Here is a 144,179-nt window from a genome sequence, read left to right on the forward strand (position 1 = left end):
GCTGTTATCTTCAAACTATAAAGGAGAATCTTAACAGAGTGACTTGAGCATGGATGCCAAAATCCTGAAGATGTAATGATGCAAAAAGAGATGGAACTTTCCTGAACTTTCATGACGGCTTGCTGCTGAATGATCAATCTTCAAGAACATTCTTCCTTCATGTTTCTAGGTACACAGGGTAGTACCTAGAAAGAGTTGACTTTTTAAGAGTTGACTTTTAAATTGATTCTTTGGTTATTGATGGCCCAGCTGATTCCAACACAGGAACTCTCAATAGATGTATTATGAAATCCTAGTTTTACCAGTCACAGCACTGTTTGTGTTTTTGAAAAATAAAGATATAATGGTAGGGCCCAACGTGGTAGCCTAGTGGCTAAAGTCCTCGTCGTGTACTCATCAGGATCTCATATGGGTGCCGGTTCTAATCCTGGCAACCCCACTTCCCAAGAAGCTCCCTGTCTGTGGCCTGGGAAAGCAGTTGAGGACGGCCCAAAGCTTTGGGATCCTGCACTGGCATGGAGGTTCCAGGCTCCTGGCTTAGGATCAGCTCAGCTCTGGCCAACTGCAACCACTTGGGGAGTGAAATCAGTGGACAGAAGATCTTACTCTCTGCCTCTCCTCCTCTCTGTATATCTGACTTTCCAATATAAGGAAATAAATAAATAAATCTTAAAAAAAAAAGAGAGAAAGAAACAATGTGTGGATATAATGATGCACTTGGGTCACTGTAGACAGCTTTGTTTGCTGGCAATGCCCATATTTGGCTTGATTATTAATTAATTGTTATTATTATTAATTCTGTCCTTCCCATTGGCATAGAGTGCATAGGACATATGCCACTTAATGGCCATTTCCCTCACTTGTCGTTGTGTTAACCTATATCTTGCACAAATGATTGCAAGGAGGACTTTTATAAAGCATTGGGAAAACTCAAAACTAAAGATAGCAGAACCAAAAGACAAGTATTTCACCACTGCTCTCCTGAGGATACTTCTTGATAAAAACCAGAGGGGGTGGTTCCCTCTGTGCAGCAGCACTCCTCTAGTGACAGTGGAGAAAAACTGAATGCTAATGAGCTTGAGGACAGAAGGCATGTGACAGAGGATATGCCGGCTTCCAGTATGACTGCATCCAGAGGATGTATTGCTATTACTAGGACTACATCTTACGTCTGCTTTCCTTCACTTGACCTTCACTCTCAAGTGATAATTCCCTTCAGTTCTAGGTCTGCAGTCTACCAGCTTAATATCTTCACAAGAAAAAAAAACTTCTTTTTCCTAATAATCTTAAGTTCCAGAATTGAATCTCACTAGTCTTAAGCCAGTACCTTACACTAGCACAATGGTTAGAGAGCGTGATAGTTGGTCATGGGGTACCTCATGTGTCTATACTTAGAGCTGAGACGGGAAGGATGGAGTGGGTCAGCCCTCCATAAATTGTATGGATTGAAGCAAGGTAATTGCTCTGCTAAAATCAGAGTTTGATTCCAGAGAAAGTGGAGAGAAAGTGGGGAGAAAGTGATTCAAGACAGGCAATAAGGGGTGTCTAGCACACATCTCTTAGGAAAACAGAAGCAACTTCATTAGGAACTTTTCTGTTTCAAAATTTTCCATGAGAAGCTACCCAATGCCCAGGGTCAACTGCAAGCAGTGGCTTGGAGCTGGGAAGTTGGCAGGAGCTTAATGCCATGGTGGCCCAGCATTGCTAAGCAGCCAGCTCTCTGAAAATTAACAGGTCAGTTTACATGTGCAGTTCAACCAGAAGCGAGCAAGGACACACTAGTGTATATTCTAGAAGCTCTGGCAGAATCAGGTGTGTGGTCGGGAGACCTGTGAAGGCGCATTTTCCACAGGGACGATCACGCTCCAGTTCTGTCCTGTTTGGGTTTTGCAAGTTGGGGCTAACTCTCTTTGGGCTGTTGAACGCCTCCACGCCTGCACTCTTTGCCCTCGTCTCTCTTCTCCCAACCGACAGACATGAGCAAGTCCCCTGGGAATTGAGAGCCTGAAGACTTCAGCCTTGTTGCCAAGTGCAGCTCTTCCTTCCCCCAAGCCCAGCTAGCAAATTAGTAGTCCTTTTACCTATATTTTCTGTACAGATGGGATCCTAAAAGTAAAAATCCTATAACACAGATTTTTACAAAGACAAAGTAATACATGGAAACCTTTGAGAGCAATGATGACTGCTAGTATGTCCTTCACACAGGTTCATATTATTACATGTGTTGTAACTGCACAAAACCCAAGAATGTTAAGCAGTGCATTTGTGTCCTGAGACAAACTGAGACAAACTGCCACTTGTCTCACAACCAGCTAACTCGTCTACGTGACGCCCTCCTGCACAGGTGGTTGCAGGATCAAATAAGAGAACGTTCCTTTCAATTGCTTACACCTTATCCGGTCCAAAGAGGATCTAAGATGTGTCAGGTCATTGTGTTTAAAAAAAATCAGGAAAAGTCAAAAACTAGATATCAGAAGGTAATGAATGCTGACAATGACAGAGTAAAATTGGTGTGGAATGTAAAAAGGTACATTTGTACCCCGTTGGTGTGGAATGGAAAAAGGTAAATTTGCTATAGAGAATAGAATGGGTGATCCTCAAAAACTGAAAATATTATGGATGTGTCAATACTACTGGGTATTAATAAAAAAAATGGAAACCAAGACCTCAAAAAGATATTTGCACTCACAGCATTGTGCATTATTTACAGTACCTAAATTTGAAAGTAACCTTAATATTCTCCTATGAAAGAATGAGTGAAGGAAATGTGGTACACAATAAAATGCTGTAGGGCCTCTGAATAAGAAGATGCTGAGGCTGAATTACGGTACTGTGGATGAAGTCTCCCCTGCAATGTTAGCATCCCATTTGGGCATCAGTTCTTGCCTCAGCTGCTCCACTTCTGACCCAGCTCCCTGCTAATGTCCTGGGAAAATAGCAGAAGATGGTCGAAGTGCCTGGGCGCCGTGCAGCCACATGAGAAATCCAGAAACAGCTCCTGGATCCTGGCTAGGGCATGGCCCAGTCCTAGCAACTCTGGCCCTGTGGAGAGTGAACCAGCAGGTGAAGCTCTCTCTCTTCTTCTCCCCGACCCCTGTAACTCTGCCTTTCAAATAAATAAAAATGAAATCTTAAAAAAAATAATAAAAAGATGTTGCAATAAATGACAACCTAGGGGAAATCTCATGAACATCATACAAAGTGAAATAAGCCGGTCCAGCAAGGACAGAAATGTGCTTCTGCTTAGGCAAGGCATCTGAAGGAGCCAGAGCCACAGGAGCAGAGAAGTACTGGGTTACCAGGCCCCAGGGTGAGCAGAAAATGAGAGGCGACTGTGCAGTGAGTGTAAAACAGCTACGCTAGATGAGACAGTGCCAGAGACCCACTGAACAATGCAGTCCACGGATAGTAACACTGACACAGTGGCCAAAGGGAAGGTCTTTGGTTATATGTTCTCACTACAGTTTTTTTTTTTTAATGACAGACTAGCAAGTTGGATTCCTCACAACAAAATTAAATAATTCCACAGGCAAATAGGTAGGCTGGTGGTAGTCAAGGCTGTTGGTGACGGCCAAAGCACTTAGGTCTCTGCCACTTACGTGGGAGACCAGCAGGAATTTTGGGCTCCTATTTCAGCCCGGTCCAAACGTGGCTATTACATTCATTTGGGAAGTAAACCAGCAGGTGAAAGATCTCTCTCACTCTCCCTTTGTCATTTTGGACAAACCTCATTGATGAGGCTATAAAATATAGACTTCCTTAAGAAAATTACTGACCTCAACCACATTAGAACTCTTTGAATTAGGATTCGTTTTTCACAGGGATTACAAAACATTTGAGTCCCAGGCGAAAAAATTTCCTAACATTTGAGAAGGAAACATTAAAATCATATATACAATAAATGTTGAGTTAAATAACTACAAAATCAAAACATGGTCAATGATAAACTGCTGATCAAATTAGTGTCTACATGTGTATGCATGTGTGTTTAAACATGACTTAATGCAAAAGTGGCTGAAATTCAATCTTTTATATGTAAGAACATTCCAGCTATAAGAAGCTTTAGGGACTAAAGCATTGTGAGGGGGGAAAAAAAAGATCAATTACTTAATCTTACTTGTCAGAGTTTTGCATATTTCTTTTAACTAATATATCCTAATAAGTTGTCTGAGTTGAGTGGTCCATTTTTCCTAGTAGTGTCTGCTGGCATTCACGCCCCGGATTCACCGAGCACCCACACTGTTGCAGCCCAGCCACACTGCACTGCGAAGCTCAAGTATAAGCCACCCTTCCGGGTGCTGCCGGGTGCTGCCGGGTGCTGCCACCCTTCCGGGCGCTGCCAGGCGCTGCCACCCTTCCGGGTGCTGCCGGGTACTGCCAGGTGCTGCCACCCTTCCGGGTGCTGCCGGGTGCTGCCAGGTGCTGCCACCCTTCCGGGTGCTGCCGGGTGCTGCCACCCTTCTCTGGCACCAAGACACAGAGAAGTCCACAGTGTCTCCCTCCCTGTCTTTCTCCAGCAAGAGACAACATGCCTTGCCTGGCTGGGAGAAATGTTGCCTTGCAGAAAGCGAATCAGTCCCAGTGAACCTGCTCACCCCTCAGCTCCCACCCTGCTGAGTGACTCAGAGGAGCTCTGCCCACCCTCCTGTCGGGGTTTGGTGAGCCCCAGAGACAGGCAGCCTGCCCTGTGCTGGGTCTAGACAAGTGACTCAGAAGGTGTGTCTCCGGAACTCCCTCTGCAGAACAGCTGCCTCCACAGGGCCGTGTTGTGGGAAGCCAGATCCTGTCGGTTGGGAGGGTTGGGGCTGGGGGTCAGTGGGGTGGGGGTGGAGGAGGTTAAACACCATGATTTCCCCTTCCCTTTCTTTTTCCGAAGGACTCACAGGACAATTCACTAGCTGGCAGCCTTCTAGCCTCTCTCCCCACAAACCAAAACAAAATGTTGAGTCCTGTTGCAAAAGCAGGCAGGCCTTGCGCCCCCAAGCAGCGTCCGTTTGTCTGCTTCTCTTGTTGTGGCTCAGAAAGGCCTGGAGGAATCCTGACAAGGGCTAATGCAGGTTTCCTAATGCACTGCTCTACGTTTTCTAGAATAGCAGATCTTAACCTGCAGGGTGGTGGGGTGAGGAAGAGACGTGCTCCCCCTGAAGCCCATTAGGATGGGGGCATATGGTGCCTGAGCCTCACAGCTGGCAACTTGGAGGCCAAGACTCTGCGACCTCTCCACACTGGTTACACTCCCAGGCCTCGAGTTTGTGCTTGGGGACAGACACTGTTCTGTGAATTTACTTAACCTTTCCAACCTAGTCAGGAACGGACACCACTATTGTCACTGCACTAATCCCACCAACTCCAGGTTTGCCAACGAAAGCCAGCAGCCAGGAATTCTGCTGAGGTAACCTGGTTCTTGTACCCACATGCCTAACCACGGCGTCATATTGCCTGGCTGAGATGAAAGCAACTTGTTTTTTCCTCCATTTAGCCTAGTCTAAGCAACAAACAGTAAGAAAAAAACCATATCCAATAAAGAAATGCTGACTTTCCTGGGCAGTTTATTGATCAAATTATCAAGCTTTATTTGGCAAATGTTCCTATGTACTATTCAGGCATCGCTCATGTAAAACTCAAAATCAAATCTGCCTGGAAAAGTCCTCCAAATCCACGGAACCTTGACTTCAGTGACCTCAAACAGAAACATGGCACAAGAATCTGAAAAAAAAAAAAAAGAATGGGGAACATGCATTGTCTTAATTCTTTAAGACTTATTTATTTTTATTGGACAATCAGATTTACAGAGAGAATAAGAGACAGAGAGAAAGATCTTCCAGTCATTCCTCAAGTGGCCACAATGGCTAGAGCTGAGCCAATCTGAAACCAGGAGCCAGGAGCTTCTTCTGGGTCTCCCATGGGGTGCAAGGTCCCAAGACTTTGAGCCAGCCTCTACTGCTTTCCCAGGCTACAAGCACGGAGCTGGAAGGGAAGTGAAGGAGCTGGGATATGAACCGGCACCAATAGAGCATCCTGGTGCAAGCAAGGAAAGCACTAGCCACTAGGCTATCACGCTGGGCCCCTAATTCTTTATTTCTACAGATGATCTCCCACACAATCACATCACAGGAAATACACGCTTCATAAGGACACACACAACTACCGACACGGGACTCTGACACATTTAAGGAGAAAAACATTGTCTGAGGCTATCTCTCTATTCCAAGGTGACACAAAAGTGGCCTACTTATCCTGGGCATGGGCTTTGGCGGGAAGAGGATGACGCTGGGATTAGACAGGACTGTGTGCCTCGTGTACTTGTGGGACATCAGCAGAGGAAGCACTGGCAGCAACAGCAGTCCCTCCTCCTACACGGCCGGGCTTTCATTAAGCGTCAGATACAGCGCTAAGAGCAGCCCGTGTCTTGCAGCCTGTGACCCTCACAGCCTCCTCGGGGCAGGCAATTATGGACCGTACTTTCCAGACCAGGAACAGAGGCAAAGAAGGGCGGAGAACGGGCCACCCCAGCTGGTGAAGAACAGAGGCAGGAAACGCAGTGATGCGGTCAGTCTCGCGGCACGCCAGGACTTCACCGTCTTGCATCTTGGCAATGTGTGTGGTATGTCTGATTTGTCACTGCAGTGTTAATAACGAAAAATCCTCTTTCTCTCCTTTGTGATTTTACTATAGTTTCCTATGGTAAATATGTTGAATTCTGCTATTTTAGTATTAATTCAAAAAATGCTAATGCCCACTAAATAACTTTGCTGATTATATTTTAAAAGAAATCCATTTGGTCCTAAGGAAAAAAACTGACAGTCTGGCATTCACCTGGAGAAGCCGCTCACGGGCCTCTGGGGAGTCCCGGCCTCAGCCCGGGGCTTGCACAGACATCCAGCAGGAAGACACAGCCCTCTGCTCTGGCCTTAAAGATGCTCAGGAAGGGCAGAAAAACAGGAGCAACACCGCATCAAAGCTGGAATCCGCCTCTTGGCCTGCAGCAGCAGGGAGAGCGCCGTGCGTGCTGGTCAGGAAAGGAAGAGTGCCTGTGCATTGAAGACTGGCCAGATGCTGGGTCTTTTTTTCTTCTTCTTTTTTCATTCTATTTTAGAGGTTCTACAGAGCAAAAGAGCCCTCCCTGTACCTTATAAACTTGAACATCCTCTCTCTAGTTTACTCTAAAAAGGAAAATCTTAAATGAAAACTCAGGCCGGGACAAGAGTCAAGGCGTTTTATGTTCCTGACAGTCGTCCCTGTTGCTCCTGCGTTTCTGGCTGAATAAGCACAAGTTCATGAAAACACAGAGGAAGCAGAAGTAAAAGATTATCTTGAGTCAAGTTCCTTTCCACGATCAAGAGTTCAGGAGACCGGCAGACTGAGGACTCCTGGTGGAAGGGGTGAGTGGGGGCGGGTGCCCATCAGGAAAGGGGTACATGTGGTGGATTCCTCAGCCAGGTCACTCACTGGCCGAGTCCCCAGAGGTGACCGTCAGAGGCGCTCTGGTCAGCCTCCTTGGCACATCTTGCACTTTGAACTTAGATGACAACTCCTTCAACACTGGCAGATCCATTCCCAAGGTCAGAATTCACTATTTCTCTCCCTCAGTTACACCGGTCCGAGGGGACTACTTCCTATCTGGTGCAGCTGGCTTCAGCTGGGAAACAGAAGCTGCTGAGCAAGGATGGCCAGGTCACCACTGTCTGCCGTGCCCTCCCACCTCCTCGTTCATCTCAACACCTGACTCCTTGTGCGTCTGGGGTTTTAGCTCGTGCCATGGGCTAGGGATGGTCCCCACTGTATTTCTCTGAAACAGTGAAAGGGGGGATTGACCCCGGGTAGAAGACAAGGGTTTCTGAAGTTCTCTCCAGCTGTGAAATCCTAAGGTACGAGTACCTCCCTAAACTCTGGACTCTGGGCTTTTAAAATGAGGAAATCCACCCATGTGCTGATGGTGCACCCCCACTGTCTGCCCACTCCCATCCCCCAACGGCGGACTGGAGCCAATCCACACCTGTCTGGGAGGGGCGTGGCCTGTAATGCTCCCTTCTTGTTGCCACCAGAGCCTTTTGTCACAAGGGCCAAATATGGGCTGTCAGTCACAGTGGCCCAGAGTCCACAAAAATATAATCATTAAAATTGGATCTAAATCAGAAGAGAGAGAGAGACATCTCTGGACACTGGCACGTGCTCCGGCAGGACAAAACTGGTACCGTGGAGAACCACCCACCCCCACATGTCAGCACTCGCCATCAGCAGAGCTCACGGCCTCTGGGATCCACGAGCCTTTCTCTGGTCAGAAGCCTAAAGAGAGAACGCACCGGCAGGTCTTCAGCAACAAGCACCCTCTCTGACAGGTTTGGGTGCAAGTGCCACAGAGAAGCTCCCCTGTCTTGCTTCATAGAGAAGGCCTCGGGATGCCCACTGTCCACGCAGAGGCAGAGAAGCAGTGAACTGGGTCAGAGGCTCCTAACTCTGCTCGCACTCCCTACACAAGGTGCAATCCCTCTTCCCTGTACCCCCTAAAAACTGTATATAATTAAACTCCACAACGTATGTTGTGAAACAACTGCCACATGAAGCTCGTTAACATATTTATCAACTCACAGGGTTACTTTGCTGAGTATTCTGTGGGTGGCTTTCAAACAGGTCTTGGGAGGTGACACCCAGTACCTACAGGCTCCACCTGCAGGCTGCCCAGCATTTACCCACATGCAGGGGAGGGCAGCAATGGGCTGCTCAGGTGCTCAGCTCCTTCTGCCGGGGACTGAGGAGCTCCACTCCGGGCACAGGCCTCTGCTCTCAGCACGCAGTGAGAGCAGCAGACTACATGTGCAACGGCACCCTACAGAGTGAGAAGTCATGAGATAGGCACTGCACTTAGCTCGGACCTGTGGGAATGGGTAATGGAGGTGACAAGGACAGCAATCCTAACCAGTATTTGGGACTGGTGTGGTACTCATTCCAATCCAACTGCCTGAGTTCCAGAGCCAGCTCTGCCTCTGATGCGAGCTTGCTGCTCATGTGCACCCTGGGAGACAGCAGGTACTCCTGAAGTGGTTGGGTCCATGCCTCCCAAATGGGAGACACCCAGCATCTGGGGAGCATCCAGTAGGTGAGAGCTCTCGCTCTTTGCCCCCAAAATAAATGACATTTAATGACAACAATACACCATGTTTGCTGAGAAGGTGATGTGCGTCAGACTCAAAACTGCTATGCACACACAACGATATCGCTCAGCAAGAACGCAACAGGAACTGTTGTCGCCAGGGCCGTTTGTCACGATCAGAACCAGGTGCAGAGACAGTGAATGACTTTGCCAGCGTCACACCACGTGGAGCCAGGATTTGAATCTAGGGTCGGTAATCCCAGCAAGGTTGTTACTTACTCTTTTAACATTCATGAAAAGGTCGTGAATTGGATGCTGTCAGTCACCTCCACTTTACACTTGAACAAACGAAGGCACAGAATAGCTCACGTGCCTGTCCTTGGCTGCCCAGCTAGTCCAGGGCAAAGTCACACGCCCCTGGTCCACTGTGTGAGGTGCTGGGCTGAGCCCTTCACCTGTGGTTCCATCTAACCTTGGCAATGGCCGTGAGGAAGGATCATACCATGGTTATAAACAGGACAGTGGGGCTTGAAGACACGGCAGTAACCACTGCTGGCTACACATCACAACTGGGACTCAATCTGGCTCGGGCTGCTGGCCGCAGAGGCCCTGCCCCTCCTGCCCTCCGCAGCCTCCTGCCCCAGTCCGGGGGCCTCATCTCAAGTGGCCACCACTCTCCGTCTTCAATAACCTGCTCCTATACTTCCAAAGATGAGCACATTTTAGTTCTGGCTTCAAATTGGGACTAGACTTTACTCTGAGGAACGCAGTTACAGGTCAGAGCTGCCAAGCAGAGCCACGGGGGAGGGTGCCTGCCAATGATTGCCAGCTGAACCTACTTACCCCACCACTCACTGGGTGTCACTGGGTTCACAGATTGCAAAACCAAGGAGAGACATTTGCTTACACCCTTCCCAGGCAAATAAATGAACAAACTGCTTCCTGGCACTGGCACAGTGGCACAGAAGGCAAATCCTCCACCTACAGTGCTGGCATCCAAAATGGGCACTGGTTCATGTCCAGCAGTTCTACTTCCAATCCAGCTCCCTGTTTATGGCCTGGCAAAGCAGCAGAGGACGGCTCAAGTCCTTGAACCTGAGAACCCATGTAGGGCACCTGGAAGAAGCTGCTGGCTCCCAGCTTTACACTGGGCCAGGTCCAGGCATTACAGCCATTTGGGGAGTAAACAACAGGATGGAAGGGTTCCCTCTCTGTCTCTCCTTCCCTCTGCAAAAATGCCTTTCAGAAAAGAAGACAGAGGAGGAAAGGATGAGGAGGAGGATGAAGAGGAAGAAAAAGGAGGAGTAGAAGGAGGAGCAGGGAAAGGAGAGGAGAGCTGTTTTCTCACCCAGCATCGCCACCCTCAAAGAGGAACTGACCATCCATGAGAGAACTCTGCTCCCCATGTCCAGGTAAATGTCATTGGTAGCAGGGGCACTCAGAAGTTGGTTGGTGATTTTTTGTGTCTGAATTTCATTTTTTGGAAAGGCAGAGTGACAGCCTAGAGGAGGAGGGGAGTAGGGAAGGAGAGTGAGTGAGTACTGAACCCACTGGGCCATTCCCCAAATGACCATGACAGCCAATCCTGGGTCAAGCTAAACCAGAAGTCAGGAACTCCTCTGGGTCTGCTCCCCATAGGTGGCTGGAACCCCAAGACTTTGGCATCCTCTGCTGCCTTCCTGGTGTATTAGCGGGAGCTGGATCTGAAGTGGAGATGGATTCAATTCTGAGCATTCCAACATGGAAGCAGGCATCCCCAGAAGCTCCTGAACTCAGTAGAGCTGGCAGCAAGCAGACAAGCAGAACCAGGGGAGATGGGACAACCTGAAGCCTTGGTGACACTGGAACCATCTCTGATCTCAGGAGTGGATGTGGCCAACAGGAGTTGACCCTGTTCCCATAGTTACATATTCCCTTTGGTAATAAGGTTACAAACCTGCCCTAACCGCATTACACGCCCTGCACCATTCAGCGACACACCTCTCCATCATTCAGTCACGTGACTGTCTTCTCTATGCAGTTATATCCCTGCTTGCACCAGGCAATTACACAGCTGCCTATGCCAGTTATGCACCCGCCTGGAGCAGGAATCAGAGACCAACAGGAGCTGACCACTGGGGGCCACAGGCGCTACCACAGACCAGCAACCCTGCGTCAGCTGCACGGTGCTGGCTCCTGGTCAGCCTTCAGGATGCTCACAAACGTCAGCTCATTTTAACCAAAATCCCTGGAGAGAAGGGCCAAGGCACCAGCATGTGAGGCTCTCCAGGGAACGCCGAGACACCGCTAATGACCACGCCTCATCTCCAGGATGCCTATGGACAACAATACTGTATTACACACTTAGAATCCCGTGAGGAGGACAGCATGCCTGTGTTGTATGTTTACCACCATAAAGCAGTATAGCAAACAATCAGCTGCAAGGAACATAACCTCTGTAGAGGAGGCAAGTCTTTCGCTACCTTTGATGAGCAGCTTCACTGCTGGAGTCCCAGTGGGACTGGACAAGCTGTGCTGAGCTGGGAACTTAGCAGTTACAGCATGCAGGGGTACTCAGTTTGGACTTCCGGCATACATTGTAACACACTGTTACACTGTTCCGGCTGTTCACACATGTGCACACCCAGAGTCCACCATTCACATGAGCACACATGCTCGGAGTCGCCTCTTGGATTTTCTTCACTCAACCCTGGTCCATCTTGCTTGGGCCACCCTTCCTTCCTTCCTTCCTTCCTCCCTCCCTCCTTCCCTCCCTCCCTCCCACCTCCCTCCCTTCCTTCCTTCCTTCCCTCTCTCCCTCCTTCCCTCTCTCTCTTTCTTTCTCTTTCTTTCTTTCTTTTTTAAATCTTATTTTTTTATAATGATTACATGGTGGATAGGGGTGGGAAGGATTAAGGTTTAGGGAAAACTGGGTGAACTCATTGCTTCCAAATTTGCTATTTCTTCTTGTTGTTTCAGGGGAAAAGGAGAGACAAAGGGGAAGACCACTCATGACTTTCCACACGTCCCAGTACCCAGGGATGAGGAACAGCCATCTCATATCAACCCAGTCTCAATGTGTACACATTCCGAGGGTTCTGTCCACGTGTTTTGGATAGTTCTGGAATGCTGCTGATTTCACTTCTCCGAGGATGATGTCACCCTCCCAATGTCCATTGGATCCATTCACCAAAATTTTTTGTTGTCACCATTTGTTGGGGTAGTTGTCCAGTTAGTCCTGCTCTTCTGCTGTAGCACCAAATGAGCTGCCACATTCTCCTTTTACAGCAGGGCCTGTGTTCACTGCTCCGCTTTTTCCATTAAGTAGAACATGTTCTTGCAGGTGAGTCCAAGGACCCAGGCCAGGCAAGCCCCCCAGATCCTCTAGCCCTGAGGCTCAGGAACCTGGCATCCACCTAGCAGGCAGGCCCCGGGCCCTGGCCAAGCAGTTTGGGTCACCCTTTAACCAGAATGCTGGCTTCCCTATGATCTGGACTAGGGAAGCAACTCTCTTAGGGTCACTGGTTGGCAGCCATACCTTCCTCTCCCTATGTAATGCTACCTGCCAACCTGTCAACCAAATGCCCCCTTCCCCAGGATGTAAATTCCCCTCATCTGGACCTACGGGTACTACCTCATAGCCGATGCCCTCTCCAAGCTCCTAAGCAGCTTGACAGCAGGAAGGCACGGTCTTCCACTCTCCTGCCACCTTTCCCTGGCCGTCCCACTCGCCCTTAAGTGTGGCTCCAGAAGCTCTAGTTGTGCCTATACGTCGACTGTTTTTTAAGTCAGAGGCAAAAACCTAGCAAAGGAATGATCCAGTCTGCAACAGCACATCTCTCAGTAGATCAGGGGTCGCTGGGCACACCTGACTTCCGCTCTCCGCCGCGGATGAGCAAAGGTGGGCAGCAGAGCCACTGACGCGTGACTGGGAACAGTGGTGCGGGTGAGGCCTGGCTTCTGGGAGAGGCTCGTCTCCTGGCTCCATGCCCTCCATGGACTTCAAGTGTGAATGGGAAGCAGCCAGCACGAAGGGCTCTCAGCCCACACAGACTGCAGAGTGTGCAAATCATTAACTCCACCTGGCCCCCCACTGCTCCCCAGACCTTTCACCCTAACCTAGCAAAAAAAAAAAAAAAAAACACAAGTCCTAATACCGGAACTGGAGGCTTTGCACCCAAAATCATTGGCAAAGGGTTTGTAGCAGGAAGAACACTCTGTCCCCCCAAACGCACACCAGGGTAGCAGGTGCTGGAAGTGTGAAAAGCATGAGATGGAACAAGAAGACACACAGAAAAAAGCCAAGCAAGATAAGGACATCACTTTTTAAAATTATGAAACAGGAGCTGGTGCAGTGGCCTAGTGGTTAAAGTCCTCGCCTTGCACGTACCAGGATTCCATATGGACACTGGATCTAACCCGGGCAGCCCTGTTTCCCATCCAGCTCCCTGCTTGTGACTTGGGAAAGCAGTTGAGGAAGCCCCAAGGCCTGCATGGAGTGCCCTGGAAGAAGCTCCTGGCTCCGGATCGGCACAGCACCGGCCCGTTGTGCTCACTTGGGGAATGAATCATCAGACAGAAGATGATTCCTCTCTGTTTCTCCTCCTATCTGTATATCTGCCTTTTCAATAAAAATAAAATAATTTTAAAAAAATATGAAACATTTCAAGCATACAGAAAAGCACGAAGCAGAATGTGAGATGCAGCTGGGCAGCTGGACTGCACTCTTTCCCCTGTAGAACCCATTCCTATCACTCCCTTCCAGAAAGAGCTAATCTGAACTCCCAACTTGGCATTCCTCGTGTCCAGCCCACCTCATACTAACGCCACGTACAAAAACGCACAGCGTCCAGCACTGTCACACAGATCATCCTGCGTGTAACCCTCTGCAATCGGCTTTTAATCCAACATTTTCCATTCATGGCAAATACTTAGAACTCCAATGCACTTATTTTGGCATCAGCATGACATTTCAGTGAATGCCCCGACCTAGCTCACTGGCCTTGGTCATGCTGCAGAGCCGTCAGTCCTCAACACTCCTGATGTGCCCTTGCACACGTGAGGAGGGCTGCCGGGCACCGCAGGGCATGGCTCGGCCCCGAGGAGGGCTGCCTGGCACCACAGGCAGGGCATGGCTCGGCCCCGAGGAGGGCTGCCTGGCCCACAGGGCACAGCTTGGCCCCGAGGAGGGCTGCCTGGCCCATAGGGCACGGCTCGGCCCCGAGGAGGGCTGCCCGGCCCACAGGGCACGGCTTGGCCCCGAGAAGGGCTGCCTGGCACCACAGGCAGGGCACGGCTCGGCCCCGAGGAGGGCTGCCTGGCACCACAGGCAGGGCACGGCTCGGCCCCGAGGAGGACTGCCTGGCCCACAGGGCATGGCTCGGCCCCGAGAAGGGCTGCCCGGCCCACAGGGCACGGCTTGGCCCCGAGAAGGGCTGCCTGGCACCACAGGCAGGGCACGGCTCGGCCCCGAGGAGGGCTGCCTGGCACCACAGGCAGGGCACGGCTCGGCCCCGAGGAGGGCTGCCCGGCCCACAGGGCACGGCTTGGCACCGAGGAGGGCTGCCTGGCACCACAGGCAGGGCACGGCTCGGCCCCGAGGAGGGCTGCCCGGCCCACAGGGCACGGCTCGGCCCCGAGGAGGGCTGCCCGGCCCGCAGGGCACAGCTCAGCCCTGCAGAGGCCTCCCAGGTACACTGCAACACTGCGCTCCGTGAGCTGCTCTCAGAAGTACTCATCAGCAGTCTTCCTCCAGGACCTACAGGAGTTGCCATTGCTGCACAATTATATATGGTTTTATTTCACATTTTTCCTCACACAAAACTTTTCAATAAAAGTTTCCATTTATGGGGAAAAAAAAGAAAGTACCATAAACTAATGACTAAAAATAGAAAGACTCTTATGCCTTAACCCCATAATACATATATATATTTTACATTTTACATAAAAACATCATTATATTTTACATAAAAGGATCTGCCTGTGAGGCAGAATTGTGGTTTTCTGAAACACAGATCAACATGGTAACAGCAACAAAGATTATTAAACGGAAAAGACACCAACACCGTATCCAACAAACTCAGGAGCCCACTAATTCTCCCAACACTGTTCACTCCCACTCCACAGCTATGACTCCAGCTGTGCAGAGCAGCTGGCAAGCTGACAGCTTGTGGGCTGCAGCTTTGCGGTGAGGAGCTGGGACGGGGAGACAGAACATCCTCCTCTGCGCTGGGAAACTTCGGCAGGCCTGGCTTCTACACCCCGGCCTGTGAAAGGAGCACACGGGAGGACCTGTCTCCTAAGGACAGAAATGTCACCACAACGCAAGCAAAACAGCGTGGCAACAGGTGATTGAATGTAGCTGGTGTCACATTGCACTGCTTAGAACTACTGCAGGCACAGGTGCTATCGCAAGGACAGGTGGCAAGCGGAGGCTCTGCTGCCACAGCGCCCTGCTCCACGACTCCAGACCATGCTGGCCCGCATGTCTCGGTGTTGACTTTGAGCTCAGCTTGTAGCTGGCTCTGCTCATTTCCCCTCAATTCAAATGTGTGTGAATCCTTCCAACCCAGAGGTCCAAGTGCTTCTGCTGAATGCGTAACCAGTTCAAAAGAAAGTGAATTAACTGAGGTAACTGAGCAAATACCTAGAACGGTGGGGACAGATGACAAGGAGGTGGGCTGGTTGAGCTGCCTAGAACGGTGGGGACAGATGACAAGGAGGTGGGCTGGTTGAGCTGCCTAGAACGGTGGGCATGAACGACAAGGTGGTGGGCTGGTTGAGCTGCCTAGAACGGTGGGCATGAACAACAAGGCAGTGGGCTGGTTGAGCTGCCTAGAACGGTGGGGGACGAACGACAAGGCAGTGGGCTGGTTGAGCTGCCTAGAACGGTGAGGACAGATGACAAGGCAGTGGGCTGGTTGAGCTGCCTAGAACGGTGGGGGACGAACGACAAGGCAGTGGGCTGGTTGAGCTGCCTAGAACGGTGAGGACAGATGACAAGGCGGTGGGCTGGTTCTGCTTCCTAGAACGGTGGGGACAGATGACAAGGCTGTGGGCTGGTTGAGCTGCCTAGAACGGTGGGGACAGATGACAAGGCTGTGGGCTGGTTGAGCTGCCTAGAACGGTGGGGACAGATGACAAGGCGGTGGGCTGGTTGAGCTGCCTAGAACGGTGGGGACGAACGACAAGGCTGTGGGCTGGCTGAGCTGCCTAGAACGGTGGGGACAGATGACAAGGCGGTGGGCTGGTTGAGTTGCCAGCGTCCCATATTTGAGTACCAGGGGAAATCCAACATCTCTGCTCCAGACCTCACCCCCTGCTAACACGCCTGGGGAAGCAACTGAAGGTGGCCCAAAAGTCTGGACTCCTGCCACCCATGCGGGAGACCCAAACCTAGGTGATACCAAAAAATGCAGCCTTTCCCAGGACTACGTATCAGAGTCACAGAATGTCATGCCACCAAGAGCTTCAGGCATGGAGTCTTGTCTTCCAGATTACTGGTGGGGACCAGCCTGAGTCCAGTGTTCCATCTAGACACACACCCTGTGCCAGCATGTCCTACTGCTGAGCCGTCTCACACTCTGTTTCCCCGCCTGCAGAAGGAGCAGCTACCACAACGCACGGCATAGGATTGACCTTCAGCCAAGGCCCTTCTTTCTCCTCTCCTGCACTCAATGACCCGCGTTTCTCTGCTGCCCATTTGGTTTGCTTCCCAGTGTTCCTGCCAGCTGGCAGCTCCGCTGTAGCACAAGGGCAGTGACGGAGGGACTGCTTTTCTATCGCTATCAACCCCAATAAGTTAGGGGTTGGAACCTGCTGTAGCTGTGCCTCCGTGACGACAGTGGCCTGGAAAAAAATGATTGCTCAGACATCCTCAGTGACCTGCCTCGGATGACCCACGCTCCCGCTGAGACACAACTGCCATCGCCAAATCCTGGCTGGCCTCATGCAAGGCACCTACAGGAGGAAAACAGGCTGCCAACTGCCCCCCACAGGCCCAAGGAAAGCACAGCCCTGGGTCTTAGAGAACATGCCCCTGCTCACACTGATGTGTATCTGAGCGATGAATGCCGCCATGCCCACTGGCTCTCGCAGGCCCTCAGGTACACTAACCTGCATGTCTGAGCAAAGTGCCACTACTCTGGGTGCCCACGGGTGATGCCTGCTGAGGTATAAACCTGAGGGTTTGTGTTGGGGCTTGAGAAGATGGGGGGGCAGAAGAGAGGGGGTGGGTGCTTCTTGAAGGACACCGATGCACACCTCACAAATCCAACCTCCTGTTCGCTCACTCAGGCGAAGACGACGCTCCTCATCTCCCCCTGGGGAGCTGAGAGAAGTGCCAAGGGATGTGCCTGGAGAGCAAGCAGAGAGCCAAGGAGCAAGCTCCTGGGCTTCAGCCACAGGCCCATGGGACCCATGTCCCGGCCCCTGCAGCACGTGGCGCAGTCAGGACCGCGGGAAGCCAGGCAGGCATGATGAAGACTGGACAAGCCCTGCAGCTGGGTCGGCGCGGAGCAGCAGCGAGAGCGAGTTACTCACAGCTCGCATGGCACCCTCGGCTGACAGCAAGTGTTCAAAAGCTCAGCTGAGGAATGCTGGGAAAGCAAGGTAATGCAGGCGTTAAGCTTTCACCATGGGAAACCAAAGGGTCCACAAAGAGGAACTGGATTTGAGAGCTAACGCAGTAAAAACACCAAAAATAGCAAAAAGTCTGAGACCAAGCTTTGTAAAGAATTTCCAAGAACAGAAAGTCATGGGATAGAAGAAGCAAGAGTCAGAAATAAGCAATGGAATAGGAGGAGTTTTCTGGGGACTTTGAGAGGGGTCCAGACACAATTATTAGGTGAGGATATTGAATGAGATAGTAAAAACCAGTTGCACTTCGTTGTTGTGGAGAATTTGTGTAGAAATGTGGAGTTACAACAAAGCTGCTTCTGGGCTTGGCGTGGTAGCATAGTGGCTAAAGTCCTTGCCTTTAATGTGCTAAAATCCCATATGGGTGCCAGTTCTAATCCCGGCAGCCCCATTTCCCACCCAGCTCTCTGCTTGTGGCCTGGGAAAGCAGTAGAGGGCAGCCCAAAGCCTCGGGACCCTGCACCTGGAAGAAGCACCTGGCTCCAGATCAGCGCAGCTCCGGCCGTGGCAGCCGCTTGGGGAGTGAATCAGTGAATGTGTGTGTAAGCACACTCTCATTCTCTCTCTGCTGCTCAAAAACTTCTTAAAATTTACTTTTACAAAACCCTTATAGTCACTGCAGTCTCTTACAAAACTTAAAGTTCTCTTTTTTCTTCCCATCAGTATTGCTAGGCTTTACCTTTAAAATTTGATCATTCTATTATTTAATTTGCACCTATGTCTGTGTAAATGTCTTTAAGAAAAAAAAAAAAAGCAGAGTGGTTCTAACTAGTAGCTCCCCCAAACTGCGTGAGCTGAGGGCTGTGACAAATAAAATCCTAGGCTGGCCCCAAGGTCCCTCTCCTGACACCTCATAATATAACCTCCAATTGAGTAGGACGGGACAGCCGTCCTGTGGCTCTCTGCATTACTGCTTGTAGGATCAGACACTCCTGCCGGCCCTGCTGGAAGCACACTCATGCTCGGAGCGGCCCGTGGGCGCCCCCTGCCGGAAGCACACCCCACCCTGGGAGCTGCCGTGGGCGCCCCCTGCCGGAAGCACACCTAAAACTTTTCTTGCTCCTGCTAGAAGTGGATTCCACAAAGCTGAGGAATCTGGAAAGCTCCAGGAGTCTGCCCTAACCTCAAGGCAGGCTTCCAGGAGCAGGAGAGAACCACCCTCGTGTGACACCCCTGTACTGCCCACCGCTTGCAATGAAAACAGAGCCCAGCAGACACAGGAGTTTGCTCTAGCACGGAAGTTCCCAGGCCTGCCGCCCAAGAACCACCTGTGGGCACAGGTGGGAGCCCCCTCCCAGGGGAGCTGGTGATTCCCTCTTGGGGATGGGATCATGTACTTTACTGAAAAGTACCCTCAGGTGATGCAAACAATCCTGACATTTTGAGAACCAGTGGCTGAAGGAGCAGAGCTTTTACCTTGATGTTTGCATAGTGTTCAGTGACAAACACAGCCTGTGTTTATTCCAGGTGCTAATGGTTTGGGCGTCAATAAAGCTAATAAAGCACAATCATTCTTTTGTTTCACAAAACTCTAGTCTGGGGGAATGCCAGGCCCTGACCACCTAGAACGTAACCCGCTTGCGCCTCCTGCTGGCTGCAGCAGGTAGTATGCGTGGGTTTTTGTGAAAACAGAATAAAATAATGCTGTGATGCATGTCACAGACGTACTCAACAGATGACTGACAGCTCAGGGGACGGGTGGGCGGGTGGAGAGGAGAGGGAGTGCACAGCTCCAGGGAACCGTGGCCCCTCGGAGGCGCCGTGAGCAGTGGAAGGGCCCTGCTGCTGCAGGAGCATCGCTTCCAGACACGAGCCTCTCACTGACTCCCTCCGCAACGGAGAGAAATTTACTTCACACCCTTGAAATTCAAAAAAAGGAATTCACAATCTCCTCCTTTCTCTGTAAGTGAATTCACCAACTCACTTTCTAAGAAATTCCATTTTAATCTTGGCTATGGGAGTCACTGTCCTTTTGAAGACCATATAATATCAGAACAGGAAAGTATGGCAAAGGCTATCATTTTTAACTTTATTGTGAGGCAGGCACTGGGCTAAGCACTCTAAACAAACTCTACTCGTTAACGCTGCCCAGGAGTTAGACACAAGTATGCTCTCTACTGAACACAGAAGCGTTAGTTCTCTCGGAAGTAACCCAAGCCGAGGTCCAAAGCCTGGCTGGACTGGAGATAAGAGGAGAAAACAGCACCAACAATCACAAATTATAGTAGCAGCTTCTAGGGTCCTAGGATTTACCCCATGATTCAGAGTTGCCTGCTTACTGCCTTTAAAAAAATGTATTTATTTTATGATACAGTTCCATAGGCTCAGGGATTTCACCCCCTCCCCCACTCCTCTCCATCCACTCATTCCCCCTCTATTATTACAGTAGATTACAGTGCATCATTCTGCTCCTACAGTGTATGCTGACATCGCAGATACAGACGATGGCAGAGGGCCCAGCATCCTATTGTCAAGATGTATTTATCAGTTTCACTGGGAGTCCACCTTTGCTTTGGAAGTAGAGATGCACACTGCATTACATCTTCGCGTCTTGCTATGACAGTCTCTATTACACAGTTCCTCTAGATGACTCTGTGCGTGCATGTTTGCCTAAATATCTGCTCATGTTGTATTTTACATAAAGGTCACCTTATATCAGAGACCATATGATATTTGTCCTTTTGGGATTGGCTTATTTCACTGAGTATAATGGTCTCTAGTTGGGACCATTTTTTTGCAAATAGTAGAATTCTTTACTACCGATTTACAGCAACTTTTTTATTTCTGAAATTCGAGAACAGAGATCCTGTATCCTGAGAGTGTGGGTATGGACAACGGCAGCAAGTCCAGCATCCTGTTGTCGGATACATCCAGCAGTTTCACTGGGAGTCTATCTTTAATTTGGAAGTAGAGATGTACACTCCTGCATTGTATCTTAACATCTACAGTTACTATACATTCCCTTAAATGAAAAGGCACAAAACAAAATCAACAACAGGAAGAAATTTTAAAATTTACAATACCATGAAGTTAAACAGCATGCTACCGAATGACTAATACATCGCTGGAGAAATGAAAAAGAAGATAAAAATGATGCTACTGTATGACCTATGAGTCCGTGAAGAATTTAATAAGAGAAAATAAACTATTTTGAAGAAATGAAAATAAAGGGCCAGGCGCAGTAGAGCTGCTGCTTCACCAGGGAGGTGAGCACAAAGAACCACACGTTTACAGAAAGAATGAAGGAAAAGTTAACCCAGTGCACCTGTGACTTCGGGAGCATGCTAAGGCAACAATCCTCTTGACTCTGCTACACACTTCCTACAAAGCACGGATTGTTCCCATGTAGCGAGTTTCACGTGGTGACTGCAATGCAGAATGACATACTCCCTGCTCTAGACTTGCCCAACTTCACCTGGCACCCTGATTTCCCAGCTCAGTATTCAATAAACAGTACAACTGATCTTAAACAACCAGTTTCTCCACTGCTTTCTGATTCCAGAAATTTCATCGGCCCTGCCTCTCTTGCTGAGTTCATTTTCCTCCATCTGCCAAGGGCTATCTGTAAGGACTAAGTCAACACACAACAGCTGTGTTGCCATCCTTCGAGCTCCAAGCTGGTTTTTGCCAGTTAAGATCCCAGGCAAGACATGAGAGGCAAGGAAGGAGTGAGGTGACTCCAGATTAGCAGCATCCTTTGCTAAAAAGCCAGTGTTGCTAAAGCAATCAGCTTGATTCTACACCTTCTCCTACTACATCCATCGCTGCTACCCCACACTTCTGTGTTAATCTATCTGGCCCCACCCCCACTTCACCTTGAAAATTAATCCCTTAGGAAACAGATCTACTGGGACAAGCCATCCATTCCCCTTTGATCTTTGCTGACACACCACTGGATGGCTCTCATGCATTCCTTCCACAGTCAGAGGAGGAGCCAACGGCCGGTGGAGGATCCCGTTACCAGAATACTTCCCTGTGAGTAGTGGATGTCAAGAATCTGATGCCACCCTTCAGAAAATCAACTTGGTGGCAAGGGTGTGCCGTTGTTTGAAAATCTGCTTACAACACATGTTCTCTGACAGCTGTTCTTGGCTTTCAAATAGGGCAGTGCCCTTTTATGCAAGTTTACACTCTATAACTGAGACAAGACAAAATAAGGTTCTCTGGAAACCAGGAGCCATAAATGTGTCATCACCAATGCCATGGCAGGGCAAGGAAGTGGTAGGTCCTAGTTCTGAAAAAGGATGTTCTGAATCCTAGGAGAGGTGAACATGGCAATGAAGTTGTAACTGCCAGCACCGATTAGGCACTACGGTGGGCAGGTATGACATCGCTTGCTATAGCAGCCTTCCCCGATCTTCACACAGCCTGAAGACCAGCCTCTACTCTCCATATTTCACAGATGAGGAACCCAAGGCTGATGGGGGAAATGACTCAAGATCAACGATACAGGCAGGAAGTTCCAGAGCCACAATGCAGAGCCTGGTCTGTCTGGTTCTCGTGCTGCCTGGGTGTCACTTAGTGCTTGAGTTTCCTTAGGCAAGTCACCAAACACAGGGCCAAGTCCATAAGGTAAAGTTGATCTTACCTGCTGACTGTGGTCAAGATGAACTAAGGCATCTTCCCTGTGCCCACCGCAGTGGCCCCTGCTGCAGAGGAGCTGCGAAAGGGCCTGGAAAGGGAGGTCAGAACTGCTGCAGTGCTGAGGCATCTCTAATTTTGTAATTCTTTTTGTGGGGGCCAGCTTAGGGCCAAGAGTATTGCATGCATTACCTTATTTGAATCATAAGAAAAAGATATTACTTGCCAGCTGTAGCCAACTGCCTAGGTTGCCTTGTACCTGATCATCAAGTGTTAACTCTGCTGGGAGAAAAACAGCCAAAAGCTCATGGGTATTCTGTTCTGGGCCTGGTTGATGCCAGATTTGTGTTGATCATTACCAGTATAGTTACTTTTTCTTTCTTTCTTTTTTGTCAAGATACTTGGGGAAGGTGAGGAATGCTGGACCAGAGGCCGCCACCCTTGCCTCTGTGCAGTGGAAAGGAGGAGAAGTGTGTGGGGGGGAACTGCAGATTGCCTGGGAAAAGGGTCCGGGGACACACTGGAGTGAGAGCAGTGAGGCATGTCTGACATTCACAGGAGCTGGGGCTGGGAGGAGGCTGGATAGTGCCAGGCTTCGGCACCTACTATCACATGCAAAGGCAAGAACTGAGGGCAGACTACACCAACCAGGGCTGCTGCACCTGCCAGGACAGTGATATCCAGGGCTGAGAGCAGGCCTGGTAAGGGAACTTGGGGAACTCCCCTGCTAGGCCACAGCTCCCGGTGGGAAGCACAAGAACCAGGGTTGAGGCAGGTCAAGCAGGTCAAGACTGAAGCACTCACTGGCATGTGTGTGGGCTGGGTCTGGGGGCAGCCAGACTGGTTAGGCTCCAGCATCTGCTGGCGCTTACAAGAACCAGAATGGGTGTGGGACAGGCTGTGCTGGGCTGCAGCAATCAGCAATTTTCATGAAAGCCAGGTCTTGGGGTGGGCCAGGCTGGGCTAGGCTGTAGCACCCATTGGTGAAAGCCAGAATGGGGGCAGGCCAGCTGGGCTTAGGCCACAGTACCTGCCAGCGTGAGCCACAATTAGGGGATGATCGTGTCAGTCTGGACAGCAGTACCCACAGACACACAGAGATTCACTGCTGGGGGTGGAGTTGGCAGCGTTACTTGAGGAATTTCTCTGCTAGGCCACAGCTCCTATTGGTGAATGGAAGTGCCAGGACTGTAAGCAGGACACAACAGGCTGGGCTGCAGCACCCTTGGAGCGGCGGCGGTGGAGACAGTCATGACCAAGATCAAGGCTTGGGACCTCCGCGGCAAGAAGAAAGAGAAGCTGTTGAAGCAGCTGGGCGACCCCAAAGTGAAGCTGTCGCAGCTGCGTGTCGCCAAGGTCACCGGTGGCGCAGCGTCCAAGCTGTCCAAGATCCGCGTTGTCCACAAGTCCATCGCCCGGGTGCTCACCGTCATCAGCCCGACCCAGAAAGCAAACCTGAGGAAGTTCTACAAGGGCAAGAAGTACAAGCCCCTGGACCTGCGGCCCAAGAAGACGCGCGCCATGCGCCGCCGTCTCAACAAGCACAAGGAGAACCTCAAGACCAAGAAGCAGCAGAAAGAGCGGCTGTACCCGCTGCGCAAGTATGCGGTCAAGGCCTGAACCTGGCCAGCGGTGGAAATGCAATAAACACACAAAACACACACACACACAAATCAGGCATATGTGTGAGCTGGGTCTGACTGAGCTAAGCTGCAGCATCCATGGTTGTGCATAGAACTGGATGGGATGTGGGCTGCAAAACAAACTAGTAATAATAATAATAACAACAACAACTAAGGGATGTGGGCTAGGCTGGACTGGGCCACAGCACAGGCTGGTATGCACGAACACCTGCCAGAGGCCAGCTCCAGCCAATTCTAAGCTCGAAAAGGGTGTGTGGAATCAGTGAAGAGACACAGACATTGTCACTTGGTGCCCTCAATTAACAGCCCAAGAAGCTGTCTTTCTTTATTTACCAAGCCACATCACAAGTTTCTACACAACTATTTAACTGTTCTATTTTTACTTCATGACTAAGAGTGCATGCACAGACATCTGCTTGTACTTCATGGTTAAGCAGGTGCCTCTAAAGATAATTCTGCAAAAAACTATATTCATATTCTTCAAAGCAAGCCATTGTTCATTCTTCAGTAGTAGCCATGGGACAACAGCCAAAACTCCAAGGCCAAGGCACATGCAATTACCTGCTAATCAACAATACATTTCTACTAAATTTGTTTCTACAATTTACCCATCACTTAATGGAAAAAAATACATCACAAAGGAAAAAACATAAAGATCCAAGACAAAAGTTTCAAATATTAAATCCCCCTACAACTAGAGGCTCTACAACCCCATAAACAATCAATAATTAAAAGCATACCTCTATTAAAAGAAGCATCCTTAAATTCTTCTAGCCAAAAATCATGAAAGTGGATGAAACAGATACATTTTTATGCTGCAAATAATTGCAAGACAGGCTAGCCTTTAAGGTCACAGTAACTCTATTTGTCGCCATGGCAGTTTCAGCTCATACGTCCATCACTGTCATTAAGATTTAGGATACTTATCAAGCCCTTTCCCAGGATGTGCACTACATGTCTGGGCCAGATTCTGAGGCAATGGGTAGGCACACAATAAGGTATCCAGAAATGGAATGGGTTTAATTGTACTCCTGTGTATAAGTTGTTAACGACCTACTCACCAAGACATTGTCAGCAAAATTAACTCCCAAGCTCACATCGGTTGCAAAAACCACTTCACAAGGGCAAACAATAATGCTTCAATGGAATACAGAATTCTTAGCAGGATGGCTGAGTGTCCATGCAAACAGGGGTGAAACTGCGTTAAGGTGGTTGGGGAGACATCCACCAGGCCCTGCCATACAGCTGGAAGCTCCTCGTGGCCTTGCCAACAGGGGAGCTGTTCTTTTCACAACTCCAGCAAAGACCAAGGCTGGGGGTAGGGCTGGTGGAAGTCTTGGGGGATCACCCTAAGCTGTGGCACCCACTGGTATGCATGAGAACTGGCTATGTGGTGGGTTGGCTGGGCCACAACATCCATCAATTTGCATGAGATATGGGGCTGGGTGGAACTGACCAGGCAGCTGCATCCACCAGTATGTGCTTGGCTGGTGCAGGTGACAGACTGAACCTTATCCTGTACTGGCTGAGTACACACAAGAGTCAAGTCTGAGGTCAACCCGGGTAAGGGTCCTTGGGGGACTGCCCAACTAGATCTCTGGAATCAGGCATTGGCAACAGGGAAAAATCACAAGATCTGTGGTTCAACCTTGGAGTGCATGTGCTGAGATGGAGCCTCCTCAATTGCTGATGCCTGTGCAGTGGACAGCATGACCATCCCCCATCCCCCATCCCCAGGTGCTTATGTAATTTGACAGCAAGGAGTATCTCCATTTTAGCAGTTAATAAATGAAGTATCTGAGATGTTCAGCAATTTGCCAAAGGTCACCAGCTAGGGCTGGTGAGTTCATATCACAGACCAATCTTTCTGACCCCTGTACCTTTGCTCTAATCATTGCTCTACATTACCTCCCTATTATAATTCTATTGTTCTTACCCTCTACTGGAACTGTTATAAGCATTTCACACATTGATTTGTATGCTCTTCATAAACATTCCATGAGAGTCCATGTCTGTCATACAGGTGGCAAAAGATGAGACCCAGAATCTTGAAACAATTCCCTAAACTCACATGGTCTTTCTCATCTCAAACTAACTGTCCTTAAAGTTTCCAAATGGATTCCCCTGTCAGGAACCACAGCACTACGAGGATGACAGGTGTGAGCCGCCCATGACGTTGCTGCAAATGATGTGCAACATGATCCTCTAAGGCTTGGTTCTCTGCCAAGAATGAAAGAAACAGATGTTGATTTTCACCCCCAGCCTCACCATGTACAGCAGGGGGTAGGTGATGTCCTTTATAGAGGTGCCAGAAAATACAAAACAGCCAACACTGCCCTGGTTTAATCTCAGACTCCACCACCAGTCTGCAGGCAACAACTCCACACTGAAAACCCACCAACAGGCAGCCCTGCCCAGGAGAAAGGAACTGGAGAAAGCCAGTCTCTTGTGTAGCAAGCATCCAGTGGATGTGATAGACTAAGCACCACAAAGGTAATTGCTCTGAGTAATGCTGTGGCATTTAGTCTTGGTGCCAAATAACCTGGGACAATATTGACCAGCATTCGGTTAACACACAAATGCAAATTAAACTCCTTAGGCAGGAAGAGTCCAAGTAAGAATCTTAACATCCAAGAGGACTGCCCAAGAAGAGTCAGACCTTCCGAGAATTAGAATGTGGAGGTTTATGTTCCAGCATTCTGCTGCTTTGCACATAACAGTGTGCCTCACTATGCCAGAAACAAAGTTGACCCTCCCTGCCAGGGCTGCAGCTCGTATCTAACCAAGTCATCCTCTACTGAATTCCCAACGTACAAGATGGATCCTTTGAGAAGTGTTCATCCCCATTAGAGGCTGAGACAGAACGTCTCCCATGTCAGATACCCCTTCATCTGCTGCTGTTTAAACACTTCCAATTTACAGACATTTCTCTCTCCCAGGTGATCTCTATACCAGACAGGAATTGTGTTCTTACAACACTTTGTGATTCATGTATAGTCAGTGCTTAATAAATGTCAGGAAGGAAAAAGTAGTGAATATATAGATGGCTAGAAGGATGTCTACATAAAGGAGTGGATGAATGGATGGAGGCACAGACGGAAGGGTGGATGGATAGTTGGTAGGATAGAGGAGTGGCTGGCAGGATGAATGGACAGATGGATGGGTGAATAGGGTGACCTTGTAAATGGTGGTTGGTGATACATGAATGAATGACTAAATGGTGTAGTGTACGTTCAGGTGGACAGATGCTTCTAGGAGACGACTGATGAAAGTGGCAGGAATCCCCATCTTTTGGAATTCAAAGAAACCTGTATGTCTCCACCCAAAATTGGCTTACCACACTCTGTAACACTGCCAACACTGTCAACATCCCATGAAAAGAGCCACTGGAGAAGAACACCCCTATTTTCCCCTCATTTCTAGACTCCTGTTCTTCGACAAGATGGTCTAATCACTAACTAACCATATTTCCTCTGGATAAGAATACAGTCATTAAGGTCCATCCAGGACAGACCTTCGGGGTCTCATGCCGTACCTCTCCTGTTGCTAAGGAGAGACAACACGGCTGTGGAGTTTCCTGACAGAGTAATCTGATGGGAGAAGTAAGCTACTCTGTTTCCTGAGCTATGGGAGGCACTGCAGGCATCTGAGGAGTGAACTACCGGACAGAAGTGCTTACTCTCTCATTCTCTCTCTCAAATAAAATTAAAATAAATAATTAACTTTTAAAGAGACAAAGCCAAGGCCAGCATCATGGTACAGTCAGTTGAAGTAGTTAAGCCAACGCTGTCAGCATGCCATGAGAAGCGCCACTGTGAGTCCCAGAGGCTTCGCGCCTGCCTGACCAGCTCCCTGTTAATGCAGCAAGGAAAGCAGTGGAGGATGACCCCAGCGCTTGGGGCCATGCCGCCCACACGGGAGAGCCAAATGCAGTTCCTGGCTCCGGTTTTGGCCTGGCTAGGCCCCATTGTTACGGACATTTGGAGGATGAACTGCTGTATCTCTGTATGTCTCCTTCGGTTATTCTGCCTTTCAAATAAACAAAATTCAATCTTAGAGAACAGGGACAGAGAGAAGGTCTTTGTTTGACACTAGCACTTCTTTTAACATCTTTTAACAGAGCAAGGTTGTCTCTGTCCGGCAGCGATGGACTTGGTGCGCAGAGCTGATAATAACACACATGGACCCTGACTGATGGTCAAAGCCAAAGTTTATTAGTGGCCTCAGGCTTTATACACTGAGGGTCGTATGGGATAAGGGAGGAGGTATTGAGCTTATCAACAAAACCCAGCAACAGTTTCTATGTTTTTGTTTGGAGCTCCTTTTGTCTTGTATATCCCACCAAGTGTTCTCACACACATACTGTCCACTCAACTGTTCTCATACAAATGATATCCAATCAGGTATACAAAAGGCAGCCATTCGTTTGTTCTCATGCAAATATTATCCAATCAACTGTAATCCTGTGCTCAATGACCTTCTAGGGTCACAATGTCCTCCACAAGGTGGCCTTGGGTATGGATTCTGGACAGGCAACAGAAGAAAGCAGACAGACTGTCTTTTGCCTGAGGTTTGTTTTGCTTACCTGTCATTTGTGGAAACACACTGATTTTCCATTTCATCACTGGTAATCATACCCAATTTCTTTATATTCAAACATCATTAAATAAAATAATGAACCACCTAATAAAAAACACAGAAGTCATAGCTTAGCTGGCGTGGTGAAGACAGCAAGAACCTAAATGAATAACTGAAGGCCAGAAGGCCAGAGCAGGGAGGCATGAGTGGAGGTTAAGGTCGAGTGAGAAATCGTGACCCTGTGACCAGGGGTCACTCTCCAGTCCCAGTCAACTGTGAGGTGAGAAGACTGTCAAACACCTCCATTTAATGAAGCAACAGAAGGCTACATTACGAGCTTCCATTATTATTAAATATTTGTAATTAATCCTCATTTTGGTTTTTTGTTTGTTTTTAAAGATTTATTTAATTTTATCGTAAAGTCAGTTATACAGAGAGGAGAGACAGAGAGGAAGATCTTACATTCGTTGATTCACTCCCCATGTGGCCACAATGACTCTTACTGCGCCAATCCGAAGCCAGGAGCCCAGAGCCTCTTCCAGATCTCCCATGTGGGTACAGGGTCCCAAGGCCTTGAGTCGTCCTCGACTGCTTTCCCAGGCCATAGGCAGGGAGCTGGGTGGGAAGCAGGGCTGTCAGGATTAGAACTGGTGTCCATATGGGATCCTGACGCATGCAAGGTGAAGACTTTAGCCGCTAGGCTACCGCACTGGGCCCTAATCCTTATTTTGAAAAAACACTCGTCCCTCCACTGTGGGAGATTAATCACAAAGATCTCGCTCTAGGTACCCCTTATCTCTCCTTGGTGAAACTGACCGGGAGGGAGTCTGGGAGCTGGAAGATAAAGGGAATTGGGTGCCAAGAGGCAATGGTTTTGACACCTGACAAGGTGTAAAGACAAATGTCCAGCAAACACATGACAACATTTTCTACTTCATGGTCACTTAAGAGATAAAAAATTCTCACAGGAATCATGATGGGAGACCTTTTCTAGTTAAGCAAACACAAAACAATTTTCAACTCTTTGTACCCCATTTTAACCTACATGCAAAGAAACTGTCTTTCACACAAAATACAGAAAATAATCCCAAATGATGGTGAACTTGTATCACAGAAAGCCATTCAAGCTATCGTATCAAGTGCCTCTAGAGCATCACCATTTCCTGGTCTCATAATCGTCTGACCTCTAACCCCTCAGTGTCCCCAGCTAGACCAGCCCCTCCTGAGGCCACGCCTCCGTTCTTCTGACATTTTGAAGCGCATGTGGTCCTTTCCTTTCCAAACCCAGAACCCAAAGTGGCAAGGACTGCATCTTAAAAGAATGGGGAACACTGAGAAAACAAGCCACTCCTTAAAGCAAGGAACCTTACATTAAGATTGCCCCAAGTCTTTGCTGACGTTAACTGTCTTTAACAATTCACACTGGTGAAATGAGGCAGATTCTAGAGGGTTCCCCATGCAACAGAGAGGTCAAGGCCACCCAGACCAGTACTCTCATCAACTGTTCCTCTGTCACCACGTAGCTTGCCTTACTAGCTCTGCTTCCAAATGTATGTATGTTAAGGGGGAAAGTGATGAATGTCCCCTTCAGGATAGAAGAGAGCCCAGGGCGGCCTCCTCCTGTCTGGACCCAGGTCTCCCATTCTCCCCGCCATGGAGAGCTACTTCTCCCCGGCTCCTCTGGAGACATTCCAAATCACTACACACGCACAAGCTTGTCCAAAACACATCTTTGAATGGTGACATCACACAGAACTTTTTTTTTTAATATTGTGACAAAACACACATTATATGCAATGTTCCATCTTAAGCGTGTTTAAGTGGACGGTTCAGTAGCACACTGTTGCTCAGCCACCACCACCATCCATCTCCAGAACCTCCTCATTCTGAAAAACCAAAGTTCACTCCCCATTAAACACAAACTCCTCATGCTTCCCTCCTCCTGGCCCCTGGCAACCACTGTCCTACTTGGTGTCTGAGTCTGACTGCTCCACATATCCTATCAAGTGGAATCGTTTACTTCTCCTAGTATACTGCCTTCAAGAATCATCTGTGTAGTGGCGTGTGTCAGAATTTCCTTCCATTGTGTGTACACTCAGCATTTTGTTTATCCACTCATCCATCAATGCACATCTGGGTTACTTCCACCTTTAGGCGATTGCAAATAGTGCTGCAGCGAACACTAACGCATGCATGTCTCTGTAAGTTCCCGCTCTCCATTTTTTTTGTGTCTATACCTAGAAGCAGAATGGATGAATCATACGATAACTCTGTAATGTTTTATTAGGAAATATCCTACTATTTTTTAGGGTGTCTGCACAGTTTCCCATCTCCTGCCACAGTGCACATGGGATCCAACTTATCCCCATCTCACCAACACTTCTTTGGCTTCGTATGTTTTTTTTATTTATTTATTATTATCATTTTTTTATGGCTTCATATGTTTGGATTTGGCTTTGCTAATAACCAACTTAAAGGTGCCAGGATAAAGACTGAGTGTCTCCCAGGTCTTCAGGCATTGAAATTTAATCGTTATTGTAAGATACTGGAAGGGTGGAAACAATATGACTGGAATGTATTCACAGGTGGGGCCCCAGGGAGATGATTATGTTCAGATAAGATCATTAGGGTGGAGTCTCATGATTTATAAAGAGAGGGGGTGGCTGAAAAGACACAGAGACAGATACAAATGGCCTCTGCCTCTTGTCACGTGACGCACGTGTCCCCTCAGGACTCAGCCAGTAGAAGGCCACCCCCAGAGCCACGAGCTAACATAACACTCTCACTTTATAAACAGCCTGGCCTGGGACTTTCAGTCCAGCAATGAAGCGCAGACTAACACAGCTCCCCTCCCTTTCTGCATCATCCACTGCCACTGCAATCCCTCTGCTGGCACAGCACTGCCAGGGTCAGTAGGCACTGCCAGGGTCAGTAGGCATCACTGTTGCCTGCTGGTCCCCCTCGCTGTGCTTGGTGCCGCCTCTCACTTCTGAACTAAGCTCTCTAGGAGGACGACATCTTTCAGCTGGAGCACCTGAGGCTCACAGAACAAAGCCAGTTCAGAGCAAGTCAAGGAACTGATCCCGAGACCAGTGTTCTCGCCTCACTGCCTTTACCGAGCTCCTATCCCCACTCTTAAGAGTTCAGTTGCTGTGTTACTACCTGTTTGGTTTTTTAAAATAAAGTTTTACTGGAACATACACATCCATTGGTCTGTCCTAGGCCTGTGCCTGCTGTCTTGCTGCAGCAACAAGGATAGAGTAGCTTGCACAGACTGTGTGGCCCACAAAGACACAAATGTTCATTATCTAGATCTTTTCTATAAGTTTACTGACTCTTGGTTGAAGCCACTCTCAGCAACTCTACTGCCCTCGCCCAGGAACTGGCCTCGGAGTGGGCATCCTGAGAGCCCATCCCAACCGCTGTGGCAGAGTGAAGGCTCTTTCCCGTCGCGCGCTCCTCCAAGGCTGTCTGCCTCTGTGATGTGACTAGTCCAGATACCTAACCCAAGTGGAGTCACAGAACATTTGTCCTCCGGACACCTGACTTATTTCCGCAGCATTTTGTCTTCAGGGTCAGCCATGCTGAGATGCGTGTTGGACGTCTTATCTGGCAACACCTTCCCGTGGCTGCCCTTCAGCACTGACTCCTCACCTGACAAGCAAGCCCTTGCCCGACCTGGTGCTTGCCTTAGCCACAGCCTTACCCTCAGTACAAACACTGATAATAACCATGGCGACAATTCCTCCGGATTAATTCCATAGGATGTAATTTTTTAAATATTGCTTACATTAAAAATATGACCCAAAGAATCAGAATTTATTTCCAGGTCCACTGATCCATGCTCAATGTAGTATGCCTGTAGTTTTTAATTCATTTGTGAATTTTTAATAGTTAACTGCATGTATTTGTTTATATCTGCATGTATGAATAAGTTTTTCTTGGTGCGTGTTGAAAATTTAGTAGTTATTGGGCCCAGCAATTGGGCCTAGTAGTCTAGTGGCTACAGTCCTTGCCTTGCACATGCTGGGATCCCATATGGGCGCTGGTTCTAATCCCATCAGCCCCACTTCCCTTCCAGCTCTCTGTTTGTGGCCTGGGAAAGCAGTCCAGGACAGCCAAAGCCTTGGGACCCTGCACCCGCGTGGGAGACCTGGAAGAAGCTCCTGGCTTCGGATTGGCGCAGCATCAGCCATTGCGGCCACTTGGGGAGTGAATCAGCAGACAGAAGATCTTCCTCTCTGTCTCTCCTCCTCTCCGTATATCTGCCTTTCCAATAAAAATAAATAAAATCTTAAAAAAAAAGAAAGAAAATTTAGTAGTTACAAGTGCAGATAGAAGGTGGGAAGGCAGGCATTTTAAACCCTATTCTTTGTGACTCATTTTATTAAGTGCTAGACTCTGCTGAGCACTGTCTGAGAATCATCTCATTTAATTCTCACAGCAACTCTAACACTTCGCTGCATTTTGTAGTTGGGGGAAAAAAAAAAGCACAACAAAGATAAGCAACCTGCCAAAATCACACAGCTAACAGGCTAATAGAGCCAGGATTCTTTCCCAGGCTGGAACTATAGGCACTGAGTTCCTAACCAAGACTGAGTCTTGGGTTTAACCCTGAGAGATCTGATTCTACTGCCCATGGCTTCATTGGGAGTGAGACACTGGCCTTCTTACCTGAAGAAATACTTCCTAGGTCATGAAATCATAATAAGAAACACATGAGATAATATAAGATCGTGATCCCCAAAAGGCCAAGCAATGGGTGGGCACAAGAGACCAAGCCGAGGGAAGCATTTAGCCTAATGGCTCAGATGTCACATTTCATATCTGTGTGCCTCGGACTGAACCTTGCTCTACTCCTGACTCCAGTCTCCTCTCCCGGCACACACTGGAAGGCAGTAAGTGGCTCCAGTGGTCAAGTCCCTGGATTCTCAGGAGAACCTAGAAGGAGCGCTTGGTTCCCAGCTCTGGCCTGGCCTAGCCCTGCTCATTGAGGACTCTTGGGCAGTGACCCACTGGTTGGTAGCTCTCTGCACAACCCCCAAGTAAACATTTCAAAAATAATAATAAAAGACAACGGTATATAACAATTTGATTATTTCCTCTGTCAGAGGCTGCTCATGCATATGAACTATACTGTCTTGTTGGGTCCTGCTCCTGTGATCAGCACACCTGACACCTGCTGGGAGTGGACGAGAGGCCTGGGAGCAGGGTGGAAGGTGTCCCGGGCAGGCAGCGCAGCCCAGGTGAAGCGTGCTGCAGATTCCAAAGACTGCTTTCGACCCAGGAAACAGCCTCATCCTGATTCTCAGGAAAGCTGACAACAGGGACTGATAAATACATAAGCTGGTCAATATTTGAAGAGGGGTGGAGATCATGCCACAAGAAGATTAAGAGGTGAACCAAGAAGACACCACCTAGAGTACAGTGACTGGGAGAAACTCCACTGGGACAGCTTCCTCCCATACCACACAAGGAAATTCTTCCACCAAGAACTTCATGCTGCCAAAGACACTGTTACCTCTCCTTGGGTTGGTCTCATGTACCGGGGTCACCATTCTGCAGCCCTGAGAGTGATATCTTTGAATTTGAATAGGAAAAGTGGCAGGATGTATGAGTAAGCACAATGTCCATGTCTGCTGTCCCTTGCCACCCATTCACACATAGCATTCATGGTGCTCTCGAGAATTCTGGTAGACTCTCCAAGCCCAGAGAGCTCACCCTTCCCACTGAAGTCAAATATTGGGGCACATGTTTGGCATAGCCGTTATGCCTACAAATGGAATGCCTAGGTTCAAGTTCTGATTACACTTCCAAATCTAGCTTTATGAAAAATGCACACCCTGGGAGACGACCAGTGACCCACACCAGGGTCCTGGCTACCCACGTGGGAGATCTGGACTGAGTTCCTGGCTCCTGGCTGGCTCTGGTTGGTGCAGCTTCAAATTGTAGCATGCATTTGGTGAATTAAATAGCACGTGGGGCATCTCTCTTTCTCACACCCTCTGTTGTGTAAGTTTTTTGTTTTGAAGTAGTTGGAGAAAAAGAGCAAGAGAGGGAACCTGAACTGCCTTTCCCAAGCCATGTTCCCTCACTGTGGGGTCCAGCCACCAAAGCTGAACTGACCACAGAGAAGGAAAGGGGCAGAAAGGTTGTCCCAAACTCTTTTCCTTGCAATCCCCCCGAGCCATCAGCAGCCTGCAGGTGACCAGTGTTGGCGGCCCCTCCCTCTAGAAGTGAGGCAGACACTGCTGCATAAGTTTACACAGCATTTAAGCTGCTTTTGTAAGCATGAGCTACACGGGAGGCTGCAAAAGAGGAGCTCTATGCTCTAGGTGGTGCTCCATGCGAGTTCATTGCATTTCCACCAGCATCACACACTATACAGAAAAATAGTCACATTCAGGCTATTAGTGGAATTCTTAAATTTTTCATTACATAGAATAGTTTTAAATAACAAAATACATGAAAAGTAGGGAGACAGTGGAGAAAGAAAAAAAGTTTATGCTTAAGTCCCTGTGATACGACATCTATTTTGTTTGTTTCTCCATAGTTTCTAGCACATTCCTCCCAAAGCCATTGCTTCCTAAGGGACTGGGTAAAAACTGGGTGCCTCCCAAGCAGTCTCTCTCCCTCTCCAACTTCCTCATCTTCCACCTGCTCATTTTTCACCACAGAGCAGGACACGGAAACAGCCACTTCTCTTTTGCAGGGCAAGTCATCAAAACTGATTCTTTTTTGAGAGATACAGAGAAACAGAGAGAGTATTCCCACCCATTGAGTGACTACTCAAAGTCCCTCAAAGACCCAGGGACCAAAGCCACCAACTGGGAACTCATGTTACATCACTCACGTGAGTGGCATTTGAACATCACCTGCTGCCTCCCAGGTCACACTAGCAAGATGATGGAATTAGGAGCTGGAGTCACTCAGGCACCCTAAGTGACACATGAAGCTAAACTCCTGTCTCTAGGAACTAACATGAATTCTGTGACCCACCCTGAGTAGATGAGTAGATGACAAGACCCGTGTACAGAAGGGGTAGCACCCTAGAGATCAAAAGTGTTGGGTATTACAGCCAACAGCCTCTCTGAGTCTCCCACCATTTCCAGTAAATCATGTCTGTATGCTGTAGCCTCACAAAAGGACAGAGTTCAGGAAGTTTCCAGACAGCTAACCACATGGAAGCTCTCAGCAAGTGAACAAGATCACCAAATCCTGGGGCAAGGAGATGGGGGATCACCCACCTCCACAGGACTGCAGCGTCTGTACCTGCCACTCTTTCAGGCCTTAAAACATCCTTGAAAATAAATCTCTAAAGTGAGTACAGAGCTTCCCTGGTTCTGTGAGCTGTTCAAGCACTCTAAACCTGTGGAGGGTGTCATGGAAAGCCTGGTTTTCGCAGGTGTGTGCCTGGTGGACGTGGCCCTTACCCTGTGTGCTCTGATGCCACCTCCAGGTAGAAGGTGAGAAGTGAACTGGACCATAGGATAGCCAGCTGCTGGCTGCCACTGCTCATGTCTCCACCGCTACTTCTGTCAGCCTTCGACAATGGTCTGCAAACTGCCAGACCTGCAGGAATCGCTTTTCCTAACTGCCCAAGTCACTCATGCTCCTAAGTTTCACATTCTTGAAAAAAAAAAAGTGCATAAGTATCTAATTCTCAGGCAGGTCTGTCAATGTGGCAGGGCAAGTAAAGCCAACGTCTGTGATGCCAGCATTCCTAGGGGTACCAGTTGGAGTCCTGGCTGCTCCACTTCTGATCAAGCTCCTTACTAACAGCCTAGGAAAGAAATGTAAGATGGCACAAGTGCTTGGGACCCTGCCACCACTGTGGGAGATTCAGATGAAGTTTCTGGATGTGGTTTCAGTCTGGCCCAGCCCTGGGCCAGAAATACTGGTTGTAGAGCAGCAGATGGAAGACCTATCTCTCCATCTCTCACATTCTTTCTGTAACTATTTTAAGTAAACAAATAAATGTTTCTTAAAAATATCCTAATTCAGGCCTCTTGCCTTGCATCTGCCAGGGTCCCATATGGGTACCAGTTTGTGTCCCAGCTGCTCCATTTCCCATCCAGATCCCTGTTTGTGGTCTGGGAGGGCAGTGGAGGATGACCCAAGGCCTCGGGACCCTGTACCTACATGGGAGACCAGGAAGAGGCTCCTGGCTCCTGGAGTCAGATCAGCTCAGAACTGGCAGTTGTGGCCATTTGGGAAGTGAACCAGCAGATGCAAGATCTTTGTCTCTCCTTCTCTCTGTAAATTTGACTTTCCAATAAAAATAAAATAAGTGTTTAAAAGAAATCCTGATTCTGGTATAGATATATTGACATGGACACATGGATGCGTCTATTGCTGGGTGGATGGGTGGATGATGGATATATGTATGCATGGAGAGATGGGTGGGTAGATGGATGGTTTGATGGATGGGTAGTCAGATAGAGTAAAGACACCATCCCAACACCTGTTACATGGGATGTAGGAACAAAATTAATCAAGTTTGACAGGAACTATGAACACCTACTCTACGGAGGCAAAATCATGATTCTGATCTTGTAGCAAGCGGAAATTGAGAATACAAGAACAGATGCAAAATAAACACAAAAGGGCTCATAGCCAAAGGGAGCAGAGCTGGCAGACACAGAAGTCAAACAGTTTGATTACAACCACATAGTTGGTCTTCAGGAACCAAGATACAAGCCCATATCTACGAAACCTCAGATCAGAGCCTGAGTTCCTGAATCTCTGGACCAGAGTGCCAATAGCTTAGAAAAACATAGCATGGGTCCATGGAAGCTATTTAGTAATTGAGTTTATTACATCTCAGATTTAAATGTGCAATGCTGAGCTAAAATCGAGTTTACAACTTTAATTACAGTATGCCTGGTTGGAAATTCAATGCTTATTTAAATGGCATTTTTGTTCCTTAAATTCTGCTTTCTGAAGAGGCATTCTCTGTCTCGCTTTGTTTTTGTTTGTTTGCTTGATTTTTTTGCTTTGTTTTGTTTTGTTTTTTAAGCTACCCTAGCTGCTTCTTTATAATGAGGATCCCACTCTGTAATGGTTTCTGGTTGTGAGTCTCCAGGTTCCACAGAGGGAGGAGACTGGCTGCTTTTCCTCATCGCTCTAAACCTACGCTCCTATACATCCTGGTGCTCCCCAAGTACTCATGATGGGTGCCTGACTAAGCGCATGACTGAATCAAGCTGCAGTAATTAGCAGCTTCCATTTCTCTTGAATGTTTTCTCAAAAGCATTATGTAGTATAGCTTGTCATGTTTTCCTTTTTGCATTAACGTTAAACAGCTTAAAGCCACATATATGAACACTTCATAAAAACCCTGTAAATCAAGGCCAGCATTGCTGGTACCGCATCTGGGCACTGGTTCATCTCCGGACTGCTCCATTTCCCATACACCATCCTGCTGGTGGTCCAGGGAAAAAGCAGTGGGGGGTCGTTAAAGAGCTCCCTGCTACCCATGTGGGAGACACAGAAGAACCTCCTGGCTCTTGGCTTTGGCCTGGCCCAGTGCTGGCCACTGTGACCACGTGGGGAATGTGAGCTGGTGGGTAGAAGATTTCTCTTCCTGTGAATGTGTCTCCCTCTCTCTGTAGCTCTGACATTCAAAACAAATATTAACTCTGTAAAAAAAAAACTCCATATTCATAGATATACACTTATTTTTTATTTTGATGACTTTCAATGCCCTCACTCACCTTCCTCTCTTTTTTGTGTTGTATTTTAATTTATGCTCTCATACTGCATTGTCTGGGTCCTTGTCCCACAGCAGAATAAATATCTTTCCTGGAATAAAATAAATTATATTAAATACCCTCTCTTGAATTTCTGGCCTGCAGGAAAGAAAAGGATGTCCTTTGTGATATCATCTTTGGTCCCCCGGGAAATAACTGCCCTCAGCTCAGGGTGCAGAGCCCCTGGAGACTATATCTACATGGCTGGGGGCAGGGCAGTGGGCGCGATGCTGATGCTTTCCAACTGGGTGGTTAGGTGGTAGGAGAGCAAATGAAGGTGGAAAGTGGACAGAACTGCAGAATCTTACAGAGCGTGTTTTCCCTGCTCTGACTCTGACCCACCGGAAACAAGCTGCCCTAGGTCCACCCAGGCAGCTCTGGTGGGTGAGGGGCACTGGGCAGTCTGCCTAGAGTACCAGGGAAGCACGAATGCATGAGAAATCAGAGGAGGGCAGCCCCAAGTCCAGGAAGAGAAGCCGGGAAGGACTCCACCCAGGCTTGTGTTTGCCCTGCTCTGTGTGTTCAGGCAACAGGTTCCAGGTTCCAGACCAGGAAGCCGAGGACTCGGCCTCACAGTCTGGCACGGGGCAGGACCAGCTCAAGACACGGGACCTGGGCAGACACAGCTCCAGTGGACACTGCGGGCCTAGAGTGACTCCCTTGAAGCAGCCAACAGGTAACCACTCTCAGATCTGTACGCACTGCTGATGGGCTTGTTGTGTGTGATCAGTAGTGGAAAGCAAAGGCCAGGGGCGAGAGGGTCAAGTTTGCTCCCAGCCAGTCATGCTCCTTATTCACGATGTGACCCTGGGGATGAGTGAGCCTCATTCTACTATCAGAAACAGACTTAAAATCGCACCTTCCTTAAAGTGCAACTTAGGACAACATGGGCAGAGCCAGGTCTGTAGCTGCACAGACAGAGCTCCTTGTCCACACAGAAACACTGAAGGTCTTTCCAGGTGCAGGACTTGGGGGTTGTTGGTGGATGGAGAGGTTGGCCCTGTGATCTGGGAGCCACTATTAGGGGGCAAGAATACCCTAGAACCTAGCAGCCTTATTCTCTACCTAGGGCGTTGTCTAAAGAGCCAGGGATACACAGGAAGGAAGCACCTGCTGGGAAGCTGGCTCCTTCCATGAATTACCTCCTTCACTTTAAGAGGATTAGTGAGGCAGGTGCTGGACTCAAGTCCCCGCTGCACAGCTCTGTGTATCTGCAATGCCCTCCACACCATGGTTTCCTGCCTTGGAAGAGTCTCTGTGATTGGAGGATCGGGTGCCTGGCTCACAGTCCCTGTACCTCCACAAGCTGGCCTGAAGCCCCGGGGTAAATTCCTTTGGCTCTCTGGAACTCAGTCTCCTCAAAAGTAAAATGGGCATAATGACAGTGTTGACAAGACTAATGTCTGTGAACACCTATGCACTCAACAACTATTAGCCGTGAGTTTTGTTAGTATCATCAGTCCCATGTCACAAGTGGGAGAAGGCTGGCAGGGAGACAGAAAGGAACTGGTGCCAAGCTTTTACAGAGAAAAACCTGTGGAGCTGGAATCCAGTTAGGACTGGAGTGATGGGGAAAGAGAGTCGGCAACCATATTTGGCACAACATCTAAGGGCTAACTAACACTTACCTGAAGAAATTATTATTTTAGAATAAAAATGAATGGCAAGACATCTGTGATAGACAAAATACCAAAAAAATAGAATTGGCAACAGCACTGATTTTGATTTCATAAATTTGTGTAAAAATACGAAAAAGCCTTTTGAGAGTCTCCGAAGTGTTGCACCGGAGGCCAACTCTTGACCTGCCTTACCCTCATCAAGGCCTTGCTCCGGCTGGGCCTGGACACATGCGTGTGTGCATCACGCTTTTTCCCCAGACAAAAAACAGCTTCTCCTGCCTTTGACCACACGCTGTTCAGGAAGGTGGTTTGGCTACCAGAGTCCCACAGACCTGGGTTCAAACCCCAGCTTGGTCTCCCCATAGCTTCCTTTGTCCATTTAATCAAGAAATAAGAACTGCAGACTCCCTGTGTGCAGGCAGAACGGACAGGACGTCTGACCTCACAGCGTTTACATTAGGACAAACCTCAGCATCAAACCTCTGTCTGTATCATTAGAGAATACTAGGCCACTGTGAGGCAAAGGCAGAAATGTAGGTGGCAACATCAAGACCATGACCATGGTAGAACAAGTGAGGGTTGCTCACTCTGGTGACAATTTTGCACCCCCCAAGGGAGTCACCTCCTTGCAATGTGTACCCTGCCCAGTGCATAATAAGTTTTCAATTAATGTTATCTGCTCTCATTATTGGCCTAAAGAAATTTAGTGCAATACTAAGAATTAGTGAATTCCCAGCTAAGATCATCTACCACTTATGCAACAGCTGCAGCCATCACAAACTCTAGAAACACGGTGCAGGTGATAAAGACACCTGTGGTCTCACAAAGTCTCTCACCAGGGCTTAGGGCACAAGTTAAGGGGATTTCAGTCCTGCATCCTTGTGCACGGTGGCCCTGCCACAGCAGCAGCAGCAGGTACTAGCACCATGCTGGACACACAGAGGGACACAGGACCAGGCGGCCCTTACTCATACATGTACTGACCTAGCCTTTAGAGGGCTGGTTCTGTGGGGTGTGCCAGCCTGGCCATGTTGGCATTGCCCTCCGCTGGAAACAAGGGAGGCCCCAGGTTTGCTCACATTCCATTGATCAAAGGTGTTCCTTGTTTACACAGTGACTAACCCTGTCAGCGCAATGCCACACTTCCAGCTGACAGTCATTTAGCTGCCTGCTGGCCAGGAAGCTTCGACAAAGCACTTTCTCCACGCCTGCGCATATCATGTTGGGTTGGTGTTTGGCCTGCTGCCTGCACCAGGGAGGAAGGTCTCTTTATGTGTAACTAACACAGCTCCAACAAGCGGCAGCAAAGGTGCTGCTTCTGGAGTGGCAGAGGAGGTACCCGGGGGCAGTTACCCCAGTGACAAATCCACTCGTGGATCGGAACAGGGAGCTTCTGGGATCATGACTTGAGCCACAGAAATGAATGGCATTAGTCCTAAGCATGTACTCCCTGGACTCCTGCCAAGCCCCGGCGCGCCATTCTATGATTACCAGTGACCATTCACTTCCACATTTCTCACCTTAGATCAGTCCATACCCCCTAGCTAGGTCTATTTTTATTTTTCATTAGAAAAACAGGCAATAAATATTTGTACTCTGCCCAATTTTGTTACATATAAACATTTCATCAAATGATAACATGATTTATGCGACAGATGAGATAGAACAACAGCAAAAAGTTAAATCTAAAATCTAGAATTTGCCCCTTAAGGATTAAGCCCTGATTCACTTACCAGCAATTGATCTGTGTTGGCCGATGGACTTGAGCTGCAATGACCAACATCCCACAGACTGGACAGCTTTGAGAGCAGGAGTGGGTTTACTCACGGTTCTGCAGGCTACATGGCCAAGATCAGGGATCCCGCTGGTTGAGGTCTGCTGGGAGCCCCCCTTCTGATGTGTTGCCATCTGCTTTCTTGGTTTGCCTTCATGTGCTGGAGACTGGGGGAGAGGGGAGAGAGACATGAGTGCTTCATTGTCTCACCAATCTCATTAGACCGGGCCCACTCCCAGGCACCCACTCACCCTTCCCTGGTGAGGCCCCATTTCCAAATGCAGTCACTTCAGGAGTTAGGGCTTCAACATATGAATTTTGGGAGCTAGGACTCTATCTGTGATTGGGGTGAGGAACTTTAGCTCTCTAGACTCTGAGATATGTATCTTCCTCGTGGGGCTCTGATGAGGGTATAATGAATCCAGGAGCCCATTTACAGCAGAGTCTGGGAGAGTGTAGACAGTATGGAAAAGTTAGGAAGCATTATTACTGCAGATGCAAGGGCTCTACATTGCAAATTCCAGCCAAGTATCAAAGAATCACTGAAAAGCCAATGCATCCATCCTGAACAGTGCAGACTTCTTCGTCACGATTCTCTCAGCACTGTGACACATATGCTGCTTATCCAGCACTGCCATTATGGGTAAGTAACCTGGAGATGCTCTGACGTTACAGGAGGACTGTGTGAGTTCTAGGCCAATACCGTGGCATTTTTTGTAAAGGACACGAGAATCCACACACTCTGGTTTCTGTGGGAGTGCCAAAGTCACTGTCCTCCATGGCCACAGGGGCCCACGGTTCATAAGTGCATTTCAGCGAGCACCTGCAGTAGCAGCTGATCTCTGCTCCTTGGTGGCCATGTCCTTGGAGGCCATGTCCTTGGTGGCCATGTCCTTGGTGGCCATGTCCTTGCACTGGACTCAACAGCATGCAGCCTGCGCCCTTTGCATCACCGCTGGAGTCCCACGGGGATCTCTGTGACTCCAGGTGGCAGCTTTGCTCCCTGTCACTGTTACGGGTTAGTCTGCCAACTGGCTCTTCAGAGTACTAGGAGTATGAGGCTATCCCGCAGTGCAGCCCCCAGAGCAGGATCCCTGAACCTCAACTTAAAGACGCTCGGGGACTGGTCATTGTTAGGGAAGAGGATGTGCAGCAGCACGCCACCTCTGCTCCCTGGATGCCAGCAGCATGCCCTACCCTGAAGAGTGACTGTCACAGCTATGCCCAGGTGTTGACCTAGTGCGAGAAACACTTTCCTCAAGTTATTGTGAGGACAAAACAAAGAATAGCCAACACGTTTCCAAACACAAACAATTAGGGTGGTCATATAAGTCATCAAGGAAATGAACAAGATCTAGCATATGAAATATTAATGCCACCCTGGAAAACTGGGACCAAAACCCTCACCCCAGATATTACATACCCATAACACATTGTGTCTAATACATTCATGTACTATACATGCAGTGTGCCATTTAATACCAAGATGTGTCAGGACAGTAGGAGAAGGGTGAAAACCTCTCTGAGCCTCAGTTTCCCATCAGAAAACTGGAGAACTAGAGCAGCCAGCCCAGGGTCTTAATGGAAAGACTGCCACTGGTGAATGTATGCAGATAATCAGAGCTGCACAGCCCATGTAAGCTCACAGCCCAAAAGCTCCTGGTCATCACTCCCGGGAACCAGAGAGATGTAGGCACCATGATCAAGTGCACTGCCCAGATTCACTCCTCTGGGGACTTAGCGAGGCCTAGTTCCTCCAGGGCTCTTTCTCTCTCAGTAAGGGCAGGCCTCATTGCGACCATCAGGCAGCTCCACTCCTGCCCACAGTGCTTTGTGGGCCATAGGCTACTCACGTGTCCACGGCCACTGGGAAGGGAACATGCCTGGAAGCAAGCGTGCCCTGCCCTCTGCCCACCACTGAGCAGGGGGACACCCTAGCCCATGGCACCCCTCTAGATGTGCCACAGCTAAGGCTACATTTGACAAAGCAGTGCCCCGCAATGGGTGGGAAGGATTTCCAGCCACTGTGCTTTGTGCAACCCAAAGCTGGAAGCTCTTCTACCATCCACAAGTATCCCTGATCCTTGGTCTCTGCCAGGGCTGGTGGCAGCAAGGAAAGATCTCTGACCAGAGAGGATGCTCACTTATCACCACCACCACAGCCCCATGCACAAACAAGGGAGTTAGCAATGGCAGTCATTCCGGAAACACACCCTGCCTGGCCCCACCCTCAGAGGATCAACTGCACCCTGTCTGGCAGGGGCCTGGACATGGGGTCCCAGGGATCTCCAGGGATTCTTTGTGCAATTCAGTCTGGGCCTCAGGCAAGAGGCAGAGAAGCAACAAGACTTTCTCAGACATAGTCGGAACCCACAGCGGCAAGTCATTGAGGTCTCCAATACTAATCCGATTTCCAAAGCAAACTTCCCTGCCACATGACAGCTTCATGTGTTTAATGCCAAATAATGCCATGGAGCAAATCAACTAACACTACCAGCTCATGAAAGCAAGAATTTTAACATCACATTTGAACCTTCCCCTCTCCCCACAAAAAGCTACCCTCTTCCAATTGAACAAGTTTATCTGAAAAAAATTTGATTTATTGTCCCCGTTTGTTGCAAACTGGAGACATCCTCATCACAAATAAAAATTATTTTAGGAATTGCCTTAAGCTTCAGTTCCCCTATCTGTTAAATAGGTATAAAAAGAACCCCAGTCCCAACATTCTTGTCGTTCCTTGATGCTCCTGGGACACCCAGTAATGCTGGCTAGCATAGGAACTGATGCAGCAATGTCTATATCTATGTTTTTCTTTCGAGAGGCAGAGGGAGAGGGGGTTCCAAGAAGAGGCAGGGAGAAGGGAGAGAGGCTGAGTTCCCATTTGCGGTTTAACTCCCAGTTGCTCAGGTGCCAGGCACTCCATGCAAGTCTCTCATGTGGGTAGAAGGGATCCAAATACTTGAGACACTGCCTGCTGCCCCCCAGGGTATTCACAAACAGGCTGCTGGAATCAGCAGAGGCAAGACTCAAAGCAGGTCCTCTGATGGGGCACGTGGGTAACCCAGCTGATGTGTTAACTGCTACACAGATGCTTGCCCCTGGACTGTTTGGTTTTAACACAAAAGTCCTGAATGCCTGATGCCCTCACTCCTGGGATAACCAAGAAGGCTGCCATCACGGCATTTTCTGTTAGTTTCTGCTCATGAGAATGACTGGAGATACTTACCCAATAAAAGAAAACAAAACAAGCAACAACAACAACAACAAACGATTGAAGGACCCAACCTGACTTGTTGGTCAGAGGACTGTGGAAATGAGAAAACTGCCAGGTTGGCCCATGGCTTGCTCACCATGGGGCAAACTCCCTGCCAACAGCATGGATGGTAATGGATGAGCATGACCACCACAGCTCACACTAGCCAAGGGCTGAGTGTGTGTCAGGTGCTGTCTAGGGCACCTCACCTACAGGAAGGGATTAGAAAAAGTTCACAGAGAACAGAATTAAAGGATCAATTATTTTATTAAAGGATATGATTATATTCTTATTTTGGTGGCTAAAGATTTTGAAATTGATCCAGTGTTCTTTAAATAATGTGCATTTTGCATGAATTCACAAAAGATTCATTGAATTTGTTTTCAAAATTTCTTTCACCAAAATAAACTTATCTTTTAATGCCACTTACTATAAATTTTGTGAAACACAGCTGTAACTTGTTAGTTCCTATAATAACTCCTTGAGATGAAAGCAGCTATTTCCAATGCATACACAAAGAAATTTCCCATGAATTACTGTGTCTAGAACCAGGAAACAAAACCTCCTGAGGGCAGGAGATCCATGGGAATGTTGGCAGACATGCAAGCAGCTTTCAGTCAGAAACTGCAAGCCCCGCTTTTCCTGACAACCCTTACCCACCTGGGGCAGAGGGGCTAGAGGCCAGGTCTTGGGAGGAGGCCCACCTTGGGCCTGTGTGTGTGTGTGTGTGTGTGTGTGTGTGTGTGTGTGTGTGTGTGTGTGTAAGCCTACAGCCAGCAGGACCAGAGAGGCTGGTACGGTATGTTCTTTGATCGAATTCTGAATCAACAACCCTGGTGTGAGTTCTGGAAGCTGAGTCCCCTCTTCTGAGGGAGCCAGGGATCCCACAACATGGCGACAGTCATCAGTAGAGGCGACCTCGTCTGAATCCTGCCTCTTCCCTTGCTGACTGCATGGCCTGTGCAAAGTCCCCCAGCCCCCTTGAGCCTCAGCCAAGTCAGATCAAGAGTGAGATGATGAGGACACCTGTGCCTCACAGGGCTGGCCAGGCAACACGAGCAAAGCAGTGGGCACTGAGACCAGGCAAAGTAACGGTTTACTGACAGGCCCCTGCATGGCTGAGTGCCCAGGTCAGTCCCTGACAGGACAGGAAGAGCTGGCAGGTGCTATTATCTCCATTCAAGCAGCATGCAATCGCACAGCTTCCAACGGAGCGACACACTCCTAGATCTGGGAGATAAAGAACAGGGCAAACACCAAGCCTTGGGGTGCTATTAGTTGGGAGACACAAATATTCCATTTTGCCCCCCAAGACTGGAGCAACGATCCAAGTCAAGGTTCCAGAATCATTCTAGCCCACACTATTGCCCTCTACCATACAACTCACTGTCCAAGCAATGCTACCAATCTGCTTTTTATTCATCACTTGTGTTTTGTTGAATAAACACATATATGCTGCTAATTGGGAGGCAGACATTATTCTTATTGCTTCATACACTTAAAGCCCTGAGTTCTTGTTTAAGTTTTGCAAAGGTATAGGGATGCTAATGAACTCCTGTAGGAGCTCTTGGCCATTTTGCTCTAGTGGAGACTCCACTCCCATTACTGTGCCATGCAGCAGTCCTAACTCAACAGAAACAGTCTAATCTGTGGATTTATTATCTGTTTGTTCATTACCTGTCTACCAAATTTTGGCTCAATGAAGTCAGACAGCCTCATTTTTTAAATTCACAGCTGTAAACCTACTGTTTGGCATAGCTGTCAATGAAGAGATGTGCTTGACACATTTGTTAAGTCAATGAAATGTATGAAAATATAGCCACATAAATATATCATTACAAGTAGTGCCAAGTGTTATAAAAAATGTTCTGATACCCTGAGTGGTTTTAAAGAGAATTAATTTGGTTTGAGGATCAGAAAAAGCTAAATATTATTATTTCAATTACACCTCATTCTAAAGTCTCCTTGACCCAACAGCTGTAATTCCAACTAGAGGGAAGGAAATATTATCTACATTTAAAATGCTTTTCATGATGATAAATCCTGTCCTTCAGCAATGAAATGCAGCTGAAAATTAGGGTTGTACTTGACTTCTATTTCATTGAATATGCAGCTTCAAAATCCCCTCTCATTCCCCATAAAGGATCTAGGCAGTTCATTCAAAGCTGACCCATGAGAATCCATCCTGGCATCACTTGGCTCATCTCTGCACCTTTGCTTCCCAAACAAGAGTTGCACTTTGTTTGCTTTTGGTTCTAATTATTTTTCTCATTTAATCTCTTTTCTCTATTTTAGGGACAATGGGTAACCAAATGAGTGTTCCACGGAGAAATGAAGACCAGGAGAATGAATCAGAAACGGAAACGTACAAGGTAGTGAAGTTGTAGTCACAGGGACATTAGCTACTATTGGATAAAGCCAGAGAGGACACAAGACAGTGGCCTCCATACACCTGGCACATAGACAGATGGTGACAGGCCGCTAGTCTCAGGGATTTCTCAGATGTATTTGAACTTTTGGGATTCATTGGGGAGTTCTTCCAAACTGTAGGTTCTGAGGTCCCACCTAAGGCAGACTGTTGCATAGGCGGGTGCCCAAGGAACTGCCACAGGTGATTCCCAGGAAGTCAGTTTGTACCTGCTCCCAGGTGGACTCTCCATTATGGGTGACCGTGCCCCCTTTTTCCCCAACCAGGATATTCAGCAATGTCTAGAGACGTTTTTAATTGTCACAACTCAAAGAGAAAGTGATACTAGCATCCAGTCTGTGGAGGCCAGAGAATGAGCCAAACCCTCCACTGTGCACAGGATGCCCCAGGGCAGAGAATTAGCTGACCCCAATATCCACCATGCTGAGAAAGAAAACCCCAGGTCAAGAGCAACATGTGGTTTGGCTGCCCATTAGAATCATCTGGGAAACTTTTCGAACTTGTGATAGCTGAGCTGTTCTCTAAACCAATGGCATCAGAGGCCATGCAGAACCAAGACAGGTCTCAGTATCTTCAAAACTTCTGGCTAATGCGATGTGCAGCTGAGCTGGAGGTCTATGAGTTTCAAGGACAACTCTCACCCAAGGCCAAGGAGACCCAAGTGCTGCTCCCTGGATCTTCTACCACCAGGCAGTGGAAAGTCATTAATTTTCATCGTTGTTATTGCTTACATCAATTCAGAGTGAAACCTGGAGCTTTACTGAATGTGTGGCGGTCCCTCCAGGAGGAAGATAAATAGAGCTAATGTAGATCAGATTGAAGAGGGAACTCTTGTTCACAAAAGAAGGTTGGAATTGAGAAAACACCCTGAAAACTCAAATGCCTATAGAGTGGGCCTTGGACAGAAATGCACACTTTCAACATCTGATACCACAGAGCATTTTTAGCTACAGATAAACTAAAACTGCAATCTCTGAATGAAGGGCTTAGGAACCAGAGATCTCTTCAGCTCCCTCAATGATTTCAAATCCAGCTGAACTTGTATAACTTTGAGCATCCAGGAGCTAGGAAATAACAAAAATCATAGCAGGGACCTGGGCCTTTCTGAAGGTTGCTGGTTCTAGCCAACACATGCCACTGGTATAACCAGCATCCCTGTATTCTGGCTTCCCACAGGGAGCTGCAAAACAGTGTTAACAAAATATCCTGAGTTGTAAGAAACCACTTAAAGTACACTGTAAAATCAAATGTCAGATTTTCACATACACCATGTACTGACTTGGGAACATCAATTGTAATATGTAGGCCAAGTGTATTAATGTTTAGATTATATGATTTCCTGGTAGAGTTAATGGTAAGTTCCAGACCACAGACTTACTTCAGTCAATAAACACCATCACAAAAATGTAAAGGGAAAATTCCTCTTCATGTTTCCAGAATGTTCCCATCTTCAGTATTTGGTCTTCTGGGTTTTTGTTTTCTCTCTGTGCTCATTAACTTACATTCTCACTACTGACAATATTAGCTAAACAAGATACTATATGTGACATGTTTAGCATATCATCAATAGTCCATGCTAACTTTTGTGGCACAACTTATTAATAAAATAACATAACAGAACATACTTTCTTTTGCAACTGTTTCTTATGCAAAGATATTTAAGAGCACTTCAAAACTGCAGAAATTAAATCAAAATCGATTAACTAATCATTTGATTGAATTAAGAGATGCTTCAGTACAAAAATGCTTCGAAATCTTTGCATCATTTTTTCACAGTGTGAGTTTTTTGTGAACTTTCTGATGATTCAAATATATTTTGCACCTAAATAAAGTTTAGATTCAATTTTTAAAAACTTTTTGCAGTACCCTCTGTGTGTACAGGGTCTTTTGATACCTCTGTGACAAATCACAGAAGAGAAAAAGATCAGAACAGTGGCCTACGCGTAGAAAGAGCAGCAACAATGAACACAGAAGGAAGGTGTGCCAAGCGGGTTAAGACCCGAGGCCAACAAACGAGCTCCCCGTACTTGACAAGTCTGTTGACGGAAGGTGTGCCTTATGGTTTCTACCTGTGTGTGCGGGACAGTGGAGTGAGGTTAGCTTCACTCGCTTTCGGAATTTTCTTAAATTCCTGCTCCAGTCTGTCTTAGACCCCATCTGAGCCTCAGTGCCCTACCTATAAAATGGGTCAGTGCTTGCCTGTGGTTACAGGGTGAGAAGCACACAGTGGAACGTTCCATAGTCCTGGAATCCAGTCCTGGGCTTGGATGCTTCTCTTGCTCTGAGGCATAAGAGGAAGCTCAGCAGTTTCTAAAAACACAGCCTGCCAAAGCATTTTGCTTCCTGTGAGGCCTCTCTGTTGTATAGCTTTCAGGTTCTTCCCCAAGTTCTTCCGGTTTTCCCAGAACTTGATGAGTAACGCCAAGTGCTCTGTTTCAGGTGACATGCGATCATGAGTGTGGTCAGAATGGGTCGGCGGTGATTGTATCCACCCACACTGTTCAACACTACGATGAAGGTCAGTACCCATGGGAACGGGCTGCTCCTGTGGGCGGAGACACTAAATGGAAGGCTTGATGCCATAGGCTGGCTCGGAAAACCTGTGTGTCTCTCCTCCTGGCTGTGTAGAGAGCCGTAGAGGAGGGGTCTCGAACATGGGATATGTGGGTTCTCAGGCAGAGGCTGCAAAGTGGGAATCAAGGGGGCAGGAGAGGGGGTTCCTTCCAGGGTCCTGTCCCTGCTCCTGTAGGCTCGAGTGTTCTCTGGCTGGGAGCTGCCATCTCTCTGTCCCTCACCTCATCTCACCTCTCCACGCACGCCCTTCCTCTGGTACAAGGCAACATACTGCACTAGGAACATCCCAATGAGCTCATCTTGATAGCTGCAGAGACTTCAACTCCAAGGTCTCTCATCACAGGTCAGAAGGACAACGCCTTAGGTGGGGATGCAATTCCACCTGAAAGGACCCCCATCTCTCCTGAGTGTGAATAACAGCGGGGTGGGACAGCAGCAAGGACACATGACGCAGTTAAAGTACGTCCCACTCACAAGCTGTCATGGCACACACACACTGAATGTCCATGTATGTTCTGTATCTGTGCTGTAGACGTAAAAAGGATTAGTTTCTCTCACCCTCCCCTGTCCATTTATCATGGCTATCCCAAAAGGCCTGAAGTCGGGCACTCATAAAGAAATGGGATCGGATGTAGTGGTGGTGCCTGAGGCCCGGGGCATGGCACTGGCAAGGACTCGCCCCAGACAGCAGCACACAGCAGGAGCATGTGCAAAACAGATCATGTCGCCACATAGGGTGGCAAGGGACACTCCAGGGGCCAGCTTGCTCTTCTCTGTCAGTTCCCTCTTGTGAGAACTAGTTCCATGGGACCAGAAATAGTCCACGTGACTGCCACTAACTATATGGGATGCCAGCAAACCAAACATCTCTCTGAGTAGCAAGACAAAGAATGAATGATTGAATGAATGAGCAAAACCAGAGTGAGGCTGGCCTAGATGGGCTGTGAGGCAAGCAACCAAGGATGTGTGCCAGAGGGGACTGCAAGGAAGTACAGCCGACAGCCAAGGCAGCTCGTCTTTACTTGGGCCTTCCCTACACTCCCTCCATCATCTGGCTGACCATCTCATTCCACATTAGCCTCAGCCCCGCCTGGGACTCCTGAAGCCCCGAGAACGTCCCATCCTCCAGGCACTCGCAGTTCTCCCCTTCACCGCCCAGAGAATCCACACAGGTTTCACCTCCCCGAAGCCACACTCACTTTTGGTGGAATCTAGCCAAAGGTCAGACTTCTGCCTACCAGGAGATGCCACATCACGGGGAAGTCCAGCCCAGTCCCATGAAGAAGCTGGCAGGGGACAAATCCACTTGGAGTATGCTCAGATAGGAAAACCTGTATTCACCTTGTTCTGTTTTAAGTTCTTAAGTTTCTGTCCCTGCCATAGCTGCTAGTCTGGACACAGTTGTGCCTCCTGGTTCATATGTCACTTACTGACATGCGCCTGCTGCTGAGGCACACACAGCTGCTCTTAGCCTCTGAGTCCAGAAGGAAGCCGGGCAGCACAACTCAAACCTTCAGGTGCCAAGTCTGCTCTGCTGCAGGACCCCTAACAGATGCTAACGTGCTCCTGGGAAGACCCAGAGAAGAGAGACTAAGAGCAAACACAGGAAACAGGAAAGCAAAGGGGCACTGCCACATGAGAACTGTCCACGCTCACATCTCGGGTCTTGGAACAAGCACACCTTCAGTTCTAATCCCCCGAGTGGACTTTTTGCATCTTTACAGTCACAAGACACATGATGACACTGACACATTCAGATGTGCCCTTACGTGCTTTCTTCCCTGTGCAGACATTATAAAATGCACAAAAACTGACAAGCTACGACCACATCAAGCCACAGAATCCATGTGATCAACCACTCTAAATTTCACTTTGCTGGTTGCTGCTGTCAGTGGAAACACAGCTATGCAGTACTATGTGCTTGCGCTAGCTCTTCAGATGTTTGTTTTTAGAATGGGAAAGCCTCCTCCACACTTCTCATTTAGCAAAAATAAAAAGAATCAGTGAGACTCCCTCAGAACTCATTGGTGCCCTCCACACTTCTGAACAAAAACAGCAGAGTGTTAGAGTGAGATGTCATACGCAGACAGCAAACCTCGAAAGACCAGCAGCTCTGGGAAACAAACTGGCCCGGCTTGTAGGAAAAGCAGCAGCACCGGAAACAGGGAGCTTTCCTGGCCAGCAGCATCACATCCCCTGGAAATATGTCAACACTCGAAGATTCTGGGACTCCAACGCAGACTTCCTACCGAGGTGACCTCACGAACCTTCTAGAAAATTCCGGAAATAACTGGAAAACTGCCTCAAGGATCCAACAAGCACAAGTGCCAACCCTTAAAAGGAATTTCGATGACAGCCAGAGTTTAGGATTTTTGAAGTGAAATCCCCCAGTTAAAAAACAACCAAATCCTCAACGCCGCACGGGCCACACAGTGCTGGCCGCCTCCGCGGGGCTCAGCCGGCTGCTTCCTCAGCTCAGGTCTCTCACACACCCCTTCCTCACAACATCCGCCTCATTCCGCCTCAGACTCTCACCTCCCGCGGCTCGCTCCACTCCTTGTCGGGTGCTGGCCGCCGCGAGGCCGTGAGGAAGACGCCGCCCGTGGCTGAGCCGCATGGCGGGCCGACTTCCGGTCCCAAAGGCCGGGCGGGCGGGCGGCCTCCTCGCAACTGCCACCTCAGGGAGGTGCATGGCGTCCACAGTCAAATCGTCTGGGCCTCAGGACTGGCGGCTGCGGAGCCCCGGGCCGCGCTCGCCTCGATGGCTCCCTCAGAGCTGCTCTCGGGGTGACCGAGGGCCAGCCCCAGGAAGCAGCACAAGCGCCCCTTCTGTCGGCCATGACTCCGCCTCGCCCTTCCAGACCCTTCCCGTCCGTCCGAGGACTTCTCAGGATGTCTGGGACAAGGGCGAGGCGTCTGACGGAGACTCGCCTCACGTCCAGAAGACGAACGCCCGGTAAGCCCGGGAGCAAGTCCCTCGCGACCCGCGCGTCCCCACGGCCTTCCGCCCGGGCGGCTTCTAGTTCCAGGCTGAAGCATCTCCACCCGGACAAGGACAGTGAGAGCAGTGTTGCTGAAAACAGGGAGCCTCGCGGCAGGGAGACCGGGAGACCGGGAGACCGGAAGAGGCGCCCCGCAGGGCAGCCTGAGATGCAGGCCCTTCTATCGCACGTAGAAAAGGCGCCAGAGCCTGGGCTACCGTAATGGACCAAAATTGTGTCCAATTTTCGGGTCAGAAAGAGTCATGAAAATACATACTTCTGATTGGTCTATACCAATCCAGGAGACAAATATCGAAACTATTATCCAATCAATAATAGGGGATAACAGCCAATCAGGGGCCAGGGATAGAAATAATGGACCCGCCCTGCCCATGTGGGCGCCGGTTCTAATCCCGGCAGCCCCACGTCCCATCCAGCTCCCTGCTTGTGGCCTGGGAAAGCAGTGGAGGATGACCCAAAGCCATGGGACCCTGCACCCGCCTGGGAGACCTGGAGGGAGTGCTAGCTCCTGGCCTTGGATCGGCTCAACTCCAGTAGTTGTGGCCGCTTGGGAAGTGAATCAACGGACAGAAGATCATGTCTGTCTCGCCTCCTCTCTGTATATCTAACTTTGCAATAAAAATAAACTAAATCTTAAAAAAAAAAGAAGAAATGATGGGCACATCTGCATTAGTGGTTGTCACTGCTTATCCCTGGAAAAGGTGCCTGGAAGCATCACCTGGCTACTTTTTTGCAAACACTTGCTTTTTGGTGTTTTGTTTTGTTTTTAAAGATTTATTTTATTATTTTTATTGGAAAGTCAGATGTGCAGAAAGATCTTCCATCCGTTGATTCATTCATCCCCCCCAAGTGGCTGCAATGGCCAGAGATGAGCCGATCTGGAGCCAGGAACCTCTTCCAGGTCTCCCATCTGGGTACAGGGTTCCAAGGCCTTGGGCTGTCCTTCACTGTTTTCCCAGGCCACAAGCAGGCAGCTGGATGGGAAGTGGGGCTGTAGGGATTAGAACCAGTTCCCATATGGAATCCCAGCATGTTCAAGGTGAGGACTTTAGCCACTAGGCTACTGTGCCGGACCCTGTTTGTTTTTGTGATAAAGCTGCTGAAAGGCCTCTCAACTTTCAGGGAGCAGATGTTTTCTTTCCTTTTGAAACGATCTTGTCCCTCTTCCCCATTCTTACAGGGATCTCATCCAGCGATTACTAACTCCTCCCACGAGCCCTGCACGTCCAGTACGTACATTCCCAAATATTCTCTGCCACCTCGTGTTCTTAAAGAAACGAGGGAAAGCCACTGTGGCTCCTGTTGGTGCCATTCATTTCCGTATCCTGTGCATCTGGGGGTTATTTCCAGGGGACCGCTTCGTTGGAAAGACACAGAGTGATAGACGGATACATCTGGGGTGCTGTTGCTGCTGGGGCATCCCAAGACGTGGGGTGATTGATGGAAGCAGGGACCCTGTGCTAAGCTCTGGGGTCATGTGCAGTCTCTGGCCTTAGGAACAATGTCAGGAATCCATTCCTAAACCTTTGTGCCCCCATGCGAGTATAGTTATAGGACAATAGTGACATTTCTAGAAGTGAAATTCAGAATGCATAGAGTATATGCAATTTTAAGGATAGATAAGATAGATAGATAAAGTTATTTCCCTAAGAAAATGCCAAATTGCATTCTCACCATTGAGGTAGTTGGCTGCATGTTCTCGCCCCATTACAATGATCAGAGGCCTTGCTTTCACAAGTTTGACAGATGAAAAGCTACATCCCATTGTAATTTAATCTTGCTAGTGTTTTACTTCATATGACGCAGCTGTATTTTCCTATGCGTAACAGCCTACAGCACTTCTTTGCTTGTGAGCCGTGACCGGTTATACATTCCTTATCCCCAGCTGGCATTGCCTCGCTGCTTTCTTTTAAAGAGTGAGAGGTAATTTACACACTATAAAATTCAACTTGTGAAGTGTCCATTTCACAGTTTTTAAGTCTTTTCACCAGTAAGTGCTACCATCCACACTAACTCCATCCGTCTAAGAGAAACCTTTCTGAGGAACAAGCCACTGCTCAGTTCTCCTTTGCTGGCCGCTGCACTGAGCTGCTCTGCTCCTGTGTCTCCTTGGGTTTGTCTGTTCTGGACGTTTCTTGTCAGTGGAATCATGCCATGTGTAGCATTTGGCAGGTGGTTTCTTTCACTTAGCCTGATGTTGCCGAAGTCCATGTGTGTTTTTCCAGGTGTTAGTGCTTCATTTTCCTTTAGGGCTGAATCGTACTGTATTGTTACATGTACCACATACTGTTCACTCATCCATTACTTGATGAAGGCACGTACAAACCAGAAATATAATGCAGCTCATAAAAAGGTGAACTAGATTTGGATATCTTGACCGTGAAGGCTAATTATAGTGTACAAAAGCAATCAAATAATTCTAACATCTAATATTTTTGTAAAACCAACAATAACAAATACAACCACAGCGTACATGTATCTGGTGTGTTTGTATGTGTGTGTGTGTGTGTGTGTGTGTGTGTGTGTGTGTGTGTGCCACACATATAGTTTGATAAACCATAACAGGGTACAGGTGGGAGTTTTCTTGCAAAAAAAAAAAAACAGTAGAGGATAGAGACAGGAAAGGAAAACGATCAAGTCCGATGTTTTCATTAGATTTATATTAAATCTGTATGATGATCAAATTTTGAAAAAGATGCAAGAAACGGTTCAAATGCCTGATGTGTCTTCCAGGGCAGCATTTGTGTATGCCGGAGAAATGCTGACCTGCCTCCAACTCTGCTCACTCAGATATTTACAGACATGGTACTGACAGGGAAGACCTGAGCAAAGAGGAGGTTCAAGACCCTGTGTGTCCCGCAGTGACTGGTGCATTCTCACAAGCACAGGGTTGGCAGTCACCTATCGCCTGTGTCTAGACCTCTGTGTTAGGCTGATGGTCAAGGCTTCTTCCCCAGGCCCTGCTTTAATCTATGCTGGGATGTCTTGCCTACGGTGTCCTGACGTTTTATGCTGAGATGAGCAACACCAAGTGTGACCATTCAGTCCCATTTTCCAATCTGCCGTAGTCCTCCCGTGCAGAAGCATTTGCCACTTGAATTCTGACTTCCAGCCTTTCAAGCAAACACATTTGCACAACACAGAGAGCCATGGCTGTTTGAAGTGTCATTTGACTCTGGGCAGCATGACCACAAAGAGGTCATTTTTGCAGAACTTTTTGAGGTCTCCATCAGCTCCCCCAGGGCCACGGTAATCCTTTGATATTCAAATAAGATTCTCCTTTGAAGAGCTCATCATCTCGGTTCCTTTTCCAGTGAATTGTGCTGACTGGGCCAGGCTTGGTCCAAGAATGTGTGTGTGTGTGTGTGTGTGTGTGTGTGAGTAAGAGAGAGAGAGAGAGAGAGAGAGAGACCTGCTCACCCAGACTTCTTGACTGCACTCTACCAACTCCCGTGTCTTTTGGGAAATTTGCAATTTCCCTCTGTTAGTGCACAATACAGGAGGACTTTAGAAAGTTCACCAAGAAGGCACAGTGTTTCTTTTCTTTTCTTTTCTTTTTCTTTTTTTTTTTTTTTTTTTGGTAATTATTTTATCTTGATAATCTTTACATAGTTGATTAGGGCACAAAGGGTCAAGGGCTACAGGAAATTGGGTAAGACCATTGCTTCCACATTTTTTTTTTCTGTATCTGGGGTAAGGAGGGAGATAAAGAGAAAAGCCCCACCCAGTCTCCCAACCCATCCCAGGGTCACCAACATGGGGCATGTTGTGAGAGTCCTACTCAGGTGCTTTTGATAGTTCAGCAGTTCTGAATTGCTGCCAATCACGCCATTCCAGAATCCACTGGCTGACATAGTTCACCTTAGAGTGTTTGCCTAAATTTTCACTGCCAACACATGGCAGGGATAGTTGATTGAATTGTTCTGTCCTCTGTCCTCTGTCCTCTGTTGTGGTTGCAGGTGTCCTCTGCAGGTTCGGACAGACTGCCATATCCTCCATGTGCACCTGGATATGCTGTCCACTGCTCCATCTGAGCCTCTGAGGAGGCTCAGCTTTGACACTTGCACTCCACAGTCAGACCATGGAACCTACACTTCTCTTCATGGTTGGGGTTCTGAGTCCAACAGTTCAATTGAGGGGATCCCCTAAGAAACTGTGTGAAGTGACCCCAGACCTGATTCTTGTGTGTGCTTGCCTGTACAGGGTCTGGCACAGTCTGTCACCTCATTCAGCTTATGCATATGCTGGTGGTTACAATTGCTGGACCAGTTCTGTTTCTAGCCCTGTCTTCCATGCGAACCAATGCGTGTTGCAGTCCAGTCTGATTCTGCCCAGCACACACTTGGCTGTTACACAAACCAGTGGGAGCTGCAAACTGGTCAGAACAACCTGCAATAACCCCCACCAGACCTGCCCCCTGCCCTGGTTCCTGTGCTTGCCAGTATGTACAGCAGACTGATCCAGTCTGTCCCACATTCCATTCAGCTCTCCTACCTGTCAATAGGAACTGAAGCTTAGTTCAACTCAACTGGCCCCTCTATTCAGCTCACACACATGCTGGTGGGTGCCATTCTGTCTAGCCACACCTGCCCCAGTCCTGGTTCTCATGCTTACCAGATGGAATGGCAAGCCAAGATGGAGGTACCCACTATTTCCCTGCTAGGCCACTCCCACTCCCAGAACATGCACTCCCCAGGGGCACATCATTTCTTATTTCCACTTCCCTCAAGCTTTCCGAAGCACCTTTATGCATGGTCATCTTATCCACTTTTGTCCTGGCAGAGCAGGCTGTTGGCGCCCAGGTCCGTATTGGGAGAAAGGGATGTGGGAATGTGGGAATGTGGGATAACTCTCAATGGTTCCTTGGAAGTGTCACTCATACTGCGCCTGAAGGCTGTGGCCTGCCAGCAATGTCCTGTCCTCACTGAGGAGGACAGGTCAGAAGAGATCTTGGGAACCAACTTCTGCTTGGCAGAGTGACCCCAGGACCACACAGTCCCAGTTGCATGGTGGCCTTTGTTGAATATAAGACATTTGGAGTCCATTATTTATCCTTGAATTTCCTGACTTAGTTGAATAACTGTTGATTTTCTGTGTGTGTTTTCAGTCGATTTGGGAATAAGCATGAAGACAGATAATGCGGCTGCTTCTTCCCCCAAGACAATGGACATAAGTGCTGCGGCCGATGCCAACGGAAAGAATCTTGGGAAAGAGGCCAAATCCGAGGCACCAGCTGCTAAATCTCGTTTTTTCTTGACGCTCTCTCGGCCAGTACCAGGACGTCCCAGAGACCAAGGCTCGGATTCATCCCCGGGAGCAGCGAAGCTTGATGTCAGCTCCAGTGAAGCGCCACCAAACAAAGCCCCGAGTGAAAGTGTGGCACTTCCCGTGGCAGCTGCACCAGGGCCCGACACAGATAAAACCCCAAGGCAGACCCCAGCCAAGGACGAGGGCCTCTCTGCCACCTGGGCTCTGCCACCTGCCCCACCAGAGTCAGGGGAAACAGCCCCCTCCAAACCCAAGGACTTCAACTTTTTTGAGAAATTATTCAAGCTGGACAAGGGACAGGAAAAAGCATCAAACAACAGCCAACAAGAAGCAAAGAGGGCAGAGCCCCAAGACGAGACTGAGGAGAATCCTGGATTAGCCAATCAGCCTGTTGGAGTCCCTACCGGGGAGGTAAGTGTGCAAAAGCACTACCAGCTTGGCTTGGAATGCACGCTGTAGGGGTGGGGGAATCCTTTGGGGGAGACCTCTGCACACACAGCGCCCTCATCATCTGGGGTGCCCGGCAAGGTAGCATGCTGTTGACCCCTGTAGAACTCCTCCATGTTTCCGTCGTGGGCAGCAACATCTGTTGGAAGAACAGTAACAGCTGCAGCATCTGTTTTCTGACAAAAGAACAAGGAGGTGAGTTGCCCACAAGTGTGTTTGTCCTTCCTTCTGTTGAAGGTGGTGCTACAGGCTGCATTTGTGATCAGTAGAGTCCGGAGGAAAAGGCATCAGAGGAATAAAAAGGATTCTGAAAAGACTTAAATACCCTGCCTGGGATCAGTTGCTTGTCTGACAGATGCTGGGGTAGAAGATGTGCGTGGGACACATTTTATTCCTAACTCCTAAGAGCCTGCCTGGAGCTTTAACTGTCTTTTGCAATGGGGTGTACATTTGAATAAAGAGCATTGCTAGCTCTGGGATGACTCCTTAGGGGACTGGTGATTTTCCAATAAGCCAGAGGAATGTCTTTATCAAAAGTGAGATTGTATTTTTAAAGGAAGGATGCTGAGTCAGTTGCTTTCTTTCCTGAACGAGGAAAGGCAAGTTCTCAATGTTAAAAGAATCATTTGCTTTTAGCCTTGAAAGAGGTTGTTTATATTCAGGGAACAAATTTGCATGAAGGAAGAAATCAAAGTTGATACATTTTTACACATATTACATTTAATGGTTTCTTGGCTAACAGACTTTTAGTTAACAATAGTTTACAAAATTTAAGTAAAATTAATTACTGTTGGTTGAGTTGATAGCCAAAAAAAAAAAAAATTACAGGGGCTCAGTTGTTTATTGCTATGGCCAGTATGTCTGCTGTAGCAACAACATAATCGTGTATCTATACTGCCAAGATGCTAGTAATAATAACTCATTGATTGGATGCATACAATAGGCCAGGCTCTGTTCTAAACACCGTGTATAAATTATTTCTTGTGAAAACAAGTATCACATTCACCTGTGGTTTTAATGCATCCAGAGTAGTGTCAGAATTACATCATGAATGTTAGGCATCAATTCAATGCTCTGGAAATTGGGAAAAAAGAGTAGGCTCCTATGATTTGGCTCTTACTAATGGCATTCTTGCCACTTCTATAAACTTTAGCACAGAGACATTTTTGCAAAATTTAAATTGAAGTTTAAAAAAAATATCTCTTCCAATGCCCAGTTTTCAAAATGCACAGTAGAGGTCCAGAGGCCATTTGAGTGTCTCTGTGCTTTTCAAGAACAAGTCGCCAGGTGCACACAGGCAACAAGGCTTTATAAAGTGAGGCACTGTGCCCATGCAGGCGGGGCCCAGTGAGTTTGCTGCTCAGAGAAGGAAGACCACGCCTGCAAATGCCATGGAGGACACTGAGCATCCAGCTAAGTATCAGAGGGATGCCCAGCCACAAGAAGAAACAGCTTTGTTGGCCCAGGTGACTTTCCAACAAATGTGTAAACCAGGGGCTGCCTTGTCTGGGGGTTGTGAACAGATCACAATATTTATGAACATTCAAAAAACTGTTTTCCACTTTTCTGTGCGTTAGGATACATTTGTCAAGTTCTCTTTTTTAGTCATGGCTCCCAAAGATGTTCTGAGGGTGTGGTTTTTTTTTTCTTAATGCTTTCATGCTTCTGTTGCATGAGTATTGAAAGCCAATTCATTGTCTAAGACAGGAAAACATTGAGTTATATATGAGAAGAGAATGAAGGACTGTGCTTCAGTATCTAGTGACTCACCGAGATCCTCCTCTTTGTCAATAAAGCAGCCCAGGTCAGCAGCAGATAGTACGAGCCAACAAACGCCAACATACTCAGTCCATTCCTTGTCTAGGATAAATGAGCTGTCATTTTAGAGTTGGGCTTTATTAACATGGGTTCCTGTATTGAAAGGATAGCACCTTCATATAAATGATGTGTTCTTATCTGGAGTTGGTAGATGGGGCCTATGTTCAGAAAAGGCTATGCATCTGTTGTCAAACTCACGGATGGCATTTTGAAGTTTGAACCATTTCTCAGAAGTCCCAAAAGATTATAGCCTGTCTCCCGTTCTGAATAGGTGAGTCAGCTCCCCCAGACTCCCCACTGGAATCTGAATCTGATTTTGTTACACTGCAGATTCCATTGTTTATTGGTGAAATTGTTGGAATGTGAAATACTGAAAGCATATAAAATATAGGAAGGTTACAAAACAGCCAATTCGCCTTCAGCCTGTGACCTTATTAATATTCAGATACATATAAGAAATTTAAAAATGTCATGGAAACCTAAAATTTAGAGCATGATTTATTTTTGTGTGAAAAATATTACTGCAAAAATTTATAAGTTAACAATTCTTATTTTCTTAAAAAAAGTTCATATTCACTAGAATAAATTCACTAGAATAAATAATCATGCCATTAATTCCACTTTTCATGAAGTATTTGGAATATCCTTGATGTCTGTAAAACTTTTTTTTTTTTTAAAGATTTATTTTTATTATTTTTTCATTGGAAAGGCGGATATACAGAGAGGAGAGACAGAGAGGAAGATCTTCCGTCCGATGATCCGATGATTCACTCCCCAAGTGAGCGCAACGGGCCGATACTATGCCGATCCGAAGCCAGGAGCCTCTTCCGGGTCTCCCACACGGGTGCAGGTTCCCAAAGCGTTGGGCCGTCCTCGACTGCTTTCCCAGGCCACAGGCAGGGAGCTGGAAGGGAAGCGGGGCTGCCGGGATTAGAACCGGCGCCCATATGGGATCCCGGGCGTGCAAGGCGAGGACCTTTAACCACTTGCGCCACCGCGCCGGGCCCGATGTCTGTAAAACTTTTAAACAACCAACAGCCTTCTGATCATTAGGGTTCCTGTCTGATCCCTATCTGTACAGAACTCTATTTGTGTGTGTTGGTGGGCAGGGGAAGATAGGGTGGACTAATTATCCTACAAGTGTAATAAGAGACTCCAGTCCTCAGAAAATAACAACAAATATGAATAAAACTTCTCAGCCAGTGGCCTTTTGGTGGGAGTGCCACATTATACATAGATGGGCATCAATGTATTAATTCAGAATTCTTAGGATAAATGATGCCCTGGCTCAGCCCTGTTAGCTGTCCCTCCCCTGCCACACGCCCATCCCCCCACCTGCACCTCATGGCCCTTGCTGGATTGGCATTCCAACCACAACCCCACAGAGCCATGAATCAGGAGGATGCCACCATTTCATTCTGAGGGAGACACACTAATCTTCTGTGTTTTCAGAATGACAATCTTATTTTTGTGCCTTATAAAACTACATTCAGCACATAGCATAATTAAAACAAGGCAAGAATTCATGAACAAATGAAGCATTTACTGCATAGGCCAGAGAAAAGATAAATTATGTGCCTGAAAGGTCGCACTGAGCAGTGATTCACACAAACCAACGTGTTGGCAAGGATGAGAGGTCTTCCTTTCTATCCCCTCAACAAGTGTCCAGAGCTATAAGATATTCACTTTCAAAATTCATGACATCCACGTTAAAAATGATCACATAATGGAAATTCGACCCTTACTGGTTTTATTTAAACACACACACACACACACTAAGATGCCGTTATCACGAGTTCCTTTCAGGAGTGTGTCTGTGTCAGGGAGTGGGAAAGTGGGGAGGATGTGAAGTGTGGTCTGCATGGCTTTGTAACCTATAAGGAGAATGTTTCTTTTTCTTTCAAATGTCTGTCTGAACTCTACTGATGAGAAGACATCCCTCACTGGACACCATAAACAAGGATGATGTGGAAGTAAAAGTTGACATGTGACGACATACTCATAGGATTTCACATGGGAAAATTAGTTTTTAAACTAGTATTTAAAGTAATCTCTTTAAGGTGAAGAGCGTTCCCTTCCTTCGTGTGTGTGTGTGTATTCCTTCACCTAAAGAGAAACATGAGAAATTACGAATTGCTTGTAGTAGTTGTCTTTCAGCAGTGGAATAATTCTCTGTTCATCCCGTATTTTGGCTCTTCTGTGAAAGCAGCAGAGTGGCCCGCGCCTAAGACCCACAGCCTAGTTGATTTCCTAGTCCTTCCACTAGACTGTGCTATGAGGCTGACACTTCCAAATCTGTGTCAGAAATTGCTGCTGGCCCTCATGGCTTCAAGGAGACGAGATGCTTCTCCCAAGAATTCCTCAACTGTGCAATCTAGAACCGATTCTTTGTTCAGAAGCAGCACTGTGGATAGATGCATTTGCATCTAATGTGTCCTAATCCCCAGTAGGATATCAGAGGAGAAAGTCTGCTCTGGATAGAAATTTTAAAGTTTCTTTAGTTTTTAAAAATCTGAGTGACATAGAGATGGGGGAAAAGAGAAAGAGAAGGAATCTTCCATCCTCTGGATTGACTCCCAACTGTCACAGCCAGGGCTGGACCAGGGCTGGACCAGGGCTGGACCGGGTTGAAACCAGGAGCCAGGAACTCCATCCAGGACTCCCTCGGCATCATGTGCTGCCTCCCGGATGCAATAGCAGAAAGCCAATTTGGAGATGCGGGACAGCCAGGATTCAAACCAGGCACTCCAAATGGCAATGTAAGCATCTCAAGCAGCAGCTTAACACTCTGTGCCACACATCTGTCCCTTGAAGCTTTTTCATAATTGGCATTCCTAATTTTTTTATTGGGGTTTAAAATATATACATGCATTTTTATCAGTAAATATGAATTGAATAGTAATATTTGGAAAATGAAAATACAATATTGATACATGCTTATTGACCCTTTAAATGGATTTACCATATGTATATATATATATATATACATATATATACACACACACACGTACATACACATTTTGAAAGTTAAAAGAAATGGATTTTTCAAAAATCACACCATACTTCATAATTTTCCTACCAATTTTTTTTAGATACTTTCTTACCGGCTTATTAGTTTTTTTTTCCTTTCTTAGCAGACTGGAGATTAAACTACATTGGCAAAAATCAGCCAAATGGCATTTTTGTGCCAGAATCTCACAGTGGTTTCCTGCAAGTGATGATGTTTTCTGCAGAAGCCGGTGCAGAGCTCATGAGCCTCGGCAGGCCCAGCTTGCCTGGGAGCCGAAGCCTTTGTGCCCTGCAAGGGAAGAGAGGAAGCTGGGCTTTCCCTTTCATCCCAGGAGCTGTGGGGCTCAGATTTCCAACAGATGGGAAGGAGTCGTGCATTTCTGTACCGGTCAGCATTTTTCACACAGACAAATTTTTCTGTGCTAAAACTGCACTTGTAGTATTGATTCTTGGCATGAAAATTCAAAATGAAGCCAGGAATGTGCACGGAGGAAATGTAAATGGGGTGGTCTCATTACCAGTAGTCCCACACAAGATCATTTCAGCCCTGATCCTCCAGTTCACTTTATGTTTTCACTTTAACATTGTAGACCTTGCTTAAAGCAGCCTGAAACCAGGGGGAAAATTCTAGTAGAAGGAAGGTGCCGGAAGTTCCATCTGGGTTTCATTACAGGCAATCGAATTAAGAGAAGGCAGTGTTATTTTTCAGCATGACAAACTGTGATCACATAACCAGTGTTCCTGTCTGCTTGTTCTTTGAAGCCAAAAGAAGGGAAAAATAGATACAAGCTGCTTGCTCAGAGATGAAAACAAAACTGACCCCGTGAACACCTGTTCCTTTGACAGGAGCTTGCAGGTACTTCCCAGAGATCACATGTGCTTCTGTCTGCAATGAAATAGTAAAGACACATTTGTCGTCAAGGACGAAGATCACCTGGCCGATCACATGTGAAGTTTAGGCTGCAGATGGCCCGTTCGAAGGTTGGGTGCTCCTCTGGGACTAGTCTGACTCTAGATTTTTAAAAATTTTCATAATTAGCCATGCAGCTTGTTTAAATTTGTTTATCTATTTATATTTGTTTATTTGGAAAGCAGGGTTACAAAGATAGGGGAAGAGACAAGGAGGGAGAGATTTTCCATTCACTGATTCACTTCGCAAATGGCTGCAAGAGCTGCAGCTGTTCCAGGCCAAAACCAGGAGCCTGAAGTTCCGTCTGGGTCACCCACGTGGACGGCAGAGTTCCGTCTGGGTCACCCACATGACAATGTATTTGGTCCTTCTCATGCTACTTTCCAAGGTACATAAACAGGGGCTAGACAGCAGTTGGGGCAGCCAAGACCAGAAGTGTGCTCTGATGGTAGGATGCTGGCATTGCAGGTGGCAGCCAAACTCACTTTGTTTTCATCTTAATAGGTTAATACATTCACCTGACTCAACATAAGAAATTACAAATTATATACTCACCCACAAATGCCACCTCAATAATTACTGTTTACATTTTCAAAGTCTCTCTCTATGGTTTCATTGACATATACAAGCACATAAAACATTAATTGCTATCCTTTTTTGTGCACAAATGGTATAATATAATGCACACTTTTCTGTTCTTTCTTTTAGTTAAGACACTCATTTGTGTAAGATTTTTATTTTAAATGTTAAGATCTGCTTTATCCTTGGCTTTCTATAAGCAGGTATATTCATGATATTGGAGGGTCGGGACTAGAAGTGTTTTTCTAGTGCACATTGTCTTTGTTGAGAGAACTGTCAAGCTGTGGTGGACGGGGTAGTCTGAACATGCAAGGGCCGGTTGAGTTCCTGGATACTGGCTTCAGCCTGGTCCAGCCCCAGCTGTGGCGAGCATCTGGGGGGTGAGTCAGTAGATAGAGTCTCTCTTTTTCTCTTCCTTTCAAATAACTTTTTTTTTTTAAAGCAGTGAGTGTTTGGAGGTGCAGTTAAGATACTACTTGGGAAATTTTTGAAAATTGCCGTAGAAAATGTTATGTAAATTAATTCATGGCATATATGCCCCTGTTGATTAGGCTTTTTTCCTCCATTATTGTTCTTTAGAAAGTCATTCAGGTCATAGTGAGTGTATCAATCCCTTTTTATTGCTGCCTAGTATTCCACCCCATGGACTTGGGAATGGCTGATATCTTGGCAGGGTTAACTCTTCTTGTTAAGGAACATTGTGTGTCTGGATAATTTATTTAAATATTTATCATTTATTATTTTGATTGCTTTTAACAGTGTTGTGTAATTTTTAGCTCAGAAACTCTGTTTGTTTTGTTAGATTAGTCTTAGTATTTCAGCTTTTGCACAGTATTATATTTCTAATTTCAGTGTTCATGGGTGATTTTTGTGTGTTTGTCTTGCATCCTTTAGCTTTTCTGAATTCATTAATCACAGGAGTTATCTGTTGATTTCATGGGATTTTTAAAAGTAGTATACCATGTGTTTCCTTGGGGACAGTTTTATTTCTTTCTTTCTAGCCTGAGTGTACCTTATTTTATTGCCTTATTTTACTGCCTAGAACTTGCAGTACATTATTCAGTAAGAATGGCAAGAGGCAACATTCTTGCCTTTTTGCTATACTTAATGGAAAACACTCAGGTTTTCAGAAATAACAGTAATGTTAGCTCTAAAGTTTTGTTTTGCTTTGTAGATCCCCCTCAAGTTGAGGAAGTTGCTTCTATTTAAGTACTAGTCATAAATTGTGTTTTGTGTTTTGTCAAATACTTGTTCTTTATCCATCATTATAGCCTTATTGGTTTTCTTCTTTAGTCCCTAAGCAGTGTGTGAGAGATCTATTGACTGTCACGTACTAAGCCAGGCTTGCAGACCTCTAGTAAACCCTACTTGATGACAATGTGTATTTCTTAGATATTGCTGAATGCGTTTGCTAATATCATGCTAGGAGTGTTTGCATCTCGTTGTTAGCATTATTTCTTCCATCTGATGTTACCAGGATCAGCAGTGATAGTCCTTGCTGTATTTGCCCATGCCCTCGTACCTATGTGGAAAGTGGGAAGAAACTCCTGGTTCCTTAATTTGGAGTGGCCCGTTGCTGGCTATTGCAGCCATTTGAGGAGTGAACTTTGGTTGTAGGATTCCTCGTTCAGCCTTTCTGTCTGTCTCTTTCTCTCTCTCTCCCATGTGGTTGTTAGCTGCAGCAAGCTGAGGTCCCGTGGGTAGCAGCAGTATGTTCACTGCTCCCTGAATCCTCCAGGATGATGAAGGAAGGAGCACGGCAGCTTCATCTTTGCAAGCTGCACAGCTCCCTGCTGGGTTCCGTAAGTGAAACCATAGTGACAGCTAAGATGCATTGGATGCCGACTGCATGCTACGCACTGTTCCAAATCCTCTCGAGAATTATTCCACTGACTCTGTGAGGTGGCAGGTGGTATTCATTACTGACTTTTACAAATGAGCACACAGAGACACATGTGTGAAGAAAATGCCCAGAATTGAAGATATGGGAGGCAGTGCCGGGGTTAGGTCAGGGCCAGCTGGCTCCATGGTGCCTTTGCATGCTGGGTGGCCTCCTCACAGTGTGGCCATAGTCAAAATACCTCGACATGATGACTGAATGAAGATGAATTGATGGAGTTAGTTTGTTCCTAGAAAAGGCCTTAATTAAGCCTAGTGGGGGAACTTCTCACTTTAGACATACCTCTTAAACTGCTTTCCTATGGGCTCATCTTGAAAAACCTGCTCAAATTGTTTATGTAGGATCTTAATTTTAAATGTTAAGATCTGCTTTATCCTTGGCTTTCTATAAGCAGGTATATTCATGATATTGGGGGGTCGGGACTAGAAGTGTTTTTCTAGTGCACATTGTCTTTATTGAGAGAATTGACAAAATGTGGTGGACGGGGTAGTCTGTGAACATGGATGTTGATTTGCACCGTTTGGAGGGGGCTGGAAGTCTGAGCTCAGAGCACTAGCATGGTGGCATTCTGGGGTGCCTTCTGCTTCCTGCATCTCATGGCAGACTTTAGAGGGCACCATTTGCTTCCTGCCATCGGCCAGCTTCTGCCTGTAGCCTCCAACAACAGGAAGACCAGAGCACTTTCCGTGTCTCTTCTGTATGAACACTGATCTCACTCATGATGGTTCCATCACCATGACTTAGGTCCTTGCCCAAGGCCCCAGCTCCTAGCACTATGGCAAGGCCACTAGGGTTTCAATACATAGTGCTGGACACACAAACTCCATCTAAAACACAGTCCAAAGGCATGTCCTCCTGTCATGCACTGCCTCAAAATCATCTCCCTGTGATGTACCAGAGCTCATCTGCCATTAACATGTTGTTCAGCCATCCTTCTTATCAACTAATGTAACAACCTGGACTCTTGTTATGCTATAGAACTATAAAATTTCTACTTCACATCAAAATCTGCTTTTTCTTTTTAAAAAGATTGTAAGAAAGACCCAACAATAGAGACAGAGTGACTGAAAAAGATGTCCCATCCACTGATTTGCTTCCCAGACGGTCACAATGGCTGAGGTTAAGCCAGGCTCAAGCCAGGAGCCAGGAGCTCCATGTCTGCTGCACAGCAGGAGCAGCCAACATGTTTGGCTCATCATTTGCCCTTTCAGGTGCATCAGCAGGAAGCTGGATCAGGAGCAGAGCAGCCGAGACTTGAACTGTCACTCTGGTGTGGAGTCCCAGCATTACAAGCAGGGATTTAACATGATGTGCAACAATACCAGTCCCAGAACTATTTTTCAAAAACTCTCTTCCACAGCAAAGGCACTTTTAATCTGGAATAAGTAGGAAATCTAACAAGATTTTTATGATCATGGCATTTACTTGTTTTCATTTTTATGAAGCCGTGACTTTTTTATAAGATTTTTCCCAAAGAGCTGAGCTCCATTTGGACACAGTCCTGGGGCTGAATGTAAACTCTGTGGAATATATACTAGACTATTATTTTTAAGGTATTCTCCAAGTAGGCTGCATCTATTTTTGGAGCCACTCCACAGGAGCCCCATTTTTAAGGCAGATGAATGATTCACTCCAGCCTGGGCTTTGGCAGTAGGTTAGTCTGAATACATAAGCTAAGCACCACGTGAGTGCCGAACATAGCAGTATCCTAGAAATCAAGAGAAGGTGGTAAAGCCTTGAGAGGCATGGGTCAGACAGACTTCAGTGGGAGAAGTCAGATATGAGTGACGCCTGAAATGGATGGGCACGGAGACAGAGAAGGCAGAAGTACAAGTACAGTTAATGTACAAAGGGCGAGAGGAGTTCCCTGACTACTTCTCACCCACACACTTAGCAAATGCTGCTCACAAATGTACTTTGTGTCAGGAACTGCCAGATGCATGGAGGTCCCATTGCTTCCTTGTTGCTGTTCTGACCAACATGTACTACATACTTACAGAGCAGGAGTTATACGCTAAGAAATGTGCATGCAGTATTTCTCATGCAAATTCAGAATATATGATGTGAGGTTGGGTTTTTAATCTCATGTTAAACCAGAGCTGGTATCCAGCAGATGTAGGAAGTGAAGCTGGAAGGTAAACATAGAGTCTACCTCTTCCAGGGCAGCTTCAGTCACTACTTGGTCCTCCTGGGAGACACTCAGTGCCTGCCTGCAAGGAACTCCTAGTTGAGTAGTGCTCACAGTGGTGGTTCCACCTGCTGAGTTCTGAAGAGAAAGAAAATGTGAGAATAACTAGCAGTGCGTGGTAATGAGGCTAAGACCTTGTTTCCAAAATTACTTATTTGGACACAAGTCTAAATCAAAAAGAAGACATGAGTCATCAATGTCTGTTAACTTTGCATTTAGAAGTAATACTTGAGATCATTATCACACTAACCAATATCACGGCAACATTTACTGTTGATTTTAGGACAGGAGATCAGAAGTGAGAGACATGCAAAGAGACATCTCCAGAAGTCCATTGTAGTCTTGCTAGAATATTGGGCCACGTCTTAATCAGCACATTCACATAAGGAAACTAACGAACAGTCAGGAGGAAAAATCTGAAAGGAATTGAAGGACTGCAGTTGGCACATGTAGAGGACTGGGAAGAATGTCTTTTCCCACCAGCCAGACTGGGAAAGCACTGGGGACTCAGGGGAGCGCTCCCTCACTACTTAGAAACAATCTGCTCTTAGGATAGGCACTGCTTTGGTCCTGCCTAATCAGACTCAGAAGCAAGAGCTGAAAGGATCAATCTGTTCTCAGGAGTTTTCACTGTATCCAAGAACAAAACTCAAGACTTTAGGAACCCAGAATTATCCAGAAATATGAAACCAAAGGAACACAGGCCTATCTGGTATCCAAACAAATAAAACCCACAATGTCTGGCATCCAAACAAAAATTACTAGAATGGCCAAGAAATGGGACATAAACTTATGGTGTGAAGAAAACCCAACTGAACTGACCCAAACCTATACAGGTGTTAGAATTGGCAAAACAAAACATAGAAAAAATGAATAGACATGTACCTCACATTAAGAAAAAAAAAACTCAGGAGGGTCATACAAGCTACTTTTTGTGGGTACAAAGAATTTTTAAATCTTTGCATAGATTTTCATGATACACATTTTCCATAAATCTTTTTTATTTTTATTTTATGATACAATTTCATAGGCATACAAGCTATATTTTAACACTCTAAGATGCCAATTGTAGAGCAACATCACAGAAGGAGAAATGTGTATTACCCTGATTGGATGGGCACACAGCATGCACAAGGGTTGAAATGCCACGCAATAGCTCATAAATGTGTATAATTAGTGAATTCAAAGACATGTCAATGGAAACTGTCTTCTCCCAGTCAAGGGGTAGGGGAGGTGCTTTGAGGGAAGCAGAGTCCCCAAGGTCTTGAGATGAAGAAAAGGACTGTCAGGGTCAAAGGGATAAAGACAAAGGGTGAGGATGCTCAGTCTAAGAAGTGAGAGTCGTCTCCAATTCCATTGCTCTACCCACCTCCAGAATAGCCTCCATATCCACCATTCCTGAATGATAGCCTGCCTTCCCTGGCCATGTCTAATATACCATCCACCACCCTCAGCAATGGACCGAATAACCGCAGACACAGACGGACATGAAGGACCTCTCCAGGGAAAGCTCACCATTTTAATAAACATAATTTATCAAGGTATGAAATGTGCATACCCTGGGATCACAAATGTCATTCATGCTAATTCTGCCCTACCAAAAAAAAAAAAAACCCACAAAACCATGCATGAGTGATTGAAGAGAGAAAGTGTTACGTGTCCATTTCAACACTCCTATAACACTCGACTTGGACAGCTTGTGAACATCATCAGTGAAACCAGAAACAGCTTGGGTATGCTTGAAAAACTCCAAGAAAACTGACTAAAAGGAAGGAAGAAGAAAGTACCTTCCACATAGGAAGAGTGGAACTTTAAGCCTGGGCCAGAAGTTGAACTTGATGCTGGGGGCCCTGGGAGCCATGCAGACTGGCAAGCATGGGAGAATGGGATCTGTTGAGGAAAGAATGGGTTGAAGAAGCTCAAAATGTGAGCAGACAGAGAAGGGAGGCAGCTTGTGGTCAGAGTGTATGTGACAGCCTCTTGGCCTGATTTTGGGGTAAAGATGAGTCTCAGAAGATGGATTCAGAATGTACCCGATCCTCTTCAGTGTTTAGAGGAGAACAATCTGTCCTCTGTCATGTCCCTTGAGCCAATAAACTCCCCAATACAATCCACAAGGCAGAAGTACCCTGTGATGGTTGAAATGGCCCACCTCTGTGGGCACTGTGGGGATTCAAATGGAACCATCTCTGCGGATAATGTGCGGATCCTCAGAGTAGAAGGCTACAAAGATGGGAAACGTTGGCCTCCCACACAACCTCCTTGCAGAACTTGGAGAAAAGCATTTTTGTTCAGAACCCGACATGCACTGCTGTGTTTATTACGCTCGGGCGCCCACCCCTGCCCCTCCGACCAGCTGCAATGCTGACTGTGTTAGAGCAGGAGGGAGGGAAGCCTGACGCTCACAGGCTGCTGATTGTTCTGCGCACCCGTGGGCAGAAGAAGTATGGCTGGAATTAGGGGGTAAGGGCGAACGCGAGGCAAAACTATTACTTTGAGAGTCCACATTCAACAGGTTGCATCCGTGAAAACTCTGTTTTGCTCCCAGGACCTAGCTGCCGGGGAGGAAGAAGGAGGAGGCGGAGGACAGGAAATTGGAACTTTGAGCTGCTCTGTCCCTGACGGCCCAGACGAACCAGAAGCTTCAAAGGCCGACTTTCAGTGCACAGACACGACTGAGGATAACAGTCGCATCATGAGTTTCTTTAAAACTCTGGTAAGTAGTTTCCTCTCTTCTCCCGCTCCCACTTTCAATTCCACTGCTCCAGATTGCGTCCATTCTAATAATAAGGAGTATTTCACCCTACTCTACTGAATGGATTATTATTGTATGGACTATCGTTTCCATGCAGCTGGTACTCCTCAGGCCCTCAGGGAGGCAGCCTGTAGTCAGGAGTCCAGGAATACACAGGGGGTGTCCAAAGTAGGCAACAGGAGCTGAATCATAACAGGGTTTTATTGGCAAGGGTTGTTTTATGATCTCTTATAAATATAACTGGAGAACACATCCTGGAATTGCTGAGCTATCAAAACAGCCTTCCTTTTCAATCAAATGGCAAGCAAAATCCTGCAGCAAGACAAGATCTCTGCCTCATCACATCTAAAATCTGCCCCTTCTGTTGTGAGAGAGCAGAGCCCAGGTTTCTGCATTGCTTGCTCATCTCTGACCCTGTTGGCCAGAGGCCCCAGCCTGGAAACAGAGCTGATTGAATGAACGAATAGCTACCCAGCCTCAAAGGTGCAGGAGCTGTTTGCAAACATCAAGACTAGCCTCAGAAGGTAAATAAGAACTAATGGAGGAAACACACACTACATCCAAGAGCTTCATGTATGTAAGGAGCAAAGACAGACATAATGGAAAGTCGGACATGACAAGGTGGAAATGACCTTCAAGAGATTCTTCATGAATGAGGTCAGACTCTTAGGGAATGCATAAGGTCTGATGTGTTTCATTATAAAATGACAGTTTTGGTAACTTCTGTATTGTCCAGAAGTCCTTGGGTTTCTAACAAACTAAATGTTTCTCATTTATCTGTTGATCCATATGGAGAACTCAGCCTATGTCTATAAATTAAAGACCCCCTGGAGAGCTATGGTTCTTACTATTTTGTTTTCTCCAACTTTGAAGGTTTCTCCTAACAAAACTGAAGCAAAAAAAGATCCAGAAGACACGGTAAGTAGTTTTGATATTTGAGTGTGTTTGAATTTGCACATAGAATTGGATTTGGATTTGTATCTGATTATTGTTGCTTGAATTATAGCACTATGGTATACAAATTGTATCTATCTATTTACATATCCATACAGTATGGTTAGAAATTGATGGTATTGTTATGTTTCATTGAAATATTTTGTTCAAATTAATGATATTTTAATAGATTTTTCAAGGGAAGCTTGAATGATGTGCCAGTTGGGTTCGATGTTGTCCCAATAACCAATTTCTTATAGAAAATTAGGTAGAAGACTAATAATTATATCAACATCTCCATCTTTTTATTTATGCTTATAAAAACTTATAGAATATAGTGGTAAAAAATATTCCATTTAAACTAAAATAAAAAACTGTTATTCTTCTCTTTTTTAAAGTAACTTTTGTTTTTTATGTGATTTGCAAAAAAAAAAGTAAGTCCTTGCTGCCAAGGATATTGATGAAACATAACTGTCGTCATGGGATACACACCTCAGCAAGGTGGAGCAGAGAGTCGGGCTTAGGACAGCCTCAGCTTCTCACTCCTGGCTGGAATTGCAGCCAGTTTCTCCTCCAAATAAATTTGCTTTGAAACCATTCTTCCTCAAGACATTTTCCCTACACACTAAACAGAACCAATGACCCTAGTGGAACACGTGGTTTAAAATTCACAGAGCTGTAGGGAAATTTAACTTGGTGATGGAGAACTGTCTTGCATGCTTCTTCTGAAAACTGAAAGTGTTTTCAGAGACACTGGGACAAGCAAATGGCTTATCCAGCCCCGCAGATCTGCTACCCACATTGGAAGGTGTGAAGTTGCGGGCAGTCTAACCTCCACAGAGCTGCATCTGTACCTACTGTGCTATGCCCATTCTACTCTTTAGTAGTAGTGGGTCCTAATCTGTCCAGATGTAAGTCTTCCTGACTGTGGAACTGGATAAAGACCCTGAGTGAGATAGGTGAAATGCCGAGATAACTGAGACATCCACATCCATTTTCCTATGAAAGTATTCATCTGCTACAAGACAGCTAGGGTCAAGCTTGATGAATGATTGGGTCAGTTTTTTTTTTTTCTTCTTCTTCTTCTGGTTCTCTGTCTTGCATTGTTGGAAACCACACAGTCTGCACAAAAGGATACACACGGTGAAATATGTGGGTGTGTAACATGGTTTCCCAAGTGGCCTGATGCATGGCTCCAGCTGCTCATGTACCCAGACATTTCCCAGGCTCAGAAGGAGGCCCCAGCTGAACTCACCTCACTGATAAAATGTCATCTTCCTGCCCAGAAAGCGCAGAGATTGTTACTGGTGAATTTAGGTCTCAAAAGCAGGTGTGGTGAACAAGGGCTTTTCACAACACCCACAAACAAGCCTCTTTCCTACAAGTCTGGTTCCCACACCTTGCTGCTGTGACATCTCTTCTCTTGAAATGCTTTATTTGGGGGTTTTAAAGTCTGTACTGTTCATCCCATTGGCCCCAGACAACTTCTGGCTGCATTCCAGGCACAAAATCTTGCACATTTGTACTGAGTCAACAGTCTTGAGTGATTGTAGCTGGGCTGTTATGGTTCCATCTCCCCCAATGTTGCCCAGTGAACTGCTTAATACCAAAAATTTCATTTGCCTGTGAGAATTGCCCTCCTGGATGTCCATAGAAATTTTTGTGGGTGCTTCCACTAGGTTCCCAATACTGAGTCAAAGGAAATTGGTTTGAGAAGTGAATGCCTTTCAGTGGCAGAATTTGCCTTGACTCCAGCATATAAAAATAAATTGTGTGTCTGGAGGTATTTTCTTTTCTTTCCCCTGTAACAATACCAATTAGGTATTTTAATACTTTCAAGTAGGGATTGTGTTGTCTTTGTTTTTTGCTTTTTTTTTTTAATTTCTCGTTTAAATACTTTAAGTCATGTAGATGGAGCTTAAATTTTTTTTTTATTTATTTAGCAGAGAGATGTTGGGTTTTGTTTTCGTTTTTGTGGGGAGGTTGGTCATTTGGTTTTCTCTTTATTTGAGATGTGTTATTCTGGGCTTTTGAAAAACATGAAAATCAATATGTACCTGAAGTTGACTGTGATTATACTGTTTAACAAATAATCTTTGAGAATTCACAAAAGATAAACATCCACGTGATAGGATGTGAAACAAGAGTGATGAACCAGTGTTCATTATCACTGTTTTCACGCCTTTTAAAATAATGGGGGCGGGGGGAAATGGTTCTGTTTAACCATAAAACTCTAAGCTGTGACTGCTGTTGCCCACAAGGCACCCAAAGCAGAAATTGTGTGTGATGGACACGCCGGTCAGAAGACATCCGAGACTCAGGCCAAAGGCCCCAAGAAAAAGCAGCTGGATAGCCCCAGCCTAGGACTCGCCTTTAGGAAGTTCTTTAGGCATAAGGTCTGTATCTTGTTCACCAGGAAGGTGAAAAGGACCCTGGTCTTCACCGCCAAGGAAGGTATTGCCCTGCCTCTCCACTCCATGACAGGGACTGAGCTGCAAAAGATGATTAAAGGAAAATGAAAGAAGATGTGATGAAGTTCCCCGCACTAGAAACCTCTCAGATTGCTTTCTCAGAGTGTGGACCAGGGTTCTGGGATTGTGGCACTAACCTAGTGTTTCCCAGATGTCGGTCATCGCATACCACTGGCACCATACTATTAGCTGGTACTATTGTTAGTCCTTTTATAGTGAAATTGATGACTATTTAAATATACCTTTAAAAAATGTTTTGTGATATCATGAATGGATAACTAGAATCATTTTTTGTTAGAAGCTGGAAACTATTAATATGGCTTATTTAAAAAAAGGTATTATGTTCCTGCTTCCTTGTTTGTGGCAAGTTCCGATTCAGTTTTCCTTTCTAGCTTTATTAAAAGGCGATTAGCCAATGGTAGGAAAATGTTAAAGAAATACCAGTACCAGACTAAAATTTTCCCCAGAATGTTATTAAAGAGGCTGAGAAGTGGAAAGGAAAAGTATTTTCACTATTTGAGTGTTATTTCATACCATATTTCTGTGCAGTCTAAAATAATTTTTGATCTGCTAGTGGTATGCTTCCTCCACTCGGGGAAATCCTCTTCTAACCTCAAGATAACAATTTTATCACTCTGTGGTCTGTTTCATCCATTACCCCTGTTAACTAAACTTACACTGAAACCGAGTAGAACCCCAGGAGGAGAAAACAATGAATGCAGGCAGCCAAAAGCCACATGCCTAACAAGTTAGAGCAACACCCACTTTCCTTTAGGGAACTCTGTTTTTTGGAAGGCTAAGACTTTAGTGTTCATCTGAAACCACCATTTAAAAGGATCCCTGAGTTGGATCAGTATGCCTAAAAACTTGTGAAAAGCGTGTACCACTCTCCACCAAGCTGAATGATTGTATTTAAGCAAGTTCTTCAATAGTCCCAGGACTGTGTGTAGAAATAGAAGCTCCACAGACCGTTCTCACAGTGGAATCTATATTTACATAGACAAGTGATGTCAATTTCCAAACAGGCTTATTTTGTCCCATAAAGAGAGAAGGTGGCTGCTGATGAGCCCTTCATGGCTCTCATACAAGAGAATCTAGAATCTCCCATAGTTTCTAGATAGAAACCCTTGAACATTTGTGAGACTTTTCCCTTCCATATCTGCATTTCATTATTATATTCATTTCATGCACTACAAAATTTCCTGTCTTGCCACCCAAGTTCATAAGAGGACCACCCAAGTTCAATATTATTCTTCCTAGGACTTCCCAAAATCATGGGCTCCACATATTGCATCTGCAGTTATTTTGAGGAGAAGACAGGATTCTGGGATACTAGCAAGATGTGGAAGAAGCATTCTGTAACAGCGACACAGGGACTGTAGGCCTTGGCCTTGAGCTGTGTGAAAAATGTTTTTATGTACAAAACTTTTTCAGTCCTCTTTTATGCAGAAGTTTGATAGAATTCACTGGTCTTTTCCCCTTCATATAAGATAGTTTATTTCTTTCTAGATTATTCTGTTGTCTACAAAGGTCAGAAAATCAGGTCTATCAACAACCCTTGTCGTCTGATTAGACACAGTGCGAGACAATGTCCCATGAAAGGACACTTAACTGATCCCAGAAGGATCCAAATTTGGGGGCAGATGGTGCCCCTTGTTTAGAATAGGACAGATCATAGCCCTTGGTTTCCACATATATTAAAAAATTAGTATTGTGGCATAACAAGTTAACTCACTGCCTGCAATGCCACGGTCCCATGTGAATGCCAGTATATGTCCTGATCGCTCTGCTTCTGGTCCAGCTCCCTGCTAATATGTCTGGGAAAGCAGTGGAAGATGACCCACATACTTTGGTACATGTACTCACACAGGGGAACCAGATGAAACTCCTGGCTCCTGGCTTTGACCCCCGCTGTTGCAGCCATCTGGGGCCTGAACCTGTGATTTGACCCTCTCTATCTCTATATCTATCTCTATTTCTCTCTCCCCCATCCATCTGTGTAGCTCTACCATCAAATAGGTAAATCTTAAAGCAAAGAAGTCAAGCATCAGATGCTTCCCAGCACCAAAAATAGGAAATTTCCCACACTTATACACACTCCATTTCTCCTGGGAGAATTCCCCTCCTCTTTCAGGCAGACAGTACAGTCAGAGATATGATTTTCTGGGAAATTGAAGGGGTTGAGTCACAAGTCCCTGGAGCCAAAATCATGAAAGGAAGACGAGTAGGCTGGTTAGGTCAGGTCAGAGGGATCTGTGATGTTTAGGACTGATAATCATTCATGTCAACAAAAAGTGTGACTGTAAGTCTCCCAGCTCTTCTTGGATCCTGTGACTCAGGTGGCAGAGTACAGATCAACAGAGCCTGGCAGGCGGAGTCAGATGTCCTAGGAATGGGCTTCAACACAGACGCCCCGCAGCAGGACATGCACTGGGGGAGTGGTGATGGAGAGGGAGTGGGGGAAAACCTGGGCAGAATGAGTCACATTTGAAGACATTTTAGGAGTATGGGGGCTGCCTCCAAAGGACCCTGAGGATCCCCTTCCAATCCATGACCCTTCCACCATGTTCTATTCTAGCCCACGGTCATGACCTCCCACGGGGAACACAGGCGAGAGAAACTTCAGAACTTCTATTGCAATGATACTTACTTTAACCCTTCTTTAATTTCTAATCGCATTGTTATAATCTAATTAGAACAATACGTGTTTATGATATTTGCAAAAATTAATGTGCATATTTTGAAAGTGTATGACCAAAAAATTGGAACCATTGGTCTAAGGAAGAATTTCATATTCTAAAAGGAAAGTACCTCTTATGATCACCTTGGCTCCTAATGAATTAGTTCCTTGAACATAATCAAGAAATACTTCCATTATTTTAAAGTAAAATCCTTTGACTTTTTCTGAGGCTTTCAACACAAATCCACATTGATGATAGAAATTTGAAAAAAAAAAAAATAACGAAGAAAACCGACAGCATGATAACCCCTGCCCATATTTGAAAAAAAAAAAAAAAATCCGGAGATCATTTTGACTCTTCCTTCTGTATTTTAAAATTGTAGGGTGCTGTTCAGTCACCCACCACCTCCCCTGACCTCAAGTCAGACAAAGCAGACGCTGTGCCCTCCGAGACCCCGGGGCCAGCCAAGGGTGCCAAAGGCTGCAACCCTGCAACTCCCTCGCAGCCTGGGACCCCTCCGGGGACCACCAAGGACAGCACCAAGGAGAAACCAGGGCCCATGGCCTTGCCTCTGGGGAAACTCTTTTGGAAAAAGGTGAGTCTGATTTTCAGCCTTTGTTGAGAACTTGGGGCTGAGGTGACCCGAGAAATGATCTCTGTTGGATCAGTGAGCCCAACAATGCATGGAGTCGGGGTGCTTGTTGTTTCTTCTCCAAAATGACTCAGCTGTTCCCCCGAGAGGAATGAAAGTCCTATCGTGTTACCGAATATGCGTCTGTGATGAACAGGAAATGAACAAATAGACCTTTTCGTTCTGTGAGTGACCTCTGGTTCGTGACGGGGCTGTGGGCTTTCGCGGCTTCGTTTTCCTTCTCAGGTGGTTTGTCCCTGTGGCTTCCTCCTGCTGTCCTCCGAGCATGCTCACCCTGACGACATGAACCATGCGTGGTCTCTGCCCCACCCCAGCAGGTGCAATCACTCAGCCTGACCGGCCGTTCACTGCCCTTGGGCGAGCACGGCCGTGTCCTGCCGCCGGAAATCGGCCCCGCACTCTGCTGTTTCCCCCGCACTCTAGAATCAGATCCCCGAGGAGTGCACACAGCCAGGAAGTAGGTGGGTGAGGCTGAGTCATTGTGAGAGTCATTCCTTAGTCATCCTCGCCCGCAGACCGGGCAGCCGCACCTGTGCAGAATCCTGGCCTGTTTCAAATGAAGTTGGGGTGAGGGGGTGGAAATGCACTGAGCTGGAAAAATCCAACGTGGGAACTTCATCAAATCATGCATGCCACTCGGTGTGCCGCGAAGGCAGATAAAATACAGATGTGTGCTCTGTTCCTTCCTGAGTCTCGTTCCTGTTTGTTTTCTGCCACACAGAAGCCTTCCTTCTAGCTTCTTCCCCCAACCTAAGCAGCTTTGATTTTTATAAACTGGATCACGTCAGCTGACATTCTACTCTGCTCCTCTTCCCTCCTCAACTGCCCTGGCTTATTTTTAGAAGTCTTTTACTAGCAATTTTATGTAGAGAACAAGTTCTGCTTGAGCTATCTGCCTGTATTATGTTCAAATTTGGACTTTTTTGGTTAAAGTTATTGACACATAGGGTCTTGCAAAAGACCCTGGCAAGTGCATATTAAATAAAAATTCTGCATGAATTTTAAAATATTTTGCAACAGAATAAACTTATCTATTGAAATTTCCATTTTCTATATCTATTTGAAGTACCATACATATATAGTATGTTCATATATAATATATAATAGATGTATATAATGTATATTCTAAAGGTGTATTACAAAAAATACAGGTTGCACATTAAACTCAAAATTTACCATGAGTTTGCTCAAGGAAGACTAAATGACTAAATGTATTTAGTTTTTTTTTTTTTTAAGATTTTATTTTTATTATTTTGTTATTGGAAAGGCAGATGTACAGAGAGGAGAGACAGAGAGGAAGATCTTCCATCCGATGATTCACTCCCCAAGTGAGCGCAACGGGCCGATACTATGCCGATCCGGAGCCAGGAGCCTCTTCCGGGTTGCCCATGCGGGTGCAGGTTCCCAAAGCTTTGGGCCGTCCTCGACTGCTTTCCCAGGCCACAGGCAGGGAGCTGGAAGGGAAGCGGGGCTGCCGGGATTAGAACCGGCGCCCATATGGGATCCCAGGCGTGCAAGGCGAGGACCTTTAACCACTTGCGCCACCGCGCCGGGCCCCAATGTATTTAGTTTTAAAAGAAATCCAATTAAAAGGAAAATGTCACACAAGTAATGATAAATTTGGGTCCTCCAAGAAGCAGATACCAAGACGAAATTGACAAGGAAAGGTTATAGGACAAGAAGAAATGATAAATGTTTAAGGGGAAGGAAATACTAGCTACCTGGATTTGATCATTAATTGTTGTGTAACTGTATCAGGGTATCATGGTGAAACTGAATAAGAGATACATTGATAGGAAGTGTCTTTGAAGCATCCAGGGTCAGAGGGACTGACATCTTGGAAGGAAGGAGGGAGGAAGGAGAGGAAGATGTGATGAGTCTGGTGCTCAGAAAGTCTTGGTCCAACAAATGGGAAAGCTTGGAGTACAGGAGGCTGGCGCTGGGAGTCCCACACTGGACAGGAGTGGGAGCTGTGCTTCCTCCCACAGCATGCTCAGTCATGGTGGGAAACGCTGGAGAAAGGAGGCTACCAACAGCAACCCTGCCGTGGATGCCGAAGGCAGGAGTCTGGGCAGCTATAGGTGACAGGTGGCACTGGCACAAACCACCCAGGCAGAAGCAGAGGGCTGTGATGTAACATTCACATTGCACTCAGTTTGGAGTCAGGGTGCTCTGTTGTTGAGTCCCAATCCACCTCCCTGAACCTGAGTTTCCTTGTTATATAGTGCAGATAATAACAGCGCCAAGGGTAAGAAACAAAGTGAGCAGTAAGTGCGTTATTGATGGTAAAGCTGCTAACCCCACACCTGCTCCAAAAGTCGCGGGTGCATGATCATTGCCGTCATTCATTCCTCTGGGCTTGGGAGTTGAGGGAGAAACCACAGCTACTGTATCTTTCTCCACCATTCAGTTTGAGAAAGGCATTAAAGCGCTGTCTTCAGAGCTTCTTTTATACTTGGAATCTCTGGGGAACATGCTCTTTCCTGTTTGGAGTTCGGACTATCTCCTACATACTCAAATGAAAAGACAACTTGGCCTTCATTTCCACAATTGCAAAATCACTTTTATTTCCAATTAATTTGCACTGTGATGCAGCTTTATGTCTCTTGTAGATTATCAAAAAATCATCAGGCTCAGATGCCTTACAAGCAAATCACTTGTCCGCAGTCGGAAGGAAATGTTCCCTGTGGAAGTACAATTTGAAAGTTTTCCATGTGCAATGATATCACTTTCTTTTTTAAATTATTAGTTAATTTTATTTTTTAATAATGATTACATGGTTGGTCAGGGTGGGAAGGATCAAGGTTTAGGGAAAATTGGGTGAACTCATTGCTTCCAAATTTGCTATTTATTCTTGTTGTTTCTGGGGGAAAGGGAGAGACAAAGGGGGAACCACTGATGACTTTCCACATGTCCCAGTACCCAGGGATAAGGAACTGCCACCTCATATCAACCCAGAGTCTCAGTATATACCTATTCCGAGGGTTCTGTCCAAGTGGCTTGGATAGTTCTAAAATACTGCCAATTGTGCCAATTATTAATTATTTTTATTTTTGATCAATAATATCACTTTCATTGTGCTTAAGTCTGTGGGTGAAAGAGTTTGTGTGAAATGTCAGGTGTTGGGAGGGTAGTATGACTACCCTTGCTATTGTCAAGCATACAGTCTTGCAAAGGGCTTGTATTCCAATGAGAAGCAAATGGACTCTTCTGTTTTCATTAGAATGCCTGTGTTTATAAAAGCACCTTTGTAAAGACTGTGAAAAATACTGGACAATGTTACTCATTTCACTAAGTAACCCCAATCTCTCTTTATTCCCTCTCTTTTAATTGCAAAATTTAAAAAAAAAATTAAGTTCATGAGTCTGTCTGGACATCAGGAATGGATGTTTCCTGGAACAAGCTGTCTGTATAAAAGTACATGTTATTTTGATTTATAGTCTTGAATGTTGAAGTATTTTTCTTTAGTTAAAAGTAACCTTTGAGGAAATTAATTTCAAATTGTTTTGTGCTTTCGTCAAATTCTTAAAATCCAACTACCTTGGATAAACATGCCGTTATTTTTCTGGGTTAATTAGGTTGCTACTTGCTGTGGGATATTACGAAAGTGATGTATTCTGCTTGGCTTCTTGTCCTGATCTGTAAGAGTGAGAGGGTTGAGACAGATCGTCTTGTTGATGACAAATCTTGCATAACAGAGTCAGAAAGATTGGGCTGAATAGGCATGAGTCACCTTTCTTGACCACTCTGGGTCCCTGTTTTCTTGTCTACAAAATAAAAGCTGTTGACCTCACAGCGTTATGAAAAACCAATAACTCTGTGCAGACAGAGCCCCTGGGACCTTGCAAGTGCTTGCTGAATGATGGCATCATGGTCTGTTTATGTATGAACCATCTGTGTCCGTGAGGAAATAGCCACGAGCAGCTTCTGATGCCAGTGACACCTTGTGTACCAAAGCAGAAGAAGACATTTGCTGTCATGGAAAAAGCCTAAGTCTGTTTGCTGGAACAGGCCTGAGTATTTGTGATTAATAAATTACATATTTGGAATTTCTTCCAACAGTTCCCATGCTGTTTTCCCGTGAGGTAGACAGATCACTGTGGTGGAAAAGTGACGTGTGCTCTGAAGCCACAAAGGCACTTCACCACGTCTCAGTCTGGTCACTGGCTCTTAAATGTTAGCAGACCACTCAAACTCTGGAGGCTTAGCTTCCTCAGCTCTGAAACTGATCAATGATATTCACTTCTCATAATTATTGGGAGAAATGAGTTTTGTTTAAATGAGACTGTGAAATGAGTGGTATTCAGAGATGACACTCCTATTCCAAAAACCTGGAGTTTGCAATCCAGTGTTCCTGTTTACAGTCCAGGTGGCAAATGCTTTCGTGCTCATGATCCATGTAGGTCAAAACAGACTTGGAGAACTTAAAACTCCCTCTGAATCATCTGGGCTGTTTGCTTCAGATGTGGACTTTTACAGTTTCCCTCTGGGAATTCTGGTTAAGAAAAATCTTGGCACATAGTTGAACAATTTCAGAATGTCTTGAAAGAGTGGACTGAAAAAAATCTGGATTTGACCGAAAAGGTCTTAAGGCTACTGTGAAATCAGTGAACTCAGAAAAGCTGTCATATGATCAAAATGATACTCCCATAAGACACGCCAACAACTGGACATCTGCAGTCTTAAGTGCTACCAGGTGCAAGTATCTTGAAAATGTTTTCTTTTAAGAAGCTGATGTGCTCTTCAAAGGAGAAGATTCTTGTTCAAACACAGGCGCTGTGTGGCTTGTTATGCTTAGACGCATAATGGCCACATAACTTTTTGTGGATTTCGGATGTTGGTTGCGAATTGAAGGAGCATCTCTCACATCCTGACTGCATGGGAAGCACAAGGACTAAGAAATCAGTCTCTGCGTGGAGACCAAGCCACACTCCAGGACCTTTCTGTTCTTGCCATGTTTGTGCTGAAGGGCATCACTTTGACAGCTGTGCCATCTTGCTCCTTGAGTTTGCATTCCCCTGCCCTTGTGTGGAAAGATCAAATCACCTTTCCTCCTCTCAGACATTGTCCACCACAGTGGCCTCATTGACAGTGGGCTGGAGTCTGGTACTCCTGTACTGCTGGCTTCTCTGCTCACAGGTGTCTGCTACCCGGAGCAAAGGGAGAGGAATTTGCCTGCATATGTCATTGTGCTCAGAGGATGGGAACCATGCTGGCTACAAATACGGATCAAACATGAGGTCCAGGGTTGCCGCTAAGATCTGCCTTCCCGGGATGCCATCAGTCAGCTTCCCAGGAGGCAGATCATGACTCACACCTCAAAGAGAAGGATGACTTTAGAAGAGAAGCAAAGGTTTGCTAAAGGTTAGGCAGAAGTTTAGAGGTGAAGGGAGCCCTGCTTCCGTTTTGAGTACTGACTTAACACATTCACATTAAGCTCCTAACCCACTGCTTAACATGCAGCATGACGATATGGGTTACTACTGCTATTATTATGATTATTATCTTTTTTTGGTTTTACTATTGCTTCTGCTCTTTACTGTGGCTTCTGATACATGCTGATCACATGGAAGGATGCAAACCAAGAGAGAATATTTACTAAGGAACTAAGCACATGGCACGAAGCTCTGGTTAGAAAGGTTCCTGGAATCTGATCTTAGCCCAATCTATTCGAACTTTATGTCAGTAACTTGGCAAATAACGTCAAAAGTCCACTTACCAAGACTGCAAACTGGGCAGATGCATTAATGCTGCCCAAAATATAAATGACAAAAATCTCAAAACATAAACACAATGGGCTGTGATTAGTGAGGTTTGTTACAAAGGTCAGTGTTTGTCACTGTAAGGAATCAAGAAGATTTTAACTGAAATGCACGTTATCCACTAACCAGTTCCAACCTGAGGATGGCGTGTAACCTGTCAGCAGTGTTTACAGTGTTTGTTTACAAGGTGCTCAGGAGCAAATATACATCTCTTAGTGGAATTAAGGACATTTCAAAACCAGCATAGATTGAGTAAAATTTTTGAAGTAGGTCAAAAGGCATAGACCATGTTTTAGCATTCCTAAAGCTTATCACCCTAGAGGTGGGCCTTTAGCCTCGGAATTAAAACACCTGCATGCCAGGTTGGCATACTTGGGTTCCATACCCAGCTTTGGTTGCACTCTACATTCCTCTAGTGCGTAGCCAGAGTGGTAGCAGTGATCGCTTAGGTAACTCCCGGGTTTCATGCCTAGCTGCCAGCTTTGGCCCCAATGGGGAACTGCTGTGAGCATTCAGGGAGTAAACCAGCAGGTTCTCTCTCTGCTTGCTTTCTCTCTTCTTCTTGTTCTTTTTGCTTCTCAAGTGAATAACAAAACTTAAATTTCTGCCATTAATTAAATACACAGTATGTGCAGGCACTACATACACAAAATAAATATCAACAATTTTCATAGACTAAGTCATAAACTAATCTATGGCCCCACTTTTTTTTTTTATTGTTGTTAACATTGTATTATGTGATACAGTTTTATAGGCACTGGGGATTCCCCCACCCCTCCTATACCCCTCCCCCCATGGTGGATTCCTCCACCTTGATGCATAACCACAGTTCAAGTTCAGTTGAGATTCGTTCCTTGCAAACACATATCTAGCATAAAGTCCAGCGTCTTATTGTCCAGATAAGTTCAGTGGCCTCTTGGGGAGACCTTCTCTAGTCTGAAGATAGGGCTAACAGAGTAAAGATCCGGTCAGTTAAAAGTATGGCCCCACTTTTAAGGTTTCCTTTAAAAAAATATTTAAACTTTCCTTTAAAGCATCGTTCATGAAAAAATAGCTAAAGAAAAATATCAAATAGATACAGGTAATAAATGGATGAATCAAGGGTGGGAAAATGTGTGGAAGGTGTATTGATGCAGTGGCTCAAGGCACCACTTGGTGGGCCAGCATTCCACACTGAGTACTTTGGATTGAGTCCTGGGTCTGTTTCCAATCCAGCTAGCTACTGATGTGCCTGAGTGGCAGTAAATGATGGTTTCAGTGCTTGGACCCCTGCCATCCATGTGCAAAACCCAAATGGAGTTCCTGGTCCCTGGCTTTGTCCTGTCCCAGACCCAGGTGTCCTACTCTCATTCTGTCTCTCTGTTCTCTCCCTCCCTCCCGTCTCCTCCCTCTCCATCTTAGCCTCCCTTCCTTCTCTCCCCTTTCCTTTCCCCTCTCCCTATCATTCTCTCTCTTTCTGCCTTAAAAAATTTTTTTAATGTAAAATAAAAACATGGTATGAAAGTTAGTGAAATTTGAAAGATATTCAGTTGAACTGATTTCTAACATAAGAAATGCTTTCCCGAATAGTATGACTTAAAAAAAAAAAATCGCAGCTCCTTCTGGAAAAGGAAACATTTATAACGTCAGTTTTCCGAAGATCTGGAAGTCCGAAACACAATGAAGATCAAGAAGGCATCGATGTGCAAGAGTAGGTCCTCTTCTCACTGCCATCGCCTACACGGTTCCCAGCCTCCTCTGGAACACAGTGACCCAGTGGCCAAGAACTCTGCAGACAAATGAAACACACACACACACACACTACAATCAACTGGCAGAAGAGAGTTTGAAGATGTAAATGTGCTTTATTCTTAAATAAATACTGTCAGATGTAGTACGGATTAGCTTGTGAAACTTGAGTGGACCAGACTGGATGGGGTCTGCCTTTTAAAATAGGATTCGATTCTTTTCCTATTCAAACTATTATATAACATTTGACCGTTCCCAGAGAAAAACAGCCTAATTCCAGGATGGCAGCACTACTTGCAAATTCCTTCTGAATGTGCTGTTTTCCTGACAGAAGCTTCCAGAAATGCTCCAGTCCTTTCTGGGGTTGTACCAAGGGAAACCTGAGCTTGGGAAGGTGAACAGAAACAAATGGTCCAAGTTTCAAATCTTGTCTGGAGAAAGAGCCAACAAAGGAATTGACGTGGCTACCTGCAAAGGCACTTCAGTCCTTAAGGTCATCAGGAAGAAGCCTTAGAACTTTTTCCACCACTTCCTCCCTGTTGCTCCCAACAGATGCCTTCATCTTGTCATCCCTCTAGTTCATGTGGTAAATCAGGACCACAAAACTTACCATTTGGGGATACTTTAAGCTGGGTCTTTCATGCAATGTGCCTCGTTCAAAAACAAAAACAAACACTTGTAAATATCATGTCTCTTCTTCTCCTGCTAGCTGACTTGAAGGGCAAAAAAGCAGAGCTAGACAACAAAATGGAGAAAGGGAAGAGTTTTGAAACCTGGAATCCCAGAGAAGGGGAACAGAAAGTCTATAAACACCCTGAAACTATTTACAGAGTATTTTATGTCCATTTCCCTGAGGTCAAGTGCATGAGTCTCAGAGTGATCTGTAACGGCTGTCACCAGCTCCCCTTCAGCGTCTAACAACCAGTGAAGGAAAGGTGACCTCCAGTGTCAGAGCTTGGCTGAGCACTGTCCGAGGCTTTGGCTTTTGCTAGAACCTGGATACCTGCTCTCTTACTTGGGGCAGACTCTACGTGTCAGAATTCTTCAGGAATTAAAGCCATATTGGAACATGGCCATCTGCTCTCTGCCCCTTGATAGAAATTTCTTTGTGAAACTGAACGGTGACCATGACCAGGCTTGGGGCAAGTGTTAGACTGAGCTGTGGTCAAGATAAAACTGAGGACCCCTTTACATCACAGTGCCTGCTTGCTCTTTAAGGATGGTGGAAGGAATTTCTCTGGACTTTTACCAGAATTTTCCTGAGCATAACATTTGTTTTTACCCAGCAGTGACTGTGTGCTGAGTGATTGATCTTTCACTGTCTCATCAACTAGTAGAAAATGCAAAGGTCACTGCCAAGGCTTTGCGGGCTGTGTTCCTTTCAAGTGCTCCCTTTGTATCCTGGCTGTGTCTGCATGTTTGTTTTCTTTTTGTTGCATTTTGAATAATGTAATATACTTACATTCTCTGGTGATACTAGCTATATTTGTGTGAGCTTCTTCCTCCAAGTTCTTTTGGAACAGTGTCTAACTAAGAAATTCTGTGACCAAAAATTGTACCACCAGGCTGTTAGCCCAGTTGGCCCTTTGCTGTGATGTGCTGCTGTGGATAACACCTTGACTCTCAACTTTTGTTTTTATCTTCCTTTAGTCAATAAAAGAGGATTCAGTCCCCACAGTCTCCCCAGGTGCAGAGGAGAAAGTAAGTGATGTGTCACATGCCAGAATCATTCCATTCCCATCCTCAGTGTGTGGGGCCACTGGGCATCTCCAGCTCCTTGCATGCTCCAAGTGATGAATCTGGCGTAGACTCTTTCACTCTTTGCCAAGACCAGGGACCAGTGGGGGAACCTTTGGATGAACTCATGGAACTCTCATATAGAATCAATATGAAATGAATGCAAAACTAGAGTACAGAGTTTCATAATTTGCTACCACTGAAGGACTGAAAGAGTCTACTCAGTTCAAGCAGTTTCGCTTCCAAGAGGGGTGCTATGCCTTCTGTTCTACTCCACGCCGGTTGCTGGCTCACTTTTATTTCCATGGCAACCCAATTTCTTACTAACTTTGGCCAGGACCCAGGCCACAGAGTTTCATCAAGCATGAGAACATCTTGCAGCCATCAATGTTGAGACTGTCGGTCTTGGGCCAAGGGCCGACTCTGTGGGTCTACACCTGATAGATGGCATATCACCTGTCTGGCTTTTCAACTTTGGGATGGATGATCAGACCATGTCTGAAGGGATGAAGCAATATAGAAATTCTGGCTTTCCATGATATAAAATTTGAGGCAAAAAGTGAAACATGTGACTGAAATGCACATTGTCTATGCTAAATGGATATCTTCATGCATTGACTATCATATCCCATTATGAAATCAAACAAGGCAATTTAATTCTAAAAATATGTCACAGATCTGATTTTAATTATTTTCCATTATACCCAAGATTAAAATGTGCAAATATAGCCATACAAAGTAGGGAAGGACATATTCCAAAGCCCTGGCCTGGAATGAAATCAGACAACTCTCCAAGTAAAAATTGAATTCTTATGTTGGTATATGCTAATCCAGTCCTAACTTAGCCCAAAGTTCTTTGGCTTTCCGCACTAGATGTTACTGGGTTTTTCTTGGCTACCGAGAGCCAGTTTCTTGGCCTGACTTCAAAGGTAATGGCACTCCCTAACTTCTCCCCCGACTCCCTGGTTTCTTTGTTTGTTTGTTTGTTTTTAAATCTACTGAAATAGTTATGCCTTGGAATAGGGGCCTCTGGTCCTAAAGTAATGAATTGACAGTTCTGAACATTTGGAGAGTCCAGGAAGGCAACTAGGAATATTCAAATAAGATTGATTTTAAAAGTTTGGTTTATTGCACCAATAATGTTTCCTCAGGTCCTTCTGAACTAAACAGAATTCACTGTTTTGAGGAGCTCTTTGCCCGGGAACAGCAGTCAAGCCCTGTTCTGTTCCAGGAGGGATTTCCCAGTCTTCCCACCTGTCTCCTTTCTCAGTTGTGGGCAGGGTTTGTAACTTCTGTTCCTGAAGAGTCTGACCATGACTAGTCTCAATTAGCAAGCCCATTCTCTGCACCAATAATTAGTCTAGGGGTGAGGATATGACTTAGTTCGAGCCAGTGAAATCTGTGGACACTAAGACAGGGCATTGAAATACAAAAATTATCTTGTATCAAATCTTTTGTTTTGAACTTCCTCTTCTAAGAACATTGAGAGTGTGGTGCCTGGATCTTGAGCTGCTAGTTTGTGGCCATGAGGTAATGAATAAAAGGATAAAAATACAGCACATCAAGATGGCAGAACTACAGGACAGAAAAGAGATGAAAGTTCCTAGAGACGTTATGGAGTCATTGAACCAATCCCAGAACTTCTGCCTTAGAACTTCTTGTTCCGTGTTCTTATTGGTCAGAGCAAGGCATGTTAGGGATTCAGTTTCTGGGAGAAACGACATCATCAGTGAGATGGGTATTAACTGTACTCAGTTTGACTGAGTTATTCAATTGTTTAGACTCCTCATCCTTAAAATGAGAATGATGTCATCTTTCCTGACTTGTCTGTATAACTGTTGCCTGGAGTTGTATTTTTTTTTTAATAATAGCATTCATAACGCCAGACATAGTAAGAGGTGGTTGTTAGTATAAGCATCTCAAAATAATGGACATGTACATGGTAAGTGATTTCATATAGGGAGGAAATAGCTCTAATAATAACAAAAATAACGACTGATAGCACTAATTGAGTACTGACAATGTGTCGAGCACTGGTCTCAGAACTTTGCGTGCATTTCCCCCTGTTTAATCTTCAGAACAGCTTTCTGATATGTATCGTATCCCCGTGGAAAGCAAAGTACAGGGACCCCGTATTGGAGCATTCTCAGCCATAGTTGTAAGCTGTGACCCTAGGGAGGGGCTCCCAAACTGTGCCTGCTGCCTCAGACGGCTTCACAGACAGGCCTGTTCCAAGGGCTTTCACGGCTGATGGCTGCTTTTCAGAAACATCATGGCATGCAGTCAGGCCTAGATCTGGCCACCTACTTCCATGTGTGATCACCATGCCCAGTCTCTAACATGGCTCTAATATCGGGCTTGCTTCCTGATCAAAATTCTGCATCCCAGTCACAAAAACTTTCTCACGAGCATGTTTTGTTTGACCAATGCAGTGTTTGCATTTTTAACGTCTTCTGACTGGACGACATGACTTCAGCCCTTCCCACCTCTGGGCACTTGTGAGTTTGTAACTCCCCAGTTTAGCTCTGTGTGGATGAAGAAGGAACACCAGAAATCATGCCAGTGTGTTAAGGAATGTCTGATGGGATGGACTGCTGTGACTTAGCTGCCACATTTCTGTGGTATTCTGCATCCTGATTTTTCCCTGCCTCTGCTGACAGTGTGGAGAATAAGTGTTCTTATTTTGGAAAAATTGAATCATTTGCAAGCCAGCAGAATATTTTGTATGATGGAAAGCAAATGGTTTCCCCTTGGGGTACTTGTCTTCTTGGAAGAATGGAAGGATTATTGGTGCTGTCAGTGAGGAAGGAGCTCCTGCCTATGCCTTTTTCCACTTCCATGTCAGCTAGGTAACAATGGCTCAGAAACTGGCTATTTCAAAGCACATTAGACAGTATGAGCTTTGCTTCTTTAAGATGTGCCTGTGTGGAACCGGCCTGTGCTATCAAACCCACGGTGGCTGTATGGCTCGGGGAGGGCAGCCAGGAGCTCTCTTTATGAAACATATTTGGGAGAACGTTCTTCTCTTCACTCTCTCGTTACCTGGTAAAATAATCCAGGTGGCAGTGTGTGATGCACCAGTAGAGGTTCCAAAGTCGGAGGAAGTAGAGCCAGCCTTGCAAACCGTGGAGCTCAATGAAGAAGAGGTTCCGCCAGAAGACATAGAAGTTAAGAGAGAAGAAAGGAAGCCACCACGAACCTCGTTCATGGCGTTTCTCAGACAAATGGTAAGCCACATGTGTTCAGTGCGGGGAACCTGCAGTGCCTGACCCAGCTCTAAGAATACTGGCCCTGCGCCCCAGCTGGTAGGAAATGAAATTGTAGGTGGTTCCCACGGACCACGAATGTGGTGTGCAGTCTGCGCTGAGAAAGTCCCCTTTTGTCTTTTGATTTCAGTCATAGATAAAAACCGTTAATTTCTAATATTCATTAACCACTACTGACTCTTGTTAACAAGAAAGAATGGGCTTTGATTCCCAAACTTTAGCAGACAGCGGCATTTACCTAAAAGGTGTTACTTTGCTTTCTTTTCATTGCATTTTTTTGTAAAATAATGTGAAATTTTCTTTGGAAACAAATTTATTTACATAGAGAACAGAAGGCATTTTGAGGAATTAAGAATGAAATATATATCAATATATGGTTATGTAGTGATGGAATGAAAAATCTGATGGTAACATAGGAGTGACACTGATTTGGACAAAATTGATGGCAGAACTATCAATTAAGGAAAAAGCAAATAATGTTCCTCAATGAATAAGTATTTATAACTCAGCCGGTGAATATTAGCTCTTGTAGAATGGAAAGAACGTGAACAGACATCTTCTGGTGCCTATGAAACTGTGGACATTAAATATTTAGACAGGCAGAAACTTGAGTCATGTAATGGAACAAAACCAAATCAGCTGGGGGAGGAAACACAAAAAGCCGTGTCAAAGGTCATCAGTTTAATTCTCTTTTAATGAAAAACAAGGATCTCATTGTAGTGTGCTTGGGTTTTGGGGAGTCTTGAGAAATGAAGCCTTTGAGAAAGTACCGCTCTAATTTCACAGGCTCTACCCTGTTAAGGAATTCTTTCTGGTACATAAAACAAAATGAAACAGAACAAAGCCCAGCTAAAGCTCTTGCCAGTGGGAGTTGGAGCATATTACAAATAATTCTGATAGAGCTGCTAACAGGAATCGTTTTATTTTCCTACTAGGCAGTCATGGGGTAATACTGGACAGCCTCTACTGAATGGCTCAGACCCCAACCATGCTGCTGGCTAGTTTACACCGTGATTTGGGGCTGAAAGAGGAATTACGATTTGAGACTTTTAAAAAAAAAAAAGTTTAATTTTTAAAAGTTCTCTTTCTCTTTTTTTCAGGGAGGGGGTTTTATTTGAAAGTCTGAGTAACAGAAGGAAGAGGTTAAAGGAAAAAAAAATGGAGGAGAAAGAGATTTGAAAAAAAATGCACATCTATCCATTGGTTCACTTCCCAACCGCCTGCAGCAGAAATATCTTTTGTCTACTGGTTCAACCCTCAGTGGTTGGAGCTGATCTGAAGCCAGGAGCCAAAGCTTCTTTGTCTCACACATGGTCCAAAACTTTGGGCCATCCTCTAGTGCTTTCCCAGGCCACAAGCAGGAAGCTGGAAGGGAAGTGGAGCATCTGGGATATGAATTGGTGCCTGTATGGGATGCCGGCACTGGTAGGGTGAGGACATTAGCCACTAGGCTATCACATAGGGCCCGGGACAATTGTTTTTTCCCTTCCCCGGCATTGTTAAACCTTGGTTTAGAAGTCTCAAACTTTGAGTTAGGCCATGTGGAGTAGGTTAGCCTGCCACTAAGGATAGCGGCATTCCACACTGGAGTGTCGGGCATCAACAACTTGGATATTTGAAATGCTGGTATATTTTGATGAAGAGCATGGGTACAGAGCTATATTTCTATAGTCAAAAGCCAGGTAAGCAGATGAAACCATAGGGTAGTAAGATAGAAATATGCAGATACAGATGTGTAATTCTTCAATATTAATAGCACCTTACACTTGAAAAGGGCTTACTTCTCCTAAACTATTTGTACATTATTTCATTTAATTCCCTTCCTGACTCATTCTTGGAACCATTAATTTTGTTGGAAAATCTCTGCTGGATTAGCCTCCTCGACCTGGGGGAAGACTACGAATTTTTATAGTCAGGACAAAATGAAAGGCCCAGTTGAGGAGACAGCCAAGAAATGAGGACTTTCTGTGGATTATGTTCAGTTGAGTAAATTTAGTAAGCCTGCTGAAATGTATTGCCTGGAGGAAAGAGAGTGGTTTGTGATGGCAACTATGAAAGTGAAAAAACAGAAATATTCTAGTGAAAGGCCTTGATCTCACATTCTTCAAGTATTCGTTTTAACTTTAAAGAATCATGTCTGTCTGAAAAGCATTTAGGTAAGCGCAGCCCGTGACTTGGATTCTGACCTGTGCATGCCCTGAAGGTCAAGGGGCTTGGTAGGCGTCTGCCCTTGGAAATGGGTGGCCTCAGGAACAGGAAGTGCTACCACATACTGTCTGTGTTCTCCTGGCGGGCCAGGCATGGCCCCAAGCACGTTGTGTGCGTTGCTGGTTTGACTGACAGAGAAACCTATAAAACAAATGCCCCTGTTCCTGCCCCTTGGAAGCTCAGGACCAGGGCCTTGAGACCCTGGAGCATGCACATTGGCCCACAGACAGAGCCAGAATCCCACTGCTGAGTTTTTTGCTGTTGTTGATTCTAAAGCTTGATGTTTATTGCTGCTTCTCGTGCTTCCAACAGCTGTTTTTTTTTTGTTTTTTTTTTTTTTTTTTGAGATTACATGGTGGTAGAACAGACATAAGCTCCATTTTGTGAGTTTCCTCTACTTTCTGCAGAAGTATCCTGTTTATGGATGGGACCATCCATCCCGTTTATCTAAAATCACAGCAAGGCAAATGCAGGAAAGTCAATACCTGTTTCACAGGGACTTGGACTTTCTGGGTATATTTTTTACAAAAATGAAATTCACTTGGTGGGGCAATTTTGTTTGAACAGTTGAATTCCATTTCAAGTGGACAGGTTGCTAAAACATAAACCTTGGGCTTAGAAGCTTGGTTGATCCTGGAAATTTCCAGGGGCTTCTGGACCTTAGATTTGCTGTAAAGCAGCTAATCTAGTAAATAATGTTGCTGATATAGTCATACTATATTCAACTTCTCTCCCCAATCTTTTTCTACATCTCAGCTTTAGTTGAATTAGATTGCCATCAGAGTGCACTTATATTCCTTTCAAAGACATGTGAACTGACCACCACACATGCCCCTTAAAATTTTGAATATCCAAGTAATAGATATTAGAGATACTTCAAACAGTCCCCAGAGTAAGCATGCATGACAAAAAGTGACCTCATTAATATGCAAAGCTTGGGTGCCACAACTAGACTCCACCTCCCAACCACAGGCTGACAGCCCAGGAGACTTCACCTTGGGAACTCATGAATAAAAGTCAACTCAAGGAAGAAAGTTGCTCGGTATCACACTGGAAAAATCCCTGAAACTACTTCATAGTCGTCAAACTGCTCTTCAAAATATTGAGTTGTCTCTGAAGGAATTTTAGCCTTTTTGTAAGTTGACTATTTTTGACAGCTGGGAACAATAAGACTCTGTGGTTATGGTTGTTTGAATTACAAAAGCCCAACATGGATTATCCTGATTTGTCTCTGAAAGATGGCTCTGCAAAGTCAAACAAAAGCAGGACAGATCAGAAAAAAAAAAAAAAATGAATGGGAGAAAGGAAGGGGTGAGGGAGGTGAGAAGGAAACAAGAAAAAAAGAAAGAAGGAAGGTTGGAAGGAGGGAGGAAGGAGGAAGAGAGGGGAAGGGATTCATATTAATCATTACTGTTATGTATTATGGGAGCAGCCTCAGATGGACTTAATTATGTCCTTAGTCTAAATCCAGCATGCAGTCACTTCTGCACACATACAGCTCTCAAAATGAACAGAGAAAACATGTCGTTGAAAATTTGAGGTCACTTCTTCGTAGCAATCTCCCTGACAACCTGAAGTGTGTTTTCATGTCAGCAGAGATCCACTGCCGCCAACACAGCCTTCCTTTTCATTTAACCCGAATTCTCCTCCAAGGCTACCAAAGAGAGGGAGAAGAAGGCAAAATGAAACTTTAAATCAGGAGATTACCTAATGGATATCAAACCACAAGCACCAAAGGAAAGCTAAAAATCCCTCTATCTTAGGGAGCAAAAGGCATAACTTTATTTTCTAGAAGATAGTGGAGGACAGCATGCTGCCAAATGTCCATTCAGTCTTTGCTTACTATTACTGTTGTTGTTGTTATAATTATTTGCTACTTGCACTTCCCCAAGGCTATCACCTGTGAAATGGAAGCTGTGCTCTTAAGGACACTTGGGAATGTGTTTGAATAGGAAGGGTCTTGGGGCACATCCTGGATTCTGAAGTCTCAGTGATATCCCGAAACGACTAAAGCTTTTGATCTGATGGGACATCCGACAGAGCTGCTGGTAGGGAGGGAAGCAGTAACCAAGAGAGTCAGTTCCTTCCTCCAGCAGTGAGGAACCTGTTTTCTGCCAAGCGCAATTTTGGTATTTATTACAGCACGTGGGGCCAGACAAAATTACCAAGTTAAACATTAGCATAGATTTGTTGAACTTTGAATCCCACATGCAGTTGCCTTGGCAGGGCCAGAGCTGATGATTTCATGGGCCTTACACAATCTGCAGGCCAGATATTCCCCACCCCTGGTTCACTCCTCAAATGACTGCAATGGCCAAAATTCAACCAGGCAAGTTCACAAACAGGAGCCAGAGCTTTCTTCAGCTGTCTCACGTGTGTGCAGGGACACGAGATTTAGGCCATCCCCCCTGCTCCTTTCCCAGGCTATAAGCAAGGAGCTGGGTCAGCCAGGACTAGATTTGGCATCCATGCTGGCATCACAGGAAGAGGATGAGCCTGGTATGCCACTGCACTGGGCCCCTCAAATTAGCATTTTCATTGTCATCTATTTATCCCAGAATTACTTAATCCCAGGGCTTAAGAATCTTAATGCTGTTGGTTTCAGAAGCCATTGGTTGAATTTGCTAAGACTGTGGCACAGATTACATAGAAATCTGTACCTCGTGAGCACCGTGTTTCAGTGGGCTTTGTGTTTGTCTTGCTCCTGAACCTCTGGACTCAGTGAATGAGATGCTCCTGTCAGACCTGCCTTGCGTTCCCCACTCACTATGCTGTGGCAGCTGAAAGGCCATTGTCTGTTTGTTGTTTTAGTCAGTGAAAGGGGATGGAGGGACCACTCGCTCAGAAGAAATAAATGGGAAAGACTCCAGCTACCAAGTAAGTGACCTTGAATTCTGATTGGGTATGGGTTGAACAGTGAGTTCTCACTTCTTTCCAGCCCCATTCTCACCACAACCGCCTAGGTAACATCTCCAGCCTAAACTCCTACTGTCCACCAGGCACTGGGCTAGACCTGTAGACAGAGACAAGCAAACTTGAGTTCCTCAGCATTTTCATATATGCCCTTCCCTCTCTTCCATCGATCAAGTCTTGCCATAAATGTTGCCTCCCCGAGGAGGACTTCCATACCACTGCCATCACTGCACCTGATCACAAACTACAGTCATCCATTGCTCTGGCCACTGCTGGTCTCTCTTGCTCCTTTGCACCCTTGCTTGGAATGTCTGTGGGGCAAGCAGCCTTGGCTACTTTTTGGTCCTACCACATGGTACCTGTCGCATAAGAAAGACTGTTTTTCAAATTGATGCATGAAATACCTGGGGTCTCTCTGTTTCCTTCCATTGTTTTTTCTAAAGGAACAAAACAATGATAACTTCTATAGCTAAATGTTCTTTTTAAAAAACCAAATTAATTAATGACACAAGAATCTATAATCTGCCCTCCTTTTCTGGCCAAAAAGTATATCTTCGTAAAATGTCATCATGTTTATTTCTCCTGTTAATTTTGTTAAGATAGAAAAGTGCTTAAGGCATGGTATATAGACTGAAGTCATGTAGGTTCAGATTCTGGCTCTGCCACTTTTTAGCTGTGTGACTATAAGTGGATTACAAAATCACCTCACTTCCCTCATCTATATGGTGAAGCTAGGAGAAGCACACATGAGTTGGTATGTGTAAAGTACTTAGAACATTCCTGGAGTGAAGTGCTCATTGCTGTGTTAGGATGGTCTGCCATAACAAATACCATAGAGTCGGCAGCTTGAACAGTGAAAGTTCATTTCTCTCAATTCTAGATATTAGAAAAACCAAGATCAAGGTGCCAGCGATGTCCAGTTCCTGGGGAGGTTGCAGATGGCAGCCTTCTTGCTGTGCCCTCACTCGGCACAAGGAGACACATGCCCTGTGATGTCTCTTACTCCAAGGTCATGAATTAACCCCATTGATCAGTTCCCACCCTTTGACTTCATGACTTCCTTACTCCAGTTCATGCAATGCTGGGGGAATGGTCAGTGTGTGAACTCGGGGGCAGCACAGTTCAGTCCCTGTGGTCACTTTGTGTTACCCCAGGGGACTGACAGGGCATTGCCAGTCCAGTACCATTGCTCACCTGTCACCACACACACAGACAGCAAAGCATGCAAAGAGTTTGTTGTATTCCCATTTCCATGATCACCCACTTTCCCTGTTTCAGCTGGGAAATATGTTGCTTTTCACCGAACTTAAATCTTAGGCCTATTCTCTTGACCACTTTGGAATTAACACTTCCAAAGATTGTCTCCTTAGAAATATGGCAAATTTATTAAATGAGAAAAGCTTGAATACAATTGTATATTTCATCAGCAAATATACAGTGAAAGCATTATGGCAATAATTTTGGTGATTCTAAAATTGAAATAAGGTCCACGAGAATAAAAATGGGCTGGAAACACACCCAGCAGGAATGGTGTGCAGATCAGTTAGAGGATTCTGTTTTCCAGGGCCTTGCACCTGAACTGGAGAAGGCAAGTGTGTACTCACTGTGAGGGTGACAAATGCCTGGCCATGTGCCCTCTGTTCTTTTGGCTTTGCGCTGTTCAGATTGTGAGAGTCTTGGCTAATATTTCTGGGAGGAAGAGCACCAGGTGACATTTTCAGCCCAGTTGCTGCAGGTGAATGAACGAGCCAGGCTTGCAGCCTTGTCCTGCGGCTTTCCAGGGCTGCTGGGTCTGAGGACCTTCCATCCAAACTCCAGTCAAAAGTTTCTAATCCGCATTCAATGACAAAGCAGTCACAGCATTGTGTAGATTCTCAGTGGGGTGTCAAAATGAGGATTTCACCAAGTGCTAACTCCAGAAGGTGGTTCCTGAGTCTTCAGGAAGATCCGTGCCCACCAGGGCCAGGTAGCCATGTGTCCATGGATGTCATCCTCTCGGTTCCCTCTTGCAACAGCCAGGGTTCTCGGAGAATGCTCCGTTCTTGGGTTCTTTCCACTCCCCTGCCATCATGATTGGGGAAAGGAAATAATTCGGAGACATCTGAGAAGTTGTTGCTTGTCACTTAACGTATATTGAGGGAGACCTCCTAAGTGTCAGCACTGTAGGTCAAGCCATGGAAGAGGCAGACTGGCTCTGTGGAGCTCACCTGCTATGGAAGGGAAAGGCAGTGAACAAAGGGCTCCTGGAGTGGACTGCCCCTAGAAAGCTAAGCCAGCAGTGTTTCACAAGAGGATTGAGCTGCTTCCAACAGAGCAACCAGCAACTGCAAGTGCCAGGAGGTGCCCTGGCGGGGCTAGAGAGGAAAGAGACAGATGACCCCATGGCAGAAAATACTAGCACCCCTGGAGCCCTGTTTCAGGAGGAAGCCGCTTCAAGGAACCAAGAAGGCTGAATGACTGGGAATGAACAGACAGAAGGGAACAGTCAGGAGTCGAGGTTGGAGAGGTACAGACAAGCACACAGACCCACGAGGTCTTTATTTAAAAGCACGAGCACAACATCAAGCCAGGGCAGCCAGCCTGTCCCAGCTTGCCCAGGGCTCCACACCCCAGAACCTGCCTCTTCCCCAACTGCCAGGCAAGCCAAGCTGTTGGCTGCCCAGTGGTAGGCATTTCACAGCAGCCTCACCTAGGCCAAGGAATCTTCCTACTCTTTGCTAATTTGTTCCTCACCACACTGGAAGGTGATGTATCTTTTCTCACTCCCATACAGACATGGAAACTGAGAGATCAAACCATGTATCCCAGGTCACACAGCAAGGAAGGGATGGACCTAGAACTAAGCTAGGTCACACTGACTCCAGACACTTGATAAAGCTTAAGATTTTCTGCACAACAAAGTACTTACAGTGTCTGAACCAGGGTGATTGGTTTCTGGCCTTCCTGAAGGGCATCATGGTGGGCATTTCTGTTCTGTTTCTTTTTCAGGATTTTATTTGTTTATTTGAAAGGCAGAGTTACAAAGGCAGGGGCTGGGACAGAGACAGAGAGGAAGAGATATCCCTCTGGTTCAAGTTCCGTATGACTGCAATGGCCAAGGCTGAGCCAGGCCAGGAACTCCATCTGGGTCTCTCATGGCGGAAGTACTTGGGACATCCTGCACTGCCTTACCAGGTGCATTGACAGGGAACTAAATTGGAAAGTGAGCAGACAGGACTTGAAGCAGTGCCTACATGAGCTGTTGGCATTGCAGGTGATGTTTTAACCCACTGTGCCACGTTGCCCACTCTTCTGTTTCTTTCTAAGTCCCATATCTGCTCTGGGCAGTGTAAAGTGCATGGATCTTTGCTGCAGCTTCGGTAGCCAGGCTGTGAGAAGCATTTGGGGTGTGCACTTGCACCTTGGGCATCTGCCCTCTCTTCTTGGGGCATTCTGCTCAGAAAAGCTTGCACTGTACAGAAACTGAGGCAGGACAATCTCATCTGTGTGTCTCCCCACTTACTGCAGATGTGCTTGGTTCAGCGATGCAAAATGATGCAATCCTCTCCTTGCCGCTTTCTCAATCACAACTCCAGCTCTGTCACCTGACTTTTGACCTGGGACCAGTATATGAATTTATGGATCAAGAAGTTTTTAAACATGCGTTCAGTGGATCAAATTTGGTCCCCATGGGCAGTTGTGGCCCTGCTGTTTGTTTTGAACCTTTGAAGTTGATGTTTAAAAGGTGACATATTTACGTTTAAAGCACTCAACTTCAACCTCCGTCTCTCCCAGGGTCTGAGCACCTGGTGGCCCTTTGAATGGGCGATATCACACTCAGGTCCCTGTAGTTCGTCTGCTCGGTGCCCAAACCAGCATTGCTTCCACGGTGTTGTTCCTGTGCTGAGGATACGGTCCTTTTGGTCTGTGCTGTTTTCACAGCTCTCCACGTGGTCGTGCTTACCCTGGATCTCTGTTTTATGAATCTATCCTGTTACAGGCATGTTAGTTCAAGAAAATTACATGAAGAGTTTCTAGTTCCACACAGGTTTCCCAGAATTCTGTAAAATGTTGTACTTTACAGGCTCGGCCTGCTGATTGCATACGCTAAGGAGGGTTACACACTCTCATTTGGGCCTAGAAGGATGTCTATTGTTTTTCTTGTTTTATGCACTTTTTCTTATATTAGAGTATTTTAAAATTCTTTAATAGAATCCTTAACATTAGGTTTGTGCAATATGTAAGCTGTAGTTTCTAAGTGTAGGGGATCCCAGAGTGACTGGCTGGAACTAGCATGAGTGGTTTTCTCCTGAAGAGCAATATGGAACCATTTTGCTATTAGCACCCTACTTGAAGGCACTCCAAGAGGTGGTGAATCATGCAGTTGAAAGGATCATTTTTATGCAGAAACTTTTGAAGTCCACTCATAGATTCTTTACAACATACATGTTTATGCAAACTTTTTGAATGGCCCACGTGTAGATTTCTGTATACTTTTTTTAATTCTTTAATTTATGGCACAGCTTAATAGGCACTGGGGACTCCCCATGTCCCTCTCCTCCCCATTGATCTCCCCTCCAGTCTTGCAGTGGGTGTCTTCCGTGTGCCCTCACCAGTCCGTCATACTGCCACTGAGGTGTCTCCCAACAATGTAGGAGATGGTCTGCCGTTTCTCTGTGAGTCCATCCTTGTACTTCATGCACGGGGACATACTTTTCTCTGCTTCTACCCATGGACACATTTATTTCCACTACACTTTCATTATACATCCCCTTAGGTACAGTCCACCATGGACTGAGAGGGGGAGAAAAAGTGGATCTTCATCTCCATGGTGTTATTGAACTTGTAACAAAGGTATCGCTGTATGCTAGGGTGGTACCAGAGAGTGTCCAACGGAAGGATGTTTGTTTTAAACTAAAGCACAATAATTTCATAAAGCAAAAGGTCAGTTTCACACTAAAAATTAAAGCAGATGTGACTATGAAGAGAAGAATGGGCAACCCCAGTAAACAGCCACACGTGTTTGCAAGTAGGAACGGCCCTCTTGAAGCCCATCACAGGACTGCAGGAGCAGCTGGCCTAGGAGTCCCAGGCGAGGTCACCGGTGTGTGACCTCCTGTTCCCACTCTCCATCTCCGTTCTGTTCCCTCTATGTTGACTTTCCTTTTCAGGAGGATTTTCCTGTCTGAAAAGTTACGTACATGTCCGGAGCTTAACGTCCAGTGAAGAAGGAGCAAGCATCTCTCTTGATTATCTTAGCAATGATCTGAGAACATCTCAGTTCTGTATTTGACTACTTAGACACAATGCTCTGATTGGCCGAGCCTGAGTCACTGGACCTTATGCATGGAAAAGCTGGAGGAAGGGAGATGATTTTCCAAGGAGGATCCAAGCTAGTACCAGAAGGAGGGGGAAATAATGCTTGCTGGGAAAGCATAAAATTAATTAAAGAATTATTAGATGAGAACATGCCCTCTGCTGTCAATATGTCTATACACTGTTCTTATTCTTTGTTCATTCCACCCCAGACTCATGAGAATGTCCATATCATTTGGCATTAGAACGTCTCTGTTTTCACAGCTCTGTGCGGCAAGCTGTCTTGCAGACACTAAAAATTGCACTGTGTTTGAAATTGCTGTAGACCTCAAACTCCACGGAGAAGGCCGTCTCGCCACCAGAGCCGGAGCCTGCGGGAACAACCCCCACGGGCAGAGAGGGCTCCTTGAAGGACAAGAAGTCAGCTGGGGAGACGAGCAAGCGCAAGAACAGCAAGCAGGAAGCCAAAGCCGCGGCCCAGGACCCTGAGCAGGCCGTGGTGGATGGGAACGCCCTGCAGAATGGGGACAGGCCCCAGAAGAGAGCTGAGAAGCGGCGACAGTCCCTCGGGGGCTTCCTCAAAGGCCTGGTATGTGGATCTTTGCCTCCTCACTCTGAGCTCTCGGACAGAGGGTGTGATTTCCACCTCCCTTCGGCAAACATTGAGGGTTCTTCATGCCAGGCACCGTGCTGAGCACAGGAGGCAAGCCAGGCACAGCTGTTGGTATTGTAGAGGCAAAATCAGAGACAGAAAGGGTGGGAGTGCAGGACACTGTTAGCAGAAGGGAATCACGGGAAGAGAGCCTGGATGCGAGACTGTGCTCAGGTTTGGGCCTCACAGGGCTGTCAGGGAGTGTTCTCCAGGGATGTTCCAGGTCCGTGGGACCCCACCTGTCCTGCAGCAGGTGTAAGGGTGGGATGGTGAGAAGCCCGGGGTTGAAGTCATCTGCTGGGATCAGTCAGCAAGAATAAGGAGAACCATTGACTTGTGGCCAGAGGGAGCCTTGAAGGGTTTAAGCAAAGGAGGCTTCTCTACACTTGGCCCTGAGCACCAGACATAAAGAAAAGACTAATACAGTTTCTGCCCTCCAGCCCGGTGGGGGTGAGTAGAGGGCAGACATTAGATGCTTCATTGCCTTGCGAGGTGGGTACGTCAACCGGGGCAGTGCAATCACCTTGGGGCAGACACATCTTTGCTGTGGGGGACTGTCCTGTGCGTTGTAGGACATCTGGTAATATCCTTGGCCTCTGCCAGCAACATCTGAATATCACCTGCTCCCATTTGCGACCATCAAAGTTGGGTCCAGACATTGACAAATCTCCCTGGGGAATGCACTCTCCCCTAGCTCAGAGCCGCTGGAGTAGACCTGTCCCCTGGGGAGGTGGCTGCTTGGCCTGTTCATCAGGCTCTTCTTTGTCTCTCAGGCTGTCCTCCCTGTCCTAACCAGGGTGCTGGCGGGAACATTACTAGATACTCCAAGGGTACTTGTGGACTGAGTCAAACGAGTGAGTGATGGCCATATGGAGTAAACTGTGGCACTAGTAATTGTTTAATTGCATCTGTAATCATGTAACTTCTGCAAACTTGGGGAATCTGAAGGGTCATAACTCAAATTATAAGCAAGGAGATTCCTATAGTTGGGATGATAGCTTTAGAATTCCCCAAGACTCGTGTGTTAGAGGCTGGGTTTAGGGTGCCACTACTGGGAATGATGGGGAGTTGATCTAGTTATAGTGTATAAGAGGTGGGCCTGGTGAGAGGTGCCCTGAGGGCGTGCCCTGGGCAGTAGTTCTCATGAAGGGTACAGTTCTACAGGTCTGTTCAGCCCCGGCTGCTTCCTAGCTTCCCATGTGATCCTTCCTCCAAACCCATTACACCATCCACTGCCCTCATCAGACACCAGATCAGTAATGCCACTCAGTCTTGGCCTGGGAACCAAAACTGTGACCCAGAGGAAACTTTCTTCCTAAGCAGCTTCTCCCAGGTATTTGTTCAGGCGATGAAAATCTGACCAGTGTAGCAGTCACGCACAAACTCATTGAAGAAGTGAGCAAAGTCTTCCCTGGGACCATGGGAAGCTGAGCGAGGAGGCCAACATTGACCACGGCAGTGGGGCCAGAGCTGGGCTCGCCTTGATGTTGCTGCAGGTGGGCAGGCATGTGAAGTATGGTGACCTCCAACTACTGTGTCTTCCGGAATCACTCTGTCCCATTGATATCTAGACACTTGTGACTTCTGACATGCACAGGTGGGAGGGTGCTGCTGACCTCTGCCCCACGAGCAGACTTCAGAACATCTGTGAGGAGCTTCTTACAAGTTCCGGATCTCAGGTCCAGCATGGGGTTTTGTGATCAGAACCATCATGTCTGCCTCATTGAGCATCTTTGCCTATGTGGGGCTGGGGGCCTTGATTTGAGGCGATGTTCTGCCCTACGGCCTGTCCTGCTCTTCGCAGCTCCTCAGAGAGCAGGCCTTTTCCACTTCTGGAGAATAAGCACCAGAAAAGGAGAGTGTATGAAGACTGACCCCTGTGGGCTACTTGTGCTGGAGTAAACGTCTCCTTTCTCAGTGTTCACACCTGGGAGGTGGGTGGTGTCCCAACCACTTTCCTTGGTCACCTCTCCGCTCTGGATTCTTGGTGCATTGAGTGAGAGGATGTCCCGGAAGTTTCTGTGCTCAGAACCACAGTTCCCCTCTCTGTAACTCTTTGTCGTTTGGCCAGATGCCCATCTGATGATCTTTGTGCATTCCCTGTGGAGCCCTGATTGAGGGTGGGGATGGCCCTAATCCAGTGGTCCTTAACCAGGGGCAACTTTGTGTGCCAGGGAACATGTGGTGATGTTTTGGAGAAAGTCTTTGACTGTCACAAATGTGAGTAGGTACTATAGGCATGTTGCATGCCAACCATATTGCCAAACATCCTGTAACATACGTGATAATCCCCAGAACAAAAAAGACCCATCCTGAAGCATCAGTTGGGCCAAAGAGAGGAACACTGCTCCAGTGACACAGCACCGAGGGAAGGGTTGGGGCAGGCTCCAAGGCCCTGTGCTTTCAAGTCACCCCATTAGCTTGACTGGAGTCCTGTTCCTCCATCTCCCTGGCTCTGCAACCTTGGACTGGTCACCCAGACCCTCATAGCTTGTTTCCCCACCGATACACCTGAGATTGTAGTTGCTATTCTGGAGTTCCTTTGGGAATAAATAAATTATTTGGTTCAGAGCCTAGCACAAAGTAGGAGTTGAGGAGCAGATGTTACCATTTCCACAGCAGATCATTTGGGCTCTTGTGTGGACTTGAGTCTGACCCCTAGCGAGGTGGAGATGTGGCCAGTGTGCCTCACCTCCCATCCAGCACAGAGACTCTGTCCCCTGAAGTCAGTTCCTGTCCACCATCATTCAGTCCCTCTTTCTCTGTTTCTCTCTCTTTCCCTGCTCTAAGCCATCTGGCTCAGTCAGTGTCCCAAATTCTGAATGTACTTCCCCACTCAGGGACCTTGGTGTATCACTCCAGGTGTCCAAACTGCTGTACAGCTGTGTCTGGGTTAGTCGTCCTCCAGTGACAAACCGTGAGACCTTGAGCTGGTCACTTCCTCTCTGAATCAGATTGCTTATTTGTAAAGAGGAACAAAGAACAGCTGAGAGGACTAGGGGACAATCATGTAAAATCCTGAATAGTGAGTAAGCACCGAGGACAGTCCCCAGGCCTGTGAGCCAGCAGCCTGCGGGAAGCAGCACCCCCCCCCACCCCACCACCGACCGCCATCATCATCAGATTTGTTTGATAATTTGCACATAGCACATGCTCTGGGATAATGCTTGTTGAATGGATGAAGGGGAAATTAATGCATTTTTAGCTTAGTCCTTTTATAGTACCCGATACTGTTTTAAGGTGCCAAAAGAAAAAATTAGACAAAATAAATGGAGCAGTTTATTTGGTCATAGAAAATTCATAAATGGGAAAGCACCTAGTACCAGAAGAAATTCAGAAGGCTTCACCCACAGCTTGATTAGTGATCTGGTACAGGTCGGTCGGTTTCAGAACAGGAAATCATTGGATTGACCTCAGCAAGGCCTCTGCCCTGTTTGGGTGCGATGAACTCACTGCCTGTGATTGACCAAAGCTTTGCCGGTGGTGATTGGCTGAGATCCACCCCTCAAGTTTTTTAATTGTAATTTAGCTTTTTGTTTGCATGCTAAGGTTACAGTTTCTGAAGTAGGAGCCCAAGCCAATGGTCTCCGTTATCCGAACAGGGCTGGAGATACACAGCTGTGTTCCTGATAGAGGCTGTCGGCAGAGGACTGTCCCTGCCTGATTACAGTGTCGGTGGGATGGGGAAGGAAGACCTGAGATGTGCTTCTGCCAGTGCCCCAAACACAGGGACCCCAGCATCCGGCTGTACCAGGACAGGGCTCCGGCTTTGGGGTTCCCAGCTGTGTCTCAACTCCTGTGATCGAACTAGGCCTGCCCAGAGATAAACAGACAAGAATAAGACGTGACATTTGAGTAGGCACTCCAAATCACAGGCCTTAAGGAAATGTCGTATTTGACTTTCATTATGTTTATGACTTCTACTTGCCTGCTTTAAAAACACCTACTTTGTGGGTGGAGACCCTGAACGTTCGCTTTTGTCAGTGATTTGGTTTAGATGTGTTTTCACTGACACGGGACATCTGGGTGTCCACAGAATCCAGGCAGAATCCTGCGGTCATCCAGGCAGGGTCCACTGGGTTCGCGGTCCCTGCACCCACCTCGCCCAGGGCTCTTGTCCAAAGGCACGTTCTGATGCAACCAGGGATTCCATGGGCAATGCCCGGGCCGCAGGTCCACAGGCAGTATTCTGAGTAGCGAGATGCCAACAAACCAGCAATAAGATGTTTGGGGAAATACCCAGGCTTCCTTTAGCTTCTTTTCAAATGTTCCAGTAAATGTTATTTACTCCTAGAAGGTCGTTTGTTGAGCACAAACACCACACAAGAGATGGGGTACGTTTTTATTTAGCAGATACACGTAGGATGTCTCGTAGACCTCCTGGTACTGAGCCGTGCCGGGTGTGTAAACTGCAACTTCATTTTGGGAAAAAAAAAAAGATTAAGTTTTGTTGGAACTCAGCCATGTTCATTTATTTATACTGTTGTCCATGGCTGCTTTCACACTGTACCATCAACTGCACACTCGGCACCCCACAGATTCTAAAGTAGCCACCAGCTGACCTTGCACACAAAACATGCCAGAACCCTCAGTCTGGCACCGGGCATGTGGCCGGTGACAAAGGCTGACTTCAGAGGCTCCCGTTCTGGGAAGCATGGGAATGAAAAACAGATTAACTAAGAAGCAAAACTGAAGAAGTCAGCATGAAGTTCTCTCAAGCAGATGTGCAGGGCCGTGCCCTGCTCTGCGGAGGGGCCTGTGAAGTGAGAACTGTGCCCTGCTCTCATCGGTGGATGGGGCGGGCGCCAGACCGGAAGTGAGCGAGGCCCCCTCCTCTGGGAGGAAGAACACCAGTCAAGGCCCTGAGGAGGGCCTGGGCACAGGGCGCTTCCGTGGGTTCAAGAACGAGAAGGAGCCCTCATTGCTGGGGGCGGGGCTGAACAAGGTGGAGGGTGGGAGGGGGTAAGATTGAAACTGGGACCAGGATCAGCTCGCACAGGCAGCACCGGCCGTTCTCAGAATGCTAACCATAACCCCATGTAAGCTAGAAGGCCAGTGATGCGTGTGAACAAGCCCGGGTTGGACACATCTTCCTAACTTGTGAAGACTCTGCTGTTGCGGGCGAGCGGGAGCATAAATAAGAGGCTAGCTCACATGTGGTCAGCGCAGCCCAGAGAAAGGATGCAAACTGGCCCAGGGAGGCCTGCACAGGTGACGAGAGGTGGATGGGCTCAGCTCACGGCTGCCTAGCTGATCGCCGCCCTCCACGAGGCCGTGCCTCCCTCGGGGCAGCATCTCGGTAGTCATTGCCTTTATGACATCATCCTGTACCACATACGCTGAACTGCACTAGGTCTTCTGTGACCCACTGTAGTATCTTCTGTACAGTATGGCCCTATGTGGACGCACTACGCTGTGTATATTATACTGTGCTATGTCACCGTCATCACACTAGACTGCACTGTATGCATTTGTGCCAGATAACTTACACTATCTTGAACTGTACTGCATTATCCTACACTAAATCATCTATATACAATTCTATCTCATGCATATATTATACATATTACACTGTATCAACTGTCCTATACTTTATATGTGTATATATATATGTGTGTGTATAAACTCTTATTACTTTGTAGTTGAAAATGGAGCCAACAGTAAAAATACCTCTGCTCAATGCAGTAACCGTGGAAATCTCAAATTCCGTGGAAGAAACAAGGCTGAAAGGCCATTTACCCTGATTCCATGGCACAGTGTTCTGGACAAGACCAAATTCCAGGGACATAGATGATTCCAGGGCCTGTGAGTGGGGTGGTCTTAGCTGCAGAGGGGCACGAAGCACCTGCTGCAGGAGGGGTCACAGGAGGTCCTGAGCAGGGAAAAGCCGCATGACCATCAGTGTTGGCCCGAGCTTACAGAATCACGGACAGGAAGGGCTGGCATCCATGTGTGGGGTTGCACTTGACATTTAAAGGCAAAACCACAACAGTAACAGTAGCAGGGCCTGGGCACACAGCATCCACCTACCGACCCTCAGTCAGTGCAAGGGGCATCCCGTGTGTGCCAGGCACTGGGGCATCATCCAGGACATGGCTGTCAGAACCCACAGGGCTTTGGCGCTGCTGGGGACGCATCATCGGATTACTGCAGACATAGGTATGTCACGAGGAACTCAAGGCCATGTGGCCAATGGCCATCAGTGAGGCAGTGGCTAACAGGAACTAGAATCATGGGGGTGGGGTGAGAGCTGGGGAGTAGTGTCTTAGGAACAACTCCTAATCGTTTCCCTGCCTTTTGACCAAGGTCAAGTGAAGAGACAACTCCTGAGATAAGCTTTATCATTCCGTTCTTACGGAAGCCCAGTGGGTTCAGTCTAAGATTGCACAAAGCAAGGAAGCATTATAACCGGCGCTGGCCAGCTGGTAGAGAGCCCACCCTCCTAGCCCGGCATTCAGGAATGGGATGTATTTGCTCAGCACAGCAGTGAGCACACTTTGACTGCCAGTCAATCAGTGGCCACAGCGTCTTTATGTCTTTCTCCAGGGACCCAAGCGGATGTCAGATGCTCAAGTGCAAACAGACCCTGTATCCATCGGACCAGTTGGCAAAAACAAGTAATCAGATCCCCCACGGTGCCCGCCAGGTTCTCTGGTTCCCCACGTCCTCCCCAGACACACTCCATGTACATATTTCTCTTCGGATGCCCGTCCCGTGACACCCCACCTCCGGACGGCCTGCGCTGCGGCTGTGTATTGCCGGTACTCTCCGCGTCTTGGTTCGTCCGGTCTTTCTGACAAACAAGTGTCAAGGTGGATGAGCAGGTGCACCAGTCAGGTCAGAAGGGTTCTGAGGCAAGTAGGGTGGTGACAGAAAAACGCCAGTGAGAAGGAGGGAGCTTTGGGGTGGATGTGCGCTCGCACCTTCAGCCCGGAGAGAGGAAACCAGACCCCAAGTGTCCAAAATCACATTTAAAGGAGGGTAAACATGGGCTCTGCCTTGGGCATTTGCCAGTTCTCTGGAATGGAATGTGTGACCAATGAAAAAGCAGTGAGTGAGAGTGGTCTTTCAGACAGGGTCCCTGAAAGTTACCGACCAGAGGGAAGCAGATAGACTGGAAAGGGCTTGAAACAATTTGGGAAAACAATTGCCTCTTGAACGAGGCTCAGGAACCGGGACCAGCCTAACTTCAAAAAACAAATAAAGGAAGTTGCGATTTATTTTCTCACCACCAGGGGGCACGCCAGGGTCTCCGTTTTAATTCTGCTTCTCGTGGCCCTAACAAAGTGGTTGCTACAAGCTTGCTTTACTTCTGTTCCTCGGATATCTGAGGGACCTGCTGTCCGTTCTGTTCTGTCTGACGCTTATCTGTGTATAATTTCCTAATGTTCCCTGGATGTGTTCTGATAAAACCTCCCCCTAACCCCAGTTAATAAAAATTGACAGAAGATTATACAACACCTGAGTGTTTTTAATACTTTATGGAGCAGTTAAGTAGGACCGTGAGTCTGTTAAAATGTAATTAAAAATGATTGACTGACAGGCATGTACGCTGTACTTTTCTGTTTCTGGTGTAATACAAGTATGCATTTACTTCTAAAGTAACTTTAACTTCTCCACTTGTAAAGCAGGTCTCTGCAGCTCTGTGTCTGGGGTGGTCCATGGCCAGTGTGCTACCATTGTCTTCCTGGGAACCTAATTCCCTCTGGCTGTCCCTGGACTGCCTTGTGAGTCTGCGCACACACACGTAGACATGCCTGTGTGTGTTCACACATGTCTGTGCCTGCACACACATGGCACACGTCAGAAGTGTCGAGGCTGAGACAAGGCTTGGGAGGTGCGTGGCACACGGAGTGTAGGTTTCTGGGGAAGGGTCGAGCAGCGGCAGAGAGGGAGCTGGGCAAGAAGCAGACTTGGCTGGAGCGTTGCTTCGACATCCGGGTCCAGAGCTCGGCCTTTGCAGCCCTGTAGGTGAGGCACGGTGGCCTTGGGAGGCGGCGGGGCCTGCAGCTGCTTCCGCTGAGCCGAGAAGCCCGCAGAGGGGTGCACGTGTGTGGACCGTGTCCCCTGTAGATTTACACGTGTGTGCGGGTGTACGCCAGGATGGATAAATGCACACACACACACACACACGTATTCACACACCAACACATTAGCAGCACAGCATGACACCCACACGCTGGCTCCCACAGACCCATCTGTCCCACGTGGAACCATCACATGTGAATGGGCACCCAGCACTGCATGTGCTCTCTGACATGGAATTGGATGGAGACCCCCCCTCCCGTAGGTCCCTCAGACCCTGGCTTTGGCACAGGTGCTGTGCAGATCACCATCCCCCATCAGAGCCCTGGGGTGGGATTCCCAGCCAGCAGGTGGTCGCTGACCCCCATGGATTCAGTTTCCAGCTTCAGTGCAGCCTACCTCCAGATGTTGCAGTTCTTGGGAGTGAAGCAACAGGTGGGAGCCATAGCCTTCCCTTCCTCTCGCTGGGTCTCTCTGCCTCACACATAAGGGATTTTTTAAAAATATGTGCCTGTTAAAATACAGTGTCTCCCAGTTGCCAGACTCTGGAGGCTGCTGGAGGCTGCAGGTGCTCCCCTCGGAGGAGCTGACCCCCAGGTTTAGATACAAACCTAGCCGCTTGCATCTGGCTGGCCCAGGCCACTCAGTGCCCTGGGCACAGGGGAGGCAGCTGTCTTGCCCAGCAGCAGTCAGGGAGATCCACAGCCACCTGCTTCTTTGTCCCCAGAGCCCGCAGGTGGCCCTTGGTGAGCTCTCGGACCTCCATGGAAGGAAGGGACTGTGTCATTTGCCAGTCTCACCTCACTGGGCAGTGGCATTTTGCACACACACAGTGAGAAGTGCCCCCTGGCTACAGTGGGAGCAGCAGAGCCAGGGCACGAGCCCCCAGGGTGAGCAAGGCAGGTGCAGCAGCAGTGTCCACTGCTGGCCTCCTCGCCTCCTCGGGCTGCAGCAGAAACAATCTCTTCATAAAATGCTTGGGTTTTTTTTTTTAATATTTTTATTATATTTTGACAATCTTTACTTAGTTAATTGGGGTAAAAAGGCTCAAGGGCTATAGGGAAGTGTGTAACACTATTGTAAAATGCTTGTTTTTTAAGGCAAGAACATAGGAGCCATAGGAAAGTCAAAGCCCTGTTTGACAGGAGACTAATCACAGTGGTAGCTTAAGCAGCAGCATATGGCTGCACCTTGTGCCTGGGGGGAGGGGGGTTGGGAGCCACTTCCTGATGTATCTACTGTAAGTATGCCTTTCCAGACTTCCAGCTTGACTAGGGGGTGTAGGGAAGAGGAGAATTCCCCCCCCCCCAAGGGAGGGGAGAGATGCCCTGAGGACAGACTCAGGGGCCACTCAGCTCCCCCAGGAGTCCCAAGTCTGGAAACGCCCCGAACCCAGAGGGGCCCACAGCACAACACAGGAAGACAGGGCCCCGCTGCCAGGCCAGTGCGACTGTGGATTTACTTGTTTATCTATTTTTAGGCGCACAGGGAAGTCTGTCTTCCTCGCCAAGAAGAAGTGGCCTTTCCAAGAACGGAGCTAGAGAGCGGGCATGGCTGTCCCCGTGCATGTGACACACACACACACACACACACACACACACACACACACACACACACACGTGCACACACTCACACAGAGCCCCACCTTCCGGTTCTGACTGTTGGTGACTTTTTGACTGATGCCCATAAAAGAACTGATGCGAAACAGCAGGCGTTCCCAGCGGCGCGAAGCCCCTGCTGATTCCTGTCTTGGGGGAGGAGCCACGGACCAGGAGGCAGCAAAAGGCAAGGAAGAGAGAAGGCACGGGAGAGGATTCGCATGGTGTCCTCTTGCTCTTTAAAGAAAGAATCAGGAACCTCTCTCTTCTCCCCACCCCCAGTCTAAATGCGTATTTGGATCCCATGACGAGGGATTCCACAAGCCCAGCACGGGTCCCGCTGGCTCCTTTTCAAAAGCCTGAAGGGACACAGGTTCCTGTAATCTGAGTCTATGTCATTTTTTTCCGTCCAGTAGTCCCAAGCCACCCTGAGGCCTGAAAGCACAAAGTCCACTCTGCTCACTGCCCCCAGCAGCGTGGGCAATGCCTCCGATGACTCCCGTAGCCGCAGTGTGCGCGCAGGGGCTGGGCACGTGCTGGGGAGGGCTGGCGTCACCCTCCCTCTCGGGCTCCCCCTTTAAAGGGCCCCTTTGCATGGTGTGTAGAATTAGGCTGCTTTGTGGTTAACACTTTGTGAACTCTATCAGCGGGAATGAAGTGGCTGGCCCTTCTGCAAATGACGGGCTGCATCAACAAGAAAGGAAATTACTGACGGAGCAGCAGACGCGTCATCTGTAATTCGGCTCCTTAGCGCCAGGGGCTAGAACGCCGGGCAGGAGCCAGTTCCTTTGCATAAATTGGTTTTCTGGAGAGTTTAATCTCAGTCACCCTAATCTAGAATGCCACTCTCTGGACTGGCTCTCTCCCCTAGCCCTCTGACACTCCATAGCTGAGGCAGAAAAACCTTTGCTGCTTCACAGAAGTGAGCAGGACAGCCAGCTGGCCCGATCCAAGTTTACTTTCCGAATGCATCACCTAATTTGAGGCTGTCTGGCCACATCCCCATTTCGCTGCTCCTTTTATTGTGTTTTCTTGCTGGGGAGGGGAAACTGGCAGGCACCTCTCTGGGTGTCATGGTTCGGTTCTCAAAGGAGCAGTCCTGGACAAAATGGCCCCCAGCCGCTTGGGATGGTTTCTCTCGAAGGAGTTAGTGCCTTAGGTGACTTTACTCACGGACATGCCTGCTTTATGCCAATCTAGCCACACGGGGGCACTCCATGACCTGGGGCTCGACAGTCTCTACCCACACCTCCCCCCCCCCCTTTTTTTTCTGATTGCTAATCAGGAAATTGGGCCAGAACTGGGTGAGAGAGTGTCGGTTGGTTAACTTCCAGAAAGCTCTCAAGTTTAAAGAGGAGAATTAAAATGAGAAAGCCAAAGCAAGCAGGGCAGTTGCCTTCCATGATTCCCGCTCTGCAAACCAGGATCAGAGAGCCGAGCTGGTTTTCCTCATCAGAGCGCGTGCTTGTCCAGACTGAAGCGATGCTTCCGGCCCACCATGCTCCACAAGGCAGCCCGGCCACTCCTCTCCGCACTCAGTGCCCTCCTCTGCAGTGCCTGCCAGCGGGGCTGCCCTAGCAAGGGAGGGCATGATGCAGCCCGGACAGCGTGGAGGCTGGCGCATGGGAACCCTGCCAGTGCCAAGAAGCAGAAACCCCCCTGCTCAAGCTGCTGAATAAAAAGAATAAATGAAGTGTTACGTAACAGCATCCGCATTGATTCTCAGAGTCCTCTGGCTCATGATGACGATAAGAACACGTGGCAGGTGCTACCTCACTGCCTGGCTCTGAGTCCTTAGACCTTGCTGATGCACTGACTTTAAAACTGGTACTCATGAGCTGGCAGGTGCCCAGACCAGTGGTTCTCAAAGTGGTTCGCATCAGCACTGTCAAGAATTTGTCAGCATTAAGTTTTCAAGCTGCACTCCAGAACCTTGGGATGAAAACTTGGAGCAAGGCCCAGTCATGCTGCAGTGAGCATTCCAGGTGGTTCTGATCCAGGACAAACTTTGGAAACCAATCGTCCATGTAAAGCTACAACTTCTCTGAATGTCGACAGCGTGTTTGTTTCAAAGAGCACCCCTAATGATGCATAGATAATTAAAACTAACTCTGTGTGTCACATGAAATTACCTGTGCACTGCCCATCTTACCGATGAAGAAGCTAACACTCAGAAGGAACAAGCAGCTTTGTCCATGGAAACCCATGGCAGAGCCAAAACAGAAACCCAACCCAAGCTCTTAAAGGCATGCTTTCATGTCTGGGGGAGAGATGGGCAGGCAGAACAACGGCACGAAGCAAGAGAGCAAACAGCAAGATGGTGAGGGAATAGAGGAAGGCGTTGCTGTGGGCCATCCTAGGTGGAGACCGGCTGTTTGATGACATGACACCAGAGTTAGGCTGGCCAAGGAGTTCCCAAGACGACAGCAAGTGCAGAAGCACGTGGCCTTCAGGGGTCACGAGCAAGGGATTCAGCTGGCTGAGAGGAAGACAGAGATGAGGAGAGAAGCTGGGTGATGGCACAGAACCACTCATCAAGGACTCACAGTGATGCTCCATTGTAGGGTGCTTAAAGGGCTCCCAAGGGCATGGGGAGCCCTGCGGGACACCCCAACTGGAGGGTCACACCGGTTTGCACTGGGCAGCTGGTAGGATCGAATACAATTCAAGTCGACTTCCATTCATGAAGTGCCCCCAGCTCTGTTAGAAATCCACAAAATGCCATTCATAAACAATAACCTAAATACAAGCTCTTTGGCTAATGTGAAAAAGAGAGAGAGACCAACTTCGTAAAGATGAGTTATAGCAAGAAAAAGATTCTAGAGTTGGGTGGCATCCCAGACCCAAGATGGATTCTGATGTCTGTCCTTATGAAGCAGGAGCTACTCTTAGACCAGAAGGACAGGAAACGGTTGGGGTAGTCTGATCTTTACCTTATTTGAGCGTAATTTGTCAGTCTTCAGACTGGCATTGGTTGAGGGCTTTGGCTGCTGTGATTGGCTGAGGAGTCAGCTATTGTGATTGGTTGAGGAGTCAGCTATTGTGATTGGTTGAGGGGTCAGCTATTGTGATTGGTTGAGGCTTGGTTGCTTAGCTACTAGAGTATACACAGGTTACCACCAGCTGGCACATCAAGCTAGGTTGTAGTTCATTGCCTACCAGATCCTTTTGAATCAAACACATTGTTTATATATGAGGACTGGTTTAGACCCATTTGTTCCAGTTCAACAGCCTTAAAAGAACACTTAAATGTTTATTTCCAAGTGTAAATTTGGAATTGAGCCTCACTGTCCCCCCAGGTGAGCCCCACTTCTGATCCGAGGCTGAGAGATTTTGAGCAAGTTGCTTCACCTCATGGAACCAGCCTTAGTGTGTTCCTTTAAAGAATGGGGTTAATAGTGGCACTTGGAGAGTCGGCGAGGAGGGTGAATGGGACGATGCTTCTAGCACACAGAAGCAAGTGCGGAAGGCGCGAGCACACAGCTGCTCTTCCAGAGCTCAGACTCCGCCGAACATTATTCCACTCTGCTCATTTTAGTAACCAGTAAGCTGGTGATCTCATAAGAAAAGGAGGGAAGGAAAAAAGGAAGGAAGAGTAGGAGGGAGGGAGGAAGGAATCTAAAGAATGTGTGATTTGCCCTGTAGTTCATTCCATGCTAAAGAGAAGGAACTTTGGGGTCTGCCTTTGGCTTTTCCTGGTTCTGTCTACTTATGATGTCATTCAGCTCGCCCATCCTGCAGCACACACACAGACACACCATGATTGAAGTCCTCCTTGCTGGTGGCTTTCCCCAGGGGCTGGGGGACATGTGCAGCCCACCTGCAGGGCATTCTGGGAAGGCCTGAAATTCTACACCCCCAGGGACAACCCTCAACTAATGATGGATCAGCAATGGAAAGGCACATCTCAGCCCCCATCTCTCAGTGGGACTCATGTTCCCTCCTGAGTCCTCAAGGCTGAACTTTAGCTGCCCACACGAGCAGCAAACTCAAACCCATCCCCCCCCACCACCACCAGCACACCGGGATCGCTTCGGAAACCCACCACCTGCATGCGAGTGACTGTCTTGGGATCTATGTCTCACTGGTGGTCCTCTCCAGGAAATCTCCCTTTCAAGGACTTTAATCAAGATCTATGAAAACTGGCGCTTGTTTTAAAGCTGCTGGAAGAGTTGGAAGACAAGCAGGGAGCTTGCAGAATCAGAAGCAGAAGGAAGCTAGAGCAGCATGGGACGATGGAACAGGTGTCCTGGGCGGAGGAAAGGAAGCTGCCTGAGCTTAGCGAGGCCCAGTGGTCTCTCACTGAGCACTGCCTTGCTGGTGGTGCGTGGTACAGGGAGACCAGTTGAGCAGCTGTGCTTCCCGCTGGCTGACCCCAACCCAAAGGCTGCTGGCACGGGAGCCTGGGAAAGGCAGTTTGGAGCGAAGATTGCACAGAGCATCCAAGAACGAAAAAGCAAATGCACAACACAGTCTGAGGCCCTGCGCTAAGAGAGGAAAAATCAGGGAACATCCACCTCCTACCCTGGATCCAAGTAAATGAATACACATGATATCTTGGTCATGGACCATCCCTGTCACCTTGTTTATCTTCAGAGTCAGGCTGTGGTTGGGAACAGAGGCAGTGGATGCAAACAGCCTTGGTTGGAATCTCAGTTCTGCTACTTGCAAGCCACGTTTCTTTGAGCAATTTATTAACTTCTTTAAGCTTCATTTTTCACCCATAAAATGGAAACGAGAGTGCAATCTCCTCCACTGAGTTGCCATGGGGACCTAGGGAGAGCCTCCGTGCAAAGCAGTTAGCGCTGTGCCCAGCATGTAGTAAATGCCTAATAAATGCTCATGCTGATGGAAACATTTGGAGATTCCACTGTTATCTGAGTGTCAGCCTGCTACAACTTCTTTCTTCCTTCTTTTTCTCCCTTATGCCTCCACTTTTGATGTCTGCCTGGAATCCGCTGCCCCTGGTCTTTAGTTCATTGCCTTAAAAAAAAAAAAAAAAAAGTCTTGCCCTTTCACAGAGGTTCTGCCAGCATGGAACAGAAACGGCTTTCCTCCGCCCCTCTTGGCTCACAGCCCTCTCTCCAGATCCCCGCCCCGCCCTATCTTTGCTGACCAGTTGTTCACAAGTAGGTTAGCAGTTTTAAGAACACAAAAACAGGAAATTCTGCCCCAGCCCTGACGGAGGCCAAAACTCTCATGCAAATCCTTCAGCGGACAGAGTGCTTGGCTCGCGCAAGGTAGACGCACGCGCACAAGATCAAGTCCCAGGACCAGATCTCCGGCTGGCTTCATCATTTCCTTTGCAAATAGACAGTCCCTTGAACCATGAAGAGGAGATGGTGAGAAAGGAGGAGGCGGGAGTTGAAGTGTTAAGCTAACCGCAGGACAGGACAAGACATTGTGGGGTGGAGGAAGGCAGGCGTTTTTCATTCATCCTCAGCACAGCCTGAGACCCACGTTAGCCAAGAACTCGCCATTCAAAGCTTTTTGTGCTGACCCCCAAGAAAGTATTGCAGCCTTCTTCCTTGAGGGCTCAAGGGAGAACTGAATAGAAAGTACATGTTCCACAGTGTATGGTTAAAACTCAAGGAAAGTAAGAAAAAAACGGCTTCTTTCATGCTTCTCTGGTACCGGAATCACCCTCCCCGGAGCACTTCTTGTTTCACTTTAAGCTGAGAACCGCCCTGGTCCTCCTGGCCCAGCAGGTGTATAGAATAGCACAGTGCAGGTCAGAGTCGCAGAGCAGAGCCTAACGGGAGGAGAGCATGGATGCAGCCCAGATAACCCGGGCAGTACAATCTAGTAAAGGACTTATTTGGGTTCTAATTCCAAGTCTCAGGATGTGTTTCTTATCATGTGACTTGGAACAATCAGGAAGTCTCGTTATTAACTGTGTGGACTCTAGAGGGCAAGCACTTGAAGCGATAACAAAGACACACTTGTGGTCTGTGTCCCCTGTCAGTCCAAGTTCCAGCTCTGGGTTCCAGGGCAGCGACATCGCACATCCTGGGAAGTAACAAGTGATTCTGGCCCAAGGACTTCGGTTCCTGCCTGGCACTCAGAATGCCTGGTTCCTGGCACCTGGGGCATGAACTAGTAGACAGAAGATCTCTCTCTCCATCTCTCTACCTTTCAAATAAAGAAATAATAACATGAAAGGTGGCGTCTGGAGTCTCCCAGCACAGGCCTCAGCGTCTCTTGCCTCATGAGGTTGGAAAGGTGGACCAGCTTCTGGACCCCCGCTGCTCTGGGAAGCACTGCGCAGAAGAGGGAGCAGCCCGGCTGAGTGCGGGACTGGCGGTCTCCGAGCTGCCACGTGCCATCTCGGCCCCTCTGAACTAAAGCTACTCCTTCCGCCCCACTGCTCTTCCACCGATGTTTGCTCGTACTCTCAGTCCCCAGTTGCCATCTCTAGTACCATTCGGGGAAACCAAAGTTCCAGAAGTATAGCTTTTCTCCAGAACACGACCGAATAGCTACTCACAGACAACTTCATTTACTATGTATAACTGCCAATACGGAGCTGAGAAAAAAAAAAAAAAAAAACAAGGTCCTACTTTTATTGAAAGCAACAGTGAGGTGACTTTTCAACAGAAAAGATGAGAGCCAGAGAACAGGAAGGAAGGAGGGATGGAGGGAGGAAGGGAGGGAAGGAAAGAAGGAGGGAGGGAAGGAGGAGAGGGAGGGAAGGGAAGTGAGAGGAAAAGAAGTTGGGAGAGAAAGAAAGAGTTAGGGAAGAAAAGGGAAGAAAGGAGGAAGGAAGAAGGGAGGAAAGAAGGGAGGAAGGGGAGAGGAAATGAAGAAGTTAAAAAAAACTTCTGCCAAGCTGTAATTATACATCTACTAAATGTGTCTGCAGCAAAAAGGAAACAGTCCATAGATTAGCTCCAGACTCTCACGAAAACAAGTCTTTTGGGGAGAAATAAAAAGTATAAAAATAAAAATGTAGGAAAAAATAAAGAGTGATATAAGGACAAACGTGTTAGTATAAATGAATCACAACTATATTAATAATGTCTTCAGAGTTTAAAATATATGAAGGAAGAAAATACAAGGCAGTAATACTGAAGGATTGGCAAGGAGAGAGAGGAATGAAACGTGACCCCACTTGCTTGCAGAGCCTCAGAAGGGGTAGACACACAAATTCTATTAGTCGATGAGTCAAAGACAATACTTATAACCTATTATGAATTTCAATAAAATCAAATAGAGAAATTACAGGCTAAATAGGAGAAAAGAGTCATTTTTAAAAAAAATTTAATTTTAAGAAAAATTAAGATGAAAAGGGGATCTCAAAATAATGTTAGTATTGTTAATGAATTCATAGCATGCTAGGATGGTGTTAATACTGAATTAGTAACTACATTAAATGCAAATGGACTAAACACTTGAGTGAAAAGACATATCTCACACTAAATAAAAATAGAGACTCTGTACAAGAGACACAACGGAATTATAAACACTAGGAAAGCTCCTGTTGTACGCCCACAATAACAGCTCTAACAATACCTGACAAAATAGATTTTAGGGAAAGAAGCAGCATAAATGATAGAGATACTTTACAACAGGAAAAGAAGTCATACTCACCAAAAGAATAAAATCATTCCAAATATACAGCCTGAATATACACCAAGCAGGAACTGCCGGACCCAGAGGAGAAAAAAATCTACAATGACAGCACTAGGCTTTATCACGCACGTGCCTCAACTAATAGCTGAAGACATGGGACATTTGGCCAACACATTCAGAGGATAAAAGTATATACAATAGGTTCTCTGACCACAGCATAATTATAGATAAATCAGCAAAATGTCAAATTTTAAAAATGCTTAAATAGATGTAAATTAAATGGCCCACTGAAGGAGTCAGTGGCAACTAGATACTACTTTTAATGAAACTATCATGTGACATGTCCAAGCAGAATTCAAGCACAATCCTGCCCAGAATGAAACTTTTATCTTTAAATACACAATATTCAAGGAGTGGGCATGCCTTGGGGACCCTGGTGGTGTCAGGAGGCCGTCCCCTACCCCTGGGTACAGGGGCGGTTGGGAGGCTGGGTATGGCTTTTGCCCTTATCTTCCCCTTTCTTCCATATACAGGAAGAAGAAATACAAAATTTGGAGCACAAATTTGTTCATTATGATTACTGGAAACAATGATCACATCCACTTTTCCCTAACTCCTGAAACTTTCCACTCTGCTCAACTGTGTAAAATCATCAAAAAAAAAAAAAAAAATTAAGGGGGTGGGCATTTGGCACAGCAGTTAAGACTCTGCCTGGGATTCCCACTCGAGTATCATACCCAAGTGCCTGAATTCCAGTCCTGGCCCAGTGCCCAGTTCCATCTTCACACTGGTACATTCCTGGAGTGGAAGATGGCAGCTCAAGGGCTTCAGTGTCTGCCACCAACATGGCTGACCAGGATTCAGTATCTGGCTCCCGGCTTCAGCCTGGCCCAGCCCCAGCTGTTGTGGGAGAGCCGTGCTTGTCATTGTTTCTGCTTCTCACACAGATGAAAATAAATACACACATTAGGAAAGAAGAGAGGGTCAAAATCAGCGCCTGGCATCTACCTTAGGAAATCAGAAAACTAAAAGTATCTCCGCATAGAAGCAAGATGATGAAAAGACAATCACGCCACGCTAAAGGACACGTGGACAGCAGGCTCCTGCCATCCTTGCATTCATCCATTCCTCCACCTGTCGGATGAACCCTTCCTGAGACTTTGTGCTGTGTGGCGGGCACTGTTGGAATGTCTCCAGGAAGGGATATGTTTAAACACAGGGCCTGAGCTCAAGGAAGGGCTTATGTTTCAGTGTAAGAAACTGGGAATAAACAACCAACCAGGGATTGGATGTCAAGAAGTGAACTGCACTACAAACAGAGAAAGAGAGAGAGAGGAAGGGAGGTGAGCAGAAGCCAATGCAAAGTGACGACGTGTGAGCTCAGTCCAGGTGCTCTGGACAGCCCGTAGGCAGTGACATTTTAGCACAGAATTTTGCGAACTGAACACCAAGCAAATGCGAGGAACACAGCTCTGCAGAGAGAAGGCAGCACCCCGTACAAGCCCTGAGGTGACACCCAGAATATCCAAGAACCCCGGGACACAGGAAAGGCCCCTGGGGAGCACAGAGGTCTGGTACCCCTGGGAAGACCTGCACAGCAGTGTAAATTCCACAGGAACGTGCCGGGGAATTGTCCACGGACAAGTGACAGCGTTGGAGTAGTCCCTCGTTCCTCTAACTAGGTGAATGTGTCACTTTGCTCGCTGACGGCCTCTCCATTCTGTAATGAAAGTTCCATCGGGATGCTCTTCCACAGGAAGAACAAACTTTGCCCACAGATGAAGTTTCCTGTCAATTTTGCCAGAGCCAAAGGGCGGTTTTTCCGCCACCCTGCCCTCACTCGGCCCAGGTGACTGTCAGAGAAGTCACAGAAATCCAACACTACTGAAGAATGAGGCTGCTTGGCGAGGGGGATGGATCCCTTAGCCCCATCAGGGAGGGGAGCGGCGAGGGGAAGGGAGTGGCTGTATGATGTGGCTGAGTGGGACATCCCACGGTAGGCTGGGCAGCCCTCGAGCTGCAGGCTGTAGGGCTGCCGTGTAGGTGTGTAGCTCTGTGAACAGCTTCCCGGGGAAGAGCTCTGGGTCAGACGTGGATCCAGCAGCTCCAAAAAAGGGGAATACTCAAGCAGTACTTCCCAAATGTGCCCTGCCCTGGGCGGCCCTGAGTACTTATCCCTAGGAAAGAAGGGAGTCATTAAAACTGGAATTCATTTCCCAAAAAGTAGATAACAGAAGATGCCAAATCCAGAGTCTCGGACTCGCTTGAAACACTTCAAGTTCAAGGAAGCTGAGTCTAACTTGAGCCCTGTCCTGCTTGCATGGGCTTCATCTCCCTTTAGCACAGTTCCCCCCAAGTCTTCCTGCACAGCACCCAGGGGTTCTGCAGGCACAGCCTCTGGTGCAGGTCGAGAGATGGGCTATGCAAAAATCACATTTCTTCCAGGACTGTCCACGGGTGTTCTAAGCACTGTGAGATTTCACATGGTGATGGCGGAATGAGAAGATGGCCCTCACACGTGTCCCCCAGTCCACACGCACTTCTCTTTCCCTGGAACATATCCCGACCTGGGAATGGACGGTTATCTTGTACAGCAAAGGTAGGAGGGAATGCTGACAAGGGGTCCGTCCCAGAGGAGATCGTCCTGGTGGGCCTTACCTAATCAGGAGAGCAATTCAAGCAACAAAAGATGCCATCCTGTTAGCCTTGCAAAGCCAAGTCCCACACTGTCTGGAGAGCCACGTGGCAACCCACAGCAGGCGGCCCTAAGCAGCCCAAGGCTTCAGTTCTCTGAACAACACAAAGAACTGAGTCCTGGGAAAGGATCTTAGCCTGCCCACGCAAATGCACGTCTTGTCAACATGCAGATTTCAGTCTAGTGAGACCACCATTGGACTCTGCTCACTCACGTGCAGACCCTCAGCTCACAGCGGGCACTGTGAGGTCGTGCATGGCACTGTGTGAGGCTGCCTCATTTGCGCACACAACCACTGAGAACTAATGGTTGCGTTTTTTTTGCACATGCGTTTAGTGAGTGAGCGTGCTGCATGCCGGGTGCTAGTCTGGAAGCTGAGATGCCCCAGAGAGCAAACTCAAGTGCCGGCCATCCTGGAGCCAACAGTCCAGGAGGGAAGGAAAAAAACAGACGTGCTTGGATGTGTGCTGCTAAGTCGATCAAAATGAGCAAAAGATAGGGAGTCAGAAGGGATGGGTGGTTGGTGACAACTTACTGGAGGAGGTGTCATTGAGAGAACATGTGCTGTGGTGTCAGGAGGCAGGACCAACAGGGAAGTTCTCCATGCCGTCTTCCTGGAGGAGGTGTCATTGAGCAGGTGTGTGTGTGTGTGTGTGTGTGTGTGTGTGTGTGTGTGTGTGTGTGATGCATTCAGAAAGCAGCCAGAGGGATTTGCATATGTGAGTCAACCTGGGAGTGAACCTGTGTCCAACTGAACATAAAGCACTTATTCAAACTTGGTTTCTGGGATCATTCCCGGGATGAGACAACTTCCTGTTTTTATCTCTACTTTCTCAGCTTAGGCGTTTGTCTTACAAAGTGGCATCACTGAACACACAGGAAAGAACTCCATGCAAGTCCCCAGGACTTGGTAGACATCTCTAAAATCAACGGCGTAGCTAACCCAATTCCCCATCAATTGATGCAATGCTGACCACGAGGCAAGGTCAGGGGGAGTGACCAGCGAGAAGGACAGAGGACATTCCAGAATGGTGGGAGGCAGCCACTCCAAAGGCTAACCTTCCAGAAAAGACGCCGGAAGTCCCCCATGCAGCACTAGGTGTAGTGTTGGAGGGTTTGTGAAGAGTGGATTTTGGGACTTGGTTCTCAGATGAATAAAGCGAGGCGCTGGGGCTTCGTGCGGAGCATGCCTTGGTCTCTTCACTAAGACTGAGCAGTCAGAAACAGACTGCTCAGCACTGGCGGTCCATGCCACTGGCTTCTAGAAGCTTCTTACTACAATACCATCCGCACTGTTCAAGTCAGTGTGGGAAATAGTAAAGCCACACACCATCATCCTAACCCTTTAAACGATCTTTTATATATATATATTCCTTTGACATTAACTTATCCATGCTTAGCACAGTCCCCGGCACGCAGTAAAAACTTCCCTTTTCTTCACTCAATAAAATGATCCATGCCTGACTACCCGATTCAATGCAGCTCTTTTTCTGTTTTCTGTGCTTGAAATTATGTCACACACACATAATCCTCCTCTGTTTCGTTTTCATAAACGACATGCTAATCACTTTATAGCTATCAGCCTCTTGTGTCCACGGACAAGCCTGAAGTAAGCATGTCCCTTTGCTGGGGCGGCTATGACGGACTTATACAGACCACACTGTGTTGGCCAACAGCGCCGGGAGCAGTTTCATATGCAGCGTTTTGCCTTCTTTCTAAATGCCTTGAAACAGTCGTAGAATGTGAAAATGAATATTCCCAGCTAACCCTTTAAGTTCACTGCTACGGAAGCCTAAAAATATTTCAACGAAACGGGAGTCCTTGCGGGAGAAATAGTACCACGAACACCCCAGAAAAATGGGTTCACATTTGGGCGGGATCTATTTTCATTGGAGACATTAGAAAGCTGCTTAGAAACTGCAACTCCTCTCACCCATCCCGAGAAAGCCATGAGCATGTTGATGCATATGTTAACACAAATAACAGCATAACCACGCATGGTAGACTTGTATCTCAGAGGAAAGAGTGCAACAGATCAATTCTGATTGGCTTTTGCAAGCTCTCAGGGAACAGTTCCAGTTCTACACTGTATTTTCTGTAGCAGCAGCCTGCAAAGTTTATGATGTGCTGCATGGATAAGTATCTCCCTTGTGGTGCTGTTAAAGCGATGTGGAAGGGAGAGTTACAACAATCCGTTTCAGCATCCCAGCCCCCCGTGGCAGGTGCTCACGTGGCAGGTGCTAGTCAGCCACACACTGACGCTCAGCACTCGCAGTGATGGTGGGTGACTGGGAGCCTCGTGGCCCAACGTGGTCTGCAGAGCCAGGCAGCCGTGGCGATGAAAAGCCAGCCTGCCAGGTGCTGCCTGGTGGCTATGGGCAGGTTCGTATCTGGTGGAGATGGAGTTCGGCCTCAGGTCTTCCTGCCTCCAAATCCCTGGGCACCCACATACCCACGGCTCCTCTTTCCCGACCGTGGTTGATCCCAGAGATTCCCTAGAAAGGGGAAGGGCAGTGGTGCAGTCATCCTTCAGCAAGCGAGGGCGGCAGCCAGGATCAGCACGCTTGCTGAAGAGCTGCTCACGAGCCTGTCTTGGTATTTCTTCGAATACAGACTGGAGCATATCACCAACATGAAACCTGACCAGGTATCTCGAGGGGGGCTGAGAACTCACAATGTAGAGTAATAATATTGTTTAATGCATGGGTTGACTACAGACAGATACCAACCTAGAGTTTGGAGATTTTGTTTATCAAAGGACAGTCTGTAGATTATAGTACCTTTCTCCCCAGACTGTGCTCACTTACCCTCTGAGCTGTGGTCATTCACACAGAATGAGAAGCAAGGCTAATTAAGCAACCGAGGACTAAGGTCTTACACTCAGCAGTGCTTATGTATTCTGCTCTAGCCATTTAAAAAAATTTTGTTGAAGGGCCTGGCATGGTAACCTACGTCTTTGCCTTGCGTGTACTAGGATGCATATGGTTTCCACAAGGCAGAGGATTGGTCATTTGTGCCACTGTGCCCTAGGGATTTTCATTCCACTGAATCCTCAAAGGACCTCAATGAGAAGGAATCTTCACATCCTTTCTGAACATGAGAAAACTAAAGTTAAAAAAAAAGTTACAGAATCTGCCAGAAGCCACAGAGTTGAGCAATACAGCCAGGATTCCAGAGTTGAAGCCTGCAACTTGAGGCTGCTTGGCCTCCCACCACAGGGAAACAGGCAGGGACTGGGCTGAGAGAGGCGAGCTGTCCTCCCCAGGGTGTCACTGGACACGCGCAGGGCCAGCCGGGGCCACAGGCCCAGGGCTCTGCGACCAGCTTGTGGCTGCAGCTCAGCACAGGGGGGAGGAGGACATGAGTTTTGCCAGTAAACCCTGGGAAAACTGACGATTCTAGGTCCTTTTAAGTGCGGAAGCAGAGATTTGATATTTCAGCAAAATGAGAGGAAAAGGCCTCCAAAAACGCCCAAGTCCGGGCTGCTCAGAGCCCGCCTGCTCGCCTCTGTGCCAAACAGGAATCCTTGCTTGGCTGTCTTCCCTGGCAAATGATTTTCAAACTGAAGTCTCAGAAACAGTTCCTGTGGGGGAATTAGAAAAACCATCGTGTTTTTGATAGAAAATTGTTGTGTCAACAAAAAATGCTTGAAAAATAAAATGGCCCGTTTTCTGCACGGCCTGGGGCGGGGAGGCAGGGGTGCTTCCCGCCTGCTTTGTCCCTTATGCTGCTCCACATACGCAGCTCGGCTCAACCGCATGGAAAGTCTTGGAGCCCACGCTGCAACAAACAGCAACCATGTGTTACTAGCATTTCTCCACGTCTTAAAAATGTATTTAAAAAAAAAAGCCTTGAAAAACATGCTTTTGGTGACTGTCTTACAGCCCATTGCTCAGACTTCAACATTTCTGTTAGTGAGCACTTTTTCAGATCACCAAAGTTTTTTTTAAAGATTATTTTTATTGCAAAGTTAAATATAAAAAGAGGAGGAGAGACATAGAGGAAGATCTTCCATCGATGATTCACTCCCCAAGTGACCACAACGGCTGGCGCTACGCCGATCCGAAACCAGGAACTTCTTCCAGATCTCCCACACAGGTACAGGGTCCCAAGACTTTGGGCCATCCTCCACTGCTTTCCCAGGCCACAAGCAGGGAGCTGGATGGGTAGTGGAGCTGCCGGGGTTAGAACTGGTATCCATATGGGATCCTAGCACATTCAAAGCGAGGACTTTAGCCACTAGGCCACTGCACCGGGCCCAAGCTTTTTTGTAATTTTTATTTTTCATGGTACAGTTCCATAGACTCAGGGATTTCCCCTCCCACCCTCCACTATCACCCAACTTTGAAGCCCTGTGTCTTCCATGTGAATATCAAGGCCTTCTATGCAGGAACTGGGTGCTGTCTCAGCCATCAGGCAATCTTGATTGCCCATCAACTTCCTTCCAGACTCTTCTACAGTAGGAGAATCTGTTTACAAATAAGTGAGTGCAGCTCAGAAGCAAATTCTGTTTCTCTCCTGCAGAGGCAATGCCTCTCAGAGAAGCCAAAATGCTCTTCTGGAGCCTCTCCAGTCAGCTCAGCTCAGGCAAACCCATCACGGAGCCTCCCTGGCTCCCCCAGCCCTGCGCAGGCTTGGGTTTCCGCCTCTTCATCTTACTCCACCATACTGTCACTGGTCTCACACTCCCATATGTCCGTCGAAGGAAGCTCGCCTCTGCCGATCCCCACGTCCTGCTCTTACGTGACACAGATTCAGATTTGACTCGAAAAGCTCACACTGTTTTATAAAATTTCAAGAAATGTTAATCCCCTGTGGTCAACAAGACACCTGTTGGGTAGATTCTGCTGCCAAGATGCCAGATTAACTTACATTGCCAACAAAATCACTCTTTTCCTCAAATCTCTGTTTTCTTAACTTGGCCCTGAACCTGATCCTATCAGACAGCCATCCCGTGATTCCTAAGAAACTCCCAGAATTCATCCCAGGCTTCCAGATTCACTGCCACTTTCCCAAACTCTCACCAAATCGTATCCAGACTCTCAGCTGAGCATCCCAAGTGGCTTTCTTAGCATTTGCTTTCCTACCTATTCTGATGGTCTCTAGCACTCTCCTGTCTTGTACGGGATCCCCACCAAGGCTGCTGGAGACAACCTCATGATGGAGGGGACAGACAAGGAGGAAGGGGATGGAGGAGGAGCTGTGCTCTGCCCTTCACTTTTGCCGTGTTTCCCAGGAAGCAAAATTGCCTACTGCAGCCAGCTTTGTGGCTCCATTCAGCATGCCAGCATTTGCTCCAGCACATCAGATCTCATACACATATTCATGCGTTGAACTTTTCCTGAAGGATTTGGCTGGCTGGTAGCACCAGGTCGCCAGTCTCTCCTGGACTCCAGCAGCTGGGGTTGAGCAGTGACCGTCCGCTTGGGAAATCGGGGCTACAGATGTGCAAGTCTGCTCACTTCCTTCTCCGCTTCCTCAGTCACACCAGCCTCAAATACCCACACTTACTCCCTGGCCCTGAAGGGGAAAACAGGCTGAAACCCAGCCTGCCCTGTGCACACAGGACCCGGCTCCCTTTGGCCCCTGCCCCCTGCCGTGGGGTCTCATCCCAGCTCACCCCTTCACCCGTCTTTCTGCACACGCACAGCTAAAGCAGCTGACTCACAAGGAGGCTGTTGCAGACCCGAACCTAACTACCCCCTCAGAAGTCACGGCTACTTCAGTTAAAGTGGACACGCTCTGTTCAGAGAGGTTCAATACATCTCTCCTCAAATCACTAATGAAGTTGAACTTGCTGTGGACAGTGCATTTCAGGTTTAAGAGACTCCTGCCGAAGCTCTTTCTACAGTCCTTGGGGGTGAAGGGCTCACCCAGCTTCCGTGCTAACAGAGGAAGACGGCGATGTTGACAAAGATAGACCTAATTCACTTAAACCTCTCGGGGAAGTGCACTGCGGGTTATTCAACTAGAATGCGACTCTCATTCTCAGAGCACGCACACACCCACACACACCTTTTAACTGTCGTCCTTTATATATTCAGTCACAGAGCAGAATCATTGTCTTACTCCATAATAATTAAGCACAAATGCAAGTTGCTAATGTAGCTGAGTTGGGGTTATTTTTGCAGAGCTAAGCGCAGTTTCTCAGTTCCTTTGTGTCTTCTGTGTGGGTTCTTTGAAGTGGTAAAGTCCTCCTCATGCCTAATCCACAGGCATTGCTTTTCTTAGTAACACAGGATCAACAAAGGGGGGGGTACTTTTAAACTACATTTCCCATCTCCCTTTGCAACGAGGTGTGACTATTTAATAGACCTCTAGCCAATGAGGTTTGACAAATCATTAAGTAGGATTTGTTTTAAATAGCTGCTTAAAGGCAGAGGGAGGCAGAGTGATGCAGAGTGCCGCCTCAGGTGAAACTGTTCACCCCTCTCCCTTCCTGTTACCCAGAAGTCTTTGTGACTGCCAGGCAAAAGTCTAGGCTCCACATCACAGCCACGGGGCCGCCGCTACCTCTGGAGAAAATAAATATTATATAGGCTTTAGCTGGGATCTGGACTTTTGGCAAGAAAGCTAAATTCTGTTCAAAGCTACTTTAGCAAGAACGCAATAGCTTTCCCCCTGTCAACTAGCTCCTCAAGAATGACAATAAGTCAGTCTTGACGACTCTCCCATGTGCTGTCACCGCACTCTGCCTTTGGGCCCATGCCAGCCGCACGTGTAAACCCAGCGCTGCGGAGACTGCGAGCATCTGCATTAGCTACACTCAGATTTTTATTTCCATCTCGGCTGAAAGCAACATGTTCCTGTCGGGGCTGGGAAGCCCTGTCTCCCATTCACCTCTCTCTGTGTGACTCAAACTGAAAGCATCTCCATTGACATTCTAGATTTTTCTGTAATCTCCTTTCCCTAATCAATGCAAGACAGTTCCACACATCCCCGTGAGCTGATACCAGCGCCCCTGCTTCTGGGCGGTGGTCAGGGACGCAACCCTGGCCGGTGGCCGTGTCTCTGGAGTGGCTTCAGTTCGTCTCTGCGTGAGTATGGGCTGACCTCTGAGCACGGCAGAACATGGCTCATACTGAAACCGAGAGTTTCAGTGCTAAATGTGACAATATGTGCTATCTCTGTTTTCTTTCTAGCAGATTATTCAAATACCATGTAGGTGATGTCAAGTTGTCCCACGTCCCACTGAACCCGGCCCTAAACGCCCCCATCAGAGGCCCTGGAGGAGCTGGCCTTGCCCTCCTGGACTCTATTTCCCGTGCTTATGTGATGATGAGCTGTTTTCCGCCCAGTTCTTCTACCCCATGTCCCCGGAGAGCCCAGCGCTCCTCATGGAAGCCACGTGTGCCTCATCTCCTCCCGTGCCGTGGCTGGTCCCAGAGCACAGGCTGGAAGACACCTGGCCTGCTGTGCTGTGACCTTCTGCCACCTCCAGACAACTTGTGAGCACACTGTGCTTCCCTGTTCCTCACAACCACACTGGGTGTGTGGGGAATCGATGATGTCACCCTGAATCAGAGCCAGAAAGACCACATGTGTAGCACCAGCAAGCAAGGAGAAATGTTAGGAAGCTGTTTGCTGCTGAGACTAAACAGAGGCTGAGGGGAAAGTCCTGGGGTCAGATGGCCAATGGGCCTCCCCTCTGCTGGGTCACAGTATCTGCCACAGGCCAGAGCTGGCACACCCAGAGGCCCGGGCCAGAGCTGGCACACCAGGAGCCCTGGCCATGTGATGACTGCCCAACCTTTGCTCTCCCCAAGCCAAGTTGTGTTTCTCAATGTTCCTGATTGTCTCTGAGAAGGGGAGTGCATTTTCTCAAGGTGCGGAGGGGTACCAAATAGAGGGACTTTTGACTATTGAGCTTTTATTCCTTCTGTATGTTTCACTGAGGGCCCCTCCTAGCAGGCCTGTGCCTTTGTGGCAGCCGTCAAAGTGTGTTCCCATGAACAAGATAGCCAAGAACTCTACTGCCTAACACATTAGCCATTTGATGCACACAGGCCTGCAACTGGCTAGCTAACACACACAGAGACTTAGAAGATTCAATACAGTTCAGCAACCGCCTCTGGCAGGTGGCGTGGGACAAGGCAGACACAGAGCATGCTCAGCGCCCAGGTGCTCCATACACACCCGCGATTACACCTGCCGTGTGGGCGGGGGCGTTCCTAACTCCCTCGTTCTCTCATCTCGGCCAATCCCCTAGATGAGGCAAACCGGCCAACCCAGGTGAGCGCGCTTCCACGATTTCCTTCTCAGCGGTTTCAAGTTTGTTCGTTCCTTCCCCTTTGCCCCAAACAGCTCAGATGGGATGGGCCCCGAGGCCCCAGGAGGCGGCTGGGACTTCCTCCACCCCGACGCTCTGGCGCCTTCCTCGGCGCGCCCAGCAGAGGGCATCTGCGCCCAGTGGTCCCGGGGTGATTTTCTTTTCATTAGGGACACTTGGCGTGTAAGAAGCTACAAGCCACGTGGGTCCCCTGCAGGGCATGCGGCATGGAGGCAACTTTGCAGAATGCGCAACGCGAGGGGCCGGTGTGCTGTCCCGCGGGCTCGGGAAGAGTCTCAGCCGAGGGTCGGCTCGCTCCGGGCGCCCTGCCAGGCTGCAAGACGGTGGTGACCGTAGAAGGTGGACCCGGGGACCAGGCACGACCTACGTAGCTGGGCTGTGCACACTACACGCCGTCGGGCGGTCTCTGCCTGTGGCTCGCTCTCTCTTTCTCTCCACGCCCCGGCCCTATCCCCTTCTTCCTGCCCCGCGTCTTCCCCGTGGTCACCATCCCTCAGGCTGTGGAAGCGTCCAACCCTCGCCCTGTCCGGTCCTCACTTAAGCCTCGTGGGTGACTTGTCTGCGTGCAGCTGTGGAGGGCGGAGCTCGGTTTGGGTGCATTGAACATGTCTGTCAGAGTACAAGACCCCTTTTAAATGAACGTAACTGCTCTCTGTACTGGTCCTCGGAAACTTACTGGAGAGGCTTGCGAAAGGAAAACAGCTGGTATTCCTCCATCACACCTTGGAAGGAAGAGGCAGGGCATCATGGCATTGTGGGGGCTGGGGGCCACGCAGCCTGCTGCCCCCTCAAGGTCCTATCCTGTAAGGAGTGCCCTTCCTAGAGGAATAAAGATGGCACCCGGTCCAGCCCGGGGCTTTAGGGAAGGGCATGCACTCCCGTATGCTCCCTTCACACAGCACCAGGCCTGGGCAAGTACAGACAAGGGAAAGAGACAGAGGAGGCAGGGGATAGGCACAGGAGGACGCACAGAGCTGGCAGACCGACGGGTGGCTGGCAGGTAGGTAGGCAGGGAGAGATGAATAAATCAATGACACTTGTTAGGTGGTAATTAGAAAGAATGCTACATCGGGGCCAGCATGGTGGCATAACTGGCAAAGCCACTGCCTGCAATGCCGGCATCCCCTGTGGGTGTTGGTCTGAGTCCCGGCCGCTCCACTTCCGATCCAGCTCCCTGCTAATGCGCCTGGGAAAGCAGCAGAGGACGACCAAGTGCATGGGCCCCTGTGCCCACTCGGGAGACCAGGAAGGCATTCCTGAGCCCTGGCTTTGGATCACCCCAGCGCCTGCTGCTACTGACATTTGGAGAGTGAACCAGCAGACGAAAGATCTCTGCCTGTGGAGTCCTCTCTTTCTCTGTAAATAAATAAATAAGCAATAAATCTTTAACAAGTAAGAGACATCGGTGACAGGTATAGATAGGCAGATAGAGCAGCGAGATGATAGAGGGAAGGTGGCAGACAAGTGGCAGGTTGCCGAGTAGAGAAAAGGCGATAGGTTAGCAGTAGGTAGGCGGATGTGTGGGTGGACAGATGAGCAGCTAATAAACAGCCTGCTAAAGAACACGGGGAGAGCTGACTGTCTTCAGAGCTGATCAGACATGTGACTGTAAGCCAACGGTCTTGCCGTCCCCATCTCTGCATCTTCATCTGGAAAATGAGCCATTGGCTGCTCACGCCTGCAGGTGTGTTGAGTGTGTGGGTGCTGGGTGCTGGGTGCAGTGGAACTCCTGGGTGTCTCCCCAGGCAAAGAGCTGCAGTACACGAAAATGGCTTAATCATAGAAGAATATAAAGTTGTGTGTCATTTTGAAAGCACATTTTATGATTTCTTATCATTTTTTCATATTGAATGCTATTTGGGACTGAGATAAGACCCAGTGAGAGGCAGAGAGACACCGAGTTCATTCCCCAATGTCCACTGCAACCAGAGTTGAGCCGGGTCGATGCCAGCAGCTGGAAATTCCATCCGAATCTCTCATAGGGGAGGCAGGAATCTGGTTCCTTGAGCCATCACCGTGCCTTCCGGCATCGTCATCAGCAGAAAGCTGGAGCCAGGAACCGGAGCTGGAGTCTTCTCTGCTAGGCCCCCACCATCCCTACAGAACATGAAGACCCCTTGGGTGGCTCAGGCTGCCACGTGTCAGGTGGCACCCTTGTGAAGGGTCAGCTGCAAGCAGACCAGAAGGGTGAAACCCAGAATGGATGCCCTTGGGTGGGAGCACAGGTGATAGGGCCCTGGTTCCTGTCTCGGGCCACACTGTGAGCAGCACCCCTGCCTTGCATCAAGGAAGATGCTAGAACCTCGGGCGCTGGGAGACCAAGCACCTGTGGTGTTCCGCAGTGCACTGGCCTCCCTGGCAGGGTGTCCTCCTTCCTTTGCATGCTCACCAGCTCTCCCCTGGCTAGCACAGAAGTGTCACCTGCCTGGACCTGCTCTCCATCTGAGTCTCCAAGGAATTCTGACTCCCTAGCCCTAACCCTGCCACTAGTACCAAATCACTACCCCTGGAAAGTGATAGCGCGGACCAACCTCAGCATCTGAGGTCACGCCTAATTTGCTTTGCTTGACTGCACCATCCACTGCCTTTCTTATTTTCAGTCTTTTGCGCTTCTTCTGCTTGATTCTTCATCATCCTTACATAGCCATCAAGAGAGGAAATGACTACAGAAAAACAGGTCCACGTGGAGACGAGTGAAGGCCTGGACACTTTAGCAGATGCCTTCTCTGCCTCATACCAACTGAACCAAAGAAAACCTCCTGTGGGAGATTTAACCCAAAGAAGCAAGAATGGATGCTGCAAAAACAAAGCCAGGTCCGTCCTCCTCCCATAGCCAGGCACACAGCGAGTGCTCAACACACATGGGAAGACTGGACCTGGACCACAGCCACTGGGCGTCAACCCTCTGGGCAGTGGTGCATCAGCTGGACAGAATTTCAGGAGTTCCTGCAGAGTTTCACCACCTTTGCCAACCTCTACTGCTCCTCCCATGAGCTGTCACTCAGCTGATCTGGGCAGCACTGGGTGTTAAATGCACCCGGGAGACTTCGGTGCAAGGCCAAGGCTGGAAGCACTTCGCTAAGCCCAGGCATCCGCTCGGCTGGTGCCCACAGGCCTCCCAATTGGAGCACCTAATCCTTTAAGACCTGGGGAATTATTAGGAAGCAATGATTATGTGAAGCTTTAATGCAGAATTTGAAAGTCTCTGAAGGATTCCTTCTGAAGCTTTGTGTGCTAAAGCAGGACTGCAGTAATAGCTGAAAAATGCAGAGTGGAACCGAGCGTGTGTGTGTGTGTGTGTGTGTGTGTGTGTGGTGCCTTACTTCGGGGTTCAGGAGCACAGATAACTCTGGGACTTCACTGGTGCTGAGTGACGTCTTGTTGTTTTGTTTCAGCTCTTCCTTCGCCTTGTGTGCCTCCAGATGTGTCGTCCCGAGGAGGACATACTGTCCTGTAGGGCACTTGATGCCGCCCAGAGACACCACTCAAGGAGGTGCAGCTAATGCAGCTGAGGCGGGGAGGGGGAACCCAGAAGAATGCGCCAGAAACACTCATATCACAAAACACACAAGCAAGCGGGCTGTGGGGATGTTGCCGGCACAGAATTCACGAGCAGACGGATATAAAACACTCACCGGTGAATAATGGTGATGCGAATGGCTCTTACGTGGTTTCTATGGGAGGAACATTTTTGTTGTTAAGTTTAAACTTGTTTTCAAGTAGAAAAGCCAAGACAGGGCTGACTACACAGGACCAACACGAGGTCTGCCTCACCGACATGTGGAGGCACACTGCGGATTAAGAATTCCACAGACACCCACACACCCAGACGTCAGAACCTCACAGCAGCGAGAGGGATTCTGAGGACTCTGTCTCCATGGAGGAGACCCTGACTAAGCCCCAGGCTCCTGGCTCCTGCCCGATCCAGTCCCAGACAGTGCTGAGGGCACCTGGGGAGAGAACCAGTGGTTGGAAATATTTCTTCTCTCTCTGTCCCTCCCTTCCTCTCTCTCTTTGTACATGTGTCTGTCTGCCTTTCAAATAAATAAGGAAATAATTTAAAAAAAAAAAACTTCTTGAAGAAAAGATGAGCAGACTTCCTGATGGCATTCCCTTAAGAAAACAGAAGAATAAAGTAAATAAATGGAACCATTCATTTAGCGCATGCCAAGTAATCCCACTCCATAGACTCACCCAAGAAAAACAGAAGGCTATGCCACACAAACCTTGCGTTCAAAGATCCGTCCTAGGCAAACCCCAGCACGACCCAGATGTCTGTGCCCTGCAAGGGAATGAGCCAGCGTGGTGCTTTTCTCTGTCGGGACCTTGCTCAACAATGCAAGGGATGGAATTAGTAACACACCCGGGAACATGGGTGAACTTCAAAAACATTATGTTCCATGAAAAAGCATATGATTGCATTTGTGCAAGCTTCTAAAAAAGGCGGCCTGACAAATGAGAGAAAGCAAATCAGTGTTTGGGTGTTTGTGGCGATGGTTAAATGACTGCACCTCCTTGTCAGACCCCAGAACAACCGTGCACGGGTGCACTGCACTCAACAAAAGCTCATGTGCACTGGGTAACACAATGCGTGTCTGTCCATCACGATGCTTCTTTCCCCACCTCCACAAGTCTGGGCCCTGGCACTGTGCCCTGCTCCTCCTGACATTCTTGCTAAGCAGCCAGGTCGCCATGACCTCCCATCGTGTTACCTGAGGACAAATGGTGACTAACAGTCATGCCTTTCTAATCACTTCCCTCACCCGTGGAAAGGGATCAAGAGCTGCTGCTTAGGCTTGCTGGGGGGAGGGCGAAAGGAAGTCAGACATAGAAAGAGTGAGGGTGCTTCCCAGAGTTCCTAGAAATGGAATTAAAATGTAAGTTTATTTGGGTGCAAAATCACGCTTCATGTTTTGACTGTGCACAGTTCCCACGGACTCTGTGAAGATCACTCAGGGCAAGAACGACGGCTTGTTTGGTCCCACAGCCATTCGCCCGGCTGCAGGTGCGGGGCCCAGCGGGTGCGCAGCTCTCTAGTAACAGTTCACTCCACGCTCATCAGAGAGGGCCTCTTATCACTGCCCGAGAGAGAGGAAGAGGCTCCGGGTCAGATCAGGCGTTGGACCTTCCGGCCACACCACTGGCACAGGGTTAGATCAGCGTTTGCATCCGCACCTGCCTCCCCACACACAAGCACAACCAGAACCTCTGCTTTCTCTTTTCCCACTAGACTCACCAGGGACTCATTTCCTGTCCCCATTGGCCGCTTAGGTGGCTCCACCTGCTGCAGGCGCGTGCTTACCTGCAGGTGGAGCCACTGGGTTGGGATGCAGTAGTGGTGCCAGGCCTGCCCTGGTGAAGCCCAGCCCCTCTTGATGCTCTGCTGGCCTTCGCAGCACTCACCCTCTCTGACTCTGCATAGTTGACACTGTTGCTGATTATTTTGATACTCACAGATACTACTCACCCCTACCTTCATCCCCTTACCTGGCCCACTGGTAACAGGTAAGCTCCCTCAGCTGGGGACTGGGTGTGTGCAGGGCGGGGTCATTCACACGCAACTGGGCATCAACGCACAGTTTTAAGGAGGAACTTGCAAAACCATCCTAAACGCTTGCGTGATTAGGAATGGGGAAATCCAGAGAAGGTAAGTGACACCCCTGAGCTCACGCAGCCAGCTGGGGAGAAGCAGCAAAGCAGGCATTGGGTTTCTTTGGGTCCTTCCGCGCCAGAGTGAGGCAGGCAAGCGCACAAAGCGCAGACTAACCACGTTTTAAAATCTCCAGCTTTCATTAATGTGGTGTTGTGTGGCAGGGCTGTTCCATGAAGGGTCTATGAAGGGGCCAGGGGCGTCCGGCCTAAGCCTTGCATTGGCCTGCTGGTGTCATCCCCAAAGCCATCGCGGAGTACACCAATGTTACCAATGTTGCAGCTGTGTCACAGCCACCGGCGAGCCTGCCTCTGGTGTACACATCCTCTTGTGTACGCAGCACAGTGCCACTACAGGGAGCAGGAACTTCTCGTGCTTCTGGCTCTTACTTTGCTCAGTGTGAACACTGCAAACACTCCACAGTTTTTAGTGAGTCTTGCTTTGAGGTCTTAAGCTGTGGGGAGCCTCCTAGGGGTGGGCCTGGCCTGGGAAGCCTGCTTCTGTGTGGTCCTGAGCAGGGCACCTTGTTCATTGCCCGTGTTCCTAACGTCTTTGTTCTGAGCCCCGCCCCCTGCTCTCTGGATAGCTTGGGACAGAAGCCAGCCTACCAGGGCACACGCTCCAACAGGCAGTGCTGGTTATGCAGCTGGCTTATCACATTTGCCTTGCGCATCTCTCAACAGCTCAGCCTGGTTGCTTGCTCCTGGGGGATGACTTGGCATGAAGCTTCATCTCAAGAGGAAAAACAAGTCAAAGACTTCTGTCTCTGATGGCGAAATTGCCACTCATTCAATGGAGAGCCATGGAAATGGTACCTGGGTACGCCTGGGCCGCAGGATTGTGGGCACTATTCCATATGCCCGAGCATTGCCCAGAAGGTCATTAAGGAAAGATATCTGGCAGCGTGTGCTTGTCAGAAGCTCACAACACACGTAGATAGTCATTACACAAGGAGAAATAACTTTACCTTACTTTGTTTCGATTTTATTTATTCGTTTTTATTGGAAAGCCAGGTCAGAATTACGGAGAAAGAAAAACAGAAAGAGCTTTCAGCTACTGGTTCACTCCCCAAATGGTCACACTGGCCAGAGCTGAGCCATCCCGAAGCCAGGAGCCAGGAACTTCTTCTGGGTCTCCCATGTGGGTGGCAGGGTTCCAAAGCTTTGGGTCATCCTCCACTGCTTTCCCAGACCACAGGCAGGGAGCTGGATGGGAAGTGGAGCAGCTGGGATGTGAATCAGTGTCCATGCGGGATCCCGGTGCATGCCAGGTGAGGATTTAGCCATTGAGCCATCGTGCCAGGCCCAGAGAAAGAGCTTTAGTCAACTGGTAACACGGGAGGTAAGCATACACTTGTGTTATGAAAACTGATGCTTGAAGAGGTCCTTTTCTCTAATGGCAGATATTGACATTTGAAAGTATCAGCTGATCTCATAGCATGCTTTAAATAACTATTCAGTCATGATTGGAATCTCTTTTTAAAAAAGATGTATTTATTTTTATTTGAAAGGTAGACTTAAACAGAAAGAAAGGGAGAATCCTCCATCCACTGCCTCACTACTCAACAGCCAGAACTGGACCAGGCTGAGACCAGAAGCGAGGAGGTCTGTCTGGGTCTCCCACTCGGACGCATTCGAGGGAGCTGGATTGGAAGTGGAGCAGCCAGGACTTGAACCAGCACCTTTGCTGCACCACAACCCCAGCCCCCACAACTGGAATATCTTAGATCAACTGTCCATGATTGAAACAGGCCAGTTCTTTAAAACACCAGTCCAGTGTTGAGCATAGAAACATCTGGAGCCTCAGTTCTTGAGTTAGTGACTTCTCTCTACTGCATAGTTGGAGCATTAGCTGAAATAAGTCCTGTCTATACAGGCGGAGTTCAGATCAAAATCCAGAGGGTGCAATAGCCAAGTGGCCATGCAACTCAATGACTGTGTGAAGGACTGGGCTGGAGGATGTCTTAAGTGGAAACGGCGGTGTGCTGGGGAAAGCAGGCAAGGCGGCCAGCGGGGAGCAGGGCTGGTGGCTGTGGTCGGGCCTGCCCGCCTGGGAGACACAGCTTGCCGCCCGTCTCTCCTGTTTGACTTTGTTTACGGCATTTAGACTTCAGCAAGTCAGTCCGCTTGTGAACTTGAAGGAGACCAGTGGCTTTCTGAACTGCGGGGTGTTTGACATCTGGGAAATTGCTTAAATAGCTTTGGGAAATAATAATTGAGAATAACTCACGTGAGAGTCCCAGGTAGCAGGGGAGGCTATGCCGTGACTGCTCTGTCCTCGATGCACGGGTGCGAGATGGAGCGCACGTGAGCCGCAGCCCCACCAGTCACGGCACCCACAGTCCCTGCGCCTCACTGGGCGGATGGAGCATAGTCCTGCCCAGAGCCCTTCTCTCCTGAACCTGCGAACAGATGGACACTGGGCCCTGTCAGGAGGAAGCCAGCTGCAGCAGGAGCGCCCTCCACAGGAAAGGCAGGTGAAGATCACAGCCTTCGTTTGGCAGGAAATTTTCCTAGCAGGGGGGCTGTATAACAATCTCAATAATTATAAAATATTGATAAATGTATGCAGATTTTAGGCCTTCAGAAGGTATTTTAAAAAAAACCACTTCAAGCCCAGCATGATGGTTCAGTGGCTAAAGTCCTCGCCTTGAACATGCCAGGATCCCCTATGGGTGCTGGTTCTAATTCCAGCTGCTCCATGAAAATGGAGCAGCAGGATATGAACCAGCACCCTTAGGGGGTCCTGTGCATGAAAGCCAAGGATTTCAGCCACTAGGCTACCACTCCGGGCCCCCACCATAGTTATTATTTAGAAGAAATTGCAAGGAGAAGGAGCCAGGCAGTGAGAACGAGAGACCTTCTCACTGGTGGTTTACCCCAGATGGCAACGGCCAGTGCTTGGCCAGGCTGGCGCCAGGAGCCTCATCCAGGTCTCCCGCTTAGGTGTAGGGGCCCAAGAACTTGGCCTTGTCTTCTGCTGTTTCAGCACAGGAGCCTGTGCTCATAGGAGATGCCAGAATTGTAGACGGCGTTTTTATTAGCTATGCCACAACCCTGGGCCTCCAGAGAGTTACACACTGCTATGAATGGCATTGATGGCCCTTGGGGAGTTTAAACAGGTCCCCAAAATGCTTATTCACACTTTCCTACTTTCATTCCCGTCCCCTTCTCCTCTCAGCCTTAACTTCTTAATTAATAACTTTTTTTTTTTTTCGGATAGTGAGTGAAGCCTTTCGCAAGGCCTTTCCCAGTGTGCTTTCTATGTCTCTGACAGTCAGTAGCTTTTCAGCATGTGGATATTAACTCCAAGCCAAACCCCACAACCTTCTCATCCCGAGGCGGCCGTGGCAGGGTGGCCACCTGCCTTCCCTCCCGCTGCGACCTTCTGACCAGCTCTGGGCTTGGGATTAAAACCTGCTCCAAATCTGACCTCGCGGACGGACGGGTGTTCGGTTGACGCCTCTGCACCCCGTGCTGCCGCAGACATGTGGGCATTTCCCCAGAACCTGCTCGGGAGGCCGTGTCCACAGACCGACTTACAGTACAAATAATCATGTACACGAGGAGTGTGTTTATTTCCGGAATTTGATCCCTGAGAGAGTAAAGAAGCCAGCCGGGCTAAGGGCAGAGAGAAAGCAGGCAGGCCCCGTGTAGTAATGCTCAAATACTTCAATTTCGTTCCTCTGGGACTCCTGGCTAACAAAGGCCCTTTTAGCCGTGGAGCCCAGAATGCCCAACCTTTAGCTAGCCAGCAGTGGGAACTCTCACCGTATATTGCTAAGTATTTTCTGTAGGAAAGTCTCTTGGAACGGATATTGTTTCAAACCTGGACAAAGCTCATATTGTTGTGCTCGATTCTAGTTATTTTAGGCAAGGAAAGGGAATTTCCACTGCTCCCTGTAACCAGTTCTGTCTGAACACTCAGCCTTGAGTGACTACTTCCTTGCAATCTGTCAGAACCCCAGTTATTTAACAGAGGGGGGCCAAAAACCCCCCTGATGTTGGGCATGAGACTCCAAGCCAAGCACACGAAGGAGCCAAGGTGTGAGCTCATGCAGGGAGAGGAGGGGAGAGCCCGTGTGAGCTCATGCAGGGAGAGACTCTACCAGGAAGTGTGAGTTCCCAGGTGGAACACAGTACTGACAGTTACCCAGGATCAGTGTCGATGGCTCTCACGCAGACTTGCCATGTGCCGTGCACTACCCAATGCAAAATGATCTGTACTGGTCTCACAAATGCACTGTGAGTAGTTTCTGAATGAACCAGTTCATATATCCTAAATAATAGCACAGGTGGCAACAGATTAGGTAAAAGTTCAAGGTAAAATGCAATTGACCACTGAGAAATGGTGTCTAGATAATAGCATTTCTCATACAAAACAGAAAGTCAATCAAATCACAAAGGAATACAAATGAAGAGTAAGTAGGTACCAGCACGTCACTCAGTATGCTATAAGCATTAAGTCTAATCCTCACTAACGCCCTATGAACGAGGGACATTGTCATCCCATCTTACAGATGAGCAAACCGAGACTCAGCAGTGCTCCGTGGTTGACTGAGGTCACGTGGCTCAAGTGGCACAGTCAGGATTCAGCCCACTCCTGAGGCCTGCCAATATTACCATGTTGTCACTGCTGTTAGTGCAAAGTTCAGTGTGGAATGCCTACAGCACCGCCAGCAGGTGATGCTGCCAACGCCTGCGCAAGGGAAGCACCCGCAGGTCACTGGGCAAGAGGCCATTCCACGCGCTGGCAGAACGAGATCACCACCAAGCCTGAGTACGGCCTCCCCATCCTCGGGTTTAACCCGGACGCTACGTAACTTATCGCTGGGTTGACAGGTGATGGCTGAGTCGCCCTGGCTCTTCCTTTTCCTAGGGACCTGCTGGTTCAGGACAGCTCAGCACAAGCTCACCACACATGGACTTACAAAACAGGCGGTCGCTCACTGGTCCCTGTGATGCCGCTGAAGGGGTCTTCCCAGAACCTCTCCCAGGTCTCGCTGACCACTGAGCACCCTCCTTGTGGCCCCTGTGACTCTCATTCAGCAGAGCAGGAGCCAGTCCACATGGGAGATCGTCCCCGCCCCCTGAGTGCCCCCCAGCCCCAGCGTGTGGCTGGCTGGCCTCTGTGCTGCCCTGCGTGTGCCTGGAATCCGACGGAGGGCGCTTGGTGCTGGGCTGCAGCGCAGAGCACTGCTGCTCCCGCGTCCTGCTCCAGGGTCCCCTTCCCTGGAAACCTTTCCCTCCCCAGCCACTGTATTGGCCCCATCCTGCTGTCACACCTCCCAGGCGTCACTCCCCAAGGGCCGCAGCAGTGGCACTGGAGACGCGCGGTCAGTAGGAGGTGATCTCCAGGCCCAGGTGCTGCACAGGCGCAGATGCAGCTGGCTGCGAGCTAGCGCCACGCCAGTGTTGCTTTGCTTCTTGTGATTCAGTCTGTGCAGGCCGACCAACAACACACGGTTTCCAGACACCATCCACTGGATCCTGAGCACCAAGCCATGAGCTAGGCACTTGCGTGAACACCTTTGACTCAGAAACTCCACTCCGAACGGCTGAATGCATTTCAGTAGGGGTGAAGACACCCCTTGTCGTTCACTTCCCACATCAGAGTGCCTGTTCAAACCCCAGATCCTCTCCCAGCTCCAGCTTCCTGCTAATGTGTAACCTTAGTGGTAGCACGTGATCGTTTGAGTCACAAGGTCCCTGCCACGCAGGGTGCCTGGAGCTTCTGGCTCCTGGCTGCAGCCTGGCCCAGCCTATGCTGTTGCAGGAATTGGGGGAGTGAACGAAAGATGGAAGCTCTCTCTGTCCCTCTGCCTTTCAAACAGAGACAAATGAACAAATACACAGCAATCTTCAAAAATCAGGGATAAAATGAACAAAAATCCTGGAGGAAAATACCACTGGTGCAGATTCAAGTACATGACCATTCACCAAGGAGTTGTTTCAAATAATGGGAAAAAGCAATGTTGCGTTAGGAGGCTGCCTGCCCCACCCTCATCCCGCACAGCGCCGGCTCCATCCTACCTGCTCTCCCCACACCCAGTTCCCGGGGAAGCCGCAGAGCACTGCGTGAGCACCGGGCCCTGTGCACAAGTGGGAGACCTGGAAGAGGCTGTTGGCTGCAGCCTGACCCAGCCCTGGGTGGTTTTGAACATTTGGAGAATTGAACGGGAGGCTGGCGGGTCTCTGACACTCTGCCTCTCAAATAAGAAATCCTTTAAGAAATATATCAACTTTCATTTAAAGGGAAAGTCAAAATAATAATTGCAAACATTTCTGAAGGAATATACGATATATAACCCCCCAAAAGACTATGTGTTTGAAGAATTTTTTGATAATATTATCAAATGTCATTCAAGCAGTATGAATAACAATGCACAGAATAGTATAAAATGTATAATGTTTTGTGCATTGCCACACACCCTGGATCAAGACCAGCGCTTCTTGGTCGTGGCTCTGTTGAGAGTGAGACGCACTCTGCCTTGTCACGGGGACCGGGCTGGGCTCTGTGGCATGTTTAGTGGCATCTGGGCATTCTACCCTTTGGATCCCAAAAGCATCTGTCCTTCAGACAGCACTAAATCTCTGGGGGATAAAATAGCCCTGATTGAAAACATAAAAAACATTATGCTAATGCTGAATTCGTGGATAAATGTTCAAATACCTGAAAATCCCAATAGTGCTTTTGTTAATCTCATTGTTTTCTTTTTGATTCTTCGCCATGTTTCCAAAGTTTCTACCAGCCAGCCCTTCTAGAATTCCTTGCCCACAGTTCTGAAATTTACCAAGCTCATTTGCTGTATAATCTAGAATCATCTGAACTGACATGAGGTCTTTAATCATCAATTGTAGATTATGTGAAAATCAATGTTTCTTTGAAAAGAATGAATGTGCTATTTGATATTCCATGTTAAACACACACACACACATCTAAAATCTGGCTGGGTGGGGAAATCGGCCCCTAAGCTTTAGGACATGGAATTATAGATCTGAATTACTTTACAATCAGAAAAAAAAAAGGCAAAGTCATAACAAGCATAATGACATTGCTCTTCCATAGGTGCTTATGAAGTTAATACTCAGAACATTCTCTCTGAAAAGCAGGGGAGGACATCAGTTGTGTACACATCGTCTTTTACAGATAGGAAGCAGATGTCAGAAGGGTTGAAAGTGAAAAGTCCCACGGCCGTTTGCACCAGCCAGCTTCCTGGGCGTGGCTCTCAGCCTGCGTGGCGTGGCTTCAAGGTCCCCACCTGAACCATCCCACACGGCTACTCTCGTGTCCCCGCACACTGGAGAGCATTGGCGTGAGGTTGGCTAGATGACTAACGGATGGACACTTTCCTGGCACGGAGTCAATGTCTGAGAAGGTCAAGGTCAACAAAACTCCATCTTAAACCGGAAACAAAAGCAGGAGGCGCTAGATAAGAACCTGGGACAGACTGATAAAATATTCAGTTGCAGAGTTGAAACTGCCGCTGGCCACTGGCCGTATGAAGCCTTTATCAGGTGTAGTGACCCAGCGCCTGCAGGCAGACCCCTTGGGTTTCAATCCAGACTCAACGTTTACCAGTTGCAAGTTCATTAGGAGCTCTAAGCTCCACACTCTCACTTAGAAAATGGAGAATATAGGTAGCAACACTCCACAGGGTGTCTGCCATGAGCAAGCCATGAGCTCGGAACAGAGAGCTCCAGAGTGCGCAGCCCAAGCCAAACAGCCGTAGATACTCCGGCCCCCATTCCCAGAACATGTTCTTAAACAAGCAGCTGATTGCGCTGTTCACAGTCCCCATGACGTGACTCAGACACTCAGAGGCAGCACTGTGGGACACTCAGGCCTGGTGTCTAGTGGACTTGGGGTTCACCATCTAGCTCTTGCAGCTGAGAGCTGCGGGACAAAGTAAAACCACTTCCTGTCTCAGCGCCTCTGTTTCCTCCTAAAGACATCCCCAGTAACACTAGTGGGGGACTTCCAAAAGGGCAAGGAAAAGGGAATTGGGAGATAAGGTTTTTGGGGTTCAAAAATTTTTCACGTCCACACATAGTTGTTTCATTTCATTTTTTTTTTCTTATGCAATGCACTTTCTTTTTTTTCTTCTTTCTTTTTTTTAAAGATTTATTTATTTATTACTAGGAAAAAAAAACATTTTTTCCGTTTTTTTTTTTGTCCTTTTTTTCACATTTTATTATTATTGCTATCATTTTATGATACAGTTCCATATTCCCTTATTGTCTCCCCAATTTCCTCCCCCTCCAGT

The 144,179-nt window shown here is 47.5% G+C and overlaps 2 protein-coding genes across 2 annotated transcripts; both read left to right on the forward strand.

The window, feature by feature from the left end:
- The first annotated feature begins 23,539 nt into the window (after nucleotides 1-23,539).
- On the forward strand, nucleotides 23,540-23,949 carry LOC121157059 (60S ribosomal protein L35-like). The gene has a single exon (XM_040981050.1). It carries the CDS (start codon nucleotides 23,540-23,542, stop codon nucleotides 23,906-23,908), a length of 369 nt encoding a protein of 122 aa, XP_040836984.1. The 3' UTR covers nucleotides 23,909-23,949.
- Nucleotides 23,950-38,868: 14,919 nt separating this feature from the next.
- On the forward strand, nucleotides 38,869-109,535 carry BCAS1 (brain enriched myelin associated protein 1). Its single transcript, XM_040981051.1, has 13 exons — nucleotides 38,869-38,937; nucleotides 47,203-47,279; nucleotides 49,775-49,853; nucleotides 58,019-58,590; nucleotides 71,579-71,746; nucleotides 72,659-72,703; nucleotides 74,980-75,114; nucleotides 78,253-78,465; nucleotides 87,663-87,717; nucleotides 90,816-90,976; nucleotides 96,035-96,100; nucleotides 101,757-102,020; nucleotides 108,630-109,535. The coding sequence occupies exons 2-13, from the start codon at nucleotides 47,208-47,210 to the stop codon at nucleotides 108,702-108,704; spliced, it is 1,905 nt and encodes a 634-aa protein (XP_040836985.1). The 5' UTR covers nucleotides 38,869-38,937; nucleotides 47,203-47,207; the 3' UTR covers nucleotides 108,705-109,535.
- Nucleotides 109,536-144,179: the final 34,644 nt, after the last annotated feature.

This window comes from Ochotona curzoniae, unplaced genomic scaffold (assembly GCF_017591425.1).
Source record: "Ochotona curzoniae isolate NIBS_2020 unplaced genomic scaffold, NIBS_Ocur_1.0 contig_3520, whole genome shotgun sequence".
Classification (NCBI taxonomy): Eukaryota; Metazoa; Chordata; class Mammalia; order Lagomorpha; family Ochotonidae; genus Ochotona; species Ochotona curzoniae.

Bases quoted from the DNA above. Each gene is read 5' to 3' on its own strand.
- BCAS1 (XM_040981051.1), top strand. From the start codon at position 47,208: ATGGGTAACCAAATGAGTGTTCCACGGAGAAATGAAGACCAGGAGAAT. The intron at 58,591-71,578 runs GTAAGTGTGCAA...TTTTGCTCCCAG, and splicing joins TTGGAGTCCCTACCGGGGAG to GACCTAGCTGCCGGGGAGGA. The intron at 96,101-101,756 runs GTAAGTGACCTT...AAATTGCTGTAG, and splicing joins GGAAAGACTCCAGCTACCAA to ACCTCAAACTCCACGGAGAA.
- LOC121157059 (XM_040981050.1), top strand. From the start codon at position 23,540: ATGACCAAGATCAAGGCTTGGGACCTCCGCGGCAAGAAGAAAGAGAAG.